The following is a 144,179-nucleotide window of genomic DNA, read 5'->3' on the forward strand; positions in this document are numbered from 1 at the left end:
TGGGAAAAAAGAAAACTAAGAACCAGTTGTTAATGGTTATCTATCCTTATTACACCCCAATTAGAATTGGAGGTTTTGAAGCAGAGAGCAAGAATTGGCAGACCACCTCTACACAATATGAAATTCACACGAAGTGCGACTTCATCCATTGGTAAAGTAAGGTTTCAAATGGAGTATCCCACTGTACTTCAAAGAATCAGTTTACTTGATAATGAACATGGAGATTGGTTTTGAAATTCAAAAATATAGTATTTTGTTATTTCATGTTTATACCCGTGATAATTGGATTTTTTCACAGAAGAAAATCTTTCTCAGAAGCAAAAATTTGGAAGGTTATACTTTTTGTGAAGAAAATACGAAGATAATTTTCTTATGTTTTATAATATGGGGAAAATGAATAATCATAGCAACATCAAAAATATAGTAATAAGATTGATATGAACTATTTTCCTGTAATAAATTGACGATGATTTAAACAAATACATTTTCCTAATAATTAAGAATAAAATATGTATTATACAGATAAGCATAATTATCTAAATGACTGTGGTGAATTAAAGACTGATATTGACCTTCAAAACAAATTCTTGGCACGGTATACGGGGGTTCCTTGTCTGGGCTGGTTGGCTTTCGCCTCCTTCTCAAATTACAAATCAATCTCAATATGATTTTGACTGTGATTAAAGTCAACAAATTGTTTAATGACAAATTAACTTGGGTGTTTGTTTTATGCCAATCTCTTAAGATTCTTGTCAGACATTAAGGTTCGATGTCGTTCAATTTATCATGGCTACAGATCCGCCGCGTAAACACATGTTTGTTAGTTCCACAAATTGTTTAAAGAAAGCATGCCTTTCACGACACCCTATTCACACTGTGGTAACAAAATAATATTTGTGTCTTTGATAATATTTTGTGCAAACAAAAACGGTTGTGTTTTCGATACCGGTTATTTAATTACATCACTTTGTAATATATAAAAATGAATGCTTGGGAGAACCGAGTTTTTGCTGAACAACAGCGTTGCGCTTATGTATTTTGAACATAAGAAGTTTTCAATCATGACACATTCCGAGTTTTTCGGAGTCATGGTGCGGCAAAGTGTTTTAAAGGTTTGAGACAATATTAAATTTATAAATTTTCATTTAAAAGGAAAAACTTTGGTTCCACAAAATTACATCAGTTTTGAAGTTTAAATCTAAAAAGCTTCGAATTTGAAATAAATTGAATGGGGGTCTTTATTTATGCTTAGGTACAGGATGTGAATGGCGCGATGCATTATAAATGGATATTTTTTTTTTTTTGTTTTCCAGCTCATAAATAAATAAAAGATAACGATATTGATTTTATAATGTTCATTGTCCTCAGAAGTAATTTTAGTAAAAGGTTTGGTGGTTGCTCAAACATGTTCTGCCTTGACGTTGGTAACCTTGAATAACGAAATTTTAATTTCTTCCACTTGAAAAATGATTGCGCATAAATTACAAGAATCATGATATGGATTGCATCTCTTGAGTCTTTATATATTAAATATAGCACTACTATTTTCAAAAATATATATACGAGAAAAAAAAAGTATCAGCCGCCGGATTGTTCCGTGCCGGAACCCGGGATTGAACCGGGGGCCTTTAGATCTTCAGTCTAACGCTCTCCCAACTGAGCTATTCCGGCTGATAAGTAGTGCGAATTTTAAAATTCTTCATAAGATTTGACATTACTTGAATCGTCAGTCTACAAAGCTGAGTTGACCGAAATAAGTTTTTTCACGTTTTATAATAGTTTAAACAATATTTTATTGACCATAGGTAAGGTTACAAAATCAGCAGAATTGGGAAAGAAGCCATGAAGCTTATATTAATCCCTCTTTCTGCAATTTTTTCAGGTTTGGGAAAGGAGTTTACTTTTTTTTTTTTGACTGGGGTTGATTTTCTTTTTTCTTTTTTTTTTTTTTAGTTGGACTGGGGTGGACCAACCCTGGAAAATTCCTGGATCCTCGCCTAGTGCCTCTCTCACAAGTTTATTTTTAACATCTTATTTGTTCAAAAACTGAGGTTTTGGTACTTGTTAGGTTTCTGAGAACTAATTTTACTATCAAATTTCCTTTAGAAATACTTAATTTAAAAAAAAATGCAATGTAATATTTCTTCAGATAAGAAATCTTCAGATAACAGGCCCGTAGGAAGCAATTTCAGTTTGGGGGGGCACAGCCATACATTTTCAGTTGAAGGGGCACTATCTACTACCAAAAATTTCTTGATAAGCAAAAAAAAAAAAAAAAAAAAAAAAAAAAAAAAAAAAAAAGGTAATCAGATGTTTTTATTGAGGGGGCACAGGCATATAGTATCTATGTTTTCTATAGTAATCTATATATCGGCAAAATTATTGGGGAGGCACGCCCCCCCCCCCCGGATCCTACGGCCATGCTGATAAGACTTTTTTGTGTATGTATGAAAAATTGGTTTATGAATGCACATAATTCTGATTTACTATTTTAAATCTACTGAGTGCCAGTGTATGTGTGTGCGTCGGGGGGGGGGGGGGGGGCTTTGCCTCCTCAACTTATGCCATGTGCTGAAAATTTTTCAGCTACATAATGCCGGTGATGTTGAATTAAATCTCTGGGTCCATCAAATTCAGATAATGTTATAAGTAGCCAAAAAGAATTTGGACCCCCTTAGAAAACGCGGACCCATGGTAAAGTGGTTAGGAGAGGGTTATGAAAGCAATTTGTAAACCCCCCCCCCCCATAAACACACACACGAAATAATTTTTGAGTGCGTGTAGAACACCCCCCCTCCCCGGAAAAAAATTCTTGGATCCGCGCATGCCACCTCCCGCAATAGAAATAAGTAATCCAGAGAGTGGGAAAATAAAAGTTTGATGGACATAAAAATAATGTGCAGTTTATTGTGTTTAGAAAATTTCATATTCTACGATTTACATTTGTATTTTCGATTGGTAAAAATATGGCGGTAGAGCAGATATTGGAATTTGGTGGCCAAATAGTGCAGTTGGAGCACCTGACTTAGTGATGCGAAGGGGGGGGGGGGGGGGGGGTTGAATCCTGGTCTGGTACGTCGCATTTTTCTCCTCGCTGGTTACATAAATGATGTTCACGATAAAAGGGTCTGGGGATTGAAAGTGGTTGCGGGAGTTTAGAGTATATTATATGGGGTAAACTTTAAAAATAAATTATAGTTACAGTGACTTATACAAGTCTATATCTATTCGCAGAAGAGCTTTGTGACAAATTATGCACAATTTATTGAAAAACATTAATTGAAATTTTCAATTATAACATTATTAGTAAAATCTAGAAAAGTCTTGAAATGAACTTTCTTGTTTTTACTTCATTCAAAAATTATGGAAAAGAAATTTGTTTTAAAATCACATTACACAGTATTCGTGATATATATTTTGGACATATGTAATAAAAGCAACGAATTATTTACTAGTTTAAAAGTTATGGGACGATGCTTATAATATTTTGGCGCTCGAATTTGGGGCACCCGCGAATTGTATTTGTAGCGCTCGTTTTTGCGCCGGTATAAAAATTTTGGGGGCGCTCATGCATGGGGCGTTTTGGTTTTGGGGCACAGACTATACCATCCATATACAGTGGGCGGTATTTAAAGTGAGAAAATTGAAGATAACGTCACAAATTACAAAAAGGAAAATTCTTTTTTCAAAAAGCTTAGAAATTTTATCCTATGTATACCAGAGTTGGTTTGATACTTGTAAGATTGTACATTTGAAGTTAATGCTTCATTCACTGAATAGTAAATATAATTCAAAACATTGTAATTAAAATATTATTCACTTTAAAAAATCTACAAAAGAAAATTACTGGTAGCTCATGTTTGATTGTGCATGCGGATTCTTTACTCTGCAGTAGCCTTATAATCCTTACATTAGTATGAAAGTTTGACAGATAAACATTTATAACATTCAACGCCAATAAATAGAACAAAACAATGTTTTTCTGACTTCTCGAGTAGCCATTGTCCCAATACATGTTCAACTGTCTATATATAAATATACAATTACATGTAGACCGAGCAGCACTCTATGTATTTATTCATTTATTTATTGCATAAATATACCTGCAATTTTATGAAATCAATATTGAGACTTGTTATTATCGGATGTTTTATATCTATCACAAACCTTTTTTAACTAACAACTGATTACATTATATAATTATATTGATATTGAGTGTGAAATATTTTCTATTTATAGAGAAACAATATACAAATAAATAACCAGTTAGGTTTTCAACAGACTTTTGCAATATTTAGAGGAAACTTTACCTTCCTTCTGTTATAGAAACAAAATAAACACATTTTATCGGGGAAAAAATCCGAGTTTATAAAAATGTAATTATAAATATGAAGACTGTAGTTGCTCTGCGTGTTCTATAAAAAAAAAGTTACAGAATGATAGAGAAAATGTGCACTTTATATCCTAGAAGTTAGAAAACAGATCCTGCCATGTTTCTTTTTTCTCTGATATTTTCCCTACAGAATCCTATAAATGATAAGACGAGATTTCACGCGCAATGCCAACTTTTTATCTGCAAAAACTGCGAAATCAATGGTCAGGCACTGCGCTCTGAAAACGACACACCCTCGGAGATGTTGGTATTTTGGAGAATTCGTGGTTCGATGATTAGATAAGAGCTATATATGAAAGTCTTTCATGTTTATATCTTTCAGCTTTATCTATTGTTTTCCCCTAGCCTCTACAGGGTATAAACATGTACCCGTTATCTGTTTAATCTAATTAAATATTTGACAACAATGGCACGCATTGTGGTTTGGTTGCCTAACTCTATTAAAAATGCATCACAATGTATATTTGTTAATTTTTCATACCACCGAATATTTACTGTGGTATATTAATCGATAAATGAAAAAATAATTTTTCATTCATGCATTACAAATGTAGTTTATCTCGTGGGGCGTGTTTGTTTTCATTGTGGTATGTTTTTCTATGAAAGGCGGTACCCTCCTATTGACAGGTGCTCTTAACGTCAGAAAACTGATTACCGTTGCCAGGACGACATCGTCTTAACCAATCGATCGAAGCAGTTCTATGTCAATCAATGACACTTCGCGCTTTAGCGAGGCGCGGGAATTGCCCACCCACAATGGTTCTATAGTAGATCTTTGAGCTATTCCCACGTGCAGGAGTTTCTCTTTACTGTGTAGTGTAGTTAGCAGTAGTGTACGTTAGACAACATGAAGATGGACCCTACAAATCCACAATCCCCATCCAACGGGTCGCTAGACGGAGATGTCCCTAACGATCCAGGGTGAGGAATAGAAACACATGTCATTTTCAGCTGATCTTTGTGTTCGTTCAGTGCCGCGCTGTTTCGGAAATTTTCTGTTTCTTTACGAGTTATCTAGGTCATTCATCATGGCTTTCATTTTAACATTTCTTTCTTGGTTTTTACAGAAAAATGTTTATTGGGGGACTAAGTTGGCAAACTACAGTGGGTAAGTCGAATATTTTCTGACCATGTGTTTTATTTTGAATTTTACAGCGTGGGATACGCTTTGTGAGTTCCGCTTAATTGATCAATGGTCGGCGATCGCGTCGATTCCAGCTAATTTTAACACCGATGTCACGAAGTTCACTTGCAGAAATCTGACTTATCTCATGCTTGTTTATTATTTCAGAATCATTAAAAGACCATTTTGGTCGCTTTGGTGAAATTAAAGAAGCAATGGTCATGAAAGACCCAACGACTAAACGATCTCGGTATGTTTACATTCACGCTTGAATGAATCGCACGTAAATGGCCATCTAATCTGTAATAAAGGAAATGCATATTTATAGTTTAGACAATTAATAGCCTCGGAAGTTAGATTGTTAGTTGTCATGTTAATTAGAGGCGCTTTGATCTTTGAAATTATGACGAAGAAAGAACAAGTGGTGAAAACATACAGCACAAAATAATTACACAACTTTCTTCAATATCACTTGAATGGCTTTATAATAAGAGACTTATAATACAATGTTTACATTCTGTTTTAGTTAAGGTCCATTGCCCTGACATTCCAGGTAGAAGGGAACAAAAAATGAATGAAATGATTATGACATACTTAGGTAGAGGGCAATTAGTAGGTGGAATAATACCTTGGTCCTTGTAATGTTTTTTAACTGCCCAGAGCCACGTAGCAAAGAGGGTTCTGTTATTTTAATGTATTACTGGAAAAAAAGTTATCAACACATGATTGTCAATACCCGTTTATTTTACAGTGTAGCTGCAGATTAATATCATTGAAAACATAATTTTGCTATGCAAGGATTTTAGCTTTAGGAATGCTGTACGAGTGTTAGGGTAGTGAATGTTTCAGATAAGGTTTCCAATAAATGTCGTTGTTCATTGAAGTCTTTGTTTATTTCAGGGGATTTGGGTTTGTCACATATAAAGACGTGGCTAGTGTAGATACCTGCTTAGAGAATGGCCCTCACATTCTGGACAATAAAACGGTAAGGTCAGAGGGTTAACCCACTAAACAGAGATAACAGAAAAATTTATAACATGTCATTAACAAGGGTATTGGTTGCAATTGGGGCTTCAAAGTTTAACAGAAAACATACTTGCATAAAACAAAATATAATACTTCAATCAGTTGTTATTTTTAAATTTTTTACTGATCTCAAGGGCACATTGATGGTTGTTATTTTCTTTTTATCATTTAAAGCTTGTGCTACACATGGCATCCAAAGATATATTTATCTGAATGTTTTCACTCGGTTCATGATGTTTTATCAGGTAAAATTCCTACAGCTTAATGGAACGTTTTTCAGAAATGGAATTTTATGAAATATCTAGTGACTTTTGCGTAAGGGATGTGTAGAAATGGCCCCTGATGTAATGTTTGTGTTTGTGATCATGGGAGTCCTATATTGTTTGACTCTAGTTGGGTCAGTCGGCCCCTTGGCAACAAATTCAATCCTCGAACAAAAGCTTCACACAGTAACTCTAGAATAGGTGAGAAAATGAATATGTTTGAGTATAGAGGTTGGTGTGGGGCTTCTTTTGAAGTTTAATTAGAATTTTTCCAGTACCTGGAGGGTATACAATAGCATCATTAGTCCAAACTTAATGTCACTAAGACTGATATAGATTCTGAGGAACTAATTTTTGTTAGCTAGCTTCCACTCATTGTCTTTTTTACAACAATAACACTTGATTAAGAGTTTACCATTTACCTCCATAATTGATCATTTTTATTATCATTTATTCTTCTTAGTATCAAAGTAGACTTAATTGTAAGGTGATAGTCTTTGAAGAAGGCATATCTGACAGTGAAAAGCAGTTTGCCATGGAAAATATGTGTCTAGTCATTAACTGCTGGGTGGATTTGAAATTTTCTTTGAAACTGGTCTTAAGCATCCATAAATTTGTATAATTTGTTAAGATTTACAACAGCTGAAATGTAGAATTATGGTAACACATCAGATGCCTAGCAGGCAAATAAAACCAAGATAAACAAAATTCAGCACAGTTCCTCTTGTATAAAGTACAAAAATAAAACCAGATTTTAGTGCAAAAAAAACTTAACCAGAAATGTTTATAGCATCGATAGACTTTAAGAGAACACTCAATGATTCATCAGAGAGAGAAAGAGTTGGTAAAAAAAAAATCCCCAGATGTTTGCATAATTACACAACTCTTAAATTATTTCAATACTTGTGCTAATCAAAATTCTGAGATATTTACCCATCCAATACAAACAAGCCTTAAATTCATCCATCAAAAAAAGTACTCAGAAAGCTTCTATTAGTATTAGTGCACATGTCGTCTGCTTGAACAAACCTTTGCTTAAACCTGTTCACCGTCCTATTTGCCGATTTCTATTTCAATTTGATTTTTGCATTATATGGCTTCCATTTGATTTAATTCTCAAAAAAAACCTTTAGAAAGTTGATTTTCTATTGAGTTTGAAAGGATTGCATCAATAATTTTAATTAAAGTTTATTTAAATATCAACGCTATATTATGCATTTCTGGCACTCTCTCTATTGAAGAGTCACATGATCCTCGTAAATGTGATAAACCGTTCGTCATACATTTGGATAATTTGATCAATGATACGTGTATCCACACTGATATTGTAGAATAAATAAAAAAAATTTTTTTGAGACAAGTCTTATCTATGTGGAAGTTTAAAACTTTCTCCTTGCTAGGATTTTAAATTTTATCATCAACAGCTGTATATAGCTAAGCAATGTTTATTCATCGATGTTGATTCCTTTTTACAAAACTTGGACCAGCGTTATTCATGCCTATAACATTACTGCTTAGCGACAGAGAATTCTCTTTGTAGCTAATTTTGCCCCTTATCAGTTTCTGCCGTTTCCACCACTGCTGACACATTTAACATTTTGACAACATTCCAGCAAGTTTGATTTTATTTCAGTAGAAGTCTGTGTATCTGTCAATAAACAAAAATGTCCAATTTTTTTTTTATTTTTTTTTTTTGCAAGTAGAATAAGCTTACAAATGGAGATAGAGTACAGTCAAAACTTAAACTAAAAATAAAATAAGTTCAATTACACAAGAAGAAAATGTCTGGAAAAAAAGGAAATTTCCCCCATTTTTTCATGACAACTCTGTGACACACACACATGTATAATTTGGTAGCTTGATTTATTTTTTGCACAATAACGAGGCACTCTTTGGAGACCTGGTTTGGACTAGAGTCTTAGCCTCCAGAGCCTTTCTAACACAAGTATTGATCAATAGAACAGTAATTGATTACGGAAAGCCAACCTGGAATAAAGCATTAATCGTAGGCAGGCTCGTTATTGTTACTGATTTAATATGGCACGATTTAATATCATTTATCAATTACACACAATCAATTTGATGATGACCAGCCCGAGCTGTCATTTTCTTTTTTAATCCTGATATATTTTTCATAACATGATTTTGAAAATTATTGAATTTTTTAATTCACCATTTAAAATTTATATTATGAAAAATGATACTGGTTGATTAAGGTTACAAGGTAAATAATCTCTAGGTGCTGAAATAAATGGTAATCCTTTAATTTCTAAATGTTACCACATTGCTGATACAAGTTAATTATATCCAAGATGCATGAAAACAAACTCTCAATAGAAGAAAGCATTAAAACTCCAAAAACAATTTTGTTAAAATAACAAGAATGTTAGAGCTAAATAGATCTAATTGAATTGTAGCAATAGGGACATTTAAATTTTTTGGTGACATCAAAATTGAAATGGCAAAAAACCAGATTTGGGTGAAGAAATTTGCAGTCCGTTAATTTTGCAAGCATTGAATGACTTATCATTGTGATAAAAAGGGAGTCATCATGTCTGTGTTAAAAGGGGTTCTGTCTAATGTAAGCAAATGTTTGTGCTTAGTTGTTTGAACTGTTCCAAAGTTTTACTTGAGAATTTTTTATCAATAAAGCCCGCTATACAAAGTACATATTTGTATTTGAGTCAAGTTGAACTGATATTTGCTTTTCTCTCTACCATTAATAGTTCCATGTTCAGTGGAGCCCCTGAATCTTAATAGCTAATTTCACACCTCTTTTCAATTCTACCATTAGAAAAACTTAATGCTAACTGAGTATTCAAACAGTCCTTTCTCTATAAAGTTCCACCATTTTTGAAAAGCATTTTGAAATGCATTTAAAGATCCTGTGTCGTAGAACAGTAGCAGCATAGAGGCAGGAAGTAGTGGTAGTGGGATAAAGGATCAATTTTACTGATATTTACCTATATTTTTGTATGCGATGGGAAGGCCGTGAGTTACATCACATCTGTTCTATTGTCGGGAGTTTAACGATTTCTAAGTATTCAATATTGTATCGGCTGTGTCCAAGCTCTTTGTTCAACACAAGTGCTTATGACGTATCGAGACAGGCTACAAAAAGAAGGTTCCGAGGTTCATTGGAAATCATTTCTGTTGGGAAACCTATGTAAGATGGAGAGTAATTAAAGACAACTCCTTTCGCGCTTGGCTAGATTTACATACATACAAGTTAGGCAAGTGCTGTCACAAGCTTTGGTCTGACACGGCCCAGGACACATATTAATAACTTGACCATCACTGTGCCCGGCTCTGTCGGATTAGCACTGTTCATTGTCTTGTCTCTCCACACAACTGTTACCAGCTCTCCCAATTTCTTGCTTGGTGTTTTTATTCTGGGATCAATACTTGTATTTCCATAATGGACAATCTTTGGTATCTTTATCCACAGGTCGATCCAAAAGTTGCATTTCCAAGAAAAGCTCAACCAAAGGTAAGTTTACTTCTATTTTTCATATTGTCACTAAATTTTTAAAAAGTTTTAAAAATCTGTGTATGTAAGATGACCTGTGTTCAGTATGTAGTCTGTAGTAAGACATCTGAATTTGGTAAATAATCGATTCTTTTACAGCTTGTTTCACTATTTCTTAAGAAATAACAGTATTTATGAAGTCACGCACTATGAATTTCTCTTCGGCCATATTTTTATATGTCCGGTTTTGTCACACGAATTCCCTGTCTGGACGACATTCAGTGGACCATGCCAAATTTACATCTCTAAGTTGATCCTCCTACTATTAAAGTACCATCAAAAGGAATTGAGACACAGTTTACTGCTAGGGAAAACATTGTACAAAAAATCATCTCGTGAAGATGCTAAAAGTTGGTAGCACTTTAAATCTTAGAGTATGCCCTGTTTTGGCCGAGAAATGGGGACGGATTAGGAGTCTAATTCTCAGAAGTTTTGTTTTAAAGACCAGATTCCTCAATGGGATCTGTGGTGAAAAAAATTGATAAAGGAATTTCAGATAACTTGTTTAATTTGACCATTTCTTCACGCATTAGAAGTTACTAATTGAAATACTAGCTGAAGATTTCTGTGATAAATATTTAATTCTGTAATTTGCTCGCTGATCAATTTTTCTTGAGACTTCCTAGAGTCTTCTATTACAGGAGTTGCATGACTCCTAGTTACTCTGCCTCCCAAATCTCCCCAAAATTGATTTTTCCCAATTTCTTCATCTATGTCGACTAATTGATCTGCAACACCGATAAAAGAATTGTTTGTCAGAAAAATCAAATATATAGGAATCTTCTCGGTGTTTTATTAGGTGATCATTATTTAAGGAATCTGCAGAAAGAAAATAAAAAGAAAAGAGAACTTGACAATATTTGATGAGTCTTTGGCCTCTGTAAGCTAGACTGAATATTAGTTCTCTAACTGAAATTGTTATTCGACTACCAAGAAAGAAAAAAAAAATTCTTGTGTAAAAATCAATGAATGTAGAAATTGACAGGCTATTTCTGGAGATGAAGAAAATTGGTTGGTAATCCAGTGTCTTGAATGGGCTTCTCATGGTAAAGTCCAAATCATAACTGCTAGATATGTATGGGAAAAAAAGATAAAATGACTAGATCCCCATCAAACACATAGACAGCAAGGTAGAAAATAACCCCATTACACTGAAAAATAGTTCTAAGTGATTAAAAGAATATTCACATTCCAGTAAATGGCTATAAGGGAACCCCCTTGGGCAGTTTTGTTGCTTGCATCTAAGGTTATTGTTGGGACTACAATGGAGAACCCTTAAGTGTATGATAATTCAGTTTTGTGTGTAGAGAAGGGAGATGTGGAGAAGAGAAGTTCAAGAGTCTCTGATATTATTCATTGGCTAATTACCAAGTGATGTGAAAGAGAGCTCATAGTGTGAATAGTGTCCACTGGAAAAAAATGTCATCAATCCTGGCATCTTTAAGGAAACAATAATATTTCTGAGAGATTAAGCTTGTTAAAACCCACCATCTGTTAAATTTTTGTGTTTGAATGTGCATTCAAAATAGAATGATTTCATAAAGCCCTTTATAATATGGGAAATGTACTCCCTCACCCAGAAATCATGAAAAACAAGCAAACATGGAGAATCTTCAATCTTGTACACAGAAATTCAGTAAAGCTTACAGATTTACATATTAAAACCACATTTGATTGATCAGTGGCATTTTATGAAAAATATCACTGTTATTGCAGTGATGTAATAATCTTACTGTAACATTTATGAACGATGTGCATTTTCTGATCCATGTTAAACTGCAGAAAAAAAATATTGTTGCACATATACCTAATTAATGTATCTTAATTAGAAAAACACACATGAAAAGTAAAGAGGATCCAGTGTATAAAAAGAATATAGGCATGAGGAGTGGATGTGTCTGTTGTCTCCAGACTACTGTTTTTGATGTTCATTTGTTGTGTATTGTATACAGACCCTGTAGGGTCTACAAAAAATACAGACCCTGTAGGGTCTACAGAGATAGTATGAAGGTTAGGGCATGGTTGTCTGTGCGGTATAGGAGGCTTTAGTAGAAGGACAATGCCTCAGAGGAAAAATCTGCATGGAACAGCTGCAGAAGCAAGACAAAGACAGAACACAGCAGTGACTTCAGATTGTGGTTGTTTTATACCCATCTTGTGTGTTAAACAGAGCTGTCTTCTGCTTCAATGTCTGCAGTCTAGCTTAGGGTGTAACGTCTGTTGTACCAAACTGATCTTATACAAACAGTAGAGGCTGAAGTTTTATCAGAGGCACACCAGAGCAAAAATACCAAGGTAAACATTTTACTGTAGAAAATTAAAGAATTTGTCAGGAAGTTTGGGAGGAGGTTTGTTGACAAGGTGACTAACACCAGCTGTAATTTTTTTGTGGCGTAAACTCTTGTATTCCCCAATCAAGTGTATATATAATTTGACCCTACATTTAGAAAGTACAACGTGCTTGGTATGATTTACAGCATGAGAAAATTGTCACATAGATGAGAGTTGGAAAAATATATAGTGTCTTAAGAGGGAGAAAAGGTGTTAGAATGAGCCTAATGTTTAGAGACTGGTAGAGTCATGTGATCTTTGGTGATGTAAGGTAACCATAGTAAACCGCAGAACCAGGCACCAGACTCTCAGAGCCCATTGTCAGATTTAAAGTCTGTCACTAACCATGTTTGATCTTGTAGGAGAGAGCGTCAACATTGGCTATTGCAAGGTTTTCATAAATTATTATGTGGCTAGCAAACAAACACTGGGGCATATTTACCCTCTGTCAAAGAGAAATTTTCTGAATCAATATCACCTTTACAACTGATCGACATTGTAAGTCTCCAGTATTTGCTCTGGTACAACCAATAACTTGGACCTTCAGTTTACATTTGTTGTCAACCTCTTTCATCCTTTGTTTAGTAATTCCTCTTGTTAGAAATGTACAAATATCTGTCCATAAACTATTGTTTAATTGGTAAATATTTTTTACAAAGATAAACAGAATGTTTTTATGGTTAGGAAGACAATCTAGTTAGGGCAGGTCTGAACATTCTGCTTGAAGGAGGAGGGAATGTGCCAAAGGGAGACAATTCTTGCATATTCATGAAGGGGCCATGTTTTTCCCCATCCAGAATGGAAAAGCAGAATATCTGTGTTTGCTTAGATTGATTGTTATGTGGTTATTGACAGAGGTGGTAATTCATGATGAAACTATATTGATATTTGACTCTAAAATTAGCATTTATGGTTTGTGCTTTGTGTGAAATAAAGGCTTGTTTGTACTGCAGAGTTGTCATCTTAAGAGTTACAAGGCCAAAGTTTCGTCTGGGACTGTCAACTTACAACAACCCAAAATCAGTTTAAACTTCTCATTACTAGTGAAAATAGCCTTTCAGTGTCAGAGTTAAAAGTGAGAGATAATTTGCATACATATATTTGTTGAACTTAAACAATGCTGTGCTGCTAATTTGGCTGAACTATTTCGCAGTGGTAAATTTTCTGCCAATTACAACATTCTTGTAGGCCTGACAAAGCTTAGTGACATGTTTCTCTCCTCCCTTTTGTTCTCATATTTGCACAAGAAGCTAGGTGGTCCCCTTTTGGAGAACTGTGTTAGTCCAGAGGAGTCTTCTGTTTAGATCAGTCGGTTTCATTGCTTCTAGAATGCAGCGGCTAACTGTCGGTCAGTTAACAGGAGCTGGACAGGTAAGTTATCCTCAGGGGGTGGTCAAAACAAATGAGTTCACACTTTACTGGTCCCCAGAGGCCATCAGTTTATCACTAAAAGAATTAATTGCTATACTATTATGTGTATTCCCGTGTAGTTCCTTGTATCTTTGACATTGTTATTGGTCTGTAAAAAGCTGAAGTGTTTTCTACCTCTTGTGAGCTTTCCTTGCGTATGCATGTTCCAAATATATCTAATTTTTCCCCAAATTTTTTGGGCAACATTTGTGTTTTTTGGGCAGAACTAATTGTATTAGTTAAGTATAGAATAGGGCCATGAAGTGCATTGAAAAGGGGGAGTGTAATTAGAGTTTCAAAAGTTCCCTATGGATAATAGCAAATGTCACAATTCTGCAAGTCTCTCTTAGTAATACCTTGGTGAAGAAAGTTAGGTGTGTGTGTAATTAACTTTACTTACGGAGACTTAAAATGCCACAGAAGGAACTAAAGATAGTGACTGCAGTAAAGCTTATTTAATTACAGTGACTGTGATGTGTAGATGTATGTCTACTTGGTCTGAAATAATTGAGGAGGTCTGTAGTAGGAAAGCATGGCTTACATCTGTGGTTTGGACCTGATATTAGGACTGCAAGCAGAAAATCTTCATCAAATATTACTGTATCTGTGGAGAAAAAAAAAAGATTGGGTAGATAAGGAAACATTCAGTCTCAGATACTACGCAAGGAGCTCTAGTACACCCAAGGGGAAACCCCAGCAATGAACAGCATGCAATAGCATTGCTGGAAAAAACTATTTCTCAGAGTTTATATTTATACCTTCCAAATGTTTCTTGAGCACTCTTTTTTTTTCATTTAGTCTACGAAAAAATCATGGCTTTCTGGCAGGAGAGCTTTGGCTTTCTGGTTTATAAGGTTATAAAAAGGTTATTGAAAACATTGAGTCTGTGGGATGCATTGTTTACAGGACAGTGCCAAGCTCTCTGTGATTAATATCAGGTAGATTAGTATCAGAGATTAGTATTCAGATGGGGTAGACATTACATAGACAGCTGCTAGACATCCACTTGTTTGGAGAAATTTCAATGTTTATAGGATTAACCTGGGTTTAGTCTGAGTCTTCATGTAAAAGTGACATGGAACATGTTGAGTTTGCCTGTAGCCTGACCAGGGTGTTTTACTCAGGTAGATAGTGGATTATGATGAATTATGTGGAGGGTAAAGGAGACATTGTCTGGTTATGATGTACCAAAAAATGGATAGAATAGGATTAGGCTGAGACAGGGGGGAACAAGAAGGTGGCCTGTGTGAGGGATTTCTCACATGTGTCATTCCTGGTCTATTTTTACTTGAAGAAATCTTAGCTAGCATTTATGGAGCCCTTGCAGGGTAATTGTGTGTCTGTCAAAAGCTCATTGGGTTTTGTCCACCCTTTCTGGCCCTCAGCGATGGGTTATCTGTGAAGAATACAATGAATATAACATAGTAAAAAACCCTTTCAGTTTATCTGTTTAAATGACAAAATTAGGCTAAAATGTCGGAAAGTCTTTATACAAAGACACAGTAACTTTGTAGTTCAAGCAGAAAATGCTAGAAAAGACTGGTGCCTAAGACTTAAAGTGTCACAGACTTGAAGGCAACATGTGACATTTTATACAGGAGAGACTTCTAATGGTGGTTATAGAAAAGAGTTATATATTAAAATTGCTGAACTAACAGTGTATGGGGTGTGAGAAGATAAATAGGATTATAATTTAAACATTAGTATATATTTATCTATAGAATTCCTGTGTAAATAAGATGACAAGGCTTTATACGCCAACAATCATTTTAACTCCAGGGTTTGAATTGATGCATTTCTATGCAGAGCATATAAAATGTAATAGTTGAATCTTTGACATTTTAATCATTTAACATTTTCATGAAAAATAATTACATCCTATTTTTGAACATGAATGCTTTTGGACTGAGATCTGTAATGCGAGAACATCAATCAGAGTTTTAGACCGTCCAAGGAGATCGATCAATTTGTCAAAAATATTTGTGTCTGAAAAATAAAAGTCAATGGGAAGAGGACTTCAATGACAGATTTTTGCTGCGGAGGATATATTCTCTCAGGAAAAACTAAATGTTTAAACCCTTTTACAAAGAGCAATGAATTTTATTTCTCATTTTAAATCTTCTGACAATTGAGCGATTGTTAGCCATGTAAAAGCTATTGAATTCCTAGGGAGACTTCACAAGTTATTAACAGTTAAAGACTGCAATAAAGAAAATTGATTGTTAACACAGATGGCTGGAAGTCATACTACTGACTTCTGTCATTTTAAAATTTAAAAGTTTGTGAATTTCTTTTACGTAAACCTTGTTTCACTTCCAATCTAAAACAGTGGGACTATTTTAATAGTGTAGAACTATGGTTACATACTTGTCTGTTTTCATAGTACATTTAACAGAATTTGGGCAGTTAAATCATTTTAAAGCAAAATGAATGATTGTATTAAAATCCAATAATAAATCTAAATCAGAAGGTGCCATTATTCACCAAGTTTAATACAATCTGATGTAATGCCAGTAAGAGTGAAATAAAAAGCACATTGTGATCAATCTAATGATAAGTGAAGAGTTACAGATCTAAGGTGCATACATGGCCATAAATTTGATCCCCGAGACATGTATAGATGAGGAAAGTAAAACTTGTAATCGATATTACAAAAGCCTGCTTCAGCTCAGGGGGGATGTATACATGTATTGTTGTTTAATTTGTTTGCCAATATGTGTGCATAAAATGACAAGAAACTTGAGTGCAAATGTGAAACTTCATAATTTATTAATCTATTAGGCACTTTATATAGTATTTAACACATTGCTGATGATACAGTTTATACTGAGTATAATGAATAAGGTCTAGGAGAAGAGATTATTGGCTGCTTCCAATAATTGCTTCAAAAGAGAAAGAGAGAGGGAGTGAAGGGTCCATTAAGACAGTCCTGTAACCCTTGCTTCACTTTACAGACAATCCCCCTGTCTGTCTTTTGCCAGGTCCTAAGCAGTTAGTTCACGTCTCCCCAGAGACATTTCCTGTAGTGAAGGTGTTAAACATCATCTGCAAAGAAAATGTTAATGACGCCATGTGACATGAAATGATCTTAATTTGTCTAGTTCAATTTGCAGTGAGTTCTTGTTAAGACAGATAATCTATAAGCATTGTGATAGGAGGAAACAGAAATCTATCTGTCCCAGAGGGCCAGCCTATAGTATCAGTGTTGAGCCCAGTGAAACCAATTTAGATGAAGATATAGGTCACAGGGATGTCTTGACTCATTTTTACCCTGCATACTTAATATATGACTTCATCGTGATTTTCTTTGGTACACAAGTTTCACAATATGACAAAGAAGTTTGAGGATTTAGCATTAGGCTTTTGCATTATTTGCATTGAAAAGAAAAAATCCAGATATAATCATGTTAATTTTGCCTGTGCTGTAAATGGGAAGAAGAGATTAAAAGGCAAAATCCTAACATGGACCCCCTTTGACAACACTTGCTCAGAATAAAATTCTGTCAGTGAAATTACACTCAGATAACTTTGGTGTTGATGTAGGCACATGAGGTAGAGGAAGAGATGAATTGAAATTAGATTGTCTGAGCTTAATGATCATTCAAATGTCTGCGAAAAGTCCTATTGATTTTCCCTACTAATTGAAAAAAAATGTACTGGTAGAAGTCATGGTGAATTGTAATTTGACTTGATTTTGTCTTGTAGATGGTAACCAGGACAAAGAAGATATTTGTGGGTGGATTGTCAGCTGCCACAACAGTGGAAGATGTCAAAAATTACTTCTCCCAGTATGGAAAGGTAAAACACATATATATATACTTACCAAAAGATAAGTAAAAGAATTGTGTGATGGTCAAGTAGGGGACAGTGTAGATGTATGATGGGGTGCAGTGTCCAATGTCTGAAAAAGTGTATTTGAATAGGCATTATATATTTACAGATCTATAAAATGTGGGTTAAGATGTGGAAAATGCACAGAGTTTTTGAAAGAGAACAAATTATATTGACCATATCATTGGAATATCAGTCAAAGAGCAGGGTTCAAGCACCTGTTTTCAATATCTTGATCTTGAAATTCTGTTTTGATTGTGAGAAATTGTATTTGAAAAGAAAAGAAATGAACCTCTACTTGTACTTTATTCTGTCAAGTCATGTGACTTGTGTCTCGTTTACGCTGTCAAGATTTACATGAATAAAGATTGAAAGGCCTACAAAAAATGAGAAAAAGCAATAAAGTGTCCCAGCAGGATTTTAATATGGTTCGGATTTACATGAAAAATAAAATGAAAACCATGTCATATTTCTCTAAGCATGACCCCCGAATATCATCGATAAAAAATATGACCACGGGGGAAAAAATTTGCTAGTCAGTTACTATACATGTAGAGAATGATAAAATCAGAATTATAGTATATATCAGGTTTTACCCTTTGGCCTGTTTTCAAGATAAGAATGTATAAATGTGAAGTAAGGTATCATAAAGAGAAGAAAATGTGACTCATCGCTCTATTCCAACTGCTAATAACAGACTAGGCCCAATAACAGGGTTAGCATACGAATTCTGTGTGCATTATATCCTTATAGACACCTAGTTACCTTTTGAGAGAAAGACTTGCTTTTTTGTATTTATTGAGAATTAAATCTTTTCCTCTAATGACGTCAGTGATTTTTCCACGTTATCATTATGGACCCAGTTCTTTACTTTTTTGGGGGAGTCGTAAAAAACCTTTAATCTAAACAGAAGCTAAATTGGTCTGAAGAAAGTGTTTAGATAAGAGAGAATTTCTAAGGATTGTTTTGACATTTGTACTTCATTCATCAGCCTATTATGCTTCAGCTTTCAGTTGCTCAATAAGTGTAGGTACAAACTTGTCAGAGCTTGATAGATAGATATATATAGATCACCCACAATGGAAATAGGAGAAAAGCCGCCTCAACATTGTGATTAAAATAATCTTATTGTTGCCAGGCATGCAAAACTAAATAGTCGAGTGTCCATATAGGGGTCTAAAACACCTAGATGACCTTGAACCATTTATGTTGTGAGAAGATTTTAAGTTTGGGGGGGGGGGTCTGTAATATGGGTCCCCATTTGCTAAGCTTTACTTACATGTGTATACATTAACACTTGTGAACCAAGGTCAACTACAAGATAAAAGTCACCTGATACGGCATGTACAACATTCACTCTGTTGATGACCATCCTGATATGCAGGTGTGCAATGTCAAAGAAGATAATTATCACCCATGTCAATTAACATAACATTGCTCAATTACAGGAGAAAAAAACAATGAAGTGCAATTGTAACATGTCCCTAATGGATGGGGTGAATTCAAGGTTCACTGGTCATTGGTCATAATTTTGATGTATCGAGGGTCTGATTTATCTCGTCAAACGGTCAGTGGTGTGTGACCTGGTATGCGTGATTAGGTGCATTGCTTTAAGTGTTGGACATATACTCTGGGACCTATTGGTCTCTACTTAACTGTGTATATCTTGTAGATATATATCTTCCCTACGAGGGCTAGGACAGATTGGTCACTAAATGATAAACATCACCTGGTCTCTGTTTTGATGAGAAATATTGGCTTGTTGTTGTCCTCTATCTCTGGGATAAATATACACATAAACACAGCGCTGTAATTCTTATGGATTCCCAAGTATCTTCTCAGGTCATCTGTGACTAATGAATTATAAACAATTTTGTAATCAGTGCTAAACCCTTTAACAAGATTAGTTTTTATTATTTCGACCTTAAAGAAAGCCAGCAAGTTGTCCTCTGATTATTAAAGTCAGAATTAAGGTTGGATTATCTAAGGTGTTGGTTTTTAATTTTTATTGGCATTGAACATAATAAATCCGTCCCAAAATGTACAAACCAAAAGTTATCACAAGTGAATGAAAAAAATGAACTGCTGACATATCAGGCTCAGTTCCGTGTGATTGAAAAGTCAATTTTATTTATGGGGAATAAATTCAAGAAATTAAATAATCATCTATAGAAAATTCTCATGATAAAGCATTATATGGGTTCTGTCAATTACTTTGGCCTGCATCAATTAACAGACAAGTATTCAGTCTTGTTCAGCGGAGGAATTTTAAATGCTAGCAAACAGGATTAGGAAATGTTTAATTTGAGTTATAAAACAGGATAACTGCTCCATACAAAAAGTTTGTAAATCATCCTCATAAAGCAAAAGGGTTGGGTTAATTTACATGTAAAGTGTACTTTTTAAAAGTCTGATTCACTATTACTGTATTCAGGATTATTAATGGGTTGGGGGTGTTATATAATTTGATTATTTATGTGCGATAGGAAAATAAATAAAAAAGGGAGACACTGAATATCAAGTCGGCAAGTACAACCTTTTTTTTTTTCAAATCAGTCTCATGAGAAAATTATGGACGTCCTTTGAAATTAAGCCCAAATTTAATTTATTGCACTGTGCTGACTCACTTTTTTGTTATCCATCAAATTCTGAATGTCCATATTGGACTGCACCATACTGTTGGCTTTAAAAACACTATATTCACGATAGTGGACAGAATTGTACAAACTGCTGGGAGAACTTTCTATAGCCTAACACGTAGAGAAAACCAGCATACATTTTAACAGTCTGAGTTACTGTGAATTAATTTAAGTTGCACCAAACGAGTTAGAACTTTAAAAAAGATTAATTGGTGGTCCGTAGCAATTCCGTCACATCTTAAAATCTGATTGTTAATTCTTTTAAAAAATTGGAGCTTCCTGTACCAACACACTGTAGCTGATTGAAGTATAGGACTTCACTAGATAAGGTCGCTAATGTTCTATAGGGCTTTGTGGTTAGAATGTAAGCAGAGTGTAGCATGAAATCAACAATGTGCTTTTGAACTGATAGTATCTTAATTGCCGTTCAGTTGATAGAATCTGCAATCAGCTCAGAATGAATATTCTTATCATCCCTTTGTTGCACGAAAAAGCATGCAAAATTCATGCAATTGTTAAAAAAGAAAAAGAAAAAATATTTACTCCAGCATCCAGAACTGTTTAATAAAAGTAAAAAAAAATGTGAATTTGACACCTATTGATTAGAGAGGTAGGAGCAGTGATAAACCAGAAAAGCGTGTTTGCTGTAGCCGAAATAATCACCAGCTAGGGAGGAACCTAGGCTGACCTTTTGAACTTGAAACAGAGCATCTACAGTTCAACCAAGAAACTCGGCATTGAAAAGAAAATGAAAGGCAGGTTTTCAAATCTGAAGCAATGGTTCAAGGTCAATTTGTATATCTGTTCAAAATTTGGTTTTTAAAAGGATATCACTCTAGCCGCCTAGATGGAATGTATTCTGATAAAAAAATGAGGAAAGCAAACAGTTTTTTAGAAGTTTTAGAACTGCACATTTGCAAATGTTTCTGCAGTTGGGCTCAAGTTACATCCTGGTTCTGATAGGTTTTACATGTTTTCATCATATCAGGTAGCACGTAGAAGGGGTACCTTTCCTTTTTGTGTAGAATTCCTCCATTGCCATGTAAAAAGCATTTCATTTCAAGCATCACTGGCAAACCTACACCACAAATTAAACATTCCCTTTGATACTAGCATTAAAACTTAATGTCCGTAATATATTATATTCCTATTGCACACCAAAATCAATAGGCAATATTGCATAAAGCATTTGAAAATTAAGAATAGCAATTGTTAGAAATAAACAGTGGACAGCTAAACAAAATCACCAACCATGGCTTGTTTCAAATCTAGTGCTTGGAATAGAGGGTGGAGTCCAAAATTTATTCATAATCAATTGTCAGTATTGAATTCCTGTGCGAGTTAATCGAAAGGTAAATGTTAGGAGTACGTGTACATAAATAATATGCAAAGAAACCAATTACTGGAAGAATACACAGATACATTTATTATGTACACTGCGTGCAAGAACGCCATTTATAATGTCCACGACACACAATATTGTAATAACTCTGTAGATATTAATTGGACATCAACCATGTCATTAAGTTCGTAATTCTGTTTTTGACCTTTTTTTGGTTTAACGGATTTGAACAATGTTGATTTCCTGATTCCATGCCTTGAAAACCTTCATACATAATTAAATGGCATTTCGTGGCCTTGGAGTTGCACACACAACCATGTGATATTTTTAACCTACTGGCTTTTATCCTGCCATGTCTTAAGTTTACTCATGTGTGACCATGTTTTAACAATTGAGGTACTAAAGCGACAAGATTGATAAACATTTTAGTTCTTGCGTTTGTTGTTTTAGCTGTTTATAATAAGCCTAATACGTAACCATAGTTCAGATAAAGTGCCCAAAGCACTGTGACAAAATCTCAGATTTCGTAAGACTTCTCTAACCTGTAATTTAATTTTTACAGTATTTGTTCTAATAATTGTCCATTACATAACGGGCTCCAATATGTGCCATCTTGCACAAAAATTTTGGGGGAAAAGTAGGTTTCTTGATCTGTAATGTTAATAATGACATTTATGGAGATATTTTTGGTTACATCTTTTTACATTTATGTGGGTATAAATGCATATAGAGAAACCAAAAAAACACATACTGTTAGATACATGGATATATGATGTAGTACTAACTTTTTTTTTAAATAGGTGATAGTAGGAACAAGTTGTCTTTTATTAAAGTGGCAAGGTGTTCAGTAGGATGAAAATTGTGACACAGTAGGAGTGTTGTAAATAGTCATTGTATTTGAATACGGCACTGCCTTATGGATTTAGTTCTGTTTATAAAGCAATATAAAAATTAATACAACTTACAACTGGAACTAAACTTAATGACTGTAACCATAACAGCTGCATTTTTGGTCAGCATCTTGGAATCCCATCTGCAGAAAACCCCACATTAGCATTGTTTGTCACTACAAAAGAAACTATCCCTTGTTAGACCTTATTTAAGAGACAGGAACCTAGGTAAATTGTCATTTTATGTCAGTTAAATTATTAAAATTTAATGACGTACAAAGAAAATGAGATGGAAATGAACGTGAAATTAACAACGGACCAGATAATTAAGCATGGCATGTTAGGAAGCAATGGTACATGTATTATGGCACGGAAACAAGACGTCGGGCCTCTGAGGAGATTTTATAGAGTGGTTACTCAATCTTCAAGTGCATCTTCTCAGCTTTTGAAAATTGTCAATTCTCTGAGGTGTTAATTTATTAGAATATATACTTGATGAAAAACTGCCTTCTCTGAGTCCCAATGGAATTTCAAAGGAATAAAAAAACTCCAAGATTTGAGACTGAATTCCTTTGATATCCAAAACTAATTTATCATATTCAACTATTGTTCATTGAAATTAAATTTATTCAAATATCCATGATAATCTCTAATAATAATAATATCTTTTGGGGCAAAATAGTTATCATTATCTTCTACCAGGTTTATATTTTAAATTTATGCTTCTGTACTTTTAAAATGCTGATTTTTTTCTTCCAAGTCACAAAGCTGTGCAGAGTGGCTGAAATTTTAGTATTTTACTCTTCTTTAAGCATATAAATTCAATCAATGCAGTATTTATGAATAGAACCTCAGGTTTTGACATGGGAGATATAAAGCGTTATATCCCATGCTTATTTTTTGTCCTTAATCCTATCGGTAATTAGTAAACAGGGTGGTAGGGGACCATTAATGTCAGAGATACTGCTAAAACAGTAAGCATAATCTTGCTGCATCTGAAGAATAAGGATTATTCTGACAATTAATGTTCTACACAGACTGACAAAACCAGTGATTACAGTGTAAGTGTATTTAACACCTGAGGAGGCAGTATGTACAAGAAGCACCTGCAGTAACGAGTTTCTGCATGTGCTTCTCTGAGGAATGGGATGATTGCGTAGTTCTTTGAAACGTTCTAATAACAAGTCACATTTTGCAGTGGTCAGCAGTTTGCCAAGAAATATATTGATTAAAATGGGTCCAATAAAGCTGCTCCAGCTTACAGATCAACAGGAATAGACCCTTAATTTGTACCCAGAAACAAACAATTTCCTTATCAGGATGGTCATTCAATAAAGCTTTGCCCTTAATGAGAACTTGTAAGAATTGATTTGACTTTTCTCAATGTCTTATAAGAATGTAGTCTACTAGCTCTAAGATATTAAAGATACTCCTGTTTTTAACTGTCTGTAGAAACATTTCTGCATTGTAGTAGCAAGTCCCTCTAAAATATAGAAGAATTTTTGAAACCATATAGTTACAATGATATCAAAAATTGCATTTTTCCAAAAAAAAAAAAAATGTTTTCTTTTTTGGATTATCTGAGTTTTAGATCACTTGAACATCTGTAATTATCTTATTAGTTAATTTTTCTCATTTTTTATTCCAAATTAAACTTAGACACAATATATCATGGGTAATGTGAATTCAAATTTGTTCAAACAAAGCATCAATATGGCTACTTTCAGCTGTATGTTATAGATAATATTATAAATAGGAGAAATTCAAATAATAGTGTTTTTCTCAGTAAAAGAATATGACTTTAAAAGACAAAGTTTATATTATGACATTTTCCTTATATAGTATAAATTCAAATTTGTCTTTAAATCAAACCTCCCAGGGCAAGGACTGACTGACACCAGGGTGTCAAATTTTGCATGGAAACAGGGTGTCAAATTTTGCATAGAAATAGTCGTATATTAATAGCTCACAAATTTTACATTTTCAATTATCAATTTGAAGAGAAAAAAACTTGATCATGTTTAATAATGTTTTGGTCCTTTGGCAAGTTTGTGTTTACGTGACTAAAAAATATTCAAATATTGCAAGAGTAAACCATATGTCTGTGAATGACAATCTTAAATCAAGATATGACTGAAACTGATGCTGGCTGAGATAGGACAAATATAAATACAGGTATTAATATATAAGCATCATCTCTGTAACTGAACCTGTATAGGTTGTAATAGATACTCTACTGTAGGCCTTTATAGGACTGTTCTATTACCAGCATCCTCTGTGGTCTAAACAGTGTAAGGTCATCAATAATTAACAGAAATTAAAGAACATAAACTAATTTCTACATATCCCTGTTACTTGATGTGCAATTGTCATGCATATTTAAAGAAAATGAGGGCTGCATTTTAACTTTATGGATGTACCATACTTTGAGTACAGCAGCCTTTTGTGTGTGACTTCTTCATTTCTTTGAAAAGCCTGAATATAAAGTAAATAAAGTAGAAGAAGCATAACACAATACAGAACAAAGTTATTTGCTTATGAAAATGTTTGCATGTATCCCCGTGTGTATGTACAGTATTAACACACTTTGCAAATATCTATTGGCTTTTATGACAATTCTTGGTCCCTGTGTAATTATTAATGACTTTCATAGAAAGTAGTTTTGGGATAGAATAAACTTGAATAAATAAATGTTTTTGTTATAATTGGATATTGACAAGTTTTGTTACCACTGAGACCAAGAGTACTGGTAATGTAAGCTTTCTCCCTCAGTAATTACAACTCGGAATCCCCTCTAAGGAGGCCCAAGGTTTTACTTTCTCTTTGGCTCTGTATGGATAACGACCTGTATATCAGCATTCTACTGACATGTAAACATTTCATATTGTAATTAATTTTTTGTTGTTAAAAGATTTTTTGACACAAAGTAAAATTGATTGGATTAAATGGTTGGCAAATAAAGCTTAGGGTAGGGGGTCTTTATTGTATGGATGGGAAACTTGTATGTCAGAGAAAGGGCTTAAGGGAGGTAACTCGGTAAGAAGGGTATTTTCATTAACATTGGAAAATGGAAGCTTGATGCCTCCATTCCATCAATGTCAAGGGGCTTCATATTGTAGACTTTTTGGAATAAGAAATTTACAGCAGTAATATGTACTGAGATGAGATGGATGATTGTGGTATTTTGGATACCTCAACTGATTATGTAAGACTAAAATGGTCATAATTGTCTGTGAAGCCTGCTGATAAGGACGCTTAAGCATTTAGGAATATAATGACCCAATAAATGTAGGAAGTTTGTCCAGGAATGCTGTTGTTATTTTGAAGCTAATCACGGCTATATCTGATTATCTCTCACCTTGGCTTTGTTCACTGTCAGAAGCCATTAGAGCGCTCGTCAGCTCCTTGCATGAGCTGCAACACAACAGCAGCAGAATCGCTGCTCCTGGCAGCTGGCTCCTGGTGTGATGACCAGACGGACCTTGATGACAAGGGCAACCGTTCTGTGACATTTTATCAATCCCGATCACTGCTCTCCTGTGAAAGGCTATTGTGAAATAATGAAACAGTTGCTAAGATATGTAAAATTGATATGTCAATTGAAAAATAGATTGTGCAAGACGAGATATTGATTCAGAATTAAATTTTACATTTGTGTATGTTTGTGTGAGAGAGTAATAGGTAATCTTTTGTCATTGGTGATTTTTTAATTGATTCAGTAGGCAGAAAACTTGCGAGTGACTCTGTGAGGTATTTTGTGTTGTTTCCATTCAAATAAATCTTCTTTTAATGTGAGGTTTAATGCGTAGATCTGTGTGATTAATACCAAAATCTATAAAATCTTGGTTGCCCTTGGCAACATTGATAGGGATGTACATATCTTAGGAGAAGTCATGATTTGCAGTGTTTCACAGGGATCAAATCCAATATTTGGACATTGTCCCAGGTTTTGGTCAGTGTTCCTATTGGAAGATAAGTATTTCACCATGCTTGTTGAAAGTATGGCAATTTATTATCATTGAAAACTCCTTGGTATTAGACAATGTATAAGGAACTGAAGGAAATAGAAATGAGAACAAAACATTCAGCAGTCTAACATTATAGATATCAGAGAAAATGATGATCATAAGTCTGTTAATGTGTGTAGAATGACGTATGTAATATATATCAATCATTTCCTAGGATTGACTCATTAAAAGACCAGATTGGGCTGTCTCAACCAAAAACAACCACACACATTTACCGCTTCTTCAAACACTGTGGCTTTTCTAAATGTGAATGTGTTACTTTATCAAAAAATCTGCATTCCCAAACAAAAGGTGAAGCTAGGAACCTCAGGTCTATGACGGATCACCGCAATAACATTGAACCATCAAATTATTTCGAATTTGAAAAGTTAAGTGGCATGACTCATAACAGGTACAAAATGTCTTCCCAATTATTTATAGAATTTTATAATTGACAAGAAACGCATAGGTGTCTGAGGCCTTAGAAAGGATCAAAATTTGAAATAAATGTTTCTCTCTTTAAAGTTTGTTTCTTATTTGAAAAAGAAGTGGTCTAGAATTTTGTTTATGCTGGGGGTTGAGAGTTCAACTTGCTTTATCCTTGGGAATCATATTAGGCTTGAATGATGAGTAGATTGTAAGGCCTAAAGAAGGGTGGTTAAAGCTGCATTCAGGGCTGAGATTGGGTCCAAATGGATGATGATTTTGTTGGGGATGACATTGATGCTGCTTCAGTAAGGGATCTTTGATTGATATGGACAGTGGTCCTTCTACAAAGAGGCTTTTTTCTATCATCATTGACAACCGTCAGTGAAGAAATTGCATTGTGACTGGGATGCAATTAGTGAATGCATTCACTTAGAATGGCTGCTAGCCAAGCTCTTCAACCAAATTTCTTGTCCATCAAAACCTGTATTATTGGAAATATGCCTGATAAAATTTTCTCAAACGTGTCCTTTCCAAAGCCAAAGAATCGAATGTTTGGCAGATGTATGCAAAAAATAGAAGCAGATTTCCATTCTGTGTTTATTCTAGAAATGAAGAGAGATTAATGTGCCATACAAATTTTTTGTCATCTCAACACTTAAACTTACTTGCCATACGCGTGCAGATTTCTGTATGAACATGCATTCAGTTTTTGATAAACTTTCTGCTTTAAGTGAACACTGAACAAAGTCCTCAGCAAATGAAATTAATTTTTTTAATAGAATGAAATAATGAATTTTGTAATGCTCAAGTTCAACAAAGGACTAGGTATAATAAGAACAACTTAAGTACCCACCTTCTTCCCACCCAGCAAACATTTTTGAAATAAATTCATTATTATATTATTAGAAATCAAATGTAAAAACTTTATTTTTGACAAGAATTTTTCCAAGAATAAAGCAATGTAAAAAATAAATTTTAAAGTTTGCATATATGCATGGCCAACATATAAGAAACTACATGATATTGGCCAACAAGTTAGACCTGAGTTGTCTTTAGATTTGTCCCCCTATAAATAAACTGAAGGGTACCATTTATTCAAAATGAACGTCTGGTTGGTCTTAAGATTTTAACATGCCGTCTTATGGTGAAATTTGAGCCCATTTCTTCATATGGTGGTATGGACTAGGTGAACTCGAGGCAGATCACCAACATTGTAGGTATTCTGTAAGGGCCATGCACAGTCACAGATGGCTGGTAGATCTCAAAGGGAATCCTTGTTGAATTCATTTATAATACAATCTGATCGATTTAAAGATGAAATGTTAATGTGTTATGTAATGTTCTTAATGCTTTGGATGGCTCAATTTTATTTTAATCAGGTGTTTAAAATTTGTAAGTTGAAAGATGTGTTTGTTATTCAGGGTCTTATAGTATCAATGCAAGTTTAATATAAATTATACGTATTGATCATTTCAAGGTATTGATAATGATAAATTTCACTTTGTGGGATTTTAAAATCGGAGCCCAATTTGTAAAACATTTTTTTTTACTTCAATTTAATGAACAAAAAAGTTTGAGGCTCATGTTTAACACTTCTTTTTTGTCTTATTGTCATGAAGCATTTTACCTGACATGTAAACAATACAGGCATTAACAGCCATTTACTAGCGGAAGTGCAGATACCATCCAAGCAAAATGTCCCAACCAATCACTATTGTTTCGGGTCTTTTTGTCTACAAACCAAGCTGAAAGATCTTAGTCACATTATTATTGAAAAATGCATGTATATTCACTACTGCCCCTTTAAATATAGAGATGGTAAAATTCAGAAATTTTTTTGTTGGTAAATTTGCTTGTGTCACCCCTAGGAGGCCACGACACCTATTTCGTTAGGCCTTTTCTCCCAAGCATCTTAAATTGCAGCCAAAATCATCATATCATTTTATAGCTTTTCCTGTTGTCATGATTGGCTCATAAAATGAAGGGACTGTGTACTATAAATAAAGAGAAATTATGTAACAATATTCTTTGCCTTTGTACTTAATTGCAGGTTAATTGTCTGGGGGGATCTTGTTCTATTCTTTACTGGGAACATTTTTATTGTCATCATTATACAAAGATATCAAAAAAGTTATTTATCTTGAGAAACCAATAAGACACTAAGTGATTTTTTGGTGGGAAATGGGGAAAAAAAAGACTTTGGAACATTGTGGAATGTAGTATGATGGTATAAAGAGTGGCCTGTTGTGTCCCTGTCTCTGGAAATGATGTGATCACAAATGTTCATATTGATTGTTAGTGAGCAGCATTGATGCCCAGATATTTTTGAATTGGTATATACCACAATCACAAAAGACCCACTTGGTGTGTTAATTTTATGTGGTAGATGATCAATACCAATGAAGTCGGGCTGCATTCATTTTCCCAATTATTGTTGAGCAGTGGTGAAGTTTAGTTATCAGTCAGAAACTCTAACTATCCCCTTCTGAGCCCTCATTAGGGTGCTTAACAATTTTAATTGTCATATTCTGTATTATGATGCTGCTGCTTCCAGATATTCCCTTTTTGTTTTTTAATGAGTATCCCATCCAAGCTGAATTCAAAATTTCCTTAAACTCAAATGCACACATTAATTTTTCTTTCTCTCTCTGCCAAGTTGTGTAATGTTATCCTTGGGGGGAAATGATTAAGTCTTGAAGATTCTATTTAGATTGTCATGTCTGGCATAAAAGCCATGATTTGATGTTTTAATTATGTTTAATTGATTAGCATATACATAAAAATTAAATCTTTTAAATCTTGTGTAATGCTGAAAATGTTTATGGTTCTTAAAGGGACAGAATTTTAAAATTCCATTCATTGAATTGTGAAGTGTTTATAATAAACAGATTTTTTTTTAATTTCCCACACACAGTTTTGTAAAATATTTTGCATTGTCATTTCTCCTTTTTGAAGTTGAAATCAAATTTATCCTTTTTTTTCTTTTTTGGTCATTTAACATTAAAAGTCCCTCGATCTTTATCTTGTGCAAGGCTGTTGATGTGATTGGAAAGATAATTATATAATAGTAATCACTGTCCTGATTAGAAACTCATTTATAACCCTAAGCATCTTTGCCCTAATGAGTTATAATTTAATTAAAATTCACCATGGTTACTTATGCATGTTATTTATCTTTTTAGATTGAAGATGCCATGCTTATGTTTGACAAGACAACAAATCGTCACAGAGGTAATTATAGCAATGGGTCTGTCAGTGATCGCCCCCAGCTTATCTGATGGACTGAAGACTTTGATAGAATGAAACATTCAATTTGTAACTATTAGTCGGGGAAAAAAAAAGAATATGGCAAACTTGCTGGTTACCATAGTAACACTCCCACTCAAATCGGCAAAACATTATTTACAGCTATTTTGTCCAACTAAAAATAAAATTTTTGTTGTAAATACAGAAGATATTCATGAAATATTTCTTCTGTCATTATAACAGACAGGCCTTTTGCTAATCAGATACTGAAACCCCATTCATTTTAACTCTTTGATTGATAAGAACAAGCAAAAAAAAAAGGGAAAACTAGAGCTTATCTATGCTGAACTGTTCTTGTTTTGGAATTTTCTTTAATAACACACTTAAGCAATCGTATATATTTTCTCTATGATTTGGCCCTATAATGTACTCTGGATTTGTTGAATCGTACGTTTTTCAGCTATGATGACGTCCAAAAACAAGTTTTAATAGTTATTCCATAGAGGGCCAAGGACAAGTTAATGATAACATGAAAAAAGCAAGGAAATTACATGTAGTACAGAACTACACAAGTACTGCCTTCAGAGAGAGTCAATCTTGACAAGCTATTACGAGCTCAGACCACCTTGTTTTATTTACCTTGGCGTGGTTCTCCTAGAACTGGTCATACTCTTGTGTTGTGATTGTGCTGTTTTTGGTGCCCCCCATAATTAATGACATTAAAATCGACACCATCAATAAACCATTTTGTATAAGTAGAGGGATTCGCCCCGAGACAAAATAAGACATTACTGCAACTCCATCTATCATGAAATCATTATTTTTAATCAAGTTGGCATTCTTGGAGAGTGTGTGTGTAATTGCTGTGCTAGTGAAAGTAATTTTGCTGGTGCCAAACCCTCTTTCCAATCAGACTCGGCAAAGGAAAATTTATATTTGTCTTTTTTTTTTAACAACAGCTCTTTATATTTCAAGTTCTTGCGCAAAGCTTTGGAAGAAAAAAAGTTAAAGTGTGAAAGAGGGATTTGTGCATTATGGTTTTTAGCTTTTTAGAATATGCATGTAACTAGTAATAATTATTTTAGCTATGATAGTTCAGAAGTTTTTATACATGGGCTTTGGAATGCTTACTAGTTTTTAATTCCATTAGAGTAGCAATAAAATGCTTACTGTCAGAGCTGCAGAATGTCTTGATAATACAGTTCATAATTATCACTGTGTATATTGTGTCATATATAGTTGTCTTGGTCTTTGGGTAGTACTTCAGTATTTTACATTTAACACTGTAGTTATATCTATTGTCTTAGTGTAGTTATAGAGTTGGTGGATACAGCGTTTTTGGTCTAGATGAAGTAGAACAGTTTTATATAAAATTTCTTTGTTGTGGTCAGTAAGTTTCAATGGCTAATTATGTGCACATACTAGTAATTTTAGTGGTTTCAGGAAATCAGAAGACATTGTGAATAATTCTAGGACTTTGTGGATATTTACATGATTGTCTCTTCTTTGTTGAAATATCTGTGATTCTGGATTATTAGCCACAAGGAAGTGTCTTCTGTGAGTATATGTGTAGGAGAACAGAGTTATGGACAAGTGAAAAAAATATCTTCCTCAGGTGGGTCAGTAGATATTAGAGATCAGATAAAGTAGGCATGTACATTTGTAGTTAATATTGGGGGGGGGGGGGGGGGGGGCAAAGCAAGGAAGTTTCTAGAAGGAGTGAAGAAACTGAATCGATTAAAATCAACAAAGTTGATAGAATTTAAGGAATGCCAGTACACAGTTTGCTTCTAATGATGTGCATAGGATAAAAGACATTGACAGTAGAGCAGAAGTTTGATGTAGAAGAACAGCAGATTGTAAACACGTCATTAGAGTTGGAGCAAGAAGACGCTACTGAGTTCAAACTTTGTAAATAGCTCAAAGAGCACACAGATTCTTTTCTCTGACATCATGCAAGCTAAAGAATTGTAAAACCAGGTGCTCGGCATCACAGTTCATTGGGAGCTTTCTGCAGGGTTGCCTGTTTATTTTTGTGCCACTTGCTGCCGGAGTGTTGTCATTGTTTAACAGCTGAAGCCTGTCTGTCTGTGCCACAAAGCCCTGTTAAACAGCTGAACTTTCCATTTCAAGAATTCTGGGCTTTATTAATATATTATATTTTGTAAGTTTTTATGTATGTTGTGGCAAACAAGGTTGAAATGTAAATGTTTATGATTAGCATACCATCTTTTTTGGCTAAGACATACAGTCTTTATATTTCTACACCAGGGATTAGAGAAATGAGTATAAAAAGTCCTGTCTTACTCTATAAATAGGAGATGATTGCTGTGGAGTTCTCAGTCAGTAAATAGGTGAGAAATGACTGGTGGTATGTGAAAATTGTACAATTCTCACCAGATCCTGCAGCTTCAGAAGGCAGTTTTTGACAATCTGGTGATAATGGGACTAGTTTTCATAGCAGTTTACACCTTAGCAGAAAGAACAAAGCATGTGTTGAATGGATAGAAGAACTACAGTTAAATATACAGCTTACATAAAACAGCATTTAATACCTTCTAAATATACCCTCCATCCTGGGGAACTGATTCAAGATTAATGACCTGTGATTGAGCAAACACATTCCAGACTTTGATGGTAAACTCTTTAAAAGTTAGCTACCCTTTTCTCAAAAAAGTTTTTTTGGAAAAAGTTGAATCAAGTATCAAAGTTAACATGCTTAAGTAAACACAAGATGATTGGAAAACCTTCTAAGGACCTTTTAGACCTTGGTTCTTGCATTAAATAAACACATTTTTTAGATTGGTCTCGAAGAAGGATAAAGGAAACACAGTATTGAAAATATGCCCCTCATCAGAGTTTCTTTGTTGACTTCAAATTTAACTGAGAATGAGACTCTGCTACTTCTCGGTCTGGAGGGAAGCAGAGACAGAGATTCCTGCGTGTTTGAACCCTGATAAGATGGAGGAAGTAGGGTTAGGTTGTGTCTGCCAGAAAAGTATTTACTTGTCTGTAATACCAGCACTTTGTTGCCTAGCCCTGCATTTGGAAGATTAAAGTTGTCTTTTGAATAAGCCTCTTGAGAGAGTTAGTGGGTAGAATTTTCATGTTCTTGTCACTAAATCAAATTTTAGAACTGGCATTCCTTAAAATGGGTGATTGCTAGGGCTGGATTTACTTTTTATACACTTTAATATCCATCTGGTCTATACAACCCCATGCAAATTTTAGCAAGGGTCTCAATCATGTGTCAATATCTTATGATTGCATTACATTGTTTCCACATGATGGTAAATTTTTTATATTCATCAGATCTCAGGTGTTTTATAAAGTAAAGGTGTAAGGGGTCTTTTCTTTTTATTAATCAAAATGCAGTGTTGTGTGTATAATTCAAATGCCACATTGATTGGCATCCAATCAGAGCCTTCATTAGTTAGCAGCTCTCATCACCAGGGGGAAAAAGTCATTGATATTCATCTATGCTGGCCTGCAGTCACTAGCCTATATGTAAACACTCAAGCCAGGATATGAAAATTCATGGATTTCTCCCTCTTTTGTGATCAATTGAAAGAGTTAGATTGGAATTGGTCATTCTTATGTGATAGAGGCTTTGTAGGAGGTCATTACTATAGGCAACCAGTAATCATTTTTACAGGTCATTAAGTTTCTTTATTGGATGTCTCCTGGTATGACATGCATCTTAATGCCCGTCATCATTAGTTCACATTCCCCTTTTTGTCCGCAGACCCAAGTGTCAGCATCCTCCGCTGATAAGATATTTTACAGTTCACTTCTCTGTTTCATCTATACCCAACAGAAAACCTCTATCAGGAAAAAAAATGCATAAGTTTGCCAACTTCTCTAATTTATGACTTCTGCAGAACCGTATTAATTTGCGAGAAAACTGCAAATTATCTGAAGCAAGCATATGATGATAGAGCTCTCGAGATTGAGAGAGGTTGAGGGGCTTCATTATGGGGACCAGTTTACTCATATCACACACAAAATCCTCAAGTAGAGGTTAATTTACACCCTATTATTCTGGAAATGTAAGAAATTGGGTGTGATTGCTATTGGCATTGAACCATACCATTCATTTTGTCGACTTTAGCAGTCCTTGCTGATGATAAATTTCAGTGCATAGAGCTGGTTTATCATGACTGCTTCCCAGAGTCTTGGGAATATCCTTCGGTAATTACCATGATAACTAGTCCTGCTGTGAAAGGAAAACAGTTATGCAATGTAATTAAATTACACCAAATTATTGGAGTCGGCAGTGTTCATATAGTTCAGAATAATCACAGAGTATGTGTTTGGAGCTGTCTATAGGCTCAGATTGGCCACTCTCACTAATAGTCTCAAAGTGTGTCAAGTGCAAGTAATTAACGGTATCTCTTTATTATGTAAATTTGGGCTGATTTTAACAAATATTGGCTTCTCTCATTTGGTGCTCCTAGTCCATAGTTTCTATATTTAAAGTGAATTTATTCCAGGAAGAATTTAATGAGGGTCTTTGTATTGAAAATATCCAATGTTTTGCTGACAGAGCAGCCCAGTTAGGGGAATGAAATGGTTGGATTATATATTTTTTGAGTAATTAAGAAACTCAACAAGGCATATTTTTAAACCCTGAACATACCATGTAACACATTCATAGATCATTGTCAGATCTTGTATTTAGATCAACTTGGCATGTATCTATTTTTAAACAGTTGAAAAGTGATTTAGGAGAATCAAACATACCCAAAGTAGGGTGAAGATCTTTCATTAGTTCTTTTTTTAGATTTCTTGAGAAGAAGAAATAGCTGAAATGGAAAAGTTTATTTCATAGATTTACATCAAGAAAATAGAAGTGGGTTTATGTGAATTTTTTTTTTTGTGGGGTCTGATCATAAAGTCCGTTTGTAAGGGGATAGATTAGAAGTAACGGCGTATTTCACTTTTGATGTTGTAACGTCCTGTGAGATTTATCTTTATGTGGAGTGCAAAATGATGAGTAATATTGACCTTGGGTTTGGCTTCGTTTAAACATAGCAAAAAGACCTATCTTAAATTGATCTCGGAAATAGATGAGTCTGAGAGAATGCTCGCATGTTGGCTTAGCAGGGTCCAAAGGAACATGTTCATGGTAATCGAATCGGCATGAAATCTAATGAAATTAATTATCATTGGATGTTGAAATAAAAACATATTTACTAGGGAGATGTATTGCAGAAATGTAATTTTCTACTGGAACATGAAATTGCTTTCAGGTTTTAAGATGAAGAAAGAGTGATATTGTGGAAATTTGTTTTATTCGTTTTATGTGTAATGTCGAGATCGGTTGCCTTTCCCTGAACTTGCATTGACTCCTTTGCATAAAAGCCATTCAGTTGACCTACTTTGAGTTTTGAAAAGACGAGTATAAATGTGTTGTTGCTGGTTCAATAACATGGATGAAGGCGCTTTATAATGCATACCCACAGCGTAGGAGGAAATGATGAAAAAAAAATTGAAGGTAATTACCAGGTGCACAGAACCATGCTGATAAAGAGCCAGTTATCTGCCCCTGTTGTATACTCTGTAAGAGTTAAGCTGTGGACAAGCTTCGCATCAGCAGGGCAGTTTAAGGTCTAGTGCAGTATACAAATTATAAAATAAAGAAAAAAGATTCCCAATACAATTTCTGTTAAACAAAATTTTGAAATATTTTTCAAGTAAAAGTCATGTACCGGTACATGTGCTTCAAAAAAACCAAAATGGTGATTGTACACTTTAGACAAAATTCAAGAATTGACAGCGTGTGCATGCCTATAAATCACATATTTCAAGTATTTAATGCATATGTAAATTAAAGGATACCTTTCCCCCATTTCTGTTGATGTATTGAATATTTGTATTCCTCTGAATGTTCACTAAGGATTAAAATTTGTGTCTTGAAAGAAGTTTTTATTGCAACTTTTGTGTGAGATTGCTAAGCAACGATGAAAACTCAAGAGTGAATTTGAAAATTTAATTCCAATGTGAATTGCTCTCGAGATAGTTGTGACTTTCATCCAGATTTTATCCCAATACATTGCTTTTAAAGAGCCGTTTGTCGCAGATATAGCACAGAAGGTCCAAAACAAACACGAACCAAAATACTGTACGCATTTCACCGCTGTTAAAGCACACTGGTTGCATAGATTAAAATTCCTTTGAAATTTTTAGTTAAATACATACAGAGTTGTTTTGTTAGTCTTTTGAATTGATACAAAGTTAAAAAGTGATAGTATTGTAAATTTATCGATACTTTGATACATTATATCTTTAAGTATTCTGAATTTTCAAAACCTGATTATGGTCCACCAAAATTATTGAGGACTTGGAATAACAATCCATTTTTGTATCAGAAAAGCAGAGTGACATTATCTTTTGGCACAGAACTTGTGTGGTCCTGATATATGTAGGTCAGTTTAATTTGTTGACCGTCCTTTTTTTATTAAGACATAATATAGTAACCACTTTGTCTTTGGTTACCAGGTCCAGTAATGTTAGGGAACACAAAAGTTGACTGTTAAGCTGTGTTTGCTCTATGATAGGACTAATACCCAGTACTAACACAGCGATCTGTCATGCTCTGACAATATCTAGTACCTCTTGGCCAGCTATGTTTGTCCACAGATTACTGCTAGAGGAATAGTTCTTATTTTACTGTTAAAAATATAAAGGATTTTCTATATTGAGCAATATCCAACATTAGTCTCTGGGTTGTTCACTTTCAGATTTTACCATCTTTTTAAGGATTTTTTTTTTCTCTTCCTGTTGTAATATGTACATCACACTATGTGTGCTTATTTTAATTCTAATGCAAATCATTCACATACTGGTAATAGTCTTAGTAGTACACTTGAGAATTTTTTTTATGTGCACCCTCCCACATTAATGTGAATGAATTTGCTTTAATGTTTGATCATTACATTCAAAATAGAAAATGGCTGCTACCCAGGTCAGGGTTGTTGCTAGGAGATATAACAGAATAACAAGATGAGGATAACTATTGAGCAGACATCTTCTGCTAGCCCCCAGGACATTGCTAGGCAACAAGAACATGCGATAATGACATTTCATGATGTGCTACCACAAATCATAGCCACAGTGATTGTCTAGAAGGATTTGGTAATAGCAGAATCACAAATGAATTTGAAAGGAAAATGTCAGCTTCAATTATATAATATCGGCTTACAAGACACATTTTATCGTTGTCACACGAGGACTATTCCTCAAATTGATGTACAACAAAAACATGTAAATTAGATTTCCATTGGCAGATGAACCAATTTTATCGTAATAGCCTTTCATCTTTCTACTGCGTATAAATTTCTGGACGTCATCATTTTCGATTGTTTTAAACATCTGTATTTCAATAAATTTCCCATAACGTATTGATTGTATTTTATGGTTCAAAGGATCTTTAAGCTATTGAAGGAATAACACATTGTAAATAACAAAAATGCAATATTTTTTCTCCATAAAATATTGGTATGTGTAGTTAAGAGTTGAAGAAGTCAGGTGTGTTTTTTATATCTGAAGATTCACATTTCCTGTTTAGAAGAAGATGCACATGTTCTGAAGTATGTTTATATCTTTAAGAATTTATAAAATGGAGCCCCGTGGAGATTTGAGTTTGCACTTGTTAATTAATGGTAGCCTGGCATTCTTTTGAGTTTTCCCGAAGAGCCTGGAGCTCTTGAGTGAGGGATGATGATAGGATTAAGATTTCATTATCAAAACAGTTAGGCTCTGGTGTGATTTTCAGGACCTGTGTAATATTGATTTAATGGCATTGGAATCTCCACATTGCATCAAATAAGAAGCAAAAAATAATTATAGATGGCAGGGCTTCCAAGTATATCATAATGGGAAACCAACAAGGCTCTCATGCAATTAGCCAAAACATCGATTTAATTTTTTTAAAATCCATAATCAGTTGTCTGTGGTAATTAGTAAACCAATTTCAAGGTTTATTGGAAGTTATTATTTAAAATTATTACTGGTCATGTTTTTATCAGCATAGTCAGAAAGTAGCTACAAGATATAGAGTCAAGTGGTATTTTGTGGTGTTGATTGGGAATGGTGATCTACCATGGTGGATCCCTGTAGCTACTGTGCTTAATCATGCAGATTGTTGATAATTTGGAGATGGGAAGCCATGTTTCTAGGCGCCTAGAACACCGACCCCTTACTGGGATCCATTATGGCCCTAAGTAAAATAGGTAATCTTGGGATAGAAGAGATGATATACTAGAAGTAAAGTAATGTGCACTCCTGTTGACTAAGCTGGAGATATGTGTGGATTAAATCCTGATAAGCAGATGATAAGGCACAGTATTGGCTGTGTCAGAATTCTGAGAACAGGTGCTTTTTTGATGATATCACAGACTGCATGCAAAAATTGCCAGAAAGTGATGCCAGTAGCCTATGGATTTCCAATGCTAGGTTCTGATACAGCAGTGTCATTATCACTAGCAACCGGTCATTAGAGAGAGTCTTTATTGGGCAGTGAAGAGAGGTGTATCTCCGTTCAAAAAAAAAAAAAAAAGTAATAAATATTTATAGAACCTAAATTACCCAACCTAAAACCTGATTGAGGAAAATGTGAAATTTGTGGCAGCTATCAATTCGCCATTGACTTAATATAATCAAAGTAAGCAAAGCCCTGGCTACTTTCAAAGATATTTCTATCAGGGTCTAGCTGATATGTGAAATCAATGAAAAATTCCTTTCACATATATCTGGAAAATCATCAGACATGTTTGCACAAGTCTTAGGTACACACTTCATTGGGATGATAAATGCTAAAACTAAAACAACATGAACAAGGTCACAAGGTTAAATAAAAGAGAAAGCCTGATCCACCATCTAAATTCCTTGGTTGTTCAGAACCTTGGTACCAAACTTATAAAGATTACAGAATGACAGATCATATGGCAGAAAACAGAGCAATCATTTCACATTTTCTCACATTGATCTGTGAATGTGTTTCAGAATTGAGTCTTCTTTTTTTTTTAAATGTCTTCAAATTTCTAGTGTTTCAAAAACCCAAGGTTTTTATTATATAAAGACATATGTTAAAGATACATGAAACTGACAAACAAATACATGCATAGCTAAAAACATGGGGGTACCTATTCTCTGGTATATTAAAACTTTGGTTTATGCAGTTTCACAAGATTACCGTTCATTTAATAGGAAGTATTTTGCGCTGAGCACCTAATACTGTTTACACTGCTGCTACAGAAGGTGTTTACATAGAGGAAGTCTCCCATAGTTCACCAAACCAGATGCTTTCCCCATTTCCTAGCTGTGAAATTAGAGAGATTATGTTTAATCTTGAAGGTTTGCATGGGTAAAGTTTATAATTGTTGGAAAATTTGTAGCCTTCTCCCTCATTAGGGAAGCCTATTTGTATATGTTGGTTTGAGTGTGAACATCTACACTTTAGGGATACACAGTGCAGAGAAAAAGAAATTGACGTATTTTCCTCTGGATCAAATCCAACTAATCTAGGAATATTTACACACCCAGCAAATAAATAGAACTTTCGTAAAGCTCATCACGTTTCTAAATTTTGTATTTAATTATGTGGGAAGGCAGTATGCTTTTATCTGCAAAATAGCTGTAAATGATGTTCAATTGGAGATGAAATTCCAAGGATGCATATATAATTTATTTTTATCTTTAGTTTTCAGAGAGCTAAGCAGTTAATGGTTTCTGAATTCTTTATATATAAACTGATGACTTGTATATTTCAGGAATGAACTGATGCAGGCCCTGATGTCTGGATCTGTTGCCATGATGGTATATAACATGACTTAGTAGATAGCCAATCAAATTTAGCCTCACAAAACTTAGACCAAAACATCTAGACCAATAAAAAGCCAGCTAGCTTTCAATATTGTAGATTGTACTCAGTGGTAGTGTATTATAATCCAGGAATTTTTTTGTCTGGTAATTTTTTTGGTGGAAGTCTTACACTGCATCTAAATTTGGACCAGTTTTTCCTAGCCCTCTATAACACAACCTTCTTACAAAGAGCAGACTCTTACCATTGTATTCACAGAAAAAAAATACTCTACATAAAAAAAAGCTTTTGATTATTTTTGTCTTGGTAGGCTTTTATTGTTGGTAGACTGAGTAGGAATACATGGAAATTTTTCTGTAGCCGTATTTGCTTTTTTCGATTCAATGTTCTAGTGCATGACTGTTTCTAGTGTTGTACTGTTTCTTCATTGGAATGTCAGAGAGCATAGGCCATCACTGCTGTAGCGTATGTTTCTCACATTAACATTAATAACTGGACAAATCTGTAGACAAAATAAATGCCTTATTTGTATACTTTTACCAATATATTTCTCTTGTTATTTTTAATAAAAAGTTTTTTAAGAAAAAAAAAAGACAAAAGAATTTATTTGTGAAGAATTTTGGTACGTAAGGAGTTCCTTGGTTTAAAGTAAAGAATGTCATATTTGATGACAGCTGTAAACTGTAGAGTTAGAGTGAATTAGATGGCACTTTTCTAAGTCTTTAGTTAGACTAGGAACAAGGTAATCCATTATTTGGGCAGTTTGGAGATGGAGGAAGCCACCTATTACAGGCTCATATAAAGGTTCCAGTAGACCTGTGCATCTCTGATATTTCCCACCAATGAGTCGTCTGTATTTTCTCGTTTATTTAATATTTTTTGTCAGTTTGGGGGTGTACTTGAGTTAGATGTAATGGTTACTGCTCTAGACATGAATCATCGCGGTATTACACCTTATAAACAGTCAAACAAGGCTTTAGAAGAGCACAGGGACCTGGGTGGAAAAGATGTTTAAATAGCATTGTTGAGGTAAACTAGCCAAATATTGATTCAGTCAACCTGTTAAACATCTTTAAGATTCTCACCCCGTGCTAATGGTTGTATGTATACACCAAAAGTCCTTGTTTTGATCAAACATGGTAATTTCAATTTTTGGTCTACAAAGACTTACTCGTTTGAACTGCAGAACAATTGAAGAATACTCAAACATGTTTAGCAAACTGTGAACAGCATGATGGGTTTGGAAAGCAAGGTCTATTCCCAGCCCTGGGTCGAAGTGATGGCATTGTTTGAGAATTGTTGTAAAGTCACAAAAATTCACCACTGTTTACTCACCTCTGATAAGGGCATATTGATCATAGCGAGTATTGAGCTGTAATTTAATTGGTGGAAGGAGTCCTTTGGTCTGCACTATTGGTTTTAAAAACAGCAGAATACATGTTAAGCAAACAGAAAGGAAGATTTTGGTCTAAATTTGTTAAGAGGTTAAATTTTGGATGATCCATTAAAAAAAAAGAGAAAAAAAAGGAAAAAGTCTTTTATGTACCATCATGGGACAACAGACAAACAGACAGGGTACTTAGGTTAGATTTAGGATTTTGTTTTAATAAGATGCTTAATGCACTGTTTTGAAATTTTTTTAATTTTGTCTTTGCAGGTTTTGGATTTGTGACATTTGAGGTTGAAGATGTTGTTGATAAAGTGTGTGAAATTCATTTCCATGAGATCAACAAGAAAATGGTAAAGAAAAGAAAGTTATTAATTGCACGTATCCAAACACAACTTCAGACATGTAACGATGGCTCAGTACACAGGAAGATGATGAAGTTGAGAGACTATAAAATATGAAATGTAACACGAAAGCAACATATTTACATGACACATAGCTGTGTAGTACCACAACAAAAGTAGTTTCGCTTTGCATACTACAGGACGTGTACATTGTCTACATAGATTCATTGTTCTAACAATAGCCAGGAATAGGACATTGCTCTAAGACACCTGTAGATACCTTACAAACACATCATAAAGTCATAAAACAAACAAATTTTACAGGTCATTTAAAGATAAAGAATGGTGCCCAACTTTCTACTGTGGTGTGTTCAAACTGACATGGGTCAATATTACCTAGACTTTCTTTAAATAGAAATATAAGATGATGTATGAAGAGTCATAATAAAGAAGTTTTTATTACAAGATGATGAAATGGTCCTGTATGAAACATGGAACTTTGTTAAATAAAATATGGAGAATGATACAAATTTATTACAATATGATTTTCAGGTTGAGTGTAAGAAAGCACAACCAAAGGAAGTCATGCTACCCACCACCCTAGCAAGGGGGCGGGGCACATTGACCAGAGGGGCGTACGGTGAGTACCATCAGTAGTGACCGTCACTTGGATGTAGATTTTGGGTTGACAGTAGTGATACATATATACATATTATACCTCTTTTTTATAAAAGTAAATTCATTGCACATGATGACCTTTTGCCAAATGTTTCCATGGCCATTCATTTTTCTCTGCATGCTGTCAAAGGTAGATATTGAGTGGTAGTATTAAAGTGATAGTTCCCTCTTTTGTGAAAAGTTAAGAGAATTATGTTTGCTTCAGTCATTTCTTTATGAAGTGAGTGAGGGAACTCTGCATGTTGATGATTATCTTTGTATGTGGTACATGTACTACAAAATAATCTGGTAGTGTGGTAGAGAGATGATAAAGCTTATTACACATCAGGCAAGAGGTCAAATGTGCAAGGGAAGTAACTGCATCAAAGGGGAGATAACTGGCAGAAGTAGACATTGTGCTGCCTCACCCTGCTTTGTCCGATGTTACTGCACTTCTGTCTTTAATGTTTTTTCTAGATCAACAGATTTGTAGGTTTTCGCTGTTGAATGTACTAGTCTATTGTTATTTATATTTTTTTCATTAATTAAAACCTGAAATGGAAATTTTTACACGGAAGTTGTGGTAGATTTTTTTTGGTTTATTATTTTTTAATATACACAGTTCACAACACTTTGATTGTACATTCCTGCCGTGGAATTATTTTATGCACAGTGAGCTTTCTGTGTTATAGAATTCAATAGAGCTGGAATCATTTTCCAAAGCAAGTATGATACAATCAAAGGTGTTATTCTAGTGCAATTTAGTTCAGCTTGATTTTCTGGGTGGTTGAGGAAGTATTTTCAAAAAAAGTATACAATGGTGGAATTTCAATTCTAAATGTATGAAAAAACAAAAATATCCTTTTAGCAGTTTTGTAGTCGTGATATTTGTATTTTGTTTCTGATTAAGCTTAATACATACCTTTGAGTGTAGCCCAAAGGTAGGCGACCAGCTTCCTCACCCAGCAAACTGGTTCTCAGTTGCACTAGTACAAAGTGTGAGCTTCTTGCTACCACTAAAACTTGATTTCCCTTTTTCTAATCCTTTCTTAGTGACGGAGGATGGTGAAATCGTCTTGGGTGAAATTCCACAAGAATTAATTATGCCGGATCTGTGTAAGTTGTTCAGCCTCTGCTCTTTTTCAACTTGTACCAGAACTGCCCCTCTTTTTATGTCCTGGTCAGGATAATTAAAGAAAAAGAACTTCACAAACTAAGAAAGACAACTCTTGCAATTGTGTAACTAACTAACACTTTTAACAGGTTAGGGCTGTCGATACAAGAGAATCCTGTAGCTTGATTAATATCTGCTTCCTTACATTGGCAGCCCTGACCTGGTTATTCAGCTGTGACAGTCTGTCATGCATGACATCCGCTAGATTGTGTAGTTGGAATTTCCTAGAACTTTTTGTGTATTATCTGCCTGCATGATTTGGTTAAATATCTCTGTTTAGTTGTGTGAAACTAATCAGCTTTATGATATTTTAAAGTTTTTTTTTCTTTGTTTGTGTTTCAGGATAAATTTCTATTTAATACTATATTACACTTAGATGATAAACTTCATATTCTACATCTCATTTTAAACAAAATTATCTGTAAAATAATTTGTTTGTCAATTATGTATGCCATAAACAACTTGCATTTTTCTGGATGTGCTTTTGATATAGAATTTTAATTTTTTAAAAATGACATCTTAAGGTTTTATCTAAAACAAATTACTGCAAACATCTTTATGAATCAGCAACACCAGCATGTTTTGTAAGAGCACCATGGGAGTTCTTTAAAAGACGGGGGGGGGGGGGGGGGGGGGGGGGGGGCAGTTAACCAATAGACATAATTCATATTGATATGACAGAAAGCATGAGAATAAAAGCATGGATTAATTCAGTTCAATATCCTCTTACAATTGAACATATCCAATAAATTTTTCAAATTGGATTTCAAATTGCTACTGTAGACACACTATAGGATTAAAACACATGGAAGTTGGGTTAGTAAGAATGCATGCTCCATGGTTTTTCTTTGAGTCATTCGTCATTAAAGAATACAAAATTTATTATCCATTTTGCATGCACAAATTTTAAAGGAAACTGCTTTCAACATTTTTTCAAGGAAGTCATTTGAAATGGATGCAATTTTAGCTCTCAAGTTAAAAAAAAAAAATTATGCCCATTACGATCTGTCCACAATTTTAAATTCCATGTCCATAAATTATACAAGATGGAGAAATCAGACTTGATCATATAAAGCCAAGGTCATATGCAGAGGTCAGAGGTCAAAAGTTATTGTATTTCATAGACATAAGAAATATAAGTTTATAAATGGCTTATGTATTTTCTTCTTTATACAAGAATCCTTATAGACATATTGTCTGATGTTGTACTTGATAATCCTTTGGTCATGATATTGAGTGTTTACGGTCTTTATTTACAGGTTATCTTCCTACGGGACTGCCGAGCTACCCCTATGGTCGCGGATTTCCGACACTGGCCCCAGCAGGCTATTACTATCCAGGTATGGAAATTTTAGAACTAGGGCAGTGGTACCCCTTCTAAGCTTTCTGTCATCTTAACCTTTCAGCCCCGCAGGAAATACTCTATCATAGGGGATAATAAAGGAGAGAAATACAGCAACATATCAGCTGAGACCATGAGAAAATACGAACAGAAACTGTTGTGTATTTATTCTGTTACATGTTTATTTAATGCTTGTTAATTTATTGTACTATATTTTTTAAATATTTTGATGGGCTAATTTAATGGGCCAAAATATCTGCACTGCAGGAAGATAATTTTTGTGATGAGTGATAGGGCATGAATGGTCTCCAGTGCCAAATATCTTAATGGAGAGGAGGAATGTAGTAGAATTTGTTTATCTTTGTCTCTCTGCATGCAGAAGTCTTTATGAGTGGGCACAATATTGCCCAGCAGATTTCATTGTGTGCCATGTAATTTTGAACTCTAGCTATTGTTTTTTTCTGTTTTTTTGATGTAGTAGATATGTATTTCTATCTATAAAGCTTTGTTTTGTTAGTGGTGATATAAGGTGGAAATTTTTGCAGCTCCAATGTTTATTTCATTTGTTTCCAAGGAGAAGGTTTTGGTCTAAGCAAAGGCAAGTTTTTTTCTCTAGAGACACTTTTTGAACAGAGGTATTTTTTGTATCATAAGAAATGCAGTGAGCTGACAGGAAAGTCATTACTTTTATATAGTGTACCGTTAGGAAGGCATTTGGATTAGAAATACTCACAGAATGTAACCAACAAAGTCATAAACAATGAAGCTGGACTATTTTCCACTGTATACTGTAGATTCCTAAATATACGCGAGGAATTAATTGCGTAATTCCTCGAGAAGAACGACTCGCGAAATAAAATTACTCACTTTAATTTTTATGGTGCTGAAATCTGTTAAAAAAACTCTTGATCAAGCGACCACTCGTGAATTATACTTCACGCGATTTGTCGTCTAAGGGCCATTTCATGATATTAAGTACTCACGTAAAATAAGGAATCTACAGTATTGTGTAGTCTTAGTCACTATTGACCAGCAGATATCTGGTGTGGAATTTTCTTTTCATGTTTGTATTTGTTTATAAGGCATGTTGTTAATGACATTCATCAATGTTAATCCATTTCTTTGAATTTTTTACCATTTTGTTTACTATGAAGATATATGTTTAAGTATACGTAGGTACTTTAATTCATGTAGTTCAGTTATATTGTTTATAATGTCTTAAGTATATCTGCACAGCTAAAAAGCTTAGAAGTTTAAATGTTATGTAAGTTGTGTGTGTTTCTAATTTTATATGGTTCAAAAATAAGATATATAATGCATAGAGCAATAAAGAAGCCAAATTTCAATATACAAGGTCAAAATTTTCTATAATGACTGATCTTTCAAACATGGCTACCTCAAATATAATGATATTGCAAAGCTTGCCAAAAAAGATAGAGATTTTTTTTTTTGAAAACCTATTAGAATACTAGTAGACACTAGTCAGTTGAGTAGATGCAAAGAATTAATGAAAGTGTATATTTTTCACAGATAAAATAATCTAAATGGTTATATTTTACAATTGTTAATAGGGATTTGATAATAAGTATTTATTGTTCATTGAATAAAACTATAAAGAAACTATTTCTCAATGAAATGACAAGTGCACTATGTATGTTATGCAAAGATAAAGACTTGTCAGATGCTTTTGGTTGGTGAAAAGACTTTGCATAAGTAAAGTTTTTGGACTATCTTGTAATCAGATGCTTTAGAAACATTAACATGACCTTGCCAATCAATCTCCCCTTTAATTCATTAGTTATTAATTATTTATTAATAAAACCTGATAGATTATAGTGTTTGAAAATAGTCAAGGAGCTAACCATTGTTGCTTGTTTGACCAGCAAATTATAGGTAAATTTGGTGCAAAATTTTTTTTTTTTAAAAATTTTAATAGACAAATCAATGTTACCTGTAATCAACTAAAATTGTAATCATTTTGGTACACATACACTTTTTTTCTTTAAGAAATCATGTAGTGCACTATTTTATTTTGTAGAATTTTTGCAAATTGATTTTAAATTTGACATTGGAAAAGAAGGGGGGAGAAGAGAAGATTTTCCATTGTCTACTGCTTAAAGATTTACAAATTTATAAATACATTGGCATGTTAGATTCTCCCTAAGGAAATGATTCTCAGATGAGAGGGCATGGGCTATGGTGTCTAATTTTAGCAATAATTACCTGGATGGAATATCTTCTCTCCTTCCTCTGAGTAACCTTGACCTATTTATTTATGAACTTCTCATCCTATGTAAGCCTGTTAACTTTTCATGGTATGATCAGACAATTCGTCTTTTTTTTGGGAATAAAATTTTGTTAACAAATTTTGTTTCCTTAATGAAGAAAAGGATTACACGAGAGAGGAAGAAATTACGTTGTATTTGGAAAACTGGTCAAAAACGTGTCTTTCCATGTAGTGGAAATGACTATTTGTTTCGTGTAATTTGGCAGGCTTGAATGGAGTCAATACACCATCTGTAGTTGCACGTTCAGCTTCAGCTGTTGCAGCTCGCAGTGCTGGGGTTGGTGGGGCACAACATGGTGTTTTGGGCATAACAGCAAGTCCAAGTAAGCACCATAGTAACTGTAGCAACACCAGGTCAGGTGCCTTAAAACACAATGCAGCAGACTGTTCAACATTTTTTTTATCACATTAAATCAATGCATTGTAAGCTGGTCATTAATTATGTCCATTTTGAAAAGGACATTTTGATGCCAAGCTGTATAGTTCCATACTGTCCAGCACTCTGTATCTACAAATAGGATCCTGTCGTGACCTGGATTTGACCTTGATCATATGGATCTATGTTGTTTACTAACCTTGCTCTTCACTTAGCTAGTTTTTCATTTTTATCATCAGCATAGAATTAATTTATAACAAAGAAGCTGTCATTTTATTCTTCCTGCATAAAGCTGTATATCATTTTCATACAATGCTACAAGTCATGGTAGACCAACTGTGCATGTGATTTTTTTTATATTGTGTGTTTCAATCCATTGGTGTTGTTTGTGGTATTTATGCATATATATTTATTTATGTAATATAAGTATGGGAATATTTTTTTTTTTAACAATTTGAAATTGTATTTTGCTTTTTTTATGATTTTATATTGTTATTTTAGAAAAAAAAATTGAAGTTAGTAAAGAAAGGGCTTAAAAAAGGAAAATATAAATTGATTCTATCATTGATTAGTGTATTTCATATATTAACATGTTTTGTTTTGGTATGCATTTTAAGTTAAATGATAATTTTTGTGTATTTTGATGGTAGATTATAATTTGACCTACCTTTGAGAATGCCTGTTTTGTTGACATCGTCAATATTGGCTGTTCCGCTGATTTTGCATGTCTAAAAATAGAATCATCGCCACACTATTATTCAAGCTTCCGTAATATCTAGATTTAAGTAGATGTAGTGAACCAGTGCTTATTGTAGTATTTTGTTTATTTTGCATGTGGTATTTAAAACAGAAATGAAATAACTGTTTTGGCCTTTCTTACCAATATAATCAAAATTTAAACAAAAGAGAGGGAACAGAATCCATCCATAGTGTTTTTTTTAGCTTTCACTTTAATATCAATTAACAAAAAATTTTCTAAACATTTTTTTTTAAAAAGAAGAAGCATATCATATGGTAGATTTGTAGCAATAGATAATAATCATGGCTTATACTGTCATGTAGAAAAAGCATCTTCATAAAGTGTGTGCGTTGTTCTGTATTAGACATTGCAAAACCAGGGAAGCCAGCCTATACAAAATTTCACAGGGAACAATATACGTAAACCCATTATCTATTTGTTGTTATTTATATATGATAAACAATTGAAAAGAAGAAATATGTAATGTACTATTTAAGAGTTATTCCCCTTTTTCAAATATTTTTAAGTGTTCTGAGTAATTTATTAGCTAGGTCTCTTACCGTATTTGTCGTCTTTTGTATAGGCTTCCCTGGTTACCCCGCTGGTTTAATACAAACCCCCACTGCTACCCCCGGTGAGCGACAGGTCTCTCCTGCCATATATGCAGATATTGGTGCTACTACTAGCCCCTTGGCTGCCAACGCCCTACAAATACAGCGCAGTGAGCCCTCCCCACTGCCCGTCAGTAACTCGCCCTTGGCCAGGGTGGGAGAGCAACTTCTTACAGCACAAAGAACAGGTATTACTTCATCCTAATTTTTGTGAGCAAAATGTCATTTGTGGCCAAGGAAAAGGATGAAAATGAAACTGTTCATACAGTACATGAAGGAAGGTTACGGGCAAAAATGCCATGATATCTCAATATATACTGGAAGAAAAAAGGAAACTTGTCAGAAATTTTATCTTGTATGAAGGTTTTATTTCTAACAAGTTTATGTTGACTTCTTTATTTTTGACTGTATATCCAAACTCTACCCCAGAAGGGAAAAAAATCAGTTTTCAGCTCCTATGTGGAATTAATAAAAGATGAGAATATGGCATTCAAATTCTCTGGGGTAATATTAAAAATCTATATCGGTAATATATTGTATACTAACATGACACGAGGTGAATTTCTATCTGCACTGATGTATCTTAACAAAGTTGGTTTCTCTTTTTCTCTTCACTTATATGATGAAACTAGAGTGTTCCTGTCTTTTTTATGTTATGCAGATTTGTAAATAGAATAGATCTGTAGGAATACCTTTTTGGATAAGTGCATGCCAGATATCTTGACTGGAGTAGAAACTTTACATACAGAATAGATTTTGAAAATATGTGCAAGTATTTACTTATAACACTCAGTGCCTTGGATATGCACCTTTTGTTTTAATGCAAATTACCTTTGTCTCCATTCTTAACTTATTAGATATGCAAAATGTAGAATTAATGGTAGAGAACAACCTAACATTGTGGGCATGCAAATCAGGAAAATATAGTAGCCACATGGCATCTCCTCAGCATGACTTTATTCTACTTGGAAATCATAAATATTTTATGATGATGTCTTCGAATATCTTTGTAGTTTGTATACAAAACCTAAACAATCTCACTGCATTCTAAAGAATTGTGTTCTTTCTGTATATTAGTTAAAGGTCTCTTTATTTCACTGTAAGATATCTGCATGCTGTAGACAATAATTGTGTATAAACTGTACGGCTTTGAGAACAGATTAGTTGTGTCCTGGTGGATGACATATTTGCTGCTGAAAGTTTTGGGTTCTGGGTGAAGACAAATTAACAGTATGCAGATGGTTTTATGTTAGGAAATCCCTAATGAACTGAGTTGCTGTGTATGATGTTGGGGGATGTCTAATGAATTGAGTTGCTATGTATGGTGTTGGGGGATCTCTAATGATCTGAGTTGCTGTGTATGCTAGCATGAGTATGTTTCAGTCAGAGCATGTTGTTTGACTTTTCAGCTATGATGAGTAGCCTTGGACACCAGGGATTTCCCACCGCTACCTCTCCCAGCACTCGCTCTGTGCCCTTGACAACCAGCCCAGGGCCCGTGGATACCTTTATTGCCCAGGACGGGCTTGGATATATCCAGGCCACTAGCCCCCAGCCCACAGGCTTTGCTCTCAACACTGCAGTAAGTATCAGCCTTTGTAAATGTAGTGTAGATCCCTGTGTAACACTAGTTGTTTAGATTAGCTGGCCAGTGGAGAGTTTTCTGAAATACAATTATCAGATAAATCATTCAGCCATATTGAAGATTTGTTTTCAAAATAAAAAAAAAGAGAGGGGGAGAGATGCTAAATATTTGAGCTGTATAAATTAAGGGTACAAAATTAAAAATTAAATTATTTCAGATGTCTTGACACTGGTGTAGAAAGTAATCTAGTTTTTTGTGTGCACTCATTGTAAGAGGAAAATGGTAAAAAAAAAAAAAAAAAGCATGATATTATATACCATAAAACTTCCCTTTAAGATGCTATTTCAAATAATTATATAATAATTTCAAAGCATACCTATGACCCAGATCTATAGAGATAAGTAGATGCTAGTATATTATTGGTCCTTTAGTAGTAGAGAATTTTTTCTGGTCAATAAAAATTTCTAGAAAAGCAAGTTTGGAAAGGTTACCAAGTTCTGAGGATTTGGCACATCACAAGAGTTAAAATAACACTGAATGGGCACTCCTCTTTTGTTTAGTATGGTATACACGACGGACTAGGATATGTTGATGCCACTAGTTCAAATAGATACATTCACGATGTGTTAAGTAAGGTATGTCCGTAGTCTAGCATCCTCTTTGTTTCTGCTTCATCTGCATTTTGTCATCAGTTTCATTTGCTGCTGCATACCAAAAGACACACATCAGCAATCTTTATGCAAAATATAGATTAATTATTACCATTTAATTCATTTTCAAGGACTAGAAATTAACGCTGTTTGTGTAGAATCTTTTTTCAATGCATGCGTGAATAAAATTCTACTTTTTCTTACTGTCATCAGAGTAGTAGATGCTGGTCATTGCCATGGCATGTTGCCTGGTAGCAGGTGTCATGTATAATTCCCACCCAGAAAAAGAATATAATTGCATGCTTTGTGAAGCAGTAGATGACATAAATATTTTCAGACATAGAGTTAGTACATTCCACTGATCTCTTTATTTTCTACAATCCTGGAGATGATAGAAATGTGAATGACATTTCAATACATGTATTTTTCAAATTTCATGTTTTTTCCTGATAATCTTTATGTATAAATAGTTAATTTAGTTTCTCTTAAAAAAAAAAAACCAAAAAACAAAAAACAAAAACAAAAAAAACTGCTTTAGCCCTTTACACAAGAAATCTTATGACTAAGATTAAAATTCGAAAACTTTAAAAAAAAATTTTTGTTTATTAAAGATATTGATTTTCCTTAAGAATTAATCAGGTTATATATATTTGATGTAATCAAAATATAAGATTTTTTGTGACAATATGCTAGCATAAAAACTTTTTGGAAAATTGGAAAATTTTATCTTAGTCAGAAGATTTTCTGTGAAAAGGCCCACTGGATATCATTTTAATATTAATAATGACACAAATAAAATAAATGCTTGAAAAATAATGACACAAGTAAAATGCTTGAAAAATTGTGTCTTTGGAAATTAAGGAATTTTTTTTTTTGGATAACAGTTGAAAGAGAGAATTGTTTCCTGCAGAAGCAGTGACTTAAATTTGAATTCTACATTGTAGGCACAACTGATACCGCAAGGTTTCCAGAATGGTTATCACTAAGTATCAGATAGTGGAAAATATGCAAAGTCATCTGCACACATTGGACGCATACTGGACGCAGCAAATGTTATCTCATTGCTGATTGGTTGATTTCTATAATTTTGTTGGGAAGTTGCATGAAAGGATTTCTGAATCTGTACTATTAAGAACTTAAAGGAATGGCACATTTAGATGTGATCTATCTTTTTTCTTTTTAATTTTGATCAATTTTACTGGCTTTTATCAACTCTATGTTATTATGTATATATACTAATGTAAAAATGTTTTATTTTTTTGTTTTATTATGACTTTTTTCATTTTAATTTTTCATTTATCTCATGTGTGAATCAAGTGAAGCTCAGTGAAAATTGTGAAATATTTGAAGCATTTATTCAACAGTAGTATTTATTGCTAGAATTAAATGTTTATGTATGGATTAATTTCATCTCATATAAAGGTCATATTTGACCATTTGGAAATACAGGACATTTAATGAGCCACATCTGGTCTCATCTAAATTAAAAAAATTAGGAGAAACTGTTATTGGGTTTTGAATTGCCATCATGTTTACATTCAGGTTTGGTAACTTCTATAGCAATAATTATTAAAACACTGTTCAAATACTTTTTTATAAAAAAGAATATTTAACGTATTTTATATTCATGTTTTTTCAAGAAGTTGTGACTGCAAAATGTCTGGCCAAAGATATGATTGGTTAAATGGTGGGAGATAGGTTCCACCCATGTGATATTAGTGTTAATTATCCAAAGCAAATAACCCTCAGCAATAAGGACTTAGTGAATTCTTTGTGATTATATTGTTATATACCACAGTGTGTGATATTGCAGCAGATCTGATCGTAGACTTAGGCACAGTTGTAGAATGGATATCGTTTATTTATTTGCTCTTTATCCCTCTTTTATTTTACACTAAAACCTGTCCCACTTTGTTCTTGTGAAAAATTCAAAGGTTGTGTTCAGTTTACATGCACAAAGTTTTTTTTTTTTTTTACGGTAAATATGTGTTTATATTTCCATGAAGACTTCTCTAGTCACTTTGTTCAGACTAGACCAGAATTTTGTGTTTTACACTGCAAAAAATAAATTTTTAACCTCTCTGTGTAAAAAAAAAAACCAATGTAAAAAGCTTATGAAGCCTGTTTAATAGGCTGTTCTTGTCAATGTCTATGTGATCTTTCTAACTGTTGTGTTGTTACTGATTACCAATATTTTGGAGGACATAATTGAAAATGTCACCTGATTTCTGGGTGTGTTTTAGTGTAGATCGCTTTTTTTTTTCTTTCGAGTCAGGTGTTCACTTGTAGTGGGTTGTCACAATTCTGATTTATATACTGTAGATACGTAGTTTTTATGAGAGAGCATATGTGCTAAAGTTTTACGCAAGTTTTTATTATATTAAATCATTGTTGGATTTTTTTTTATTTGAATACTAAAGGTTGTTATACGGGGACTAAAACATTTTTATTATTGATTGTTGTAAGACCCTGGGGAGCAAAAGGGGGTCCACAGAGTAGAATCGTCACTGGTGCTGCAGGATTGATTTATCAAAGTTAGAAACGGAACAAAAATAAAACAAAATTGTTTCCAAGTATACCTACACCTAAATTACACAAAAATATTATATTTTTAAAAATTTTAAAACAAATAAGAATGTTTGATGATGAAACTTTATGGACTTTGAATATATCAACACCTCATCCATGTCAGTGACTATTCTACCAGGAATTAACTTGTTTGTACAGTTAATGTGACATATACATTGTATTGTTGATCAACTTAATTTACCAAAAAACCTCATTCGAAAATTTTATCATTTTATATACATGTATATATTAATATCTTAAGCCTGCTTTCTTTACCCAGCAGTTTTATTAGATTTTTTTTTTCTTTTTATTGAGGCATTTTAAGGTTTTGTGAAAAAAATTGCAAACTTTGACCACATCATTTCTGAAACTTTGGGCATTTATATATGTATCAAACTGTTTTATTATTTATAAATTTTTTCTGGGTAAAGAAAGTTGTGTTGTTTTCTCTTTTACATTCATTATAAACATTATACTTGTGGTAGAGTAGTGGATTTATATTAGTAGAGTAGTTCTCATCACCATTGCTTTTTGGGCAGGGTATCATCTGTGTATATTATGTAAGTTATAAAATGTATGACTAACATTTATCTATATATAATCATTATATTGACACTTTATAATGGACAAAGATAATATCTTCACATTTGAAAGCATTATCTTTTAGACAGTTATGTAAAAAGATTGAAAATGAAGCTTAAAGGCCTGTATGGTTGGTCGGCTTTTTCAGGTGTTGGCGGGGCTAAAAATAGAGCTGGGCAGATGCGAAGCCTCATTTTCAATTTTTATCCCTGTGATAATGATCTTGTACATAACCTTCATTTTTGTCTGATTATTTGTTGCCATGGAGATGATGATTCAAATTCAAAATCTTGAAAAGTTAATTTTATCACATAGAGAAATTGTTCTCTAGAATTGAAAATTGTCATGGTAACAGGACAGACATTTATGATTCAAAATAATTATATTAACCAAGATTAATTATGCCTTAGTGCTAATTGTAAGAAAACTTGTATACCAACTTTTATCAGGGTCCAAAAATGTCTCAAATTTCACAAATCATCATTTGTGAGTTTTCAGTGTAGAGAGTCAAACAAAGTTATGTATAAATGATGTTAATGTTTTTCCTCACCTGAATATACTATTGAAGTTTTAACTTAAATTACAACTGTACATATGGTCATATTTAATTTTCATTATCAGTAGATTGAAAATAGAAGCTCATTGCTAAGGAACACCACAAGTGGCCTGAGGGAAACTCTGTCACTTTTGGCATTCAGTCTGAAAGTAGAATTTGATGTAAGCCATTGACAAAGATTGAAAAAGGTGACCTGTTCTTTTGTAAATTGAGTCAAATTGGAAAGAAAACTTGTGTCTGTTACTTAGCATGGAGCATTAGAGACTGAAATCATTCGTCGGCAGGTTCAATCAACGTGGCGTTTAAAAACTGTCAAAAATAAACAAGAAAACAACAGCATGGATGAATGGTTTAGACAAAAAACATTCCCTAGAATTGGAAACAGGTCACATGACAACTACTTTAGGTCATCTCTGCTCTTGATGTAATGGAGAAAAAGAAAGACTGTGTTGATACTGATTTTTTTCAAATCAACTTTTTATTTCCAAGTCCTGGTCTGTTTACCCACTCTTTGGTAGTCACAAATGTGTGTTTTCTTACTTAAGACTCTATACTTAATTTTGCCAGGATGAAAGTAATATTGTTGTTTGAAGAAAATTGTTACCAATTTGGACTTTCAACCTAAAATCTCAGGGAACATCTGCTAAAACAGTAATACGTATAGATTCATGTGTAAAAATTATTTACTGGTAGAATTAGTAGCCTAGGATCACAAGTTTCCAAGTTGCAGCTACTCCCGTGCCATGGATCACTTATATACAGCACTGTCTCAATGCACACAAGGCATTTAAGGCCCCTTTTTAACTTGTGGTTCATGTCTTTGTTGCTGTTGTTGTTTGGGAGGGGGGACATCTCAAAACTAGTGAAGAGAATTCCCGCCTTCTTGACCTGCCTTGAGGTGCTAAGTCTAGTGCAATAGTTGGTGTTTAAAGTAAATATATTGGCATCATTTCCACTCAACACGGGAATGCATGTCAATGCTTTATGTAACAAGTTCTTATATGTGGGGAATATATATGTGTGACCTTTATCGGTATTTAGCGTAGACTTAATATAGACTAGGACAAATCCTATAATACATATACATTATTTATGGTGTGTTTTAATATATTTTATAAAATCTGAAACCATTCTTCAGGGGCAGAGGTGACCAAAAAAAATCGCTTCTTAAAGTGAATTATGATTGCTTGTTATGTGACCTGCATCCAGTTTTGCATAGAGTAGACTAACTTAGATTAGTTTATTTATTTGACTGAAGTGGCGACTTTACAAAGGGTATATTCAAACCATTATGGCAAAGTAATGAAAAGCAAATATGTGCCAAAGAATAGTTCTATATGGGAAGTCCATACTTTCTTAAAATAAGAGGTTTTGTGATGTCAGTCTGTGAATTCAAGGTTTTGTTTGAAACATGCAAGTCAAGTTAATATTCAGATTTTTCTAAGAATAAGAATGTTCTTGACCAATGACGTCACTCTGTAATACTGTTTGACCTGTGACGTCATTCTGTAAAACTGTTCCTGTGGACACTGTAAAATTCAACCTTGGGGAAATCCTTCATTTTCTTTGTTAGCACACATTACCTTCACCAAATAATAAACGATTATCTCTGATTTCACCCAAGGTTAACATGTTGACCTTTGTATAGTGTATTTGTGAAAAAGTCAACTGAAATAAAACGGTATATTCAGAATATCTTTTGTTTTATTTCTTTTAAGGAAAGATGGACATCAAACCAAAGTTTAAATTGTGATAGATCGTAATTGAGAATTCATAATGACTATTAGTTCAAAACCATTATTACCTTTAATATAATTATATCATGCACATAAGCTACTTTAAGAAAAGGTTAATCCAATTTCCTTAAATTCTCCAGTTTAGGTGAATTTTCACTAAATTTTAGATATAAATACTTTGACTGGAAAACATGGTGCAAGCAAGCCTATTCATGTTCACTTACAAGATGTACATGTAAAGTAGGCAGATCTGGCAGATAGGCTTAAGTCCACTCCCTGTTTTTTGTAGCAAGTATACTTTGAAAATTGGTGAAAAAACAATAGAAAATTGAAATTTAGTAAACTTCCGTAATACAATTTTGAAACAAGCATAATCAGATGATTAGGAACCTTGGACTGTCACCCATAAAAGGGGATTAGGGGCAAAAAAAAAAGACCTGAATGTACCTTGTTCTTTGATATTTTTAACCTATACCTACCAATGCACAGTTAAGGTCCATCGATACCCTGATAAGAGAGATAACTCTTAATGACATAAATGTCTATTATTCCTTTATAATCTTGTCATGTGAAGTGTCTTTTTTGTCCAGTTTTGCCCCGGAAGCTATGCTATAAGTGTTTGTATTTTACTTAAAAAATACATTCCTTTTGGAAAATGAAACATTTTATATGAGTGAGCAGAGGGCTCAAAAGTCCAATTAGGCAATACGAATTGTAGCCAGAGCAAACTCGGACCTCTGAAAACAGAGATTTGTACAGGTGCCATGGAGGAGGGAGTGAAAAGTGTAAAAATGGCCTAACAATTAGTACGAAAGACGTCAGTCAACATTCTACCTAGCGATAGATTGTATTTGCAAACAATGTCATTGTATCATAGAATTTGCGAAATGTTGACTTTGAACTTAAAAGTGATGATTACCTTCATTAATTTATTACTCGTTTTAGAAATTGTTTCTATTGGAATATGCTCTTACGTAAAAATGATCGGGGAGATATAAACCCCATATTCAGGTGATAATGGTATATTGCTACACAAGTAAGGAAGTTGATGATAGAAAAGTTGGTCATCAACTTTATCATAATGTCTAGTTAGTTTGCTATCAATGTCTTTTTCTTGTAAAATATCCAGATATGAAACGTGTCAGATTCTGTGGTGTCTTTGATAAATTCGAGTTCAATGGGATCTATTGAATTAACGTTGGAATGAAAATGAATATTGTTAATTGATAAGACGTCGTCGATATATCTTAATTGAATACCACAGCAAGAAAATTTTTTTTTCATTTAGAAGCTTTTGAATGAATTATGCTTCATGAGAGTACAAAAACAGGTCTGCTAATAATAACAATTATATCCCATGGGATTTCAAACAGGTTTTGGTAAATGTTTGTTATTTCAAATTTTCTAAAGGTTCATTGAAGTTTTTTAGTATCCACACCTGATTTACAACCACTTCTCGAATATGTTGTTGTACAATACTCCTGGAGTTTCCCCTTCACTGATGTTAATGTTTTCGTGAGGAGTAAAGAAAAAGTCTTAGTAAAACATTTACTAGAACCCGCTATGTATCCTTAAGGATTTTTATGAAGTTTTGGAATCCAGTATAGGTATGGTAATTCGAAATCAATTCAGTTGTTTGGAATATTAAAATTACTCAAAAACTGAAGAATTTTATCCTTAGAAAGGGGATCCTTTGTCAGCTGGGACAGAACATATTTTTCATGTAATCTATCTAATTCTTTAGTCACTCTGAATTACTGAAGACAGAAGGATAAATGGTTTTTATAACCCCCCCCCCCTAAAAAAACAGTTTAACACAAGATTTCAACATCCACCTTATACTGACCATGGCAACAGAGTTCTTAAAAATTTTAAACCAATGTATAGTCTACTAGCTTGTTTATCGAGATTTAATGAAATCAAACCGAAACTGCAGGAGGAGAAGCCTTATGAAAGAATTTCATAAAAAATTTTATTTCTAGTAGCTATGGCAACACATTTCTTTAAACTCAAAAACCGATAATATAACTTTTCTTATGTAGCTACTTTTGTACCTTTTTTGTTTGTTTGTTTGTGTGGGTGTGTTTTTTTGTTTGTTTGTTTGTGTGGGTGTGGTTTTTTTGTTTGTTTTTAAATCGATTCAAAACCAACTGAAAGGGGGAGTAGCATTTTGGAAAAACATGCGGGCAGAGGGGCGCCTTACCATCGACATAAATGAACACTTTTTTGGTCTTTAACCATACAAAAATGCTAAAAAAAAATGTTGACAAAAAATGTGAATCAATGTGAAATACAAGGCCTATTTTTTGCACTATTAAAACACCATGGGTCTGCCGTATATTCAACAAACGAATGCAACAAACTGTACATTGAATGACTGATTGCTTTTTGTGGTTCATTATCCATTTTTACAAGACTGGCTTGTGCTATAGATGTCTTTCAGTTACATTTTATGTCGGAAGTCGTCTTGGATTAGATGAGTACTTGGGCATCGATCAGTGATACTTAATGTTGACATATTAATTCCTCCAAGTTCTATGGTAAGGAGTATACCGTATGAAAACCAATGCGAGTCATTAATTGCGATTCGAGCTGTACAATCTGAATATAGGAGTATTCTCTTCAAAGGATTCAATAATAGTATATATATATATATATATATATATATATATATATATATATATATATATATATATATATATATATATATATATATATATATATATATATAATTATTCAGAATTGTTTTCTTTCATACGAAGCCCATTTAGAACCTGTCAAAAATATTTTTGAATTTGATAAAACGAATCGTTGAAATTGTTCAAATGAATTTAATTCGTTATAACATTTTTTTTTTTTGAATTTGTGATAACGAATATAATTCGTTAAAACAAATTTGTTGAATTCGTAAAAACGAATTCAACAAATTTGTAAAAACACACATATATTTTGTGTAAACGAATTTTTGAATTTGTTTATTACGAATTAATTTCTTTTAAAAGAATTTCTTACAACGAATTAAATTTGTTTAAACGAAATCGACAATTCATTATATCGAATTTATAAATATTTTTCGAAAGGTCCTAAATGATGAACTCGATAAAACGAATTAAATCCCTAATAATTAATCTAAGAATTCGTTTAAACAATAATTCATTATAACAAATTCAAGATTTGTTTCAACGAATTTAATTTGTTATTACAAATTTTGAATACCTTTTAACTAATTCAACAACTTTTTAGTAACAAATTTAATTCGTTATCAGGAATAACGAATTCTACAATTCTTTATTACGAATTCAAAAATTATTTTGATTGGTCCTGAATGGGCTTTCGTAATTTCATTGCTCATTACATATCATATGATTTTTTTTATCAGTCAGTTACTGTCCCAAAACAAACTCCATCTCGGCTTGCTTGATCGCTAGACTACTGATATCTAAACCAACAGCCAGTTTGATCATGTTACATCTTATCACATTGATATTTGTAGCATAGGGGGATTCCGCGGGGGGAGGGGGGGGTCCTAAACCCCCTCTCCTTAATCTCGTCCGAGATTACCATTCACACACCAACACCCCCATCTCCCCGCAAAATTTGTGCTTTCTGTACCTAAAGTTTAGTTTGTTTGATTGTTTTTGTTATTTGTTTATTGAATTTATGGGGGGGGGGGGGGGTCTGTGAAAAAATTCCTCGTTCGAATATTTTTTTTCTTCTTTTTAGTGAATATGTCCCATTTGGAAAAATTCTGGATCCACCTTTGAGTAGAGGTTAAATTTTTTTCATTGAAAGCCACATGCCAGGTGGTCAATCAGTTTTATCACGATTAAATCATTTTAAATTTATTTCATTGAAATTATTTGTAATTGATGAAACTTTGATACAACTGACAAAGCAGCATGATATTAGAGAAGACACCAAGTAAACTTTTTTGTGACGTAAACCAAAATCTTTGACGTAATGCCCCTTTCTTTTTTTTTTTTAGGAAATGAATATTGGCATTATATACTTTATGTAATTTTTTCAGCTATACTTGGTATCTGTCATATAGCAGTATGCCGTGCTCTGTTCTTGTAACGGGTGCCAATGGATTCCTGGGTCAGCATGTTGTCAAACTGTTGCATGAAAAGGTGGACTTTGTTGAATACATTGTCTTATTAGACAAGGAGACTTTCGTCCAGAAAATAGGTTTGTACCGAACAAAGGAAATGAAATCAGGATTAAATTAGGTATTAAATTTGTGAATATACATTTTTCGAATTAACCATATGAAATACTTTTGCCAGCTTTAGTTATGTTAATTATTCACTATGGTTATCTATGTTAGAAATGAATTATCAGTGCGCTATTTCTGACATAAATGTCAGGTAATATTTTTATATGGCCACGTATCGAAGATTCGGGGGTACATTGTATATAGTTTTTGCCCTGTCCGTCCGTTTGTCTGTTTGTCCGCAAAAACTTTAACCTTGCCCCGGCATAACTTTTGATTGATTGGAGCTATGGCTTTCATATTCCACATGTGTATTCCTTGTGACAAGAACTTTCTTTGGGTAACATCATATTTGACCTTGGAGTTTGACTCAGTTTTACAAAATTTTACCCAACTTTAACCTTGGCCATAACTTTTGAACAGCTGGTGTTAGGATTTTCATCCTTCACACGTGTTTTCCTTTTGGCAAAACCTTCCTTTGGGTACCAGCAAACTTTGACCCTTTGACATTGACCTTGGAGTTTGACCTACTTTTGAAAAACTTTAACCTTAGCCGTAATTTTTGAACTGTTGGTGCTATGGCTTTCATACATCACACGTGTTATCCTTGTGACAAGACCTTTCTTTAGATACCAACAATTGTAATCCATTAGACGTTTGACCTACCTTTGGAAAACTTTAATCTTGGCCATAACTTTCGAACGGTTGGTGCTAGGGCTTTCATACTTCACATATGTAATCCTTGTGACAAGACCTTCCTTTGGATACCAACAATTGTAATCCATTGACCTTGACCTTGGTGTTTGAACTACTTTTGAAAAAACTTTAACCTTGGTCATAACTTTCGAACGATTGGTGCTTTGGCTTTCATATTTCACCTGTGTATTTCTTGGGAGAAGGCCTTTATTTGGGCACCATCAATTTTGACCTTGACCTTGATGTTTGACATACTTTTGAAAAAAACTTTAACCTTTTCTATTTCTATTCAATGGTTGTTGCTAGGGCTTTCATATTTCACAGGCACATTCTTAAAGACAAGACTTTATTTTGGGTACCAACATATTTGATTTGCGTTTGAGAAAGTTTAACCTTTGCTATAAGTTGCCACACAGGGGCATCAGTGTTTCACAAACACATCTTGTTTTTTCATATTTTTACATGTCATGGAATGTCAATTTGCGGTAGTTTATTACTCTGTTTTCACACAGGTACTTGTGGACAGCCCCCCCCCCCCCCGAAATTCAACCCCGGGGCTTGTTGGACAAATTTTTTCACAAATAATATTTATTACACTTATTCATCATGTGTACCATAAGAAGAAATCGGGAAAACTGCTAAATAATCGTTCCACACAAAAACACCCCACTATACATTATAAGAGAGAAAGGTTCTCTCTTATAAAATGTTGCACAAAAAGACAAGCCCCGGGGTTGAATATTGGGGGGGGGGGGGTCCTGTCCACAAGTACCTGTGTGTTTTCACGGCAGAAAATACAAGTATTGAAATAAAATATATTAATAATATACTACGGATGGCTTTAAAAACCCGGAACGAACTAGTAAGTTATGAAATTAAAGAAAAATTTCAGTAGTTCGGTGAATGTAAATATATTGACATGTTGTAAATTTTGTATTTGCTGCCACCCGGTAAATTCAAAATTTACAGCATAACAGTATAATTATATATACGTCCTATCAGTTCGCCTCTTTACTCAGAGATGTATCTTAATTCAGATTACAAGCCGAAGATTACAGCAGAATGTATAACTGGTTCCATCACGGACCCGGAAGTGGTCAGGAGAGCTGTGAAGAAAGTGGACTGTGTGATTCACTTAGCAGCGGTCATCAGTGTCGGGACATTCCCCAATGTCAAGGCCATGAAGGAGGTCAATGTTAAAGGTTACAATAATTGACAAGTATTATAGATGCAATTCTTTGAAATAAAATGATTATAATAGATATCATTTTATGTTTCAGATTAAGTTTTAAAAAATGAGACATATACGGTGTACATTATATCAATGTTCCGAAATATTTATATTTGAAGAATATTCTTATGATCAGATATATGCCTGTTTTCCCTTCCTAGGAACAACTTTGTTATTAGAAGCCTGTGTGGAGTCCAATGTTGGTATCTTTATATCCTGCTCTACACAGGATACGGCCTTAGATATGTCGGACCAATCAAATATTGACGAGACGTACTCTGTGGAACCACACAATCTCTGCTTCGGAGATTATGCAAGGACAAAATTAGAGGCAGAGCACATCGTACTAGGAAAACACGGAACACCTCTAAATAATGGTAGAAATGAATAAGTGGGCTTTGTTCCTTTTCCTTAACAATTAACTTCCAGTTGAAATGATTTAATATATCTGTTCTGAAATAAAAATGTTTCTTTTCTCCTGGGGATCATTAGTTACTAAGAAATTTGCACTTTGAGATTTTCTTTTTTATTGGTTTCTTTCATGGATTTATGGATGATCCATGAAAACACGCATTTATAGATATGAAGAAATGAATATAGGTATTCAATATTGTTTCAGGTGAACGTTTACGAACGGTTGTACTTCGGCCAGGAGTAATGTATGGAGAACTTGACCCTATTTTTGTGACGGCCGTCATACATGCTACCCGCAAACAAGGTGGCGTTCTGTATCACTTTGGTAATCCTAATTCATATTGCCAAAACGCATATGTTGGCAACATGGCATGGGGATTTGTTTGCGCCTTAAATAAACTATATCACGATAAGTCGGCAGGGGGAGAGGCATATTTCGTTGGAGACGAAACCCCTCTTATGGGGTTGTTTGAATTTAATGAACTCTTCATAAAACTTCATGGAGGTGAACTGGCAAGAAGACCAATTCCTTATCTACTGATGCTGACCATTGTTCTACTGTTGGAGTGGATTGTTTGGTTAATATCCCCTTTAAAACAAATAAACTTACCCGTAACTTCATCAACAGTTCGATACACAAACAAAAAGTGGAGTTACTCTTATGAAAAAGCCAAAAAGGAACTGGGTTATTCCCCTTTGTATAACTGGGAAGACAGTTATCGTCGATCTAGCGAGTTCTACAAATCCATAAAATGACTTAAACAGTTATGAATATATCTATTAACTATAAAGATATAGAAACACCTTTTATTAGTTCCTGTAAAATATTAAAGACTTAGTTTCACTTTTGTTCGTTTTGGCAAGTCGAACAAAAATTAGTTCATCAGAAAATTATCTCCCTTGCTTTGAACAGCATTTCAGCCAATGAAATAATTGGAAATGTTTACATCATGCATTTTCTACCAATCACAAAAGAGAGGTAGTACATAGTCCGAAGACTGTAATATACTTCAACTGTGTATACCGTTCCAAGTAAGACGGTAATCAGTCACTGAAAATTTGCAACACACACACACACACACACACATCCTCACACACACACACACACATACACACACACACACACACACACACACACACACACACACACACACACATATATATATATATATATATATATATATATATATATATATATATATATATATATATATATATATATATATATATATATATCTTGCACCATTGCTCATAATTTTCACTAATGATGCTGACATACTAGTATATGAACTTATAAAAAAAAAATACACACTAACAGGTACCTATCTTCTAATTGTACCTATCTTCAATTCAATTATACCTATCTTCAAATCAATTGTTCCTATCTCCAAATGAATTAAAGATAGGTATGAATTAAACCTATCTTCAATTCATTTGGCGATAGGAACAATTGATTTGAAGATAAATACAGATATTTAAATATATGTTAATTTGGCGTTCCATATTATGAAACTTGTATCGTAAATTAATCCATTGTTCAGACTTCGTTCCGATGATTGTTACAGTGCAGAATAAACTTGTGTGACGTCTGGTCTGAAAAAAATATTCTTAATGTATCTAATATATCGGGCATGTTTCATGTTTGTTATTGTTTTTTTCCCCTACTAGTGTTAAGACTGAAATAAAATAATAGTGTTCTGATCAAATCTAAACAAAATGCACGTATTACTAGCCTCTTTCTATTTTAGTCTTCTTGTGTATATGAATAGGGCTTTTATGAAAAAAAAAATGTCGGGGAAATTTTTAATGTGTATGTATTTTGATATGCGATCAACCGATAAATCGGTCGGTAAGCGATTGGTAATTACATGTGTATGTATTCGAGTGGCATCCCGAGAGAGAGAAAATTTTTCTGAACAAAAGACATCACATTTTGCAATGTTGAAATGTACTCCTCGGCACTACTACAAGAAGAGTCTGGATGTCACTTACTCTTCAGCACGATATACACGTGCTCCTCAGCATCATAAAATTTTGGTTGAAAAGTGCACCTCAGCACCATTATAGCTTGGTTGACACGTGCTCCTCAGCGTCATTAAAGTTTTGTTGAAAAGTGCGCCCCAGCACCCTCATAGCCTGATTGACACGTGCTCCTCAGCACCATTATAGCTTGGTTGACATTTGCTTTTTTTTGCACCATTTTGGCCAGGTTGATAGGCGCACCTAAAGACCATTATAGAATAGTTGACAAGAGCCCTCTTAGCATTACAGCCTGGTTGACAAGTGCTCCTCAGCACCATTATAACCTGGTTTGTAATGTGCACGAGTGTAGATAGTTGACAACATAAATAAAGCTCCTGGGCCGCTGTTAAGCATGGTTGACAAGTGCTTCTTGCACCACTATAAATTGGTTGATAACTTGATAGATGCTCCAAAAACCATTATTAAATGGTTGACAAGAAATCCTCGACACCAGTACAGTCTGTATGATTGACAGGTGCTCTTCAGCACCATTAAAGCCTGGTATGATAAGTGCTCAGCACCAGTAAAGTGTGGTTGACAGGTGCTCTTCAGCATCATTAAAGCCTGGTATGATAAGTGCTTAGCACCAGTAAAGTGTGGTTGACAGGTGCTCTTCAGCACCATTAAAGCCTGGTTTGATAAGTGCTTAGCACCAGTAAAGTGTGGTTGACAGGTGCTCTTCAGCATCATTAAAACCCGTTTTGATAAGTGCTTAGCACCAGTAAAGTGTGGTTGTCGACAGGTACTGATTAGTACCATTAAAGCCTGGTTTGATAAGTGCTTAGCACCAGTAAAGTGTGGTTGACAGGTGCTCTTCAGCACCATTAAAGTCTGGTTTGATAAGTGCTTAGCACCAGTAAAGTGTGGTTGACAGGTGCTCTTCAGCACCATTACAGTCTGGTATGATAAGTGCTTAGCACCAGTAAAGTGTGGTTGACAGGTGCTCTTCAGCACCATTAAAGCCTGGTTTGATAAGTGCTTAGCATCAGTAAAGTGTGGTTGACAAGTGCTTCTTGTACCACCATATATACATGTTTGATACGTGCTCCAAAAGACAATTATAGATTGGTTGGCAATTGTTCCTCAGCACCAGTACAGCCTGGTTGACAGGTGCTCCTCAGCACCATTAAAACCTGGTTTGACAAGTGCTCAGCACCTGTAAATCACGGTTGACAATTGTTTCTTGTACCACTTTTACTAGTGCTTTTAGAAATAATGTATAAAACTGTGCTGACATAAATTTGTATTATTAGACGGTTCCCAGATATTCTGAAATATAAACTCAGAAGTAAAATTACAATGCTACACAAAATCCAATTGTAAAAAAAACATTTAGTCAAAGGACTGTGACAAGTTGAACAACTCTTTAATTTTTTTTAATAATTATGTAGCTGATGACAGGACTGCAAAATCATTGTCCGTGGTCGTAACAGTCGAGTGATGATAAAAAAAAAATACGGCATTACTTGGATGTTTCCCGCATACTGAAAATTCTCTAACATTTCACCACGGAAACATTATTGTTCTCAGACTGTACATAATCACAAACTACATCTGTGAACAATACGTGTACTGTGTTTTAGACAAAATTATTCAATATCACCAAAGTTTTACGTTAAACATGATATATTTCATGTAAGTACATGTTTATTGATGTTGCTCCAACATTATTCACTCCTCATCAAGATAGTACATTGTGGAAATATACGTTGTTTACGCATGACTACTGTTACATGTAAAAGGAAGGGACTTTGAATACCTACTACTCAACAAAAATCCCGCTCATTAAACAGTTCAAAACGCACGTGAGCATACGCTTTTCTTGTGCAGTTGGTAGTTTGGTAGCTCCATTGACGGTACTTAGTCCAGCAATGGTCAGGTGCCTAACTTTTCTTGCTATTTTGCTGACTGTATGGGGGGTTACCTCGGCTTCCTATAGTTGGAGTGGACCGACAGCGGCGGCAAAGTGTGATAAGGAGGCTAAAGCACTCCGCAGTCTCATTGCACAGATGAAAAACACTGTCGTTCTTCTAAAAAAACAATTGGCCAAAATTCATTATGGCGCCATAAAAGGTAATTTCTTGAAAAGAATTATGTTATTTCTGTTATTTTAGCGGTGTTTAACAAACTTATGGCGATATTGACCGCCGTCATTTAATATGTTTATGAGGCACGTACACTGTGTATATGGAAACTTTTGCCCCATTTTATTTTTACCCATGTCACAAATACACGAATTCAAATTCAAACAAAGATTCCGCGCAGCAAACATTTTTTTGGATACTACAAGTAATGTTTTGTCACTGGAGGGCGTGGTTTTATCATTCGTAGGGTAACAGTGTATATTTCTCGAGGAATAAGATTCAACAAATTTACATGAAAGAATAATTAAAATATAATAATAATATAATATTTACAAATATTGCATTTCGTCCCAATAATGTTTAAGTATAAACCGATGAATCATCTAGACATGGTGGATTTCTCAGTAAGCTCAGATAGGCATCCTGAACCCGGGGTCTCTTGTTTAACATATCCAAGTGTAGTTACTAAGGAAAGATAAAGCAAATGGAAGAAAATTGTGAACGGGCAATTCTGGTGCCAATTTGAAGAAAACTTTGTCTTATACAGAATTTTAACCTTTTGAAAAAAAAGTTATAAGGTTATGAGTATATTTTTATTACTTTTTCAACAGTGGAATACTGTAATTGTTCTATTTAATGAAAGGGATATTTTTGAAAGGGATATTTTTCTCATTGAAAAATACCAGAAGTGATATTTTCCACTTTGTACAGGATGTGTTTGTGAAACACTGATGCCCCCGTATTGCAGCTTATAGCGAAAGTTAAACTTTCTCAAAAGCAAACCAAATATGTTGGTACCCAAAGTAAGGTGTTGTCCCGAGGAATATATCTGTGCAATATGAAAGCCCTAGCAACAACCATTGAAAGATATGAAAAAGGTTAAAGTTTTTCGAAAGCAAGTCAAACATCAAGGAAAATTGTCCAAGGAAAGACCTTCTCACAAGAAATACGCGTGAAATTTGAAAACCCTAGCACCAACCGTTCAAAAGACATGGCCAAGATTAAAGTTTTTTCAAAAGTAGGTCAAACCCCAAGGTCAAGGTTAAAGGGTCAAAATTGTTGTATCCAAAGTAAGGTCTTGTCACAATGATTACATATGTGAAGTATGAAAGCCTTAGCACAAAAGTAATGTCCAAGGTTAAAGTTCTCCAAAGTAAGTCAAACTCCAAGGTCAAGGTCAATGGAATATAATTGTTGGTACCTAAAGGAAAGGCATTCTCACAAGGAATACATATGTGAGGATTGAAAGCCCTAGCACCAACTGTTCAAAAGTTAAGGCCAAGGTTAAAAATTTTCAAAAGTAGGTCAAACTCTTAGGTCAAGGTCAAAGGGTCAAAGTTGTTGGTATCCAGAGGAAGGTTTTGTCACAAGAATAACACTTGTGAAGAATGAAAGCCCTAGCACCAACTGTTCAAAAGTTATGGCCAAGGGTTAAAGTTTCCAAAGTAGGTCAAACTCCTAGGTCAGTGTAAATGGGCTATAATTGTTGGTATCTTAAGGAAGATCATGTCACAAGGAATACACAAGTGAAGAATGAGAGATCTAGCACCAATTGTTCAAAAGTTATGGCCAAAGTTAAAGTTTTCAGGTCAAACTCAGAGGTCAATGTCAAAGAGTCAAAATTGTTGGTATCCCAAGGAAGGTCTTGTCACAAGAATAAAATATGTGAATATGAAAGCCCTAGCACCAACTGTTCAAAAGTTATGGCCAAGGTTAAAGTTTTTCAAAAGTAGGTCAAACTCCTAGGTCAAGGGCAAAGTGTTAAGGAGGGATTCTTGTCTGGTTTCTGACTAGACGAAATAATCCAAGTATATTTGCTTGTGTGTCGTATAAACTTAGCTGTAATGTATTTAAAAGATCATATTTTTCTTTACTCATCATAATTGTACATTTTAAATAGAAATGGTAAACTGAGTTTGAAATCCATAAGGGACTATATTTTTGGTGGAACGGCGGCGTATGAAAATATCTCCTTTTCTGCCTATCAAAATCACTTACAGAACATTACATTTGGTTAATTTTTTTAAACAATCAAAGACTTGAAGAAATTTTGATATGTAACTAAAATTAATAATAATGCCTTAAAGTTTTAAAACATAGCAAATAAAAATGATTTTCTAAACAAACTACAATCTTGTTAGCTTTTGAAAGCCGCCAACCTTAAAACAGATTTGAGCAAAAAATCAGTAAAAAGTGTTTTTTCTCTCTTACTAAACGGTCAAATCTTTTTGTTTTTGTATCACTTTGTATATTTCTATGATTTCTTTACCATATGTAAAAATAAGAAATATCTAAATATAAGTAGTACAATATATAAAAATAACTAATATATCCTAAAAAAAATTAAGAAAAACATAGGAAATCCGGATTAGCCAATATCTATTTAAGTTAAATAATGTCAATTAATTTGGTAGAATCATCTGATAGACCTGATATGGTAACATCTTTCTGTGCAAAAAGAAAAACATTTTATCTTTTAAAATAGAAGTAGGCATCACATGATTAACAACAGTATTTTTTTACTCTAAATGTCAAGGAAAAAGATAATGACCTTGTTTCTAAAATAAAACGGTCAAATTGAATCTAATTGATACCATCACTTAGTGATATTGTCTTCTTAAATCTATGAAAATTTCATTAATTTTTAAATACAAGAAATATGAGTACAATAAGAGAAGAATCCCTCCTTTAAGATGTTGGTACCCAAAGGAAGATCTTATCACAAGGATTACACATATGAAGGATGAAAGCCCTAGCACCAACTGTTCAAAACTTAGGGCCATGGTTAAATTTGGGTAAAATTTTGTAAAACTGGGTTAAACTCCAAGGTCAAATATGATGGAACCCAAAGAAAGGTCTTGTCACAAGGCATACACATGTGAAATTTGAAAGCCATAGCTCCAATTAATCAAAAGTTATGAGTAATGTTAAAGTTTTTTGCAGACAAACAGATAAACAAACAGACAGACGGACAGGGCAAAAACTATACACGCTGAATCTTCGATACGGGGGCATAAAAATCAAAAGAAGGAAAACTTCATTTTCTTAACGAAGAATGTTATAAAGAAAATACTTCCTGTAACGATAACTAGAGTAAGTAAACCACCCTGACACAGAGCTAAAGTTTCTCCAATTTGTTGTTTCATGTTTACATTTTTTAATCGCTATGACGTCTAACAACTGCTCAACTATGACATCACAGTCTACAATACTGAATTGCCAAAGAAAAAAAAAGAATCAAAAGAAAAATCAAAGAAAATGTAATAAACAGAAAATCAATATTTTGTAGTTGGATTTGGCAATTGTTTCACTTGTGAGACACGATTATGGATATTTTCACGCGTGCGAAACAAGAAATATGTCTCACTCGCGGAATAAATTTCCATATCCAACAAAGCTGGTCATTGAATATCCTATATGTATTTGGTTTACTGCACAATAAGCTGTGAAATGCTTGTCGAATCTTTTTCTATCAAAATTAGTAAATAGGAATATTGAAACGTGTAACAATTATATGTTATCAATTTTTTTGAGTAAGGGGTTTTTTCAAACTGAGGTAGAGCTAGGGACGTTTGACCCGCCTCAAAAATACAAATTGTATTTAATTAATTCTGAGTAAATGTTGCAGGTCCTAAAGGAAGCCCAGGGCATCCGGGACATAAGGGACCACGCGGCATTCCAGGAATGAAGGGCGAAAGGGGTGATCCAGGTCCCATTGGGCCAAGACCATATGAAACAGGATATCCTGGCCATAAAGGACCTAGAGGGGATCCCGGGGATCAAGGAAAATTTGGACATAATGGGAAAATGGGTGAACAGGGCGACCAGGGAGAAAAGGGACCAAAGGGATATCGAGGTCCAAAAGGTCCCAACGGTGTTAGAGGAGATCCGGGAGAGAAAGGAGACAAGGGTGACCCGGGAAAACAAGGCATTAAAGGTATAAAAGGATCAACAGGGGACCTAGGACCAAAAGGAGTTACAGGAGATATTGGGGAAAAAGGACTGGTTGGACCTAAAGGCATTAGGGGCGAAAAGGGTGAGATAGGAGACCAAGGAAAACAGGGCAAGAAGGGTTTGAAGGGTGAAAAGGGGCAAAAAGGAAACAAGGGACCTAAAGGTAACAAGGGACCAACTGGAGACATGGGTCCAAAGGGGATGCAGGGAGAGAGGGGTCCAAAGGGATTTAGAGGACCTAAGGGAGAAAAGGGTAGAAGGGGTGAGAAGGGTGATCCAGGAAACATGGGCATGAAGGGGGAACGTGGAGACAAAGGTCCAAAGGGCATGAAAGGGGTTAAGGGACCCGAGGGAGATATGGGTAACCCAGGAGACATGGGGTCTAAAGGACACAAAGGTGGAAAGGGAGATCGTGGAGAGAAGGGCGATCAGGGTGAAAAAGGGGAGACAGGAGACCAGGGACCACCTGGAGATAAAGGCCTCACGGGGGATCCTGGCTTTCCCGGCGATAAAGGACCCCCTGGACACAAGGGACCAAAAGGTGTCAAAGGGCATGTGGGACCAAAAGGGGGAAAAGGCGACCCAGGCCTCCCATGGACACCAGTGACACCAGTGTATCCATCAAAACCAGTCAAGCCAGTGAAACCAGACTATCCATCGAAGCCAAGCCACAAAGGAAAAACGGTTAAGCCATCTCCACAAGGTCACACCGAGGGTCCAGACTATCTACCCAATGCATTCACATCATTACATGATGATTATTTAAATGACTTCTATCGCTAAAATGCTATGATAGTATTTATGTTATATACAACCTCAATCTTATAAATAATTGAACAAAAATACATAAACAGTCATGTATTTATATATTAAGAAGAATATATATTTGATAATATATATTTGAAGTCAATACTGACGCATCTTATTTTTTCTCGATAAGAAAATTCTTAAATTCATTTGAAATTCTATAATTAACAAGTTAATATTTATAATCATTAAATACTAGACAGATCTTAACTGTACGAAGAATCAAAGTAAGTTGTGTCACCATTTGTGACGTCATTCCGATTTCATGCAGCACAAAAACTGCAAATAAAAGTCCAGTGGTAATATCATATGCGGACTTTGAGAGTCTATGAAAATTATAAACATTCATTTCTTCCTTTTTAATTTTTAAAAAGAAAAATTATTAATATTGATTATGAAGAACAAAGAAAAGATAAAAAGAAAAGAAAAGAAAACCATTAGATCACAATTAAGTACAATTGTACATTGTATCTTGTTAACTCTGCTCGTTTCAAAATGAGTACACTGTATTGAAGGTCAAAAGACACGTTCCTCAATGATGAGTAATTTTTCCCAAGGACTTTTAATTGAATTTTTATTGCTTTAAGAAGTTCTCTTCTCAAAAAAAATTAAATAAATAAAAATACTGAGATATATTACCAGGCATATGTACTATATACATAAAGAATAAAAAGTTGGGGGATGTTGCATCGTAGAAGCTGGGTTCTGTCCACAAGTACCTGTGATCTTTCAGGGTATGCATGAACAATTCATGGAGAGAGAATGGTGAACACTTTTGTAAAGAATTCAAGTGAAAATGTCTTCTTGTATAAGTAGACAGATTAATTTATATCACTGTATCTTTAATTTGCTATTTTTTTTTCCGTATACATGTATGTTCAACATTGTTTATTACGTAATACCCGGTATAAAAATCACATGTACATTTTAAATCCCAGGTATTTTGCAGAGTATACTTTTTCTTTAAGGGAGTGTTTCACCATTCTCTCTCCATCAGGATTTTTAAAAAGAAAAATGTCATTCAAATGAGTTATGCACAGTTATACTCATTTTAGATGAAAGACTTGAACTCGACTTTCTCCGGAAATTTTACTTTAATCCGAGTACAAACGTATCAGGGATGGGATACTTGTGCTCAGTAATCCTAATCCGCTGTAATCGATTACAGTAATCCTAATCCGCTGTAATCGATTACAGTAATCATAATCAGCTGTCATCGATTACAGTAATCCTAATCAGCTGTAATCGATTACAGTAATCCTAATCCTCTGTAATCGATTACAGTAATCCTAATCCGCTGTAATCGATTACAGTAATCCTAATCCGCTGTAATCGATTACAGTAATCCTAATCCTCTGTAATCGATTACAGTAATCCTAATCAGCTGTAATCGATTACAGTAATCCTAATCCTCTGTAATCGATTACAGTAATCCTAATCAGCTGTAATCGATTACAGTAATCCTAATCCGCTGTAATCGATTACAGTTTGCTGAGTAATCATAAGTAATAAGTAATCGTCCGGGTTTTTTTTCTGATTACAAATAATCGTAATTTAATCAATATTACTCTGAAAAAGGGTCCTGTAATACTTTTTGACTACTTTTATGATTACAATGGTAAAAATGAAGTGCATAAATTCAAGTACATTGTTGAGATTCACCGATTAATTTTCAGTCTAGAAATGAGCCTTTAGATATAAACAGTATATCTGATTCTCCTATATATATTGTGTTCGGGCATCTTTAAATCTATGACCATTGAACCATACAGTGTGTACTCTCAAAATGTTTTGCAATTCATCTAGTGCGTTTAGATATTATTGTCATATATTTTTGACTGCGATATATACATATGTACTTTTTAAATTTTGGAACTGTTATATCGCTGTGACCCTTTATACAATAAGAAAAAGGTAATGGTAAGGTAGTGATTGATAAAAAGATAATGAACATTGATCGATCTCAAAAAAATCTACAAACAATACAACTCAATCCTAGTGGGGTAATGTCGAGATACTTTACACAAATATAATTTGATTTTCAAATTATATTTGTTTAAAGTATCTCGACATTAGCCGGGTAGCCTATTTTAAACAAGGCAATAATTATTTAATTCGTTACTTAACGAGCCGTTATAACAAGTTATTTATCTTGATACAATAAGTTAGTTACATGTAGCTCACTATACATGTATATACGAAATATTTATACCTTGTTAAAAATGTTTAAAAATCGTAGAATACATATACATATTTCATTTGATGATATGGTGAGAATTAGGTGTAAAAGACAAAGAAAGAGAGATAGATAGATATATTTATATAGGGCTTTATTATACTGGTTTGTTTTAATTAATCTCTTTCTATTTTGGAACTTATTCCTCCCCAAAATAGAGGAATGCAAGTCCTTGGAGAGAGTAGGGGAGGTGCGGTACTTTTGATTGGCTTGTATGGAGGGTAATCGTGTTCAAAAATCCAAAGTGTAAATTCACAATTTGTGAGATTGAAAATTTCTCCGGGGTGTGAGCTTTTTACCCATTCAAGTTCTGTACGGATTGTCTCTCTTGCCAACATTTTCTGTAAATTGATCCGAGAATATCGAAGCAATTAATCCAATTCAAATAAAGTTTAGAGGTCTATTCAATGGACAATTTGTGTTAAATCTACTCTGTAAATAGTTTCGATGTTTCTTTTGTTTGTCTTCAATTCAAACAGATTTTAGCACACTGTCTACGTCACGCTCAAAGTTTAATTCCCTAAAACTCTTTTAACAACATTTTGTAAGCTTGGCGTTAGGGGAGTGATCTGAAATCTACAATACCGTGATTTTCATTTCAAAGGATTTTGAATAATTCACAATTATTTTAAATAATTTTTATTTTATTATCACTGGCAGGACAATTTATAGCAAAGTATTAAATCAAAATCCTTTTCCAAGGTATTCGGCCATTTTATTTTTTTTTTTGGGGGGGGGGGGTGTCCTTGATCTAAAAACATTTTCCAATTACACTCAGTTAAAATCAAATTAAGGTTTGACGACACGTCCATATTATTATGTAGTATGGGTGGATGACTGCATGCCTTTATGAAATATTAATGATATCTTCCACTAAGATAAGAATTTTATATTTTTAAAGGTATCCATGCCTTAAAAATTGTATCATTAGGGCTGCTACAATACAGTCTTCTAAGTCAAAAGTTGTGTATCGTGAAATTTGTACAATGTTTTGTTTATATCAGAGGAATACTAGTAGTATTTTAAACGTTAATTAGACGTACTAACTACTTCATAATTCATAAAAAATTACACATCTACCAATAACAACATGTTTCTTCAATTACAAGTTTTTTCTTCTTTTACAAATGTAACCATTCAATTCAAATCAGACAAATATTGTATTTGTAGTTGCGATTCAAAAATCGCTTACAAAACGACATGAACATGAACGCCTTATCCTTTAGCAATATAGGCCCTCTTCTGGCCTTTCACTGAGCTAAGAAAAACTACATTTGTATTACCATCATGAAACAATGGAGAATAAAGTCACAAACAACTGCAGTGACGTCAATAATAGCGTCTTCCTACATCATGTTCTTTTGAAGAATATCTTATATATGGAAGGATTCTCATCTTTCCGATCTTTTAAGCATAGGTGGACATAAGAAGTAGATTTTAGCATTTCGTGAAATATTTGAAAGGAAGAATAGAAAATCATTGTGTGACTGTTCGACGCATCACAGTTACGCCTAAAATCAAGTATATGATAGTTGCAATTGTTGCTAAAACAATAAAAGCACAAAAATAACGTTCTAATTTCACGGCAAACCGTTTCCATCGATCTGCATCATAAGAATCAGATCCCTGGTTGTTATGGAAATATTTATGAAAAGAATGGTCGTCCCTCGACTCAGCTGCTGGTGTATATTCCTTGAAATAAATTTTAATGACAATAGTTTCCAAAATGATTGTCAATCCACTAATTATCAACTGACCTGCTACATAGTTACCAAACATAGATAGGTTCACGGAAGACTTTGGCATAGAGTCGCTTATGAGTGTTACAAACACTGCAAAGGTTAGAAATATGGCCAGGACCATTCCCATTTTCTCTCCAGACTCTATTGGTAACAGGAAGGAAAGAAGGTTCAATACTGACAAAATAAAAATTGGGATGAAAATATTAATTATGACATAGCTAGGGCGGCGCTTTAGAATAACATTTAGGCGTGCTGTGCGCACAACAGATCCCGGCATTCTGTCATCCAGAGGAAATGATTTGGAAGTTGACAGGACTTCCCATTCTTCATTTTTTTCGAAAAAAGTTAAGTCAAAGCCAGTCATATTGGCTGAGTAGCCAAAATCATGGGCTATGTTTGAATAAGGATAAAAAATGTACGTACAAATTTGTTCATCAAAAGGATAAGCAGTAACGTCTAGTTTACACTGTATCGTGCTCTCAAAGGGCTTCAGGTAATACACAAAACCGTTGTAAATCAGGAAAGCCATTCCCTTTTCGTCAAAGTTTAAACATTTTTTATCTGTGAGTTCGTTGATGATGCATATCCCAGGTATCCATATTTTATCAATATTAACGCGAAGCCCGGTAATTCCGTCATAATTAGATGAATTCCACATCAGATTTTCATCTTTCCAGTTGTAACCGATCCACAATGAAGTAGAAAACGTTTGCAACCTTTCGTCCACTTCACGTATAAGAAAAGGAAACATTTGTACTCCTACTATTATATCGTCTGTGTAGTTTTTCACTGGCTTCAGCTGCGTATCGTAGCCATTAAACAAGTCTGTTAACAGTCTTTTTTCTGTATTCGAAGAAGAACTTAACCCAAGGTATAGAGAGCTGACAAAAAGAAAGGTGAGTACTCTCATTCTTTTGACGTATATTCTCCCCATTTTTAGAATTAAAACTTGCTGGTGCACTCTATGTGTCACCTTTCCAGCTTACAGGTTATTTCAGAATTAAATACCTTTTGCTAGTCGTGGTTGAGTTGAGCACCGGATATTTTGACAATCAACTTTTTCTCGGCTTTTTAAACAGAGATTTCTTTCTTCGTTGACCAACATTTATATAGGACACATGGGTATATAATGGGCTTGCTTTAAAAACCATAATCCTTTTAAAAACTACCCAACACTTTTCAAAAGAATGGGCTCCATAAAAGATAAGAAAACACTGACAATTACAAATGACAAGGCCCTTATGAACAATGTTCATTTCTAAGTAAGATTAAACTCTCGATCATCTTTGATTCTGTTAGAAGTTCTGTAATCCTTATAGGATTGCACGTAAGCTCTAGGTCTTCTAGAATTTTATACCAACATTTTAAACCTTTTTTTCATTCACAAATTTACAATATTTAAAATTTAGGTAGAGAGTTTCAATGTCATTAAAACCAGGCTTAAATGTTGTTGACATAACTGAGAGTTGGCATCATTCTTTATTCATACTTTTCTTCAGAATAGGTTGAGTTAAAACTGAAAAAGGAGAAAAAATAGCAGCAAAATTACGTCTTCAATGCAGAGTGTATTTGTCCTAAAGAATCGCTTTTCTTGAGTCTCTCGATTAAAAAAGAAGGTGCATTCACACTTGGATTTGTTACATTTCTGTTTCGAAAAGTTAAAACGAATCCCCTTTTCATTGAGATAGAAAGGCTTAACATATTGATGATTTTGAAATATTTTTAGAGGTTTTCTTTTATAATGAAAGTCGCTATATTTTGACATTTTTTTTTCATATTCTATATTCAGTGTTACAGGTAAAACTTGTCTAATTCGGATGTTGTGTATTCCCAAACCTTGTCTAATACGATGTACTGAGTATTGTCAGATATGTCGTCAAACTGAGGATAAGTGAGACACCAATTTTTTTTTAATGAATAGTCAAGTTAAAGCTGTTGCAGCTGTCTTTTACAAAGTGGGCGTGTCTTTAAAAGACTGAAACTTTGCTTTAAATGCTTCGATTATTCTGAACGTGTAAATTCTGAAGGTGGATGTCGAAATGATCAAACTGCATAGATACTTCATCTCAAGTCTTGAAAATACATCCTCAGGGGGTTACTTGTAACATAGAGTTTAACTTTATCATTCCATAAAAAAGAGATCACAAGCAGTCCCCCAAACATATTGCTCTTCCCTTGAATCAAAATATGGATTGTTATCTAATATCTAATACGTCTATCTATTTTAACTATTGACCTAAAATTTCACTCAGATATATGCAATACTTTATAGAATATTAAAAAAAATTAACACAACACTGGGTCTCGTCTATCGCCGCACAGAAAGAATGTACCGACGTCGTAATGATGTTTCTATTCAACACAAATTTTGAATCTGATGATATACTAGTATAAGATTTACGCAAAAAGGAATGAATTTAGAAATAATATTTGGACAAAGTTTAAATAATTTTAATACTGCAACTCAAAACAAGACCATTTATAGCAAAATTACAGTAAAGATTATTAAAAAGAAGTATACATGTAAGAGGTTAAAAAGATATGCTGATGAACTGAAATTGAGTGTCGTAAAGTAACGTCATAACGACGTCGGTAACATTCTAGTCGTGCGGCGATAGACAAAACCTATCGTTGTTTATGTCTTAATATTTTAAAAAGTATTTTATATAATAGAATGAAAATGTAAAGCAAAAATCAAAATAGGGATATTAAAACTATTAATATGTCAAACTTTGTCGATAACATTTGATTATGAAAGATTTTATAGCAGTTGTTCATGGCCGTAGGAACCGGGGGGCACGGGGGGGGGGGGGCTGTGGTCCCCCCCCCCCCCCAATAATTTTGCCGATATAAAGATTACTATAGAAAACAGAGCTACTATATGCTTGTGCCCCCTCAATAAAAACGTATGATGACCTTTTTTTTTTTTTTTTTTTTTGATTGTCAAGGAATTTTTGGTTGATAGTACCCCCTCAACTGAAAACGTATGGCTGTGCCCCCCCTCCCCCCCCCCCCCAAACTGAAATTGCTTCCTACGGGCCTGTTGTGACATTACTTTTCGATCAACCCTCGTATATTACTCTTGATAGTAGCTTTCTAGTATTGTCATGTTGACAGTTCTGAATTTACCAGGTGGCAGGGAATACACATTGTTAAGTTGTAAATTTTGTGTTTACTGTTACCTGGCAAATTCAAAATTCAAACAAGTTTGATAATTGTTTGTTATCTCCATATCCCATGCAGAAGTTTTTGAATGAATTCTGCTTCATAGGAATATAAAAACAGGTCGGCTAATAAAGGAGCACAATTAGTGCCTATCGAAATTCCAACAGGTTGTTGGGAGACCTGTTTTCCAAAGACTACATATCATGAAAATAGGGATGAAAACGTTTATTAGGACATGGTCGTTGTCTTAACACAATATGGAGACGAGCTGTTCGAATACGAAACGGTTTGTTCTATCGTCAATGAATGATGAAATAATTCCACATTCTTCATTTGTTTAAAAAAAGTGTCAAATCTATTTTTCTTATTCAAAGAAACTAAAGACATGATCTAGAGCGGTATAAGAATATATAATTTTAATGGAAATTTGTTCATCGACTGGTTATTAAGACGCCAAGTCTGCATTGAAGGGTGCTTTATAAAGGTTTATTGTAAACACTTTTCATAACTCAGTTCATTTTTTATGCAAACTTCATATGATTTTGGATTCCGTCACAAGTTTTCATCTATCCAGCAATTCATCTTATCCACAACAAAGAACAGAGTTTGAGCTCTTTCATCTACGCATCTACGGCTGCAATAATCATCGGCATCAGTCTCACCATAACACACAGATCCTGAATGTGGTTCTCTACTTTTGTCGTAACCCCCCCCCCCCCCCCCCCGTTTAGCAACTGTTCTTCATTCATGACATTTTACGCTTTAAAGATGCATTCATCAAAATGCAAGAATCGTCTCATTTTTTTTTTTATTTTCATTTTATCCAAACTTAGGAACAAGCAATATGTTTGGATTTCTTCCCGTTATTTCAAAGTGTGTGAGTATTGTAGTCCATTGTCCTGGTCAATTTCACGGGTTAATTCTATCGAAAAATGCATTAAGCTTTTGTAAATAAACTAATGTTTCTTTTGTTTGAATTAAACAGATTTCAAAAGACAAAGTATTTACATTCAAACCATTCCATTAAATCAAAGCCAAAAGAGTCTATTAGTATCATTTTCTTGAAAGAAAAGTATCCTTTTCCTGAGCACTGCAAATTTCAAGTGAAAAGAATAGGTGATAGTATTATTAATGAGAATTTACATGGATTTTTCCTTTCTTTACTCACAGAGGATTTATATATTTTTATATGACTAACTACAAGCTATGAAAATTTCTTACTGAAAAAACACTTATAAAAATTTGACAACCGCAGAAAATACCCGTTATAGAGTATATCAAATAGTAATTTTAAACAATGCACATTATAATGTCGAATGTAAATGATTACAGTGGTCTAATTTGCATATATCAAACTATGTAGACAAAAATATGTGGTCAAATTTCTTTTATATTCATCATAGAGATTTTGTGTCTTAGAACAGAATATCAAAATTTAAAAAAAAGGAATTTAAGAAAATATTGGCCTTAATTGATGCGTACCTATTATCATTTAACCACAATAACCAATCTAGCATCATTTTACCACTTTAAGCCCACCTGGCATCAGTTTACCATTTTAAGTGTACTTAACTTGGCATCATTTTACCACTTTAAGCCCACCTGGCATCAGTTTACTATTTTAAGTGTACTTCACTTGGCATCATTTTACCACTTTAAGCCTACCTGGCATCAGTTTACCATTTTAAGTATACTTAACTCGGCATCAGGTAACCACTTTAAGCCCACCTGGCATCAGTTTACTATTTTAGTTGTACTTAACTTGGCATCATTTTACCACTTTAAGCCCAATTGGCATCAGTTTACCATCTTAAGTGTACTTCACTTGGCATCATTTTACCACTTTAAGCCCACCTGGCATCAGTTTACTATTTTAAGTGTACTTAACTTGGCATCAGTTTACTATTTTAGGTGTACTTAACTTGGCATCAGGTTACCACTTTCAGCCAACATGGAAACATTTTACCCCTATTGCCAAAGTTGTCATTCATTCATTATAAATCAACCTTGTATCATTCAACAACTCTGGACCAATCTGGCATCATTCAGCTACTCGAAACTAATCTGGTATCATTTGATCCAGCATCTTTTATTCACTTAAAGCCCATCTGGCTTAAATTACAATTACAAACCTTCCTAGTATCAGTAAATATTCATAAACCAACTTGGCACCATTCAAATTCTGCAAAACAATGTGGCATTATTTAAAGACTAAAAATCAAAGTGCATCAATATAAACAACAATAATCCCATCTGCTAATATTTAACCACAATAATCCAAACTTGCATCCTTTAACCACTATAAGGCAGCCTTACACTGATTTACTATTGTAAGGTAACCTGGTATCATTTCGATCACTAAGTGTATTAAAAAACACACCTTCTTTTGTTTATAAAGAATTGAAAACAGGATAGTTTATTCAGAGTTGAATCTTAAGTCAGATAGAACTTAGAAAAAAATAATATCTGAGACTTCAAACAATAATAAAACTGATATAAAAATGTAAAAAATGATATTGAAGATGTTTAAGTTGATTCGTATTTCTTTTATTAACGACAAATAGTGAGACCTGTGTGTAGCCAATAAAAAAACTTCATGTTGTATGTGGCCTTCACAAAAGTCTGCAGAGCAGAGCGGCACCAAGGGATCACTTTACCCGGCGTCTGTCTGTCTGTCCGTCTGACACACCCTATATCTCAAGAACTGTAAGAGGTATGGATTTGATATTTTGCACATATATTGCTTGGCACTATGGCTTTTGTAAATTACCATGGTTACCAACCTCGTGACCCTTGACCTTTGACCTACTTTTAAAAATCGTTCATAGTCCCGATATACAGCATATTTTGGACATTTAAGAGGTAAGTCTATGCTATTTGGCATGTGTCCTGTTTGTCATAAGACAATAGGAAAAATACCAGCATTAAAAAACCTTGACCTTTGACCTACTTTGCAAAAATACTTCGGGCACTTTAATTAAACTTATGACTTTTGAATTTCGAGAGGCAGGATTTTGATAATTAGCATTTGTAAAATGTTTATGAGCTCATGATACTGTACTTTGAAACTGTATGATATTCAGTTACCAGGCAAGCTTACATTTTTCCTATGAAATACATCGGGATCGGTATTCCACAATGGATCGACTGAAATCTCTGTTGGAGGGTTGTTGGAAACACGTATTAATAAAATAACAAGAAAACATTGATGTAACCATCAATTGTCGCCCGGGAAATAAATAAAGTAAACAATGGAAATGAGTCTTGATCATCAAACCGCTTCGATATGTGTGAAAAACGCATGCGTCTAAATGATGGAGACGATAGTCGAGAATATTTTGAAAACTTATAGTCGGATGAAAATCGAATAAAAATGATACCCTTTTAAACTTTATCAATTCCTCAAGTAAATGTTGGCTGCATAAAATATAAATTGAAACCAGACACATGCATCACCTATTTTCAAAAATTTCTTTCACTTTAAGAATATAAAATACGAACTGTGTAAAGTACGTTTTTATGCGATAAGTAAAATTCGATGTTCTAAAAAAGGGGACCTGTCGTTTTTTTTCGATAGTAAATGATAAGCAACTTTATATACTAAATATGAAAAACATATATATTTTTACAGATTCACTTTATGGAAGTAAATATATTGTGTATCCCGTAATTTATAAAGGGAAAGAACATTCTGATTAACAATCTTTTTAATGTTTAGAAAACCTTTAATTCTGAATAACTTCTCCCACCTCAATCCCCATATACCAACACTTAAACTTATATGTATAGAGCAGCCCGGTCCTCCAAGAATGTTTATCAGATTTGGAGATGTTGGTGTTTTTTTCCCCTTGATTGTCAAAAAATATCTGAGTCTGATTTTTTTTAGTGGATGGCAACCCCCTCCCCCCTGAAGAGATGCATGGATCCACATACACATGTATATGTATTAATATGTATTAATAAGTTTCAAACATTTAATCTGTAATTGCGCTATTTCATCGTTTTCCGCTACATTTGTAGCAGTTTAGTCAATTCTTATCTTATCCCAATATCATGTATTATATATATAACAGAGATTCTTGTCCACAATCTAGCTAGCAAGAAATAAACAAATAAAAAAAAAACAAAACTTCATATATTGGTTTATATATGTATTCGTATTTATTATTTACTAGATAAGTAATTTAGGAAAAAAAATTGAAGGGGGGATACCAATATGTAACACCACTATTGTGACGTATTCCATTAAAATTAAACCTAAAACATGATATTTATCATACACATATAGAGACTGATGAAAATTAATAGCGAGAGGCGCGAAGCGCCGCTCGTCACTGCGAGCTCTAACGACAACGCCTGGGCGAAGAGAAAATTCGGACTACTGCACATTCATTCAATAGAATTTCTGGACCCACAATGCATTGCTTCTTGTCCTTGCTGCTAACTTCGTTCGCGCGGTAACAACAACTAAAAATTCACACAAAATAAACGCACATTAATTTAATGGATATTGCATACAGATAGTAGATTAAACGTTCTTTGTTAAAATCATTGCACTTTTTAAACTTTGTTTATGGAAATGCAGCTAACATCCGACGTCATGTGACGTCACAGTCTAGACGTTCCAAATGTCTCGTGCGGTTTGAAGAGGCGGATCTTAAAGAATGAAGTGAACAATGCGCTCGCCCCAACGGTTGCACCGTCAACATATTAATTTGATGTATTTTCAAACCATAATTTCTTGTTGTTTGTCCCCATATGTTCAACAGGAATCTCCCTGGGAAAAGGAGGGGTAGTGCCGCGTATGGATTTTGTTTAAATATTTTTCCTATGGTGTGTTTTCTGTATCACTAACACCGGCTGGGTCTTCAACACATGTACCAGGTTGGTGCAATACACACGCATTAAATGCTAAACTTGTAGTACTTAAATTATTTTAATAAAGATATAACTACTGACAAAGTGATAACTTTCCTACTGTCGTAACCGATTAAAAAACAAAAAAAAAAACTGTCAAAGGAAATGACTTTTTTTTCAGTGAAGAGGACAGTGAATTCAGAGAGAGAGAGAGAGAGAGAGAGAGAGAGAGAGAGAGTCCTATTAGCATGGGACTGCATCCTCCTATACCCCATCTCAACAAAAAAAGAACAAGTTGATAACTGGTAATGTTTACACACATTTCAAAAGAGTTTAAATAAAACTACATCAATTAATGAAAGGATTTTTATTTATTCCCTTTATTCAGGTACATGCTTACATATACAGATATACAGTGATGCGGTATTATGTGTAGTAAATTGATTTAACTCATAAAAGAAAAGAAATTAATATTTTACAAAAATTATTGGATAAAGTACATAAACAATGTGCTTTCAATAATTCCTAGTTGTTTTCTTGGCATCAGCGCTTCTTAAATCACCTAAGATATGTCATAGGACACCCTCGTCGTCGTCTTAAAGTTAGGAAGGAAGTGTCCTAAGATAGGATAGCTATCTAATATAGACTATATAGACTAAGATATGTCGTAAGTTCGTCTTAAGAGATGTCTTAGTCCTAAGATTGCTTCATAAGCATGCCTACAGGACTTCAACAATTTGTTGGAATTCCGATGGACACTAATTGGGTTCTTTTATTAGCCGAGTTGTTAATTAAATTCGTTCTTTGTTAATGCGCAGAGGGAAGAACGGTTGCGACATTGCAGAAAAATACATACATTGAGCGTGTTATGTACAGTAATTTTTTCTGCAATGATTGTAACTGTTTGGCCCGCATTAATGTCAAAGAAAGACATTTTATTGTTTATATTATCATTTGTATTGATTATTCATATAGAGTGGGTGAAGTATGTAAAATAATGTAATATAGGTTCGTATGTTACATTGATGGGAAAAAACCCACACACTTCTGAATAAATTTTTCAAACAGAAAAAAACTGGTTCTAAATACTGTAAATCACTTTTTATTCAGAGAACTTTATTTTCGCATAATTATGCGAGACGGTTTGCTCGTGAAAATTTCATTCTCAAAAATTTTCCATTAGTGTAGATTAAATACAACAATACCCATGCAGAATTGGTGAAAATTTTGTCTCACTTATAATACCAAATACATATCTCGCAAAAATAATTTGTCACGAAAATTTGGTGATCTACAGTAGTTTATTGTTAACGGATTGATAGCAGCAATCGGTTTTCTTAAGAAAACAATGTTCAGACAATATTCAGTGTACGTAAATATATTCTATGAATTAGGATTTATTCAAAAGCGATTGAGTAAGAAGATGAAAGTTGTTGCTGTGACTTTCAATTCACAATTCCTATTAATTGATGGCGTTATATTTAAATTAAAAATAAAATGTAGTTTTTATTTATATGTCGACTCGACATATCCCAGTGAAGTCGAAATAAAAGATACACCATAGCCTGTCACGTTTATTTCATACAACGGTGTTTCACTGACTATAAACGAGATGACTTCAACTTTTCCATCATCAACTTTCCTTATCTATGTAGTAATATCCCAAGTCATCTTTAATCTGTATGTGGTGTTTAGATTTCCAAAATGGTTCGGTATGCAAGAGCATGTTCTGAGAACGATAATTTTTTTAACTGATGCAGGCTACTGACAAATAAGATGATGTTAAACGTCTTCAAAAAATCTCGTTTAATGTCAGTATTTCATAAATTTTATGGTCTTTATGATGACCTTGTTTGCATATACAACCTATCATTTGGTAGATTTTTTTGACTGACATGCTACCCAGCAGCGTGTGTGACTGATCAATGGGGGATCCTTACTCTGTTCCTAAGCTTATGTTTCCACCTCTTTTGTTTTAGGGAGTGTGTGTTTTTGCCATGTTCACGGTAAGCACACTAGACAAAATTGCTAACGCACCACCTGAATAAATTAATATTTTTCTTTTCAAAATTTGTTTTTGATGTTTTTGATATATAATTATGTTACTTTAATGAAAAATGAGGCATTTAAATGTCTTAACTGATAAATAACATCAATGTTTACTGAAGCGTAACCATTTCATAGAAAAAAATAAAATCGTGTCCATACTTTTTTTGTGGAATAAATTTCTATTTTTTTTTTTACTTTATGGTAGTGTTCTTTTTGTTTGTACTAATTAAAAACCCAGACAAAAAGTTACACAGTGTGCGGCGTTTGACCCTAGAAAAGCGTGCTAAGGTAGTCAGTATGTTGTCTACAGGGGGTTCCATTGGAGAAATTTGTGAAAAATTAACATAATTAAAAGATTATTCATTCCTCTAATGAAAAATTGTTGCAAATGAATCAACAATCATAAAAATGTTTACTATAGATAGCGACGGCATTAAATAAGCATCACACAATAATTTCAAAATTGTTCCACACAATTTGGGCTACCGGAAGTTGGGTGGATTTTGAAGGAACACCAAGGCACTGAATGACTTCTAAGAGATATGGTTGTCAATAAGGGTATGTCAAGAAGGTCCTTTAAGGGGATGAAGGACACATGGTCACATGACTCTGTTTAACTACGTCATAGTCTCCGTTTATATAAGTGTAAAATGTGTAAAGCATCAGTTCTTGTATAATTATTTGACAATTTTTTTAACTTTAATTACCATCTTATATAAATAAAATTAAAAAGTTTTAACATTCTTGTAAACATCAACAAATTATGAAAAAGATTGATCCACTCCTCTGTTTCCCTAAACTGCGCGTCCAACAAGTCGGTGACGTCATACACGATCTGTTAGTACAGCAAGATCATACTCGGTGAACACAGGGGCGGTATTCTTATGTAAAAACAGGTCAAAATCAGTGTAAGATGAAATATTTTGAGAAACGGGGAACACAAAAATTATTTTTGCATGGCTGATGACGGAAATCTTATGTAGGTATATCTTATTTCGCTTATTTAGCTTACATGTGACGTCATAGTTGGTTTTTCCCGTACTCGAGAAATGTAACATGACACGTTTTTGTCATGCTTATGTCCTCTTTAACGATGTCCTGTGCAATACTGAGGTCAGCTTCACCATTCGAGATTTTTACAGTTAATCAATAATATGAAGGATTTGCATTTCAATGTAAATTAAAAGATATTGAATGATAGAATTTTTTTTAAATTACGTTGTTTATTGTTTAAGTTGTCTTAAAAAGTGTGTAATTTTCCTTACCCAGATGCAGTGTGATAGACAAAACTTCCTTTTTCGAATTTTAAATCCTAGTTATACTCTGAAATATTTTAAAAGATACATGTCCACTTTGATATTTTTTGTGTATGCTTAAAAAATCCCATTATGGACAGAGTAATGAGCCCGAAAACATGGAGAATTAAAACTCCACTTAGATACTGTAGGGCATAGTATTTGTCAGTCAATATCTCCAAAATAAGGTAAGAAACCTAATGATATAACTGCTTTAAGATATGTGGGACATACTTAATTAGAAATATACAAAATCTGAAAAAAATTGAATGACAAGTATTTTTTCAGCTCAAGGTCCTTCTCCTCCTTAAGCGTCTTATCATGACACGAAGACATTTCTCAATCCAACTGTTTTGGAAAAGATGGCATATATTGTACACTAGGACCGATCAGGAAAATGATCAATTCACAAATAAGAATAACGAGTGGTGCGTTAGTAATTTTGTGTAGTGTATTCTTATTCTAGTAGATTTTAACTTTTTCTTTTAACTTTTTTGCTTAAATAAACTAAAAAAATATGACTCTAAATAAAAAATTTCCTCGTACAATACGGTGTTGCCTAAAATTACATCACAAACATATAGTTCAATTAATCAAGTCCCTCCGCATCACAGTGAGCCCCAGAATTAGGTAAAAGGTGGATCCAACAGTAGCCAACGTAACGAAGGCAACAAAACATTTCTCCAATTTCCCGGCAAATAATTTCCAATAATCTGGGTTATGTGTTGCAGAATCTTGTAGATTTTTAGGTGGCACATACTCTTTAAAATAAATCTTTATCATAATGGTCTGTAAAATAATGGTTAGTCCACTAATGCACAGTTGAACGGCCATATAGATACCAAAATATGACATATTTTCTGACGACTTCGGCATAAAGTCACTGATGAGTGTCAGAAAAACTGCAAAGGTGAGAAATATTGCTAATGTCATCCCCATTCTCTCTCCAGATTCGATTGGTAAAAGAAACGTCATCAGATTCAAAACAGATAACAGGAAAATAGGAACGAAAATGTTTGTTAGGACGTAACGTGGTCGGCGTCTCACCAAAATATTAAAACGTGTTCCTCTAGGAATCAACGGCATTACTCTGTCGTCCACTTCCGTGGATATGGATGTTGAAATTATTTCCCATTCTTCATTTGTTTCATAAAACGTTAAATCTATACTTATTTCTTTTTGAGAGAAACTAAAATAATGAGCTAGACTTGAATAGGGATATATCATGTAGGTGCAAATGTGCTCATCAAGAGGATAATAAGATAGATCCAGTTTACATTGAATGGTGCTTTGTAAAGGTTTATTGTACAACACAGCTCCGTTATACAGTATGAATGCTATCCCTTTCTCGCCAAAATTTAAACACTTTTGCTCACTCAGTTCATTTCTTATGCAAACTGCTGGAAACCACAATTGCTCCAGACCGACACGTAAGGCCAAAACCTGTCCGTATGATTTTGGATTCCATCGCAAATTTTCATCGAACCAGTAGTAGGTTATCCACAATGAGGTAGAAAACGTCTGAGCTCGTTCGTTTATTGCTGTTATCATCAAGGGCCTCAGCTTCACTCCAACATACAGATCCTTTGTATAGTTTTTAACAGGCTTTCTATATTTGTTATATCCTGTAAACAAATCGTTCAATAACTGTTCCTCGCTGCTGGCGTTGGTCTTCCCAACGTTGCAAAATAGGAAAGAAACAAAATACAGGAATAACAACATTTTCTGATTCTTTCTCTATATATCGTTAGAGCACTGAGTTAGGGTTTCAGTTAATATTTCAAAATCTACAACTTAAAATATCCTTTAATGGTCAATTTGATGCCATATTTTATCAGAGAGTGTGATTAACTTGACATGCAAACAATCTAATGGTTCTTTTGTTCGAATTTGAACAGATTTAAGTACACTTAGTAATGTATATTTAATGAATCTAGGATTCAAGCTAATTTCAAATTATAAAATTATGACAGCCAATTACACTCATAAATGTATAGTCAACTTACATATCTTTTTCTCATAATTATTCTTTGTCAGCCATTTTAAATTAATAACCATATATCTTAAAAAAAAAATCAGATTGGAAGGTTTCAAAAGATCGCTTGACCTGCCCCCCCCCCCCCCAAAAAAAAATCATTTCTTTATTTTTTATGGACTCTGTCCATAGGCTTCTATTTTAAATCAATTAGGTTTTTTACTATCCATTGGAATAAGTATACATTTTCCTTGATTTTGACTATATTGAAGTATTTGTTAGGAAAACATTTAGCTATTCATGCATCGGATACCTTGATCTCTTTCAGACCTTTTGACACTGAGAATTATTTTCAAGTGTGTGTGTGTTGTCATAAATAAATCCCTTTACAATATTACATTACGTAATGACCATTATTTTCATTGATTATTTGAAATGTTAATAGCTTCTCCAAGCTTTAAATAGTATTTTGATTGAGGAGTCGATCATTGCTTAGGAATCCCATTGATGGGGATAAACATTTACAATCAAAACTCAGATCGAACCTTCACAGAATTAATCAATTCATACAAAAGAATGGCCTACGTTCTCTCACATTATCAATGTAAAAATATAGGTGTTAAATGACTTAGCGAAAATGGTATTATAGAGCCCAGAAAGAAACACTTATCACGGACTGCCAGCTAAATCAAGCCTCATTCGGCAAACCTCGGCTGATTCCGTCACCTTCATCAAACCTCGGCGTCTTCGCTTAACATTTGTGATAAGGCTGCCTGTTTACCGCTTAGGGAAAATGTAACGCTTTGAAAACGATAATAAACATGCATCGACATACGATTAAAAATTTTGAAAAGCATTTAGGTAACACTAAAAATAAAACACTTACCAAGAAACATGCACTTAGTAACTTTACATAATCACATGTTTGTTAACGGATCGAATTCAGCACACTGTGCACGTGTAATTATAGGGCGCAGCTATATTGTGTATAAAGTAGCTCCGGTTCAATGGAGGTTTACATGATACAGCCGAGGTTAGATGAGGTACGAATCGGCCGAGGTGTGCCGAGTGAATCAAGTCTATGGGAAAAGGGAACAGCTAGTCTGGTAAACGTTCCATTTTCCTGTTTTCTTACCTCCGTTTGAAAGTTGGGGAGTATATTGTGATGGAAGTGTCCGTCCGTTCGTTACATTTGGGGGCAGTCATCCCTTATCCGCAACTTCTCTTACATCACAGAATGCAATTTAATGAAACTTTCACAAAATCTTTATTACATAGTGACATTGTGCATCTCGTATTTCATATTTCGATCAGACACTTATTTGGGGTTTCCCATAGCAGAACTTTTACACTGTCATGCTTTCTATAATATTGAGGGTATCCATCTCTTATCCGCAACTCCTTTTCAAGGATTCTTTATTACAAATTCTTTATTTCGCACCTGCTATTTTACGTTCCGATCGGACACATATTTGGGGTTTCCCCATAGCAACACATGGACAAAACTGTTACTGTGACCTACATCATAGGATCAACATCCGAAGGCCCAAAACCAGATCAACTGATTAGATACCTCAAAGTGACACGATTTGATGATCCTAGTCCTCATAATGAGCAAAATATTGAAGTTTTTGAAATATCATTTTAAGTCAATTTTAAAGAGACTTAGAAGTCATGCCCTTATCCCATGATTGATGCCTTGAACCATTTTTGTTATTTACAATATATCTTCATCCCTTGTATAAAGGTGAATAATCTATTCAGTATATTTTTCAAACCATTACTTTTTCATATATTTTCCTAATTACTGCAGTTCTTTTTAGCGCGTACAATATTTGGCAGAAATTGTATTTACAACAAATACTAGGGCCAAGATTTGGTTTAGCGCTTTCTGAACGCGCTAGATACAAATGTTCTTGTTTAAATTCGTCATTTCGTAAGTTCTATGGTCGATACAATGACCTTGTCAGCAAATACAATCTATATGCTATAAGTCATATGCTGATTGACGTTTTTCATAATAATTGTCAGGCCATATTTACACACTGAATTGTCGACGGATTTTTCTGTTATTTCTCGATCATGACAAGGAGCACACGGCGGTGTGACCGGTCGGCAGGGGATGCTTACTCCTCCCTGGCATCTGATCCAACCTCTGATGTTTTAGAGATCCTTGTTTGCTCTGCTCCAAAAATTTGTATTGTTTAATGGACTTTTGAGCTTGAATACTATACAATTATTGATTGGGCAAGAAGGAAACATATGATTTGTTGGTCTTGAAGGTGAAAATTTTGCCCTTGGCCTGCGGCATCGGGAACATTTTACCTTCAGGTCCAACAAATCATATGTTTCCTTCTTACCCAGTCAATGACTCTATAATGCTATATTTTTGATAAAAAAAACAAAAATCAATTGTATTAGGTAATAAAACATGTTATCTTACTTGTGGTGCATATTATTCTAATTTGTATATAAGTCAGATATATTTTTCCCGTAAAAATGATTCGATTTTTTTTAAATTAAAAAAAAATACATTCTTGTGTTTTATTATGCCTAACAGTAAATCTGAGTAAATAACACAGTCAATAACTCAATATACATAATACAAATAAGTCAATAATATTGAACATTTCCCTTTCTTCTCTCTATCAGAAATTGATCTCAAACGATTCCTCCCACGCACTGAGTGTTTCCTCTGCCGAAGTGAATGCCCTACACGCTAACATCTTTGTGAATTTGGCACAATTTTCAAGGGTTATCTTTTTGGAGTGAACTAAAATGACGTCACTTAACATTGCAACGAGTCCCAAGAACACATCATCCACGCGAACCATTTTTACAGAGTCAAAATTAGACACAAGCGTTTTGGCAACGTTGATGCTGACTAGATAGGCTCCACTGGCAATGTGGGGCGGAAGAAACTGAAGAGGATACTCCTCCTTCGGAATATATCTGATATGATCGGGATTGCTGTAAGTTGTCTGTTCCTTGCGGATCAATTTTCCAACGTATAGGGATTCTGGATCATCCTCTTTTTCCAGAAATGTCATCACGTTTTTATAATTTATTTTAAAATTTTCTTCTTGGAGAAGGAGAAACTGAGACGTTTGGCAATACTTGAGAGCCCACTGAAATCCCATGATAGTTTTGTACGTGGAATTATTCCCGATATCTGTAAAGTTTCCCTGTATGATATCGTTGTGTAGTTTACTTTCCTTTTTTATAAGCTCGCTCGTAGAAGAAGAGGGAGATTGTCCTAGTAGAAAAACTATCTTAAAATTGTCATTTATATCTGTCTGCTGTTTTATATTCCATCGGAACCATTTCCGTGTGTGAAAATTTTCCGACGATGATTTCACAAGAATTAATGTACGAGAAAAATTATTTTCCGTCCTAAACCCTTCACAAGCATTTATAGGGGAAAGGGTGTAATGCAGTCTTTGATGGGTTTTATTAAATTGCGTGAAATTATAATATTTTGTTATGTCTTCTTCTGTTAAGGGTGTATCGTCGACTTGTATTGGACGAGGCTTTGATTTAGTTTTGTAGTAATTGATGAGATAGAAAACAGAAAAAGTCATGAGAAGCAAAAAGGTTATGAAAAAATTCCCAGCTCCAGCTCCACCTGATTCCCTTGTTTTGAATTTACGACGATATTTTCTGCATAAAATAGAAAAAAAATATAATTGAATTTCAATTTGTCATCTTTAATTTGTGGTCACTATAAAATCTGCAATACAATTTATTCATTACACGAACAATTCATCCGTTTAAAACACAGGTACTTGTGGACAGGACCCCCCCCCCCCTTCCAATATGCCCCACAGGTCAAAAAATATTTTTATGTATTGTTTTCATAAATTATTCTTCTAGTGCACATTTACAATGTATTCCATAAGAAAAATCCAAAAAATAACGCAGAATTAACGTTTTACTAAAAAATCATACCCGCGGTATTATAAAATAGAGAAGGTTAGTCACTTCCATTTGTTTACACTGGACCCCTCTTGGATATCAGGCCCGAAATATCATTTACCTAATACATGTCACCGAAATGTGTCATGATATCTTGTTTCGGTAGATATTTTTGTCTTTAATCGTGCTATTTAATTGCCCAGGCATCCCATAATAATCCGAGTATTCATCGTCAAACGTGAAAAATGCTACAAGATTTGGAAATGTCAGAGTAGAAATTACGGAAGTGATGCAAAAACGACACCTAGCGTGTAACTCTCGAGTTCCGAGTGTTATAGAACTAAGGGAAAAGTCAGAGGTCTACGAAAAAGTTCGGGAAAATTTTAATAAAGAAGTCGAAATTGATTCATTAGAATTAAATTCTGCTTAAGATTTTCGAGATGAGCGAGGGTAGTCGTCAATATTCCCTTTAAAGGATGTTATCATTGATACCAAGTAGCGGTTTAAAAATCGCTTAAACATTTATTTACAACTTACAAGATATGTAACCCCCCTTCCCCTTCTACATGGACATGCTTGCAATTAATTCCGATAATATTAAGCTTAATAATTATGTGTATTTTTTAATATTCTTATGCGATGATTTTCATTTGCCAAGGAATTTAAATGTGAGTCTTTTCAAAATTAATTCTTAAGAATGAAAATCAGAACCCCATTTTAAAAAAAAAAAAATAATAATAATAATTTTCATGCTCTTCTTTACTTTCGCGTCGCACTGCTGAGTTTATTTCTGGCCTTGATTACATATATATCAAGATGCTATTATTTTAATTGAACAAACGGAAGCTTAACTTCTATAAAATAAAGACTTTTAAAAAAGTTCTTTAGGTACGTCTTTTCTAACAGTCATAGTTAGATAATTGCAACTTGTATTACGTAGCAATTGACGTTTAAATATTGCATGGGTTGTACAACCATTCATCAACCGGTCAATTTGTTTTTCTTCAACACTGTAACTTGTAATGACGTTGCACAGCCCCCGTCCCCAAATTAATCAATATTGATTAAATACATGTAGCGAATTCATAACAAATGGGGGAAAAAAGAGATTTTTTTGTACAGTTTTAAATAATCACATTTCTGTCTTTACTTATTTTTAAAACTAGTTTATCATTCTAAATATTATATTTACTACCACATTAGTTTAATGGATATCCACCGCAGACACAATTTAATGAAAATTCCATGTCCACGCAGATGGGGAAGGCGGTCGAGGTGGAGTGGGGGGGGGGGGGGGTTACATGTCAAGTTTATAATGTTTAAGCGATTTTTAAACCGCTACTTGGTATCAATGATAACATCCTTTAAAGGGAATATTGACGACTACCCTCGCTCTTCTCGAAAATCTTAAGCAGAATTTAATTCTAATGAATCAATTTCGACTTCTTTATTAAAATTTTCCCGAACTTTTTCGTAGACCTCTGACTTTTCCCTTAGTTCTATAACACTCGGAACTCGAGAGTTACACGCTAGGTGTCGTTTTTGCATCACTTCCGTAATTTCTACTCTGACATTTCCAAATCTTGTAGCATTTTTCACGTTTGACGATGAATACTCGGATTATTATGGGATGCCTGGGCAATTAAATAGCACGATTAAAGACAAAAATATCTACCGAAACAAGATATCATGACACATTTCGGTGACATGTATTAGGTAAATGATATTTCGGGCCTGATATCCAAGAGGGGTCCAGTGTAAACAAATGGAAGTGACTAACCTTCTCTATTTTATAATACCGCGGGTATGATTTTTTAGTAAAACGTTAATTCTGCGTTATTTTTTGGATTTTTCTTATGGAATACATTGTAAATGTGCACTAGAAGAATAATTTATGAAAAAAATACATAAAAATATTTTTTGACCTGTGGGGCATATTAGAGGGGGGGGGGGGTCCTGTTCACAAGTACCTGTGGTACAGTGTAGTTTTTATGAACATAAGGCAAGAGTGAGCGTGAGGCCACAATAGGGAGTCCAGTGTAGTTTTTATGGACATAAGGCTAGAGTGAGGCCACAATAGGGAGTCCAGTGTAGTTTTTATGGACATAAGGCTAGAGTGAGGCCACAATAGGGAGTCCAGTGTAGTTTTTATGGACATAAGGCTAGAGTGAGCGTGAGGCCACAATAGGGAGACCAGTGTAGTTTCGTGGACATTAGGCTAGAGTGAGAGTGAGCTGCAAAAGGTAGTCCAGTTTTTAAAGTTCAAGAGGCATAAAGTTACTCTGTCAAAAATCATCGGACCATGACCAAATTCGAACTTGACCTGCGTATTCCTATGACATATCCATATATAAAATTTGAGTTGAATGTCTGCAACTGTTGCAGAGATAATGAACGGAAAGTGAAAGATGACGGAACAGGGTAACACTATATGCCCTGGCCATTTCATGGCGGGGACACAAAAAATAATACAAAGACTGTTTTATAGTCAGAGGCGCTATAAAATTGGTTAGTTTAAATGATCTTTATCGGTTTTGATAGTCTACACAATAGGCAAATTTAAAAACAAATTAAGTTAATTTAATTTAATTTAGTTACGATATATCCTGGTGAACTTGAGATAAAAGATACCACAGAGTCTGACACATCTGTTTCATATTTGGATATTTTACTTGAAAAAGACGTTAATGGTAATCTAACAACCAAGCTTTATGATAAACGTGATGACTTTAACTTTTCAATTGTCAACTTCCCTTACTTATGCAGCAATATACCTTCATCACCGGCATACGGGGTATATATCTCTCCGTTGATTCGATACGCATGAGCATGCTCTAGGTATGTACAATTTCTAAAACGAGGTAATTTATTGACAAATAAGTTGATGAGACAAGAATATCAGCTGTCTCATTTAAAGTCATCATTTCGTAAGTTCTATGGTCGAAACAATGACCTTGTCAGCAAATACAATTTATCATTGAGTCAAATGCTGACTGACGTTTTTCATACTAATTGTTAAGCCATTATTTACACACTGAATTGTCGACGGATTTTTTCGTTATTTCCCGATCATGATAAGGAGCACACGGCGGGTGTGACCGGTCGACAGGGGATGCTCACTCCTCCATGGCACCTGATCCCACCTCTGATGTTTGGAGGTCCGTGTTTGCTCTGCTCCTATTTTGTATTGTTTTATGGACTTTTGAGCTTGAATACTGTTCGTTATCTCCATACATTTCATTCCATATGCTTTGGTGCACAGAGATACTCCAAATAATTAATATTCTTCTATCTTCTTTAGAATTAACATTCACAGCAATATCCTTAAGACGATCGACTACATTTCAGCTGCATTATATTTTCCTTATTCTAACTACATTTTCCTGGAATTTAATTGGAATTTATTCAGAAACCGAACCTTGCCAATTTTCAAGGTCAATCACTACAAGGTCATCCTGGACACTACAATCATTTCCTTATCTAATAAAAGGAAAGGGAGTAGAAATTGTCTTAATACTTCTGTGTACGTAATCATAATTTTATCATTTGGATTAAAATCCTATAGGTTCTATTTTTGAGACGTGTTAAATTATTTCCCAAGAAGTAGCTGTAGAAGATAGCGGTGTTTGATTGGTGTGTTCCCGTTTTGCACACATTTGATAATTAGGTATAGAACAATAGGTGTGAAATATGTATTGATAGTAATTATACTCTGATCTCCATCTGGGATTTACCTGGAATTACCTGTGTTTCACCAATGCATGATAATATATATTTAAAAGAATAAATTTTGAAAATTTAACTTATCCAACTGAAGTTGATAAATCAGACAAATATCCTTATCGCAGCCTCCCCCTTTTTTTTATTTCATGAAGATAGTGTGAATGAATTAATGAATTCAATATTAATAAAAAAAATTAACTTGTCCAGTTAGTATCATATGAATGTACATTTTAATTAGAGTTTTGATTAGTATTTGTGATATTTTTTATGTTTTCAAATAGTTTTATTTTCTTATTATGAAATTACAGAAATAAATCAAAATAGAAAATGCAAAATTAATCATTTTTCTTCATATTCTTGCCATAGATTCTTTTTCTCCAAATCACAACTATGATATAGACTATATCAATTAAGTAATTATCTTACCTGGACAAATTCCCGTTTTGCACACATTTTTTCAATACCTGAAATTCAAATGTGTGCAAAACGGGAACAAACCGTTTGATTTTACCTAAAAATCGGCCTGTTATCACCTCTCATCTGATTTTGTTTTGCTCAGCAAAATTCTTGTCGAGAAGTTTCGATAAAAATTAACTAACAGCTGACTTCCCTTGTCAGAAAATCGTGTCTTAAGAAGTATGATGAACAATTACAGAAAATACCTATTGTTAGAAATAATACATGAGATTAAACTTAATATTCCCTTTTGATAAATCCTCCTAATATACAATACAGACATTACTATTCGTTCGCCCTAAAACTTGTTCGCCCTTGACGCCGTTCGCCCTCATTCCCGTTCGCCCAGAGTCCGATCGCCCTCAAACTTGTTCGCACAGGGTCCGTTCGCCCTCTTTATATTGCAGAAAGTTGAATAATGAAGCAGTGGATTTTTTAAATAAATTATATGTACATTGGTACATAAATTGCACACGGGAGACAACAGAAGTATGCATGCGGTCACACTATAAATACCTGTCCTATCAAAGACCCGGCTACGATGGCCGATATGGGCCGGACAAAAAGTAACCACGAGTTGTGTTCGATTTGCCGGCAATTCTTAGATGCCGGCAAAAAGTAACCACGAGTTGTGTTTGATTTGCCGGCAATTCTTAGATGCCGGCAAATCTTAGGTACCAGCAATTCTTATATATAATATTTAATTAAAATGCCAGAGGATATCGAGGTCACAGAAGTCTAGTTAACTTAACAGGACAAAGGGTTTGACAAAACACAGAGTACTGAGAAAAGTGAGGAGGAAAACCGCATACAGACAATGTTTAAGGGGTTTCCAGACCTGTGCACTCCACATAAACGTAAACGTATATTAATATCTTTTAAATTCATTACCAACCCATATTTTATTTGATCTTCAATAGTTGTGTTATTTATTATTAATATCTGCCTGTTGATTGACGGCCCAGCTATATGTAGTCAACTGATTAGATGTTTTAAGAAACTTGCCTGGTTATTAAACTACCATAAACAATTAGGAGGGTGATAATGAGAATACAGAAAACTTCTGAATTTGTATTGTCCATTTTAATCTAGGCCCTGCCATATCTTAATGAAATATTATGAAAAACCGGAAAACGAAACTTCTGTTTCCCTGAGGATGAAGAGCAGTTTACACTTGTCGATTTGCGTATGTATATCAGCAGGACCTCACATATAAAGGAGGCCCGATATACATTACCCAAGAAATTTTTTTTTTCTAATATACTTGATTTTCAAACATTTTGTAAAAAGACAGTGAACGTAACCCAGACCAGTGTTGAAATACCCCCCCCCCCTTTACTGACTTTTTTTTAATTTTCGGGGAGGGGGGTGCTGCTTTCTAGCCATTTAAATAGCTTGACTTCGTTTTGATATGTCATAAATAATGCCACGTATCGAGTGAAACTGTCGTCTTCGTCAAACCGTTTTCCCAATTAAGATAACTTGACTTTTGAGACCTCTATATCCTCTAGTATTTTAATTAAATATTTAAAATAAGAATTGCCGGTATCTAAGATTTGCCGGCATCTAAGAATTGCCGGCAAATCAAACACAACTCGTGGTTACTTTTTACCAGTATCTAAGAATTGCCGGCAAATCGAACACAACTCGTGGTTACTTTTTGTCCGGCCCATATCGGCCATCATACCCGGCAGACCAACGGAAATTAACGTCTCAGTCCTTTAATTGTTTTCAAAACATAACGCAGATTGTGTGATTCCCTAACTTACAGTGACATTATTAAGTATAATTAAAGCAATTAAGCATGTAAAGAGCATAAATATCAAATTTGAATTATTTAATTAAGATTACGGTAAATAAAAAAATTCTGTAGCAACATCTGAAAAAAAAAACACCAAGTCGTAAAATATTGAATAAAATCAATAATAAATGTTGATATTTACTATATACTATATATATAATAGGGCGAACGAGATATAGGGCGAACAAGAATAATGGCGAACGGACCCTGCGCGAACGGACTCATGCGAACAGGTAGATAGGGCGAACGAACCTGATACCGATAACTGAATGAAAAATGTACGTTATTGTTACAAGTATACATCTTTCTTTACTATATTGTATTTATTGCATTCCCCATGAAGGTTAACATAAGCAAATTCCAAGAGTCCACGAGTAATGATCTATTAAATGTTAAATGTATTTCTTTTGATAAGAATCATTTTGGAACAATTCAATTATTTACTGTGCAAGATAAATTTTTAATGCGCACTTCTATATTTATTCATACATGTATCTATTTTATAAGATCATTATCAAAATGCAAATATATATACATCGTCGATGTAAATAAAATACTACTGAACATGGAAAGGGGAAGCCTCACTATGGTCGTTAAAGGGGGAACACCCACTATATAGTAATTCTCCCCCAACCCCCCAACCCCCCCACCGGGGAGTCTTACCGCTATATATAGCCGTATTTCCGGGGGGAAGTCTCACTATGGGGGTGGGAGTCTCACTATATGACACCGGACTTATTCAAGTTAGCGCTTTAAACTTCTTGGCTGTTGTCCGAGTAAGCTGCTGTGATGTAAAGTCAATAGGAACACTAAGGTTTTACCCATCCTCTTGTATAACAATTGTTTACAAATTTTACGAATACTGCTCAGTGGTTACATTTTTTAAACACATATACAAAAAATATTCGAAATTACTGTTGCAAATGTTTACTGAAAGGCAGCTTGCCTCTACCTTCCCCACATTTTTTTGTTGCAGCATATTCATACCCCCCCCCCCAATGTGTTTTCGAGAGAGTCAAAAAGTTTAAATCTTCCCTCCCATCCACGAAATAAGAATTTCGAGTTTGAACACCCTCTTTTTTTCCTAGTGTAAGTTGTAATCTTTTTTCTGACTCCCCCCCCCCTTTTTTTGAAAAAAAGTTCTGCTTGTAATCGCTGAAAAAATGTTACATTCCACTGTTTATTCTGTGCCCCCCCTTTGAAAAAAGTTCTTCTGTCTGTAATAGCTGAGGAAAAAATGTTACATTCCACTGTTTATTCTGTGCCCCCCCCCTTTTGAAAAAAATGGTCTTCTACTTGTAATCGCTGAGGAAAAAATGTTACATTCCACTGTTTATTCTGTGCCCCCCTTTTTGAAAAAAAAGTTCTTCTGTCTGTAATAGCTGAGGAAAAAATGTTACATTCTACTGTTTATTCTGTGACATTAATGAAGAGATGACACTTCAGGCTTTCTGGAAAGCCAAACTTGTTTATTATCATTTTATAAGAAAGAAGAAAAAATACACAGTTCGATTTTCCTCTGAGAAAAATTTCAATATATGAAGAATAAATTTCATTTCATATTTTTTTTAGAGTTAAGACCAAATTGAGTTATAGTTTTCTTTAAATAAGTGTCAGATCAATTGTTTGGGGTTTTCCCCCCTACATTCAAAGCAGGGATGGGGTAATTGAAAAAAGTAATTGTAATTGACTGTAATTAATTACATTTTTTTAAGTAATTGGAAGTAATTTGTAATTGAACATTTTTTCAATTACTTGTAATTGTAATTTAATTAATTACACTGAAAAAATACCATGTAATTTCAATTACTTTTTCAATTACATTCAATTACTTTATATAATACACATTCATGATATATTCACGATATATCGTCACCACTACCTCCCCATTTTACTGGTTTTTATTTTATTGTTAAACATATCCTCAATCAGGCTCTCAATTCTCTATATTTGGGGCCATTCAAAGGCCCCATTCCCAATTCAAAAAGGGTACATTTTTTCCCAATTGAATGTGTTAATTTTCCCAATCTGTCACTTCCCCTAATATTAAAGAACATTTAGTAAGATATGTTGTTACTAAACTTGTAATTCATATTTCTCTATATTACAAAACAGAAATTTAGTTGATAACAACCACCAGAAACTCAATATATCATGAATATAGCGTATAATGTCTATAATTATGATTTTCCCAAAATTCCCCAAAAGGTCGATAATTTTCCCAATTTTTACGGCCCCGGCCCCAGTCCCAAAAAGTGGTGTGAGAGCCCTGTCAATCCTTCAATTATACAATATCTTAGGTTAATGCTTACAAAAAAATAATTAAATGATTGGCTTGATAATAAAACTAGTTTCTTTCTAATCATTATGTAAATTTTTAATTTTTTGATCGATGTTTATAAATATGAATTTTGAACCACGCTTCTTAGGTCTATTCAGCAATGAAACACACATACATTTATTATATTTCAATCTTTGTTGTTTGATCAATAATAAAGAAAAAGAAGGTGTGTGTCATTAATTAAGTTCTCTCTTGTTGAGAAGAGATAATTGCCCTCCAGATCACAGCTTTAAATTGCAATCAAAACAAATCAACTCCTCTAAAGAGATATTCCATGATTTAGAAGACAAAGCCAATGGAGATAATTATTTCAATTTAAAATGCTCCGCTAGCTTTAGAAAAGAAAAACTTTCAATTTGATAATTATCTAGACAGATTTTTATGAATGAATTTTCTATCTGTACAATTCTGATTTATGAAGTAAAGTTGTTCAACATAAATAGCAATTTAGGATGTTCAGGTTACTTTCAAAGGAAATATTTAATTTGAGGGGTTACAGCTGTACAGTTGCGACTCATTTCACTCTATTAAAATACTCACTTTAAATCAAACATCATAAGCCATGCAATTTGTGTACATGTAGGTTTTGTGTGGTGGAAACTGCATCAAACTGATCTCGGATAGTTCTTTAAGAGATTCTTATTGTTTTGTAAATAAATGTTATAAATTAAACCAGAATGATTCACAATGCCTATAGCATATTATTTCTTGTACTGTTTGTGCAGAGGCTGAGCTTAATATTATACAAATAAATGATGTTCTGTATATTCATTGACAGGGATTATAAAAATTTTCAAAAAAAATAGAAATGTAATTTGTAATTTAATTAATTACTTTTGCAAAGTAATTGTAATTTAATTAATTACATGTCTTAGAAAGCCTGTAATTTAATTGTAATTTAATTGAAGAAAAAGTCAAAGTAATTGTAATTTAATTATTACTTTTTAAAGTAATTGACCCCATCCCTGATTCAAAGTAAGTTCTAGACATCTTTGGACAATTGAAACAATGTGACCAAGTTTTGGACAGGACTCCATGAATTGGTTACTGTATCATTTCGAGGGAAACATTTCTGGTTTATGTATGAAGTTGTTTCGCATCGTCTGATTTGTCTCCATTATCTTTCAATTCATCTGTAGATCATCACTGCCACTCAGGCAAATTCCAGAATTACAGGAAATGTGTGTTTTTAAAACCTCTTATATTTTGGAAAAGATGACAAATCACGTTATCATAAAACAAAGACTTTCCTATTACACAAAGATAAATTGTTGGAAGTGCAGAACAATCAATCGACGCGAAACAAATTATTAATTCCACATCAATGATGTTAAATTCATCCATTAGACACAGACTATCCACATTGAGCACTATTTGTATATTTATAATACAGAGAGTAAGAATTCCCCCATTCATAAAGAAAGAATTGTCAATGTGTGTATGAAGGGGGAATTCAAATCCTTTAAGAGACTTCAATTGAGGACCCTCTATGCACGGCACACTTTGAAGTTCCAATTTCACAGTACTTTTATGCAGTTAGAGTGATCTGTCCTTTTATTTCAAGCTGAATTAACTTAAATCTACGACGTAATAAACATACTGTAATCATTCGAGTATTCTTAAGATTAACCGAGATGAAACAACTGAACACTTCATTTGCATGTGTTTCCCCATTTAAGTAAACAAAAGTCAGGCCCGTAGCAACGGCTTCAAAAGTGGGGGGGGGGGCAACTTCCCAGAAAAATCTGACAAGCAAAAAAACTGACCCCAAAAAAATAGTCATTTACTGCCCAAATCATGGAATTTGCCAGTGCTCGACATTACAACATCAAAAAGTGGGGTGGCCAACCACCACCTAAGGAAAAATTTACCATAGCAAAATACTATACTCAGAAAAAAGTGGGGAGATGCCCCCCTCGCGTTCTATGGCCTGAAAGTGATTTATTTTCGTTAATTTGTTGTCTTCGAATATTTTTCTTGGACCAGGATGCCAAGTATCCTATGTTGAAAATGAAATAGATTAACTCAATATTTTAATTCAGTTAAAAAAACATTGCATTATAGAGATGACCCTTTAATACAACTCCATGGCTAAAAATTCACCGAATTTCTATAGTCAAGAAATCTGTCACAAATTGAGGACGCCTGTTTTGTTTCTTTTCGTCTAGTATTACCATGTTGATTTTCTTTTATGTCTCGTTTTCAATCTATAATACTCAGTTTTACCCTATACTGTAACTCGGTGTACTGAGGGAATAACCTGGGGAACTATCGGGTATGCATTCAGAAATATTTTTCACCAGAGTATTATTATTATTTTATTTTTTTATTTTTTTTTTTTTTGCAAAAATGCAAAAAAAAGGCTGTATATCCAAAGTACGTCATGTACATTTGCTTCTTAATAACCAGAGGACATTGACTGTTTTGGCGAAGTTCGAAAAGCTGCAACACAGAACGTCGTCATTGACTTGAACAGACAAATCAGAGATTATGTGGTATTTTTTAATTAACATTCCATGTCTTTTAGAATCCACGCTGTATAGAGAAATCCAGTTTTATGCGTTCTTGTCCCTTCGCTTTTTACAATATAATATGCAATATGCAGTTTTTAAAAAAATTCGAAATATATGCGGTAAAATCAATACCTTTCTTCATTAAAGGAAGGAAAATGAAATGAAACGTTGTAGTAACAGCTTGTCACGGTACATAAACATGGATTTCCCCCCAATGCACTGTTCAGATTTCGGGATTTTCCCATTGTTGCACGGTTCAGTGTATGTTTACACGACCAAATATACACTGTTCAACGATCACAATCTATATAGATATTTAGGTGTAAATTTATATTATTGTATTATATTTCATTAAAAACCTTAAATAATTAAGCCATTTACAAAGAATACTTGCCTTTTAACCATGTTGAGTCAAATCTACGGTAGCACTAAATTCCAGGGGGTATATTTGATGGACACCCGATAAATGCAGTAGTTTAACACAACAGCTGACCTAAAAAAATCGATACGGTTCACCTAACAAAACCATTGAGCAATCCACTGCATTGATCTGACGTATACCTTGTCCATATAGTAAAAATTTAGTTTTTTAGTATCATATGTTGTACACTCCCGAAATTGTATTTATTTATGTGTATTGTATACACATACACCTGACAGATACAAACAGTACACGTACTTCGACAAAGAGGATAAATTTACTTGAGCCTTCTTCCACACCGCTGCTAATGTTGTTGTAATTTAAGTTCAAGACACTTATTGATCTCTTTTGACCTATTCAGAAGAGGTTGTAGGTTAGAACCCATTCAGCAATGAACACATTGCTATAGTCTGTTTTTTTTTTTAAGGGAAAAGTCTGTAAATATTTATTGTCTACTATAATTAATTATGCATGTCGTTTTGTCAGAAATTAAAATTTATTTACAACAAGTTAAATAAAAATAAAAAAAATGAAACTAGAAGTATGACTACTGAATTAAAGAAATTTTAATAAGTATTCCAGAGAACGATTTGGGTAGATTTAATCCACTGGATATGCACAGTGGTGAAAACTGAAACGTAATTTATAACTTTTCTGATTATCGTGTCTCCATGTGCCAGTCAATACGGTCCTATATTGGTACTCTTTATATTGCTGTAAATCCGTAAATCCGTAAACAATTTACCTGATCCAATGACAATCTCTCAGTGATCTTGCTGTAGTCTCGTCAGAGTAACTAAGAACTCCTCGGGCATTATGATTTGCTGAACACCGAAAAATAAGAGGTCCCGAACTCATTCGTAGGGGAGTTTTATTGCCTGTTTGCAGTGTATTTAGCAGTTGTCTGAACTACTCCAGCTATGCATGTGTTGAAGTTCCTGGAGATGAATCTAAGCCATGCTTTTTATTTTGAAAATTAATACAAACAGATTACTGTGAAATTACTAATTTTCGTGGGTGTTAATTTTCGTTGTTTTCGATGTATGAAGAGACCCACGAATTCATGACCACCACGAAATGTAAAATGTTATACACATAACTACTCAACAATTCTTTATCCACGAAATCAAATCTCCACGAACTAGTACTGTTTCCTCAAACCACGAAAATGTGACTCCTCGAAAATACGTGATTTTACAGTAACAAGTCTCTTTTTTTGTTTACAAAAGAACGCATTATCACCGACAGAAGACCCCTCTTTTCAAATCATATCTTCATATTAATATATCATTTGTTCCATATTGTACACCTATCAAGGTCTTTGACTATGTGATCATTCAAGGTCATATTCAAACCCTGACCACGGCCCTTGTTTTTCAGTGGAATCCATTTTTCTCTCCTATTAGTATATATCTGTAAAGGCTCCAGCTTGGAGGAACAAATACTACTGTCATGTAGAAAATACTTACAATAATCGAATTTAAATATTTAAAAAATTAATTAAAATGATTGAAAGTTTCAATTAATGAGAAATGTGAATCAATAAGCTTTCAAGTTGCATGGGAAATTTATTAGAAATATTGTTTTATATAACTGCGATCTAACCATTTTCAGACTGAAAATTAATAGTACTCTTAAAATAATGTTAACAAAATTATTTATATTATCAATGCCTTAATTGACTCCAATCTATGACCTGCTGAATGTAAAATTAACAGACTATTTCAAATTATTTTGTCCATTAAGCGTTCCTATAGTAAACGATCATTTGGTACACACAATATGTTTGCTTTGATAACGCCTGTCTCTGCATTTGACTTTCACTTCTCGAAAGTGAAATCAAATTCATCTGGACTCCTGTCGGCCATGCAGTATGAGATTAAAAGATCAGAAATCATCCTTATAATTACCATCTGTCTACAACAATGTGCATCCCTGTACTTTACCTTTGACCCTGATTCTTTTAATTACATGTACCATCTGTCTACAACAATGTGCATCCCTGTCAGTTTACCTTTGACCCTGATTCTTATAATTACCATCTGTCTACAACAATGTGCATCCCTGTCAGTTTACCTTTGACCCTGATTCTTATAATTACCATCTGTCTACGACATTGTGAACCCACTCTGTTCACCCTTGACCCTGATTCTTATAATTACCATATGTCTACGACATTGTGAACCCACTCTGTTCACCTTTGACCCTGATTTTTATAATTTCCACGTTGACCCTGATTTTTATAATTTCCATATGTCCACAATATTGATAACTCTGTCACTTTACCTTTGACCCTGATCAGATTTAAAAACCAATAGGCCCCTTTCCTCTTTCTACAAAATTATGACATTGAATAAATGAAAGGTCAAGGTTATTAGTTGAAATTTCCCTCGATATTATTAAATTCTATCACTGCATCTGACAATAAACTTCTGTATTTGTTAGTATAGCATCTCTGTACTATGAGATTGAAAGGTCAAGGCTACTAGTTGAACATTTTTCTCAATATTTTTATAATCAATCATTTCCTTTGACGATAAACTTCTACTTTGTCACCCTAGAATCTCTGTACTCCTACAAATAAGAGCCTCAGTTAACGTCCGTATGCTCATTATATAGTCCTATAACAATCCCTATGCTTCTTATTAGTCCCCTACAGGTGAAACCGGAGGGGACTTTAGGTTTCCCCTGGGTCTGTCCGTCCGTCTGTCTAGCTGTCTGTCTGTCCCACGTGGTTTTCAGCACTTTTTTCCTAAACGCTTGCAGATATTGAGCTGATTTTTGGTATATAAGTGTATCTTGATGAGTTACAGATCAAGTTTGCATTTCGTTCCGCTTTATTGATTTTTGACGGAATTATGGCCTTTTCAATTTTTAAGGGTTTTCCGCAATTTTCTTGTAAACGCTTTCAGATATTGAGCTGATTTTTGGCACGTGACTTTACCTTGATTAGTTATAGATCAAGTTTGCATTTCGTTCCGCTTAATTGATTTTTGACGGAATTATGACATTTTCAATTCTTAACAGGAACCAGATTACACTTGCCGGTAGGGGACTAGTATTGCTAATGCAATACTCTCAGAATGCTTGTTTATTTCTATAACAATCCATATGCCCCTTATATACTCCTATAGCATCCCTACGCTCCTTTGCTCCTTATATATTCACAAAAAAATCCCTACGCTCCTTTTACTAAATAGTATATTCCTATAACAATCCAAATGCCTTTTATGTACGCTATACCCCGTATATACTCCTATAACAATCCAATGCCTCTTATATACCCTAAGATCCTAATATACTCCCTCGACAAACTCTACCCTCCTTAGTTACTCCACGCTCCTTACATACCACAGACACTTGTTTCGGTAGTAAATTTTTTTAACCCATAGTATAATAATAACACAAGGTATCCGACTCCGAATTACACGGAGTACCCCCTCCCTCAGAATCGCACTCATTTACAATTTCAGAGGAAATGCGCTGGGAAACTGTTTATTACCATTGTCTTCAACGATAATTTATCTACACAACCATATATGACATGTTTGTCTCTATTTTACGCTATCTCCGTAAACAGCGTCAGTACTCTGCTCGCCGACTGGAAAATTCATCTCACACCACGGAATGGTAAATGAGTGCGATTCTATGAAGGGGGGGGGGACTCCGTGTAATTCGTAGTTGGATACCTTGCGTTATTATTATACTATGGGTTAAAAAATTATAACCGAAATAAGTGTCTATGTTATGTACTCCTATAACAACCCCTATACTACTTATATACTCCTGTAAATCCCTATGCTCCTTATATACTCCTATAACAATCCATACACTCCTTATTTAGTCCTATAACAATCCCTACGCTCCTTATATACTCCTATAACAATCCCTACGCTCCTTATATACTCCTATAACAATCCCTATACTACTTATATACTCCTATAGCATCCCTACGCTCCTTTGCCCCTTATATACTCACATAAAAATCCCTACGCCCCTTCTATATTCCTATAACAATCCCTATGCTCCTTATGTTACCCTATACACCTTGTATCCTCCAACAATCCATACGCTCCTTATGAAAGGTCCCTTGTGTACCTCGGCGCCAAGTCAAAAACATCTCGCCGTGAACCTCTAGCATGCAGTATAACAGACTGATCAAATGGTAATCTCCATATGTGTCTACAACTGTACAGACACGCCTACACGCAACAGATCGTCGCCTCTTGAATCTTTCTTATGAATTTGCAATAAATTGCCTTCTCGTATGTAGACTTTAAGTCGTTAGAAAATTACCATCAGATTAATGCAAGATTACAACAAAATTCCATAGGCACCCCCAGCTTAATTGTTAAAAAATATATATCTACTATACTATAAACATAACAAGGCATGAAACTAGCCTCCATGTTGGATTCCGCTTAGGGGCACTTTCTGACTAATAGCGAGAATTTCTCGCCAAAGTCGGACTTTTCTCAGACATCGGAAGCTGTCATTTATTGAAATAAAATCAAATCAGGTTGAATCTTGCCATACGTTCGCCGCATTCACGCGTTTTCTAACATTTCTGTGCAAACCAGGTCTCCTCGGCCGGAACTTGAAGGTTTATGGGGGTATAGATAATTCGATCGTCGTTTACCTTCAAAGTGTGTTTCATAGAAAGCTAACGTTGTTTTTCTTAACGAACAAATGCACAGTGAAATAAATATAATTTTATATCAGTAGGACCTTGCAAGATTTTATATACATTATCAGGCCCATAAAAAGCTGTTTCAGTTTGTGTGTACATGTATGTGTGTGTTGGGGGGGGGGGGTCAACTGAACAACAATATTCTTTGACAAGAAAAAATATTTTTGAAGGAGGACAATCCTAAGTTAGATTTATTTTCTGTTGCGTAGTATTAGTATAGTCATATATTGGCAAAATTATAGGGGCGAAAGGAGGGGACACGTCTAAGCAGGTGAGTCTTCAATACAGAGGTGGATTTGACCGGGGGGGGGGATAAATGTATAATAGTTAATAAAAAATATTATATAATAAAATAAAGCAGATATTAGCAGAAGTAAGTTCTGCATGAAAAATGTGAGATGTATTGGAAGAAAAGGAACTATACACGGGGAAATGACTGGGCTCTTTTTTTCTTTTTTTTTTCTTTTTTTTTTCTTTTTTGAAAAAATTCAATGATGGTACAGAGACACCAAAACAGAATCATACAATTTAGAGGACGACAATTTGATTCTAAAGGAGGGAGGGGGATGGCATTTTTTTCTAGTCAAAATGTTTATTTTCATGTCATTGACTGAGGACAGATTATTTATTTCCAAGATGATTAGGGAAAGTTTTTTTTTTTTATTTCTACTACACCATAAAAAGTGGGTAGGATAAAATAAAGAAAAAATGAGAAAATTAGAGTGTGTGCGGGGAGCAGGGGTTCGGGGGTTACCACTCAAAATCAAAAAAGTTATTTTCAAGGACAGATTTTTTTCTCTCCAAAATCTGCCGCATCTATCAGAATCAAATAGTTGTCCCTTCAGAATTACGCATCACGAATTGAATCCTTTACTGTTGTTGTCATGTACAAATTCACACTTTGTAATCATGCACATGAAGAAATTAATAGTTTATCACTTTGTGTATATGTTTGTGTTTATATGTGGTTGTCGCTGTGAAATCAGCGCGGGGCGGGGCTCAGGAACTTCATTGTAATGACATATACATAGTTAATTAGTCTATTAAATGACTCCTAATCTAGCTGCCTTTGCATTTGTTAACTGGGCTGGAGCTGGGTTTTGGTCAAAACTAATGCCATACGTGCTATCATTCTCAGTGGAACACTGTAATAAAATCCACAAAGAGTGAGCTGATGAAGTTAGTTTCAGCTTTGTAAATATTAATGGTGATGTGAACATGCCAAAATATATGTTTAGAAATAATTACCCTTACAAAATATTCAAAACATCCAAATCACTTATATAATATTTTGGTGAATTTTTTGAACTTGTTATTAAACTTTAGAACTGTCCCATTTTATTATTGTATATCTGTATGAATCCATCTATAAGAAATAAGTCTCGCTATCAGGATAAAATATATACATGTACTTGTATATTTATTATTTTGCAATAAATGTAATACTTAATACTTTACATGTATGTAAGTAACACACACTTTCCATAGACGAATCAGGGATTTCAAAGGGGGGGGGGTAGTAAAAAAAATTAAGTGACAATAGAAACTCATAATACTTGTTATTAAATTAAGTGTTAAAGCATAAGTTTTATCAAAACTTTCTTTTATATTGAATATTTTCCCCCTTTTCCTTTTTTGAAAGGGGTGACCCCCCCCCCCCCCGGATAATATGCCACTGTCTTCAAGACTGCTTTTATATATATATATATATATATATAACCCATTGACACTGCTGACTTGCTGACTTATAGACTAACCGGTTGCCAATATATTTTTCATAAGTTCAAGTATCTGCTAGACTTCTTTTTACCAATAGAAGTAATAAAAATGCAAAGAAAAATCGTATGTCTTATTGTTATACAAATACATGTACATATATTTCACAATACATTTTGTTCATTTTTGAAAATCAAAGGTTAGTTTTCCATGAAATGTTGTTCTCGTACATTGAAGGTACACGACGATCGAATTATCTATACCCCCATAAACCTTCAAGTTCCGGCCGAGGAGACCTGGTTTGCACAGAAATGTTAGAAAACGCGTGAATGCGGCGAACGTATGGCAAGATTCAACCTGATTTGATTTTATTTCAATAAATGACAGCTTCCGATGTCTGAGAAAAGTCCGACTTTGGCGAGAAATTCTCGCTATTAGTCAGAAAGTGCCCCTAAGCGGAATCCAACATGGAGGCTAGTTTCATGCCTTGTTATGTTTATAGTATAGTAGATATATATTTTTTAACAATTAAGCAGGGGAGTGCCTATGCAAAATTCATTAAAGTAGATGCAGCCCAAGTGCTTCTTTAATACATGCATGAAAATCTATTTCACAAACTTTTCAGCATTTCTTAAAATTCAAAAGAAAAACATGATGTTGACTTATTGAGATCTAATAATTTTGATTTTTTTATTGCCACGTTACCACGCTCGGTCCTGAAGTAGCCATCAACTATATCAGGCTGTTGTCATTAGCGAGTTTATACCTGTAACTCGGTATTTTGAAGAAAAGTTCTTTGATTCTGTCCTGTCGACTCTTTCACAAACGATGGGAATGACTTGCATAGTATCGTTATAATATTGCACAAGATATGAGGTATTTGTTAAGGTACTAGATGCCATTTACACTAGCTTGTTTTTGTTTTTTCAAGGTCATCAACAGTCACGGCTCTCCAGGCATCTAACACCTCTTGGGGTCTTGTGAACTCTCGGCACGCCAAACTTGTATGGAACTTGTCACAGTTTTTGAATTCAAATAGTTTGGAATGTGTTAACGAAATATTTGATTTTTGTGCCACAAGTCCGATATAAACATCATCAATTGGTAGCCATTTCACTAAGTGAAAATTGGAAACTAATTTTTTGGCAATGGTTGTGCTTACTAAATAAGCGCCTCCTGGAAAATAAGGCGGAAGAACTTTTTGAGGATAATCTTCTTTGGAAAGATACCATTTATGCTTTGGATTACGATATATCATGTGACCTTTTTTGACTAGGAGTCCCATAAACATGGTCTGTGGTGCTTTGTGAGCCTTAATCTGCTTCATCAGATTAACAATATTTATCTTAAAGTCATCATCTCTGTAAACAACAAACTCCGAGTGTACACAGTACTCACTCATCCATCTGTATCCCATCACAGTCTTATAAGTCAGGTTTCTATAAGCGTCAATGAAGCTCCCCTGGATAATGTCCCCGAATACTTTACTTTCTTTGAGGAGATCCTTGTCTCTAGTGGCAGACTGGCCTAACAGAAACAAGGTCTTTACAGAATCTTTGTAGTCTTTATAGGTCTGACTTTTAAAACGTATCCATTTTCGTAAATGAAAGTTTTCTGGAGAAGACTTCACGAGCATTAATATTTTGGTTCCATTATAAGTTTTGAAAGAATCACAGATTGTAGAAGGATTTGTTATATAGGTAATATGTGCATAAAATGGCGTCGCTGTAGTCTTGGACACATTTAGAATGCTAGAACCGTTTGTTGGAGGCAGATCTTTTTTAGTGATGCCATAGACTGCAGAAGGTTCTTTCAGATCGTAGCGAGGTCCTTCCTGGTTGGTTTTGACTGTATTTGTGACTAGAATTATACTCGTACACGTTAAAAAGACACACGTCAGAAACACTCTGAAAAGGAAGCTTTTCATCGCCTGCACCATGGAATCAATCTGAAATGATATAATTGCACAAATAAGTCAGTAGATAGAATTAAAACAAAGTTACAAATAATAAAAGCCTCTTATATGAGTACTGCATTCATCCGTCCACAATCTAAATCTTACAGACAATCCATGATATTGTATGTCCTAAGAAAATTAAATATTCCATTTGATTTTCACAAAAATAAACAGCAGTAAAACAAGATGTGTTTGTGAAACACTGATAACCGCTATGGCATCTCATAACCAGGGTTAAAGTTTTTTTTTTTTTTTTAAAGTCGTTGAAACTCCAAAAGTCGTTGATAATCAGCTTTTAAGTAATTGAAAATGCTCACAAAAATGTCTCTGATTTCACATAGTACTAAAGTGAACTTACCCATGGAATTTCTTCAAAGTTCATCATTATAGTTAATCATATTATATAGGGAAAATGATCAAATCTTAGATATATTTTCAGGAAGTGAGAATAAAAACACCAGCTATGCATTTTCTAATTGAAAATTGATCAACAGATATAATTTAGGATAGAAAAATATAGGTATCCAGGCATTTGGAGAGAATGGCATCTTTTTTATGCTTAAACAGTATTTAAGTTCCTCTTTTTTCTTCAATTGCCATATAATACATAGTGTAAAAAGCTTGTGCTATCATTGCTGGACATCACATATCACATCTAATTTCATATCATGCTAATAAGCAGTGGTATCTAATGCTAGACTAAAGGAAATTCTATTTGTCTAAAAATGAATTCATTTTTTTTCTTTTATGGGGTACAAATGTCAACTTTTTACAAGACCGTTTCTAAGACTTCAAAGAACCTTGAACCATATTAAGATGCATAAAATAAAAATTGTTGCAAGAAAAGATCTCAATTTCAAGCTTCATTTTGAGACTTTTGAAATAAAATAATAAATTTAAGAGTTATCCTTCCTGGCTGAGGATCGGATATCCTTAAGCATAGTAATAAAGTTTATGCCAAATTAAAGCGCCGACCACTGAAACCAGGAAATCACATGATTTTTCCTGACTTTAGACTCCTTAACATTTTTTTTCGGTTTCCTGAATACGTTGAGCCATGATCACTGGTTACTAGGGCTATAATTCGTGATCGTTTACCTACTTTGCCCAGAGATTTCGGTTTAATTTCAAGTGTTTCGTAGAAATAAACTTTTTGAATTCAAAAAATTAATCTTACTCAAAAATTAAATCATTTATAAATGATGATATCTGAACTAGCCGTGAAAAATAATATTCCTTCAGAGAGGAGCAATGACGTAGCAGATTCATGCGCGTTATTATCGTTTTTGAAATATAGCAGCTGCGTACTGTCGGATTTAAATATCAGGGTGCATTAAATTATTACCCACCTGCATCTTCCAATGTATTTTTTGTTAACTAATCAAAAGGCAAAAACTTAACAACAACAAAATTGCTTATGGTTGAATTCTCTCATTGTATAATAACACACAACATCGATATTACATAATATCTAACAAAGATTTTTCAATTATCAGCTGATTAGCATACCCCCTGGTGTTCTTCAAGACTGGTCTTGTGAAAATAGTGAGGGATTTCGGATTTCTATTTGTTTTTAAACCATTGTCATCTTTCGCAAACAATTTGATGTAATTTGTATCGTATTCTTCATGTATAGGGCCTGAATAGACAAACCCTCATATACTGGAGTAGACGTAATCCCTTTCATTCTTTTAATAAAGGACTCTAAAAAATTGACAATTTTCAAATATTTATAATTCGTTTTGCTGATTAATGTTATTATTACATGTAATTGTTTTCTTTAAATCGAAACTAAAAGGAATGATTATTTTAAACATGATTCACCCGGAATAATAAAAGTGTTAATGTTCTGCCTCTAAAAAATACAAAATTATAAGTACTTTTTGGAGAGTCAAATATCAAAATCTGTGTGACCTTTACCATGTTTTAGCTTGTCTCAATAATAGGGTTATCCAATCTCAATATCAAAATCTGTGTGGCCTTTACCATGTTTTAGCTTGTCTCAATAATAGGGTTATCCAATCTCAATATCAAAATCTGTGTGACCTTTACCATGTTTTAACTTGTCTCAATAATAGGGTTATCCAATCTCAATATCAAAATCTGTGTGGCCTTTACCATGTTTTAACTTGTCTCAATAATAGGGTTATCCAATCTCAATATCAAAATCTGTGTGGCCTTTACCATGTTTTAACTTGTCTCAATAATAGGTAATCCAATCTCAATATCAAAATCTGTGTGACCTTTACCATGTTTTAGCTTGTCTCAATAATAGGGTTATCCAATCTCAATATCAAAATCTGTGTGACCTTTACCATGTTTTAACTTGTCTCAATAATAGGGTTATCCAATCTCAATATCAAAATCTGTGTGGCCTTTACCATGTTTTAACTTGTCTCAATAATAGGGTTATCCAATCTCAATATCAAAATCTGTGTGACCTTTACCATGTTTTAACTTGTCTCAATAATAGGGTTATCCAATCTCAATATCAAAATCTGTGTGACCTTTACCATGTTTTAACTTGTCTCAATAATAGGTTATCCAATCTCAATATCAAAATCTGTGTGACCTTTACCATGTTTTAACTTGTCTCAATAATAGGTTATCCAATCTCAATATCAAAATCTGTGTGACCTTTACCATGTTTTAACTTGTCTCAATAATAGGTTATCCAATCTCAATATCAAAATCTGTGTGACCTTTACCATGTTTTAACTTGTCTCAATAATAGGTTATCCAATCTCAATATCAAAATCTGTGTGACCTTTACCATGTTTTAACTTGTCTCAATAATAGGTTATCCAATCTCAATATCAAAATCTGTGTGACCTTTACCATGTTTTAACTTGTCTCAATAATAGGTTATCCAATCTCAATATCAAAATCTGTGTGACCTTTACCATGTTTTAACTTGTCTCAATAATAGGTTATCCAATCTCAATATCAAAATCTGTGTGACCTTTACCATGTTTTCACTTGTCTCAATAATAGGTTATCCAATCTCAATATCAAAATCTGTGTGACCTTTACCATGTTTTCACTTGTCTCAATAATAGGGTTATCCAATCTCAATATCAAAATCTGTGTGACCTTTACCATGTTTTAACTTGTCTCAATAATAGGTTATCCAATCTCAATATCAAAATCTGTGTGACCTTTACCATGTTTTAACTTGTCTCAATAATAGGGTTATCCAATCTCAATATCAAAATCTGTGTGACCTTTACCATGCTTTAACTTGTCTCAATAATAGGGTTATCCAATCTCAATATCAAAATCTGTGTGACCTTTACCATGTTTTAACTTGTCTCAATAATAGGTTATCCAATCTCAGACTTCTTAGATCAGCACAGTATGCACACGTAAGAGTAGAGTGTATAAGGCGCGGATCTAAGAAGTCTTAGCTTTACAAGATGGTGTCAGTATTATATCACTAGTTCAGTTTAGAGTTATTATCTTAATAGAGTAAGAACCTAATATATTTTATAAGTAAAAGAAAATTCCTTTGCAAAAATATCCATACATATAACCACAGCTACCAGACGCTGGTACTTCTACAAGGGAAACAACTCTTGCGCATACCCTCCGCTTCTAGCCTGCATAATATTGCAGGCTAGAATTTGCTTTTATCAATGACTTGCTTTGACTTAAATCGAAATGCCTGAGCACACTATCTTTACTTTCACTTTGCGATCTGCAGAGCTCTGCTGCCATGTTTCAAAGTACAGTTGTACTGCCGGAAGATAATGAAATTGTCATACTCCTGTACAGAACTATACTCTGTCTTGTTTATGGACACCATTCTATCAAACTGTATCAACATTTAAAGATTTAAGAATACCACTTTTTCAAAATATATATTTAAAAATTAATCCATTAGTAATCCTTACATTTAAAAACCAGTATTCTTTTACACTCTCTTATTTCTCGGTATTCAAAACATAATTTTACATACCAACTTCTCACAAAAGTTACTTGTCCCTGCCCTACGACGCCCTAGGTTTAAACAACTCCATACAAATATTTTTTCAGCAGTTTCTTAGAGATCATATTACACCATTTGTTAAGGCTGTTCTTACATATATCCACATGACCGTTTCAACCCGTTTTCTTAAGTTTTTTCACGTTAAATCGTGATGTAAATGGTCCTTCTCGAGTTATAGGTAACTTTTCGGGGATCGATTCAAACTTTTAATCATATGCTCTACAGACATTCAAAAATTAGACCATAGAACAGAACAGAACAGAACATTTATTTTCTAATTTAGAGCCCATAACAGACAAGTATGAAATTATTACAATAATAAAGAAAAGATATGCCAATGGATAGTATAACAACTTGTAAATGACATTACTCATTTCAACAATAATATTGTACTATTTCAGTTAAAGGGAATACTATATATAAAACTGTATGACTACTACAACATGTTATCATTTATGAATTTGCCCACAGAATTAAGAGTTTCTTTGTCTTCAGTATTGAGTAACCAAAAAAGTTTTTGTTCATCATCTAATGCCGAGAAATTGGGAAATTTACTTTTAATTGATTGAAAAATTTCTTTTCTTTGATGATCATATTTTTTACATGCCGTTGACCTTTGTGTCGTGTTTCACTCTTCACGCCTGATTAAATGCGGAATTCTAATTTGATATCCTAGCATGATTTAAAGGAGACACGAATGCTTCATATTACGACACAGTATTTGTTCCAGTTTAACCAAGCAATTAAAAAAATGAATAAAATCGTTTGTATGATTAAAAAAAATCATGTATAATCTTTTAAATAAAACTTAAGAATAATAAGAAACAAACATTTTTTTTTTTTTTACAATTTATTTTATTGTCAATTAATGTTGTTAAATCAGAGGGAATTAATTTCCCCTACCATTATTGTAGAACTGTATCTTGTTACAGTAGTTAAATAATATCTCAAGGTATCTAACTCCAAATTACATGGAGTACCCCCTCCCCAGAATCGCAGTTATTTACGCTTTCAGAGAAAAGGCACTGGTACACTGTTTATTACCCTTCTCTTCTACGATAATTTATCTACAAAACCATACACGTATTTGGCATATGCCTGTATTATTTTATTTTTTTTATCTCCGAAAACAGCGTCAAAACTTTGCTCGTTAGGAAAATTCCAAAAATCTGGAGCTAGGGATTCTATTATGTGGGGGTCGGAGTTTTCGTATCACGTGATTTACAGCATCACACACTGTATACAAGAATATATCAGATCGATCAACTAAACGTTTTAATAACATGTAACAGTTGTGATAGTTATTTCTTTTTGAGCGTTCCATTTATACTTAAAAATTACAGTTAAACTTCATGTTCATATCTCTCTCTCTCTCTCTCTCTCTCTCTCTCTCTCTCTGTGTGTGTGTGTGTTTCTTTAACCGTATTTCAATCTGTATTCCATTCAGTTCATTGTATATGTATATGTGTACCTTGGCCTTTTGTATAAAGAGGCTATTTAAAGGCACAATTATTGTTTAATTAACTTAATGTTTCTGAATCCGCCTGATTTTTTTTTTTGGGGGGGGGGATTTTTACATCCTTCTTGGATTTTCCAATCATATACTAGATTTAATGGTAAAGCCTTTGGGCCCAACCCTACTTTCATAACAGTCCCCCTACTTTCAAATCTCTTTTTAAGTACTTCCTATTCGCAAAGCTGTTTGTATTTAGGTGCATAAATATTCATGTTATACTAGTACAGTGGATAACTGGCAAGAAAGTATAATGATTGAATCTGTTGTTGTAAGTAAATTATTTATTATAGTGACATGAATACAGTAAGTTTTACAGCGATAAGCTTCATTTTTCTCAGCCTCGGCCCGGAAGGACCTATAAGTTACAGTTAATATATTGACAGTTAATATCGTATATAAAATTTCCTTATTGTAAAGTTCTGATGGGTTTTAAAGGCATTAAATATAGAAGGGGCTGATTTGTTGAAAATTTACATAAAAGATGAGAAAAATGCGAATGAAAAAAAGCTATAATGTTATGAAATCATATTTTACGGAAGGAGTCTATTATCATTGTTTCCTTTAGTTTATAATGAAGCAGGAAATGTTTTCTGCTTTCAATTTCAATTCAATTTCTTTCTCATAAAATTAACACATGCTGTACTAGGTTGCTCACAGTTTCGACTCGAAACTGTCATTAATGATCTAGGTAAGTCCATATTAATCTATTGCTCCAGCCCTATTCTGGTTTTTTGAGTCTTTCGGTTTGGGATTGACTCGATCTGAGAAAGTTTTGAAGTTTTCTACTTTTCCAATTTAACGCCTTCCTCTCAGTAAGCGAGGACATTGAAATTTTAAGGAGGTCTATATCGTTAACATTCTCGTCAAGATGACATGATTTACTGCGCACCGTTCAGAATGTCCTCTTCGCTATTGTATTTGGATAACATTTGTTGTAATAAATCAGGTTACACTGCGGTCTAACTGTATGTAGATTTAGACTATGATCTTTCAAATTTTAGAAGATATCATTAATTTTAAAGGTTAGAAAAGATTTATTCTATTTACATTTATAAACTTACTTGTTTGTGTCATCCAAATGCATTGAGGTTAAACCAGATTTAAATAAAAAAGCGATAAAATCTGCCTGCACGTTTTTGTCAGGGTCATGCAGGAAGTAAATATTGAATTGTACTTCAGAATTTTACATGTTGCACTTTCCTAGATCAACACGACAGACACGTAAATGTGGTTGAACTGCACCTCCAAATCCATCGTACGAGGGTATTCTCAAGAGTTTTTTTATTTAAATCTCCCAGAACAAAGCAAGTCAACAGAGACATGCGGTAAAGTTTCAAAAGTATAAAAAAAAAAAACCCCACACTTTTATGCTCTATGTATAGTTATTTATCTTCCTAGTTGGCCATGGTTGGCTGGCCTTTATGTTTGTCCAAAAATCAAGTCCATGGTAAATCCCCAGAAGCCTGTTCCCCCTCCCCGACCCCACCAACATGGAATACACTTTTTAGAATTTGGGTATATGTTGCCTCTATCAGAAAATTTTGAGTTGGAATTTTTGACTAAACATGGACCCCTCCCCCAAAAAATCCAATTTATGACCCAAGTGATGGCCAGGTTTAAAATTGGGATAACACTCATTAATATTCATTTTATATTATTTACTATTAAATGTACGTATAGATATTTTTTTAAAATAGATTATTGTTCTTTAAATGTTGGATGAAAGTCTTTATTTGGTGGTCTCTGATCACAGAACACGGTTCTGATAAACAAGGCCTTTGTCACAGAGATCGAACTCAATAAATATCCCTCACTTCCTCTTATCTTGTTATCCAGATAAATATAAATGTACGTAGAATATAATGATGAAACATATGGGAAAAAAAAACTAGTACCTACAAGGAAAAACATATTTTTAAAAACAAAAATGCCAGGAAAAACATGTGAACAAACATCTTGTACAAAGAATAATCATTTTTAATTAAACTTAACTTTAACAGTTTAAGGGATCATCCGTTGTCCAGCGTCTGTCCATCCGTCTTAAACTTTAAAAAAAAATTTAACCTCTTCTCCAGAATCATTGCGTCAATTTTAACCAAGCTTGCCACAAAGCATTCCTGGGTAAAAGAATTCTGAATTAGTTCTGGAAAATAAGGACCACGTCCTCATACAATTAAGGGGGAATAATTAAAAAATAGTGAAAATTTGGGAGCATCTTTTAAAAATCTCAAAAACAACAGAACCAGAAGCGATCAAACTTATATAAAAGCTTCCTACTATAATGTAAATTCTGAATTGTTCAAATCATGGTCCTCAGGGATAGGATGTTCCTGAGAATACATGTGTATTTTTCAAAGTTTTTTTTCTATATTCATATAGTGACCCTATTATAACCGGGCACATAATTTGTCAACCTTGAATCAACATTTAAATTACGAATGGTTGAATTTTAATTTGACAGATTGCAACACTGCTGTTCTTCAGCAGATCTTTAAAATACTAGATTATATTCCCTATAGATTCAGCATCCGAAGCAAGCTTGGTAAAGTGCAAGCTTTTCCTTAGATATATCATCCAAGCAACTTTGGTCAATATAGGGCTTATAGTTACTTGGAAATGACACCTGCATTAAAAACTTTAACCTGCTCCAAAAACATTGACCTGCTCATTCTTTAGCTGAAATTGCAGCACTTGAAACCTTGACTGGTACAATGAAACATAAGTTAGCATCGTCCATGCATCTCTGATTAATATAGGGCATAGAAGTACTTGAAAAGAAATCTGCTTCAAAAACTTTAACCTGGGAAGACACCGAGGGTAAAACTTTGTTGAGGTGAGCTAAAAAGTAGCAGTAACTTATGTCCTATTATGCAGACTGCAGAAATCAGCCATTTTTAAAATTGATAATAAGAGAGTCTGTCTACCCAATACGTTGACATTTTGCAAAAAATTTAAACAACCCGTGATGTAAATAAATTTATCCGACCTTGCGGGAAAGGTCAGAGAAGATGCGATTTCTACAGAAGATTACCACACTAGAATATTTTAAACTAAGTGCTCATTGGTTCTACCAATCTCTAAAAATTTATTGAATTTGAAATTAATGAACGGCAGATTGCTTAATACACAGTGATATCATTGCCGATGTGAAGCCCACTCGAGTTCTACCATTCTAATTGAGTTCCCCCTCCACCCGCAGTGCAGCACTACCTTCCTATTAATAATTAATCGATTCAGCAAAGTAAACCAATGGTTCAGATATCTACTTCTGTGTTTTATAATGGCTACAGCGCTAGCTCACCTATCTTTTTAATATAAGCTTTATCTAATATTCATGTGAAACTTTCTCTACTTTGATGCCATGCTAGTCCGAGTGGTCATGTTTTGATCAAAGGACAAGGTATGAATACGTTCGTTACAGAATTTCCTAAATTCTGCGGGAACTTTGTCAAATCTGAGATACTTCTTACCACTGAAAACATAAAGCATCTAATACTGGTGAATGGAATATATAAATCTGGTACACAGGCAAGCTTGTGCTGTGTTTTCTGATATAAAATGTGTTTTAAAATTGATGAAAATTAGAATAAAAATGAGAAAATTGACCAATTTATTGATCTTCCTGTAACGTATGTGTATGTTATCACTAGAATCAATACTCATTTTTGTTACAAAGATGGCAAAATCTTTTTTTTATATCATGAAGTATTGCACTGTTCTAAGAGACACTCCAAACCAATGGACAGAAAGGTGTCAAAGTCTATCTTATCCTTTGAATGATGAACATTGGTGTAGCATCTAGCCTAGATCTAGGCTAGATATCTAGGTCCATTAAAAGCACTGTGTGAATTAACGCTTGATACATGTATCATTATGTAGCGGCTAGGCTATCATATCGTTGAAGAATGTAGTTCTACGTAAACTTCATGGTCATCAGATTCTTGAAATAATCTATTTCATGATTTCATTCGCTCTATTTAAATGCTTGTACCCGAGGTAATAGCCTGTTATGTCAAAAAACAGATAATGCTTCAGTCAGTTACTCTGGTCTACACAAAGCAAAACAAAGCGTTGGTCAATACAATAATTAATCTAGATTTACTTAACGATAGTGAGTCCCTTGTAATCATATATATATATATATATATATATATATATATATATATATATATATATATATATATATATATATATATATATATATATATATATATATATATATATATATATAAATATAAAAGTAAAGGCCTTTTCAGAGGGGAATCGAAGAGAAAAAGTCCAAATAGCTCGAATTCACTTTTTAAAAATTCTTGACGTTTTTAAAAATCTTATCAAAGAGGAGGGAAAACGTGTTAAAGACTCGTATCAAAAAACCATGGTTTCAATATTATTTTCAGGAAGGAAAATTTCAAACGCAAATGAACTAATGAATTTGATATGATATATTATAGCGAACAACTCACAGGAAGACCAAGATCCTATGAATAAATCAGACGGTAATTTGTGATTAAATTCTACGTTTAAACATCATTCAAATCATCATAAAGGTTGAACATGCATACATATTGATTGATTGATTGAATGTTGTTTTACGTCCCATTCGAGAATTTTTCACTCATATAGAGACGTCACCAATTACCGGTGAAGGGCTTCAAGTTTTGACCTTTACTCGTCGCTCAGGGCCATTGAGGGATCTTTATCGTGCCAACGCCTGCCGTGACACGGGACCTCGGTTTTTAAGGTCTCATCCGAAGGACCCGCAACTTTCACTTCAAAGTGCCGAGCGCATGGCGAAGGAACAGTTGCTACCCATTTTTTTTTATCGAATTAGGTCAGCCGCGGCCGAGATTCTAACTCGCGACAACCCTATCACGGAGCGAGCGCTCTACCGACTGAGCTACCGTGAACGGTTGCATACATATTAATTCAAACGCCATCATATCTACTCAGTTTAGAGGAGCTTCGTACAGTATACAGTGACTGATTTCCTTTTTACCGGCCGCCAGGTGGCGGTCGGTTATTACCGTCTTCTTTGGAAGATGGTATACAGAGTTGAAGTATTTTACAGTCTTCGGACTTCGAACTTCCTCTCTTTTCTGATTGGTAGAAAATACATGAAGTGAAAATTTTTAATTATTTCATTGGTTGAAATACTGATCATGGCAAAGGAGATAATAATTTTCTGGTGATCTAATTTTCGTGCGACTTAACAATTTTTCTAGATTTTCAATCTTAAAAAAAATCGACAAAACGAACCAAAAAAATTGCAATAAATGAAACTGTCACTTCAATTTTTTTATAGCAACTATTAAAAAGTGTTTTTCTCTTTTAAATTTTAATGGTTAACAGAAATTGAGTGGTTGACGAACTCTAATGTGCGAAGAATATTAGCACACGTGTTGGGCATTATCTAAAGCAAAGATTGAGTTTATATCTAATCAATATTTAAACAGGATTTATTATATATGTTTTAAAATGACGTATATATAATGTATATTATACAATTCCTATTGGAAATTTTAAAAAATAAAACAAAATTTTAATTTCCTTGAAAGACAGAATATTACGAGATTTTTGCTCCAGCATACGAGGATAATGCGCGTATTACAATGTGCCGAGCATTTCAAAGCCACATCTCAACACCAAAACAAAGAAACTGAAAGCGAAGAAATGTAGTGGTGGATCTAGAGGGGGGTTGTGGGGGTTCAACACCCTTCTTTAGATTTGCGAGAGAGAGGGAGAGAGAAAGAGCCTCAAATACTAGTATTTGTTGTGTTTTTACTAAACTAAATGTTCCTTGAAAGGCTACTTATAATAATGTTGTTGAAAAATAAAATCCGCGCCTGCAATGTCTGTTGCCTCATAAAACATGTAAAAGGAACAACTAGTTTGCGGCTGATTTTTGACGCTTGCATCAATATGTTTCTTGTTCTCCCTTAAATGTATTTATAAAATTGTATGCTTATTTATTGCAAACAAGAATACTCTTACCGGTAAATCAGCTGAATATATTAGTTTAAAAGAAGCATAAACTTACCGGTAAAAAGTTGAGTATACTGGTAAATATACTTATCCATCTGACCCTTCCAAGAACATTCCGATACAGTTTAAGCATGGCAGACATCCCAAAATTTTGGGGTAACAAAAAAAATATTGCAAAATTGATGCCAACAACAACCCACATTCAAAACAGTTCTTAAACAATAGTAAAATATCGAAAAATTCTTGGTTAAAGTATTTTTTCTTGCATTAACCACGTCTGAATTGAAAATTCCATGTGAAGTTCCGGTTATTGACTGTCTACTTCCTTAATGGTCAGCTTAGAGAGACACGGATGCAGCAGGTTACACGGAGTACTCAGAAGGAAAATTCATTTAACAGGAACTTCAAGATACACACCAAGGATACAACTCATATTACAATCGGACATTTATACTAGAGATCTTATTTAATGACACATATCAAAATTGCAAGAAATAACTGCTGACTGAAAATCAGAAAACTAATCACGCTACAGCCATACTACATGTATCGCAGTTCATTTATAGCTTGTGTGATTTCTACATGCTGCATTCAATAGATCATGCAGAATTCCTGAGATTGGTGTGATTTATATATATATATATATATATATATATATATATATATATATATATATATATATATATATATATATATATATATATATATGGTATCCGACTGTTTTCCCCGCATAAATGCTATGTATGGGAGTTTGGTTCTGTAGTATTTTTAACAAGAGGCTCATGGACCTTGACATTCACCTGTCATGAGTTTCTCAGACCATGATAATTGGAACTTGTGTAGACTTGTGCGTTAAAAATTTAATTCGTGAGGACTCTATAATCATAAACATATTCAAGCAGATTATCTCCTAAAGTTCAGAAAAAAGATAAGCTACACTATTATCAATTTCAATATATGACCAACTTAGCCCCGCCGTAGGGCCTGATTCCGGGTCCTGGGGGACATGAATTATACATTTTTTTAGTAGAGGACTATCTGCTTATTATATTACCAACTTAGCTCCACCCTGAATCTTGAACCCAGTAGCTATGAATTTCAAAATCGATAATGGGCTTGTTGCTTATTGTAATCATGCCAACAGTTTGACTGTTTGGTTATCAGGAGGAAAGAAGAAATTTTTGTAGTAAGGTTTTAGGGTTCTGGACACAGGGAGACATAGCTGCAGAACTGTAGCGTTAACGACCATAATGCTACAGATCCCGTAATGCAAATACATGTATTGCAGACCTGGTGTAATGATAATGCGTAATGGTAATGCACTGTAATCATTACATTTTTTTCAAAGTAATGGGATGTAATTTGTAATGGATCCATCTTTCAATTACAAGTAATTGTAATGTAATGCATTACTTTTAAAAAATGTCAGTAATTATCAATTACTTTTCAGTTACATTTCAATTACATTTTGTTTTTTAATCTCTCTTTATTTTTGAATCTGAAACAAATAAGGTCACTGAGAGGGCTTTAAATATTTATTTAATGGTGATTGATAGACATACTAAATAATTGTTTTAATAGAAAACTTCTTGACAAGACAGATATAAAATCAATTGAAGAGAGCCAGAAAGAAATATTAAAAGAAATCATTAGGTTTCAAAGAAAGCCACAAAACAAGTGACATTAATACATGTATAGTGAGACTTCCAATTAATTAAGATACAAACTATATTTTCAACTTTTTTTCTTTTCACAAAGTTCATTCTGGTAAAATAGACTTGGTAAGCATGATACAAGATCAGTATGATCTACTTGAAGACACAAAGGGAAAAGAGCCAAATATAAATATTGATATATTGCCCATCATTCATTTTTTGGTAGCTTATATAAGAGTCACCTCAGAATTCTGCAGCTAAGGGAGACAGAGACCATGAAATTTTAAAAATCTGTTTGTTCTTTACTCATAGTTTATAATAATATTGGTTGAAAATGGTTCAGTGGTTCCAGAGATTCGAAAGTTTACAAACGACGCACGAAAACATATATAGCAATATTACCCTGAGTTACCCAGGTAACTAAATATGGAATCTGTGGATTTTTATTTCAAAAAGAATTATTTCATGAAAGAGGTCAAAAGCTCTCAGGCGTGATCTGTCTGAGAGTTGATTCTGTTGTTGAAAAAAATATGCATTAGAGCCAAACGGCACAAAGTACCCCATATAATTCCGTATCACGCCTTTGGAACATAATATTTTGACACAATGCCCTGTTCATTTGCCTGGAGTACTTATTAGGAATGTCCATACAGTGAATTAATCGACAAAAGGCAAACGTATATCTTTATGGTAGTCATTATATAAGAAACACTGCAAGTCAAATTTACTTAAGAATGTCATTAATATACTGCCAATAAAACTCCAAACAATCGCTAAAGCTTAAAGTAACAATAAAGAATATTTTCTTTACATATCTCACACCTGAAATAGTTACCATGTCCTACTAAAACAATAATCACAAAGCGCGTGTGTGTGTATGTGTGTGTTTAACACTAGATATCAAAATGCCCGAATCTTTTGAACATGAATCTTTATAATTCTGCTGTATTTACGCATCAAAAAATATTTTACATAAATACACGAAGAATTTGAAGTTACCATAACTTCCTGTTTTGTTTACCAACATGAAAACTGTTAGACAATCAAATATTTAAAAACTAACCTGTCCAGGTTACACGAACGTGGTTTAATGAATCCAATCAACTCACACACACCCGGATTGTTTAAAAAAAAGGTATGCTAACACTACAGACGACGACCTGTTATGACTGTTCATTGATCATACACGAGTACTCCTCCCGAGAATAGAATTTCCTCGCGGCTTAATTCAATAAAATGCAAATAAATTACTAATGTATGAAATACGGTGTCCATTTAACAATCTTTTTAGAATTCCGTCACGACGTTTTGCTGTGTTAGGACATCAAAGTGTCTCGGAGACCTACAGATACGTCAATCGCATTACAATTTGATTTACTGTGTTATAAAGATTAAAACAAACAGCTTTTGATTTTCCCTTTATTTACATTTTACAGCTATTTTTTAAATGTGCTATTTGTCACGTGACACACTTTCCGGAGTTTAAATTGTCTTGCAGCTAAATGTTTTTTAAAGAAATTATCATGAAAAATAAAAGTCAAATAAAGGATGTCTCCCCAAACACCAAAATATATACCTTATTCAATGACGATCGTAACATCTATACTACATGTACATGTACTAGATATGGAAGATCGATTTATTAATTCATTACTGAATGCTGGAGACGTCTAGTTTTGGACTAACAAACATTTTTCTCTGAAAATTAGAAACGTCAGCAAAATAGCATGTAAAAAACTTTTACACTCGATTAAGAAATAGAAAAACTGCCCCGACCCCAAAATCCTATTTTTTGTGTGCGTGGGGGAGGGGGTTCCCACTCATGGTTGCAATACGTTGGAGGGTTCCGCCACTCAGCAAAACAATTTGGAGGGAGGGGGGGGGGTTCAATCCGCCGTTGAATGATAATTTCCATACCAAATTAACGCCAAAGTATGGAACGCCATAACTGCCTTATGTGGTTATTTCATGAGAAGATGGTGCTTTTTTATGTTATACTGTGGTCATTTGTGTGAAGATGGTGCTTTATTATGCTATGCTGTGGTTATTTCATGTGAAGATGGTGCTTTATTATGTTATGCTGTGGTTATTTCATGTGAAGGTGGTTATTTATGTGAAGGTGGTTTTTTATGTGAAGGTGGTTTTTCATGTGAAGGTGGTTTTTCATGTGATGGTGGGGTTTTTTTTATGTGAAAGTGGTTTTTCATGTAATCGTGGTTTTTTATGTGAAGGTGGTTTTTCATGTAATCGTGGTTTTTTATGTGAAGGTGGGTTTTCATGTAATCGTGGTGTTTCATGTGATAGTGGGTTTTTTTTTTATATTTAATGTGAAGGTTGTCTTTCAGATCTCCTCATATTTTTTGAAGACTGAGTTTAAAAACTATTATCTCGGAATTTTGAAAGTAAAAGAAATAGTCGATGTAATTAAAATCATTTTAATACACCATTGCTAGTTCCCCTTTTTTCCATAGGCACTTCGTTTCAAATGGGTGTATTTTGTTGTTTTTTTATAAGTGTGTCTAAATACACTCAAAAACATAAAAATAAAAAAAAATCACTGAAATTAGCACATTTTAAAAATGTCATATTACTTCATATAATAAGAGTGTAGGTACGACAGTTGCCATCTTCGGAAAATCTAGAGGGGTCAGAAACCGCGCCAAACTTGTTCTCGTTATTCCGGGACGCCTCTACATTTTACTTAGTTATAAATCGTAACTTACATTGCTTTCACTTTCAGTGCTAGGTGTCAGGACGTTTTGTTTACTGCATATTTTATGCGGCAAGTTCAAATTGGCAGACAATTGAAAGGCGTTATTCAATCATTTTTAAATGTAGATTTCACCCGAAACTCTGCCCGAAACTGGTAGGAAAAGTGTAGATATTGATTAAAATCAAGTGTGAACCGAGCCGGGCATCACGTAAAATGGAAGATTGCAACTGTCGTACCTTCACTCTTTTTCTATATAAAGTAATGACATTTTTAAAACGTGCTAATTTCAGTGATTTTTTTTTTTTTTTTATATTTTTATGTTATCGAGTTTATTCATATACAGCTAGAAAAAAAACCCCATAATACACAGAATACACCATCCTGAAACCAAGCGCCTATGGAAAAAAGAGGAACTAGCAATGGCGTATTAAAATGATTTTAATTATATTGACTATTTGTTTGACTTTCAAAATTTCAAGATAATAGCATTTAAACTAGTGTTATACTCAGTCTTAAATAAATATTAGGAGTTCCGGGTGACCACCATCACATTAAATATAAAAAACACATTCACATAAAAAACACTATCACATGAAAAACCACCTTCACATGAAAAAACACCATCACATGAAAAAACACCTTCACATGAAAAAACCACCTTCACATGAGAAACCACCTTCACATGAAATAACCACAGCATAACATAATAAAGCACCATCTTCATATAAAATAACCACATAAGGCAGCTATGGCGTTCCATACCAAAGACTATTCTAAGAAAACACATGGGGTGGATGAGACTGGCTGTCCCTGGTACTACATGCCTGAAAACTTTGTTCTTCATTTCCTTCGCTTTTTATTTTTTATACATCTAAATTGTAGTTTTGAATGCTAGGTCTTGACAAGATCGATGAAAAATTAAAGAACCTTCTCTGACCTAGCTCTAGCTGACAGTTACAGTATTATAATTACGACATTATTCTCAATAAAGGAGTTCTAGCAAATTGACGCTTTAGGAGTTTCTTTCAAAAAAGTTACTGGTGATGTTCACAATCATACATGGCCCAAGTAAAATTCACGATTTACCACATTGACTGCAGATTTAACTATTTATACACCCAAGAAATAGGATTGCTTTTAAATGGGTTTTGGTATTACAATTTTCATTAGATTTGTGTTTTGACCCCTATGATATCAAAATCAAGGGGGAAGGGTAAAGAAATTAGATATAAATTTGATGAAGTTTTAATCTCAATGACGAGTAGCATCTATATCCTTTACCCCATCCTTACTCACTTACTTATCCTCTCCGTGTCCCGGAGGACGCATGAGGCCGTTCAACAAAGAACATCACTTACGGCGGTCACTGACAACAACCTGCCCCTCTTTTAAGCCGCTCCAACCCAGTTCTTCTCTTTCTCTCTCAACAGATCGCCGCCAGATGTTCTTTGGCCGTCCTCTTCCTCTCTTTCCTTCAAGGGCGCATGTGAGAGCTGTTCTTATGTGTGAGCTGGCTTCCCTTCTGGGGATGTGGCCTTTCCATCTCCATCACCTTCCTTTGATCGTCCTTGATAGAGGTATGGATCTTGCTCTCTCATACAATTGTTGTTTGTTTATCTTTTCAGGCCAGTGTATTTTTAGGATCCTCTTAAGGCATCTTCGATGGAATGTATCCAGCTTTTCATCGTCTTTCTCGGTGGTTCTCCATAGTCCAGAACAATACACCAACACAGATAAAACATTTGTGTTGAAGATCTTAAGTTTGGTCTTTGTGCTGTATTGTGCTGACTTCCACACTTTGGTGAGGGATGCGAAAGCAGTCCTGGCAAAGCCTAGCCTTCTCCCCCTGTCTGCCTCGGTACCTCCCGTCTTGTCCATTGTGGCACCCAAGTAGATGAATGTTTCAATATCTTCTACTTCCGCAAGGCTAGAAATAATTAATTTTTACTGGTCAGCTTAGAGTCCCACTGGGCCAGTAGATTTTAAAAAGACTGGCCCAAAACCATAATAATAATAGTAATATTTTTTATATTGTGATACTTAGAAGTACAATTTTACAAAACAAAAAACAGCAGAAGTTTGGACACACAACCCTGTCAAATTAACTAGCCCGACTGTGAATGAATTTTATTATGCATTAAAAAAGTGCTGACCCAAAGGGCACAAGCCTTCTGCAATGTACTAATCCAGATTGAAAATTCACTGGTCCCAGACCAGCGGGCCATCAATTATTTCGAGCTCTGATTACTTCCTTGTTATTTAACCTGATGGCTTCATTCTTTTTCCCGTTTATTCTCATGCTTTTTGATTTGTCGACATTAATTTTCAAGCATGTATATTCAGCAACGTCATGTAATCTCCTGGTCTTTTCTTGCATGTCGCTGTGTTTGCTGGAAATAAGTGCGAGGTCGTCTGCATAATCCAGGTCTTCTAAGGTTGACATAAATTTCCAACGTATACCTCTCATCTTCCTATTGTTGGTATTCCTCATTATCCAGTTAACCACATTGATGAACAGGAACCCAGACATAACACATCCTTGTCTCAGTCCTGTCTGTACTTTGAACCAGTCTGTTGTTTCTTCCATTCTCTGTGACACAACTAGAACTTCCGTCATATAATTTCCTGATTAAGTCCACATATATTTCAGGAATTCCATATTGCCTTAGTATGTCCCACATTTTCTCTCTTATTACGCTGTCAAAGGCTTTTTTAAAGTCTATGAAGCTTATTTACAGTGGTGCTTGCCACTCTACAGATTGTTCTAATATATTTCTTAGTATGTAAATCTGTTCCGACGTTCCTCTTCCTCTTCGATATGAGCTTGCTCTGGTCTTAAGTTGTCTTCTATTCCATCTCTAATTCTCTGTCAATTATTATTCTGCAGAACACTTTAGATGACACTGATAGTAGTGATTTTCCTCTATAGTTGTCACATATTGTCAGATCTCCTTTCCTAGGTATTTTGACAATGAGCGGAGAAAAAGCGTGCGCTGATGATTTTGTCATTAACAGGATTCCATTCCATCAAGCTTTGTCGACTTTTCCTGCTAAGTATAAGTCCTACTCCTCTATGATGTTCCTCAGCTCCGGAGTACAAGATGGTCTCCCCAGAGGTTGTCTTTAGTTCACCAACACCTGTCCATCTTACTTCGCTCAGTCCCATTATGTCCAACTTGTATCATTCTGTTAAACTCACTTACGATGTTAGCTGTTTTTCCAGTCTGGAACATTGTCCTTACGTCTCCAACATCCGATCTTGGTGATGTTTTTAGGTGTTGTTATGGATGACATTTGCGTTCATTTCAGGCCATTCGGGTCCTTTTGGCTTTTTCTAATTGCCGTCATACTCTCGAATTCCCATTGAAGATAATCCTCATCTGGAATCTCGCATGTCGCGCCTGCCCTTCCTTCAGTGGTACTATTTGTTGTAATGGTTTCCGTTATCATCTGATTTTTATGGAAGGAGGTGATTAGCCTTAAGTCCAACCTCCAATTCATGTCTGGGGGGACATAGTGGTTGATAACGGTCTCCTACTAAAGCCGGATTGTGATCAGAGTTTTCTCACGTAGATGAGTTTCCGGCCAAGGCTTTCGAGTCTCATCCTGCCGTGAGCCCTTGCAAAGTTAGCCTGAGGCCGAAAGGTACCCAGTTTCCGACTGCTTCCACGTGGAGCATCTCATGGGACTTGTTGTGGAGAGGTTATGTACTGGTAGGGAAAGACTTACAAATTGCTTTAATTTTCGCATTGCTGCTAGCCAGCGGTGAGGGCTAAAAGCGAGAGGTGACAAGCATACAGACACCAACACACTAGACGCATCACACAACATTTAGCAGAGCTTTACTCCACCCACCCATCATGAATTGATAGTCTTACAAACTGGTTCACTGTTTAGTATCAGAAAATAGTCTTAAAAACTGGTTCACTGTTTAGTATCAGAAAATAGTCTTACAAACTGGTTCACTGTTTAGTATCAGAGAATGGTCTTACAAACTGGTTCACTGTTTAGTATCAGACAATGACTTTGTGAATATCCATAGAAAACAGTTGTGAATTACAGTCACCCAGCTCTCTGTAACAAGAGAGAATTATGGCACCAAAACCATTTCTTGTCAGGATTTGGCAACGAAACTAGATTTCATATGTTTTTGTCATGAAGAACAATTTTACAGTTTTATCAGTTTCATATATCCGTGGTAGCACGTGTTATTTTCCAGCATCTTCATCAACGGTTAGAAAATTATTACCTGAACGGGATTAGTAACATCAATACACACTACGTACAAACGATTTTCTAAATCGTTCAAACGAATTCAAACATCGTAAAAACGATTTTTTATCTGCAAAATTGAAATGTCTTTTATACGCCGTCGTAAGACACCGACCTTGGCCCCTACGAAAGCATGACGCACGTACTGTGAACAACATATGAATAGGGACCCAAACGGTACCTTTAAAAAAAAATCACCGCATCAGGCATGATTTCCAAACAACAGTATATTGGAATTTGAATTCATCCCGCTGAAAGATTGTAGCTGGGACACGATTTTGAAATGCCTTGATCTGTTCTTTGGAAATATGACTTTGAGTCAAGATCAAGACACACAATTATGTCATCGCAACACAATAATAAACTTTGATTTCAATAATACCAGTCAAATGTATAGCTGACGCATTGTTTCCGTCATTGCTCGTGTACCAGAAGATAGGACTCAAGACAAAGACGTGTCCTTAAGGAAATCAGCAATGACACATCTAGCAGTTTCAGTTCATTTCAAAACAAGTTCCTTCAGCACATACGAAACGTATTTTTGAGCTTTACTTACTTGATCCCTGTATAATTCAAGAGTTCAAGAGGCATGTTTTACTCACATAACCGACCCTTGGAATATGAACTTAAATCAAATCATGACGCACTCTTAGAACATGATCAACTCTATGTATAAATGGGTCAGTTCAGTGTATCAAAATGCAGACATACAAATGGGGCAAGAATAAAATGTCTCAATCTTTTTTAGGAAATTATGACGCCCACCTCTGTCATAATCTGCGAACCATGCTCAAGGCATGTTATCGTCTTTCCTGCTCCCAGTTAAAAGCAACGACAATAATTGACGTAGTTCATAATACCAGAAATTTTACCAAAGGGAGATCTGAAATTAACTTCTGTGATTCCAATTTGACAAAATACAGTGTCAGGAAGGACATAGGCAGTTTAGTTTGTTTTTTGTTTTTGTTTGTTTGTTTGGGTTTTTTTGGGGTTAAATTTTTTTGGAGGTTGCTACCCCCTTTAAAAACTTTGCTACGGGCATGCAAAAATAAAAGATATTCAATGTTTTGTAAGTGGATATGGAATTTATTTCACGAGTGGGACAAGAATTTTTGATATTTTTTGCGAAGCACAAGTGAAAATATCAAAAAATCCTGACTCACGAGTGAAATAAATTCCATATCCAACTACAAAACATTGAATTTTCTATTTATTACATTTTCTTTGATTTTCCCTTTGCCTCTGTCTTTTCTTAACACAGTTTCATCGGCTGTGACGTCACGGTTTAGCAGTTGAGACATTATAGCTTAGCAGTTTTGAGATTGAAAACATTATATTTACATATGTTTACATCTGCTGTGTTTTTCTACTAAGCCAACTGTGCAATTGATTTGAAAGTCATTTTTGTGTATACTCACGCTTAGAAATATACACGGTGAAACACGAGCTAAAGTGACGTCACAATGAGGCTACAGAGACGAAAATAAAAATGTAACGATATAGGGCAGCAAGAAATTCAAATGTTGAGTATATTACTGGTGCTTTTTAACTTGTAAAATGTAAATATAAGGAATGTTTTTAAGTTTAGTGTGAATTATTGGTGTGTAAATCACACAGACTTGCACGTATGCATATTTTTCATGAAGCGCTAGCGCACTTCATGAAATATGCCTACGTGACAAGTCTGTGTGATTTACACACCAATAACTCACACAAAACTTAAAAACATTCCTTAAATAACATGGATTTTTGCAACATACTTGGGAAAAAAGTGGCAGTTTTAGTCTCTATCAAGATGGTTTAGTCGCTATCTCTATCTTGTTACAAGCCATAAATAGTTTTTTACTTACTTTCAAATTAATTTCCTTTCACACTGTGAGCCGGAGAATATCACTTTGCTATCCTTTCACACTGTGAGAGAATATCACTTTTATTCAATAAATAAATCAGAGTATTTCATTGTAGAAAATGTAATAAATACATAGACAGAAAGTGATTTTGTAATAGCTTCATGTAATTCAAAAGCACGTTGAATGTAAAAACACAAATTACACAGTTTCTTAAAATTCTTTATACTGAGCAGTTGTATCAACTTGAAAACTACTTTAAGGGTTTTTTTCCCAGTAATATTTCTTATATTTACACCTCATATCACTAAATTGAGCCTTTTAGGACATTTTAGGATATAATGGCATTCATCTCCAACATCTGAGTGGCATATTTTCTATGTAAATATAACATATCTGTCATATAAATTAGAAAAGTTGAGCTTAGAAAACCCCATTTACTTTTTTTTTATTCTTAACTTTGTGCAAATCACTTGTGTTAAAAAAAAATCAGTGCTTCTACTTTTTTTAAATTTATTATTAATTAATTAATTAATTTTTATTATTTACTGCTATGGAGTGTGTCTTTTTTTCAATTGTTAAAAGATTTTTCACAAGAGTATCTTGCGAAGGATAAATGTTCCAATCCATGTACGATATTTTGGTTTGGGTGAATAAAATGAACTTGAATCCTCTTAGTACAGCTGATTAAGGGTTGATTAAATTTATTTTTTAATTGAACAAATTTTTTTTTGGTATAAAAAGTATCGGTTGTCTCCGACTCAGATTTTCACTTGCAAAACAACAAACAATAAAAAACAACAAACAATAAAAAGCAAACAAACAAACTCTAAATACGTAAAAAATATTAAAATATAAACATAAAATATAAATATAAAATAACAAGTGTAATATATACTCTCGGCGGGAAATTGGGTTGGGCGTTTATATAAGATTTACCTCTCTACACAAATATCTAGGGTTTTTATTGGTCTATACATCCCTGACGTGAACAAAATGAGAAAATCACAACCACGTCCTGTTACAACCTCGTATCGTTCTAATTATTACAACACACACAACCAAACATGTGGCAGTACACGTGAATAAATGAACAAGTATGCACAATAATTATTATCATATTAAGTAAATTGACTGATGCAATTTTGTAAAAATATAAAAAAGGGGAAGGGGGTATTGTGAATGTGACGATTCAGAAGAAAGTTTAAGGTTTTTCAGTACACGTAGTTGTCACTTCTCTCATAGCGTGTTGCAAGCTGAGGGGGAATACACCCTAGCATAAACTTAGCTATATCTTCTTTTTGTGTTTTCTTTGTTTTGCATAAAAGAAATTGGACATTTGTAAAAACAAGAAAATGTATTCCTCTCAAAAATAAATAAATAAAATAAAAATATCTTAGGGCTTATGTTCGGATAAAGACAAAGAAAAAAAATCAAGCTACATGTATTTCAGCATTATGGTAATATATTTGTGACTGCAATCGATGCAAAATAAATTTTTATCTGCATTTATCAATCTCTTTTCGCAGATTAATTTTATTGACAGCACATATATCACTTGAATTTTCCTGCTTTTATCTACTAGTATCTATAAACAACAAGGATTATATATGTATACAGAGATTCGAGGTTCTATATCAATTGTCAGCTTCAGGAAATGGCTAACCTTCGAGTTTTGCACCTTTTCCTATATCACAATCTTTAATATTAACATCTTTTAATTTCGTCTAATTTGTAGTTTTTGAAAAACGACTTTCTGTCAATTCTTAGTGGATTAATTGTTCTTTTGAGTTTAATATAGCTTTTTATAGAATTTTCGCACAGATTTCACATTTGTTTGCATTATGCAAAATCTTGAATTCAATATCTAGTTCCCTTTTGCTATTTAGGTATGAAATATATTTCATTTTTGTCACCGTATGATTTGATTAATAGATAAACAAATAAACATGGTGACGTACCGTTCACAGTCCAGTGGGACAAACTACGCAGGATATACAATATATATATAAAGACACAGACCTCGGTCTAACCTTAGATTGTTTAAAGTTTTTCATTATGAAACCCCTCTTTATTTCCTTTCTTTTCTCCATTGTGGGGTTTGCCTCAGCCCAGGTGTTTAGACTGGGAGGTTGTCCGGATGTTCCAGTACAAAGTGACTTCGATGTAGATCAAGTAAGTACATGTTATTATTGCCTAAAGAAATCCTTCAACAATTAAAAAAATCAGACTAAATACATTAGAATATAACATGTATATTGGATTATCAATCAAATGTAGGCAATATTTATATCTACATGTAAATGGGAGTGACATGACGTGATCTAGGATGCCATTCTGTAACCTCGATCGACATAGTATCCAAAGTATTCGTTTTTGATAAAGGATAAAAATTGAAGAAACTGCCACCTTGGTCAAGCAAAAGCTGATATAAAAAAGGTTACTTATTGAGCACATAGGCAACTGAGGTCATAAAATATTATCACAAAATTATCTTTTTTTGTACAATAGCTTAATTGAGCCAAAGGCTCAAATGAGCTTTTCTGATCGAAAAGTCCGGCGTCCGTCTTTCGAGTGTTTTATGTTGTCTGTAACCTTTTCTTCACATGCATTTTCAACTTCTCCAGAACCACTGAGCAGATTTTGACTAAACTTGCCACAAAGCATCCCTGTTGTGAAAGGGATTTTAGATTTTTTTTCATATGAAGATCCACACCCGCTTTCAAGATGATAAAAAGTGAAAATTTGGTAGTATCATTTAAAGTCTTTTTCTTAAGAACCATTGGACCAAAAAATGACAAATCTTATGAGAGATTTAGAGCGTCATTTTATAATCTTTCTTTCAGTATTACGGTAGTTGGTACGAGTTTGAGCGATATTTCTTCATTGCTGAGGAATTATTGAGGTGTTCTGCGGCATCGTATACCCCCAAACCAGACGGTACCATTCAGGTCATCAACTCCGGCATTAATTTTATGTAAGTTGTTCAACTTTTTACTAGCATTTCTTACAAGTTTACCTATCTCGAAATCCGAGTCTTCTACATATAAAAGCAGCAATGTAATCCATAGGCGTAGGAAGCAAATTGAAAGAGGGGCGGCTATAATTGAAAGGGGGGGGGCTAAACCAACAAAAAAAAAGGCAAGCCCCGATTTTTAATGCTTATATTATGTCTATCTTTGCAAAAAAAGTGGGGGGAGGGCTAAGCCCCCCTAGCCCCCCCCCCCCCCCGGTTCCGACGCCTATGTAATCACTGAGAACTGCACAGTAACAGATATTCAACTATTTCCAGAAGTTATAAATAAGCATATGTAGACGTGAAATTATAACTCAAAAAGTATCTTGACTTTTATTCAGTACAGGGCGTAATTCTTCGGTGACAGGGACGGCATCAGTGGACTCTACCGCCGCTAACCCCGCCAAACTGAGAGTCAGTTTTGGGAGATGTAAGTAAAACTTTTTTTTTTTAAGTTTTGAAAATAATTCCAGTAAACCGAGCAATGATCACGAGACAGTTAATACATCACTTCCTTACAGTTTCTAATGGTCCGTATTGGGTACTGAAGACCGACTATGACCAGTATTCAATTGTATATTCCTGTAATAATATTTTCTTTGGAAAAGCCCGCACAGGTAAGAAGTTCTAACATTTAAACATAAACTGTGCATCATACAATAGTAGTGCAACTGTATTTTCACCCTTTTACACTGGGTGTCACCTAGGATAGGTGTCTATTTATATCCTAGATCTGAGTCAGATGTTCCATCATAAAGTTTAAAAAATTAATTAATTTCACGAACCGGTTTATTTGCGATTTTCCTTTCAATAGCAGATCAATGTGTATTGTCCCATGAGAACATACCATATTGTATTGTGTCTTTAAAATGGTGATTAAACTTAAATATATTCTCATTATCGGTTATAAATATAGGCAAGGGAGACTCTGACATTTAAGCTTTTCTTTCATACAAATTTCTACACATGATAAAAATGTAATTTTATAAGACAAAAGTTCTTTTTTTTTAATTAGAGGTGATATGGATTCTCACACGTGAAAGAAGTGGAGTGACAGACGAGGTGAAAAGTGACCTTTATCAATATATCCGGCAAATTGGCCTTGACCCCAGTAATCTCAAACCCACGCAGCAGACAAATTGTTGATAGTTAGATAATTTATGGTTTAAAGACGGTTATTATGAGCATTGTTAAAGAAATATATGTATATATATATATATATATATATATATATATATATATATATAAAGAAAACTTGTTATAGATTATTTCTTTCAGATTTAGAGTGTATATTTTTTTTTAAACTTATGATTGATATAAATGTTGACATCCTTGGATATTTATCTGTAAGTGAATGATGAAAATGTTAACCTTTACAAATATTCCGTCTTTATTTATTTTCAATGTAAAAAAGTATAGTATATTGTTGTAAATATTAATGGGATTCGCTTAACCAGACACATTGACGACCATGCGTGTTCTAGCTTAGTACAACATGAGTCCATATTCACTGTTCAGAACATTGTTACTTATATAAGACGTTTACGTTTTAAAATATAGAAATCCAAGCCTTTTCTTTCATATTTTTTTCTTATTAAAATGTTTACAATTATCTGTCTTTTCATTAAATTGAAAATTTGAGCAATTTTAAAAAAAAGATTTTCATCCTAATGTTGTCACGAATATCCGTGCAAATATCCCTATGCTAGTGCATGATTTGTCACAATTTACTCGAACAAGTCTTAAGCGCTAAGCGAATTAAGCGCGAGCGTACTCGAATATTTTAACTTCCGATTTCAGGCTTATAGCATCGGTTTCAAAAGTGGGGGGCCAACTTCTCAAAAAAATCTGACAAGCAAAAAAAAAAAAAAACCTAAAGCACTAAAGTAACCAAAAGTGTATGTGTGTGTGTGGGGAGGGGGGGGGGACTTCCCATATTTATCTGACAAGCAAAAAAAGGAAAAGGAGCTAATTTACGGTCTAAATCCGGGAATTTACCAGTGCTCGACCTTACAACATAAAAAAAGGGGCGCAGCCTCTAAAGGAAAAAAATTCTATAGCAAAATACTATACCCAGAAAAAAGTGTGGGGGGGGCTCCCCCCCCCCCCCGCGTTCTACGGGACTGTATTTAGTGCCATCTTACGATAATGGCGGATCATACCTTCTAAAAGTAGACCCATTTCGTTAGGTAATTCTAGTGCAAGTAAGTTTAAAAGACCAAGGTTGACAATAAACATGAAAAAAAAATCCGGTAGGTTGGTAAGGGCAGTTCCTAGTCAGGATGTTTATAGCGAATACATGTAGTCCCAATATCTTTTTTTAACAGCAAATATTAGGGTGTTTGGTTTTTTTTGTTTTTTGTTTTTGTGTTTATTTTTATATTCAAACAGACACAATAAACTGCATAAAACATTAAATATATAATAAATATGTGTGGGCGCATTGTCCTTACGACACTTTGTCGTGCTAACGCAACTTTTCGCAACACGCCGTCGCGCTAACGCAACTTAACACTATTTAAAACTGTGAATGTAACGGTAGAAAACATGTATGTAGCTTTCAGAATAAAGAGTACCACCCGTACTAAATAATTATGATTGTCACAATTTATTCCATCTTTTTTAAGCGATGTGCTTAGCATGAGTGCTTTTAGGGATAATGATAAAATAAAATATCAACTTCCGATCCATTGCCATTTGACGGAATGGCAGATGTAATAACATTTTACACTGTAATTAGTTAAAGTATATTTTATTTCAATGTTTCACATTTATGATGGGAAGGAGAGGAGTTTCTTTTCGGATGTTGAAAATTTTGTCATGTTTTCTACAATTCTTTTTTTTTTTTTTTTTTTTTTTTTTTTTTTTTTTTTGCTATAAAATTGGAAATGGTCATAAAATTCATATCCATCAACATGAGATTAATACCAAGAGCTCGATCTTCTGGGTTTCTAATTATTATATTTTTTCCATGAAAGGAGCAATGGAAAAAATGGGTTTTTTTTTTGACCGATTACCTTCCATTTTGATAAAGTAAATATACAACGTATTAAGTACCAAAATTAGGATTTACAACTGGATGTTCTATTTCAGTACTGCCATTTTATGACGTTATAAACAAATCTTTCACTGTCTACAATGCATAGCGCTTTTCTGTACTTTTAGTTCTTTGCTTTGGAACGAATAGTAGGAGAAATTAGGAGAAAACGAAAGCCGAAAATCTTCTAAGGATGGTTTTTATCGTTGAAAATAGGTTGGATCTCACTGGTTGAAAATATTCAGCAAAATTGTAGTGATCAACAAATAACAATCACCACCATAAGTAAATAAAAAAAACATCATAATACCTATGCAAATGATATGAAAAAACCATACCTTAAATGAGTGTCTTTTCTTGCTTTTCTTTGTCCTTTCTGGTGTTGAAACCTACTATAACATGTAAATCTGATTATCCATAAAGCTTAACGTCTTGTAGAATTCTGTGTTTGAATCGATATTCACCGCATCAGGGTCAACTAAGTTGTGATTCTATTAACAGTGCAGTAGATTTGCAGTGTTTTGTTCACAGTGGAGAGATCGATTTTCATCCTCTATTCAATATTTATGAATTACTTCAGGTGATGTATATTTTTGGGTGGAGGGATATCAGGCCTGGTTATTTTTGACCGAGTCATATGATACATAATGTATAGCGCATAAAACAGTGTGAAAAATATCTGAAGAGGACAATAATTATAAATTGTTGACAGTTTCTTTTTGCCATGTTCATTATACAAATAATTATCAAGTACAAGAACAGTTTAATCATCGCTATTATAGATCAAAACATTTTTAGCAGTTTTCAACTTATTTTCTTCTTTCATCTCTTTTTCAGATAAATTGGTTTTATCGATTTTTCGTATTGCAAAATGTTTTGAATTAAGAAATTTGACATTCAGAAAAATACCCAGAGGCAATATAATAAAATTCCCATTTTAAAATTCAGTCAATATGGGCTTCATATATCTCTCATAATTTTTAGTTTATAATAAACCTCTAAAATTATTGGATATTTCACGGACACTTTATCTCAATAAATATATTATTTATTTATAGACATTGGGAGGAAAGCAGAGAAATATGACGTCAGGAAATAGCGTAGGCAAAATAATATTTTTAAACAATTGATTGCATGATGAAGACATACATGGTCACCTTGGGATTTCGATGTTTTTGTCAAACTATCCGATTGATATTCTTTTGCATTTTAGTTGAATAATTTACTTGATGAGTATGGACGCAAACGCACAATCGACGTAACTTCTTGTTTACGTGCATGTAACAATCTAGTGTATTTTGAACTAGGTAGAATAACTATGAGAGAGTCGTCTAGAAAATTGAAAATTATCAAATATTCTTTCATTTAAAATAATGGACACGCAAAACATAAAACATCCTACTAAAACATACCTGGATGATATATATATATATATTTACATTTGCTATGTTTTTCTACTAAGCCAACTGTGCAATTGATTTGAAGTTCATTTTTGTGTATACTCACGCGTAGAAATATACACGGTGAAACTCGCGGTAAAGTGACGTCACAATGAGGCTACAGAGACGTTAATAAAAATGTAACGATATAGGGCAGCAAGAAATTCAAATATTAAGTATATTATTGGTGCTTTTAAACTTGTAAAATGTAAATATAAGTAATGTTTTTAAGCTTAGTGTGAATTATTGGTGTGTAAATCACACAGACTTGCACGTAGGCATATTTTTCATGAAGCGCTAGCGCGCTTCATGAAATATGCCTACGTGACAAGTCTGTGTGATTTACACACCAATAACTCACACAAAACTTAAAAACATTCCTTAAATATATATATATATATATATATATATATATATATATATATATATATATATATATATATATATATATATATATATATATATAAAGTATCACAATAAAACAGAGAGGTGCAAAATATTTTTACCATATTATTACACTCAGATGAACAAATTAATCAGGAACATTCTGTTCTGGGGCACGACAAAGTGTTTTCCACGCAAAATCTCAGTCACAAGCTTATTTCATTGAAGCTGTTGACAAAGTGTATCTGTGTGCAGATAAATATTATTGTGTAGCTGACAGAATAACGTCAGATATTTGAAGAATTGATCCCATCAATTGATCATACAACTGCCTATAAATTAACACTATACTTAGATGTGGACTAATGTTCCTATTGATTATATTTTGATCAACTGAGGTTACACAATAAAGCATTTCTTCATGATATGACAATTCTGAAGGCAACTCAACAGTTTCTGGAAATGAATCGACCGTTTGAATCCAGTGTGCAGTTTGATATGCAACATGACTGACTTTAAATCTGTTTTTTGTATAAACATCCATTCACACACACCCTCCTAGATCCCCAGTAATAATTATACAAGATTTGGGACATATTTCTCTTACTTGATTGACGAACTTTATAGACTCTTATGGTTAAAGTCGCTTTTACCATTGCCACTGTGTCAAACGCTATAATGGATACTCGGTACCGTGTTATAGAGATTTTCGATTTCTAATCAGTCTAGATGTGAATTTAAAAAAAATGTCCCTAATTCATTTTTATTGCATAGAAACTACCTCGATGGGTTCCTGTTTCTGAGAATATTTGGGATACCTTCTCCTTCACACATGTTGAAAACAAAACCTTTTTCTCAACTTTTTCAGTTTCTCAAAAGCATCTTTCAGGTTTAGTCGTATTTCCAGGTGACAACTAAACGTTTTTACTGTCTACAGTATGTTTTAAATCTAAATTCATTAAACACAGGGAAAAGGGAAATAAGAAGTAAATGATAAAGAAGAAGAAGAAGACGATTATTTGTATATCGTCGTCAAAGTTTCCACTTTTGCAGTACTTGATGAATGAGGGCTGACGTACATTACTCCCAACAAAAAAGCTATACATTGAACACTTCATTAAAAAATTTAAAGGTTTTATAGAGAGAGAGAGAGAGAGAGAAATGTACGTAATAAAGAATTC

The 144,179-nt window shown here is 34.0% G+C and overlaps 7 protein-coding genes and 1 non-coding gene across 17 annotated transcripts; 4 read left to right on the forward strand and 4 right to left on the reverse strand.

Moving 5' to 3' along the window:
* Positions 1-1,598: 1,598 nt before the first annotated feature.
* Trnaf-gaa (transfer RNA phenylalanine (anticodon GAA)) lies at positions 1,599-1,671 on the reverse strand. Its single transcript has one exon. It is a non-coding gene; the product is annotated as a tRNA-Phe (tRNA).
* Positions 1,672-5,089: 3,418 nt separating this feature from the next.
* Positions 5,090-56,833, forward strand: LOC133172665 (RNA-binding protein Musashi homolog Rbp6-like). 8 transcript variants are annotated; one of them, XM_061307605.1, is made up of 16 exons: positions 5,092-5,314; positions 5,461-5,501; positions 5,685-5,766; positions 6,417-6,501; positions 10,254-10,295; positions 17,781-17,873; positions 30,396-30,444; positions 41,940-42,022; positions 42,566-42,653; positions 43,724-43,786; positions 45,104-45,184; positions 47,680-47,796; positions 49,172-49,387; positions 50,609-50,781; positions 51,345-51,419; positions 52,379-56,833. In XM_061307605.1, the coding sequence occupies exons 1-16, from the start codon at positions 5,241-5,243 to the stop codon at positions 52,418-52,420; spliced, it is 1,404 nt and encodes a 467-aa protein (XP_061163589.1). In that variant the 5' UTR covers positions 5,092-5,240; the 3' UTR covers positions 52,421-56,833. The 8 variants fall into 8 exon arrangements, with proteins under 8 accessions (XP_061163590.1, XP_061163589.1, XP_061163591.1 ...); XM_061307606.1 differs by lacking the exon at positions 43,724-43,786 and having other exon boundaries at positions 5,090-5,314; XM_061307607.1 differs by lacking the exon at positions 51,345-51,419 and having other exon boundaries at positions 5,100-5,314.
* A 2,441-nt stretch (positions 56,834-59,274) lies between these two features.
* On the forward strand, positions 59,275-64,551 carry LOC133205319 (3 beta-hydroxysteroid dehydrogenase/Delta 5-->4-isomerase type 1-like). The gene is made up of 5 exons (XM_061341104.1): positions 59,275-59,416; positions 60,904-61,064; positions 62,823-62,987; positions 63,178-63,393; positions 63,636-64,551. The coding sequence occupies exons 2-5, from the start codon at positions 60,932-60,934 to the stop codon at positions 64,184-64,186; spliced, it is 1,065 nt and encodes a 354-aa protein (XP_061197088.1). The 5' UTR covers positions 59,275-59,416; positions 60,904-60,931; the 3' UTR covers positions 64,187-64,551.
* A 2,772-nt stretch (positions 64,552-67,323) lies between these two features.
* Positions 67,324-72,273, forward strand: LOC133205109 (collagen alpha-1(XXV) chain-like). Its single transcript, XM_061340851.1, has 2 exons — positions 67,324-67,525; positions 71,165-72,273. Exons 1-2 carry the CDS (start codon positions 67,324-67,326, stop codon positions 72,271-72,273), a joined length of 1,311 nt encoding a protein of 436 aa, XP_061196835.1.
* A 3,382-nt stretch (positions 72,274-75,655) lies between these two features.
* LOC133205110 (neuronal acetylcholine receptor subunit alpha-3-like) lies at positions 75,656-77,209 on the reverse strand. Its single transcript, XM_061340853.1, has one exon. The coding sequence runs from the start codon at positions 77,207-77,209 to the stop codon at positions 76,010-76,012; it is 1,200 nt and encodes a 399-aa protein (XP_061196837.1). The 3' UTR covers positions 75,656-76,009.
* A 15,055-nt stretch (positions 77,210-92,264) lies between these two features.
* LOC133205111 (beta-1,3-galactosyltransferase brn-like) lies at positions 92,265-92,666 on the reverse strand. The gene has a single exon (XM_061340854.1). The coding sequence runs from the start codon at positions 92,664-92,666 to the stop codon at positions 92,265-92,267; it is 402 nt and encodes a 133-aa protein (XP_061196838.1).
* Positions 92,667-111,767: 19,101 nt separating this feature from the next.
* Positions 111,768-127,412, reverse strand: LOC133205234 (beta-1,3-galactosyltransferase 5-like). 3 transcript variants are annotated; one of them, XM_061341000.1, is made up of 2 exons: positions 127,354-127,412; positions 111,768-113,140 (listed from the first exon to the last, which is right to left on the reverse strand). In XM_061341000.1, exon 2 carries the CDS (start codon positions 113,129-113,131, stop codon positions 112,100-112,102), a length of 1,032 nt encoding a protein of 343 aa, XP_061196984.1. In that variant the 5' UTR covers positions 113,132-113,140; positions 127,354-127,412; the 3' UTR covers positions 111,768-112,099. The 3 variants fall into 3 exon arrangements, with proteins under 3 accessions (XP_061196984.1, XP_061196985.1, XP_061196983.1); XM_061341001.1 differs by lacking the exon at positions 127,354-127,412 and adding an exon at positions 119,715-119,766; XM_061340999.1 differs by lacking the exon at positions 127,354-127,412 and adding an exon at positions 117,108-117,219.
* Positions 127,413-137,180: 9,768 nt separating this feature from the next.
* Positions 137,181-139,315, forward strand: LOC133205112 (apolipoprotein D-like). Its single transcript, XM_061340855.1, has 5 exons — positions 137,181-137,297; positions 137,969-138,099; positions 138,480-138,568; positions 138,660-138,755; positions 139,154-139,315. The coding sequence occupies exons 1-5, from the start codon at positions 137,181-137,183 to the stop codon at positions 139,282-139,284; spliced, it is 564 nt and encodes a 187-aa protein (XP_061196839.1). The 3' UTR covers positions 139,285-139,315.
* Positions 139,316-144,179: the final 4,864 nt, after the last annotated feature.

The sequence above is a fragment of the Saccostrea echinata genome, unplaced genomic scaffold, assembly GCF_033153115.1.
Source record: "Saccostrea echinata isolate AGI-Se365-2 ecotype Australia unplaced genomic scaffold, CSIRO_AGI_Sech_v1 ptg000054l, whole genome shotgun sequence".
Classification (NCBI taxonomy): domain Eukaryota; kingdom Metazoa; phylum Mollusca; class Bivalvia; order Ostreida; family Ostreidae; genus Saccostrea; species Saccostrea echinata.

What these genes read in the sequence shown, in the direction of transcription:
- LOC133205112 (XM_061340855.1), top strand. Translation starts at nt 137,181, where the DNA reads ATGAAACCCCTCTTTATTTCCTTTCTTTTCTCCATTGTGGGGTTTGCC. An exon ending in GTGACTTCGATGTAGATCAA is followed by an intron (nt 137,298 to 137,968) that starts GTAAGTACATGT and finishes TCTTTCTTTCAG; the next exon opens with TATTACGGTAGTTGGTACGA. An exon ending in CTTTGGAAAAGCCCGCACAG is followed by an intron (nt 138,756 to 139,153) that starts GTAAGAAGTTCT and finishes TTTTTTAATTAG; the next exon opens with AGGTGATATGGATTCTCACA.
- LOC133205234 (XM_061341000.1), bottom strand. Translation starts at nt 113,131, where the DNA reads ATGGTGCAGGCGATGAAAAGCTTCCTTTTCAGAGTGTTTCTGACGTGT.
- LOC133205319 (XM_061341104.1), top strand. Translation starts at nt 60,932, where the DNA reads ATGCCGTGCTCTGTTCTTGTAACGGGTGCCAATGGATTCCTGGGTCAG. An exon ending in GACTTTCGTCCAGAAAATAG is followed by an intron (nt 61,065 to 62,822) that starts GTTTGTACCGAA and finishes ATCTTAATTCAG; the next exon opens with ATTACAAGCCGAAGATTACA. An exon ending in GAAGGAGGTCAATGTTAAAG is followed by an intron (nt 62,988 to 63,177) that starts GTTACAATAATT and finishes TTCCCTTCCTAG; the next exon opens with GAACAACTTTGTTATTAGAA.
- LOC133205109 (XM_061340851.1), top strand. Translation starts at nt 67,324, where the DNA reads ATGGTCAGGTGCCTAACTTTTCTTGCTATTTTGCTGACTGTATGGGGG. An exon ending in TCATTATGGCGCCATAAAAG is followed by an intron (nt 67,526 to 71,164) that starts GTAATTTCTTGA and finishes TAAATGTTGCAG; the next exon opens with GTCCTAAAGGAAGCCCAGGG.
- LOC133172665 (XM_061307605.1), top strand. Translation starts at nt 5,241, where the DNA reads ATGAAGATGGACCCTACAAATCCACAATCCCCATCCAACGGGTCGCTA. An exon ending in ATGAGATCAACAAGAAAATG is followed by an intron (nt 42,023 to 42,565) that starts GTAAAGAAAAGA and finishes TATGATTTTCAG; the next exon opens with GTTGAGTGTAAGAAAGCACA. An exon ending in GCTTTGCTCTCAACACTGCA is followed by an intron (nt 50,782 to 51,344) that starts GTAAGTATCAGC and finishes TCTTTTGTTTAG; the next exon opens with TATGGTATACACGACGGACT.
- LOC133205110 (XM_061340853.1), bottom strand. Translation starts at nt 77,209, where the DNA reads ATGGGGAGAATATACGTCAAAAGAATGAGAGTACTCACCTTTCTTTTT.
- LOC133205111 (XM_061340854.1), bottom strand. Translation starts at nt 92,666, where the DNA reads ATGACATTTCTGGAAAAAGAGGATGATCCAGAATCCCTATACGTTGGA.